Below are 115,410 nucleotides of genomic sequence, written 5' to 3'. Positions count from 1 at the left end.
CATTGGGCAGCCTCACTTTGCTTTTCACCAAAACGGTGGAAAAGAGAGAAAATTGAGCCTACGTGGAGGTGAATAATAATGACATGCATTGGGAATGCTCTAACAACTTGTGCCCATTCGATCACCGACCAACGATTTGTTACTTACCGACACAATGGATACATATTATTAAATAGAGTAATATACTAAGAAATACCACGTAATTTAACACTGAAAAGAATCTTAAGCTTGAAAAAAAATCACAAATAACAAACTATGATACTACGAAAACACCCTTAAGCACAAGTAAATTACTAAGTTGCCCTTATAAAAAAATATTTGTCATTACATTGATGTTGAGTTGTTGACATCCTAACAAAAATATATATATATATATATATATATATATATATATATATATATATATATATATAATATAATATAATATAAAATTTCAGTTCATTTGGAAACCTCTAATATAGATAAAAATTGTTTTCATTTTTAAAAAGAAATTTAACGGTCCAGAAATATTAAATTTTTGTAATCGTTTTTTGCCAATGTTAGAGGTTTCTAAATGAATTGAAATTTTGTAGAGATGATCTTAATATTGAGTATATCATATTCACAAAAAAAATAGATTTAAATTCATTTTGTAGGTGAAGTTTTATTTACTTATTTGTTTTAAAGTTAACTTATATAGCTACTTTTTAGAGAATAACCGATATACAATAATTTTCTAAAAAAGTAGTTACTTAAATTAAATTAAAATAAATACATAAGTAAACTCTGCTCTATAAAATGAATTCAAACCTAATTTTATGTGGTTATTAATCACTCACCATAATGATTATTTTTCCAAAATTTCAGCTCATTTGGAAACCTCTAACATAGATAAAAATTGTTCTCATTTTTAAAAAAAAAAAATCTAACGGTCCGTAAATATTGAATTTTGTAATCGTTTTTTTGCCAATGTTAGAGGTTTCCAAATGAGCTCTAAATTTTGTAGAGATAATATTAATATTAAGTATATCATATTCACAAAAAATAAATTTAAATTCATTTTGTAGGTGAAGTTTTACTTTTATTTACTTATTTTAAAATTAACTTAAGTAGTTACTTTTAGAGAATGATCAGATAATTCAAACCTAATTTTTGTGGTTATGAATCATTCATCATAATGATTATCTTCCCAAAATTTCAGCTCATTTGTAAACCTATAACATAAATAAAAATTGTTCTCATTTTTTTTTTAAAAATCTAACGGTCTAGAAATGTTGAATTTTTGTAATCATTTTTGCAATTGTTAGAAGTTTCTAAATGAGTTGAAATTTTGTAGAGATGGTCTTAATATTGAGTATGTCATATTCACAAAAAATAAATTTAAATTCATTTTGTAGGTGAAGTTTTACTTACGTATTTATTTTAAAGTTAACTTAAGTAGCTACTTTTTTAGAGAATGATCAGATAATTCAAACCTAATTTTTTTGTAGTTATGAATCACTCACCATAATGATTATCTTCCCAAAATTTCAGTTCATTTGGAAACCTCTAACATAGGAAAAAATTGTTCTCATTTTTAAAAATAAATCTAACGGTCCAAAAATATTGAATTTTTGTAATCGTTTTTTGCCAATGTTAGAGGTTTCCAAATGAGCTGAAATTTTGTAAAGATTGTATTAATATTGAGTATATCATATTCACAAAAAAATATATTTAAATTCATTTTGTAGGTGAAGTTTTATTTATGTACTTATTTTAAAGTTAACTTAAGTAGCTATTTTTTAGAGAAGGATTGTATATATATATAAACTAGATAAGCGAAAAATTTGACGGTGCAAAATTTGGGTTAAATGCTTGACAACAAGAAAATCTACATGGTTACTTGTAGGGCTATCAAGAGAAAAAAAAAATCACTCTTAGGCACTTAGGAGCGAAAAGTATCTTAAGCACATGTCCACCACACATCCACCATCTATTTTAACTAGTGATTAATTATAGTTAATTAAAATCTAAACAAATATTTATTTTATTCCCTCTCCAAATCATTCTATTCTTTTATCCACAAATATTTTATTTCTTTGTGTTTCCATAAAAATAAAAATAAAAAATTATCAATTAAAATCTAAATTTAAAAATTTGCAAATAATAAATTTTTAATTTTTTGTTGTAGATTTTTCAAGGGGTTCTTCTTCATTCAATTATAACTAATTTTTCAATTTTATTTTGTATAAGCTATTATCGTCAATATTTTTGGGTTTGTAATAAAGTAGCAATTTGTAATTACATTTACGTTTCTTTAATATTTATGATAAAATTTAAGATTGTTTTCATAGATGTTAGTGTGGCTTTTAATTTATTATATAAAGTTTATTATTATTATTATTATTATTATTTATTGTATAAAAAATAGAATGATTGGGAGAGAATAAAACAAATATTTGATTATATTTTAATTAACTATAGTTAATCAATAGTTAAAAAGTAGTGGATATGTGGTGGATGGGTGCTTAGGAGACTTTTCGCTCCTAAACGCCTAGGAGCAAATTTTTTATTTGCTATCAATGAATCGGTTTGGGTTGGGTTCTGAAAATCCAAACCCGAACTGATAAGAAAATTGGAAAATAAAACTGAACCGAATCGATAATATTATATTTCATACGAAACCGAACTAAACTGATAAGATATATATTGCAAACTAAAACCGAACCGACTCAAACCGAAAACTATAAAATCAATTAAATTATAAATTAAATATATTAATTTTAGTTATACAATTGATAAACATATACAAAATTAATTATAAATATTACTTAAATCTAGGAGTGTAAAAAAAAATGTTGACCCATCATCCGGTAGGGTATCCGGGTCTTCACCCGCCACCCAAAACCGTCTTCACCCAAAAATAGATCGGCCCCCCGCCACATCGTTTTTTACGCCGGGTCGGCATGAGGTAGGTTTTATGCTCAAACCCGACCCGTCAAGCCACTCGATCCGCACCGTGTCAAAAGTCGTTGACCTGCACAATTTCAATACTCTAATTCTAATATTTTTGTATTTTGTTTATATTTTATTTTAACTTTTGTAGGAATTTGAGAGATATGAACACAAACTTATGAGTTCAACATCAATTTCGAATATTCAAGTTTGAACATTGGGCAAATATCAAAACTTTAAATTTAACTTTCGAATTTTGAAGAAGATTAATCATTCATCTTTGTATTAATTTTGAATTCTTTTAGTTTATATTTTATTATTTTATACCATAGATCCTCGCTCTCATCTTCATTTTATCATGTTATGGAAAATAATCAATTTACAAATGATAAATCACGAGAAAAAAATTTCAAATTTATAGATATAGTTTTGGGTTTTAGTTTAAGTTTTTTTATTTTTGTTTATTTTAATTGATTGATTATATTTTTTTTTCTATGTTGTGAATCGGAAATATATTACTGCAATTTAATGTTTTTGGGTGAAATCGGGTTAAAATGATAATTTCCATCCGACCGAATGACCCACCCAAAGCTCGGGAAGTTCGATCTCCAACAGTTCGGGCGATAAGATTTCAAGCATATTTACACTTCAACCCGCCCCATCACTATTTGACCTACGGTTGACCCGCCCGCCCGTATTACACACCTACTTAAATCCCATCTTATCGGTTCGGTTTATATTGGTTCGGTGGACCAACAAACCCAAAACCAAACTAAACCAATATCTTATCGGTTTGATTCGGTGGAGGGCAAAGCACATTACCAAAACCCAAACTATTTTTTATCGGTTTAGTTCGGATCGGTTACCGGGTTTCTTAGTTCTTCCTAAAATAAATTTTTTTATCATTAAAGGGAACACTAACTTCCTGAAAATGATCATTTACTTGTAAAGTTTGTACTGCCAAAGCAATATAGTTGAGTTTGCGATGCCAAGTTAATTTAGCACCCAAAATCGTTCATTTTGTCGAGATCTATAATTCCATATCAGGTATCTAAATCCTATGGTCTATCTGCTTATCACATTTGGTTTTAAGTATGATCATCTGATGCCTATATACATTTAGCATTAGAAAATATATGACTTGACTATCCCGGACAAAAAATGCATGCATGAGCACCATAATCCGAAGTCCAAACGGCACTGAGCAAAGTGTTATAAAATAAAAAACTTTCTTCACATATAAGTACATCACATTAATCCAAGAAGATCTTAAAGTTCTTTCTTGTGAACTCTGTTCTTTGTCAATTAATTTTACATAATTCTTACAGCTTAGTACTTCAGCAGTCACACTGACTACAGTACAAGCACACTGAGCATCTTACAAGAACACATGTCATAGTTTTCAGCTTACTGTTTTCCACTTAGCAAATACAGCATAATTAACAATTTTGTTCTTTTATAAGAAGAAAAGAAAAAGAAAAAGAAGAATAAAAATAAGTCCGTTACTTTATCTTCTTTCTAGAAACCGAATTTTTTTTACTTCCAACTGAAAGCGATAGGACTGCCCACGATATGCTTACCATCAGACCACTCCAAACGTGCAAACGAGTTCGTTCCAGAAGGCATCGAACTCGCTGTAAAACGTCACGGTGTACAATTTTTCTCATTTTGCTGTGTGAAACTCAGTGAGTCAGGCTCAACCGATATCTTCACCGATTGTGACTCAGATGACAATGACACCTTATAAGTTCCAGCTGCACCCACGTTCGTTAACGTGCGGGTATATTTCACTACTTTACTTGATCCACTACTCCCACTCCCACTCGTGGTAGTAGCAGTTTCAAATGCAGCAGCAAACGAAGGATAGTTCAAATATGTGACGCTGTACTGCTTACTAGCATCACACGTGTACTTCCTCTTTGCCACACTTGTAATCTGCGCCGCAGTGTAATTTAAAGCACACAAAAATTCAAGATAATCATCAGCAGTAATATCGTAAACCAAACCAGGATCAAGGGCAGATACAGGATCCACGTGCCCAGCACCATAATCGAACGGTGTAGCTAGACCACCAGTTGCAATATCTTGTAACTTTGAACCTGATTTATAGGAACTGTAAGCTGTCGTCATTAAAGCTGATTTGATCGCTGCTGGACTCCATTCCCGATGTGCGGCCTTGATTAACGCTGCTAATCCACTCACGTGTGGACATGACATGGATGTACCTGATATTATGTTGAATCCAACTCGACGCGTGTCACCTGGTAAACCAGTTGGGCCAACTGAACCAGACCAACCAGCTAAAATATTGACACCTGGAGCAATTAGATCAGGTTTGAGAACCTCTGGTGTAATTGAATTTGGTCCTCGTGAACTAAACGCTGCTACCACCGGTGATGGTGAGATTCCCACCTTTGTTCCTGCGAATGTAATTGTAGCCGTTGGATTAGAATCTGTTAATAAATATTCTTTGATTGCAACACCACTTTTCTGGCCCACTGTAGATGCAGGCAATAAATGAGCATCGGCGACAAGCTCTTCGCCGTTTGCCGCAGTGTTCGCTAACACCATTCCATAGCCACCAGCATCTTTCACCACTTGTCCCTTTTGTACTCTAGCACTTAATCCTCGATCACATAGAACAATTTTTCCGGCAACTTTTTCCGGCAATAATGTTCCTGTCATACAAAGATTTCCATTTGTCGAATTTGAGGCGTTAGCGGCATAAATAAACGGTAACATCGAGTTGGTTAATGGTTTTCCACTGTAGAGTGAAACACCAGAGAAATTTTTTCCATTGCCAAGGCTAACATATGCAGGGAAGTCACGGTCCAAAGTACCAGCACCAACAGTTGTGATCCATGGAGCAACATTAGACAAACTATAAGAACTAGGCCCAGCATTACCAGCAGAGCAAGAGACTAGAATTCCCTTTTCCATTGCCGTAAAAGCGCCTATTGCGACGCTATCACGGTAATATTCAGACATTCCACCACCGAGGGACATGGAAAGAACATTTACGCCGTCTGCAACGGCTTTATCCATTGCAGCAACAAGATCACTACTGAAACATCCACCCAACCAACAAACCTTATAAACAGCAATTCTCGCACTAGTAGCCATTCCACGTGCAGAGCCTTCTGCGTAGCCGAAAAGGCTTGCACCATCTACTAATGATCCTGCTGCAGTACTGGACGTGTGAGTACCATGCCCATCGTCGTCTCTTGCAGATTTAGACTCTTTAGACTCGTCTATGGGTCCAAGAGTTGCTTCGTAACCACTCGAGAAAAATCGCGCTCCAATTAGCTTCTTGTTACAATTTACTGCAGTGAAACTCTTGCCTAGTTCACACTCACCTTTCCACTCACTAGGCACTGGTCCAAGCCCCATGTCGTCGTAGCTTTTGCTTTCGGGCCAACCACCAGTGTCTAGCACACCCACGATTACATCACTCACTGAGTCAGACTCGGGAACCAAACCGCCTATGTTTCTGTCGAGTCCAAGAAACTCAGGAGTTCGAGTTGTATGTAGTTGATATACAACTTCAGGTAAAACAGAGAGAATTCCAGGTAACCCTTCCAAAGACTCAGCTTGTTCAGGAGTGAGTCGAGTGGAGAAACCATGAACAACGTTGGTGTAAGTGTAAAGCATTTCAGCTGAGTCAGAAACCGATTTGAGTGATGAATCGTACCAGTGAGTGTGTTCCTCAAAACTCTCTGGCATTTCGGATTTAGCCATGTGTACGATGTAAGTCTTCTTCTCTGATGCTGAACATGATACGTGGGAAACACCCAGATACAGAACCAGTAATAGAATCAGAGATAGGGACTTGAACATCATCTTCTTGAATGGGGTTTTTCCCTTTCCGAGTGTGAAAGAGACTAAGAAATGGAGTATGGAAGGTGTTCGAATAAATAAGAAAAAAAAGGAGGAGAGAGAGAGGAAGTGGAGAGAAATAAGCAAGAGCGGGGCAAGTTTAATTAGTAGGTATGAAATCATGCAAAGAGAGAGAAGTGGTTCATTTGTCTGGTTCTTTGAATGATTGATTGCGTTTAGACAAAAAGGAAGACAGCTCTAAGCGAGAAAATTGAGCTTTCATCACGTGTCTTCGTTCGGTACTCTCTCTCCCTCTCGAGATTCTCTCTCTGCTGGCAATGTTACTCTGTTAGGCTACTTTTACTTTACTTTTGCAGGAAAAAGGATAAAGGTCGTTCGTCGTAAACACTTTTTTATTTGAAGGCCCAAAACAAGGTTTATCCGCATTCTCGAATTTTTTAAGTATTGTGGTTGAGAATAATTCGGTCTAAAAATTCATAATTTTCATAAGATTTAAAAAAAAAATTTATTAGAGCATTTGCAATGTAGGGGATTATGAAGAGTTTGTGACTATAGTCACCAGTTTTTGGCAATGCAGCGGTAAATAAATAGTGACTATTTTTCCCAATTGATTTCAAGGTGAAATTTTTCACTAGATATTGGATTCTGTCTTTTGTGTTTTTTTTTTTTATTTTTTCTTCAGATAAAATACTAGATGGGATGTTATATTCCGTCTGGATCAAAAAATCTTCAGACGGAATCTAACATTCCGTCCGAGATATTTTATTTACCTTATTTTTTACCGTTTTAGTGAAAAAAAAGTGAATAAGTGCTGAAGTAGCGGTGATAAAGAGAGAATTATATTCACTTGCATTGTAAATGCTCTTAAAAAAATTCTTATTCTTTAGGATGAAGATATGAAATGTAAAAAGAATTTTGATTTTTTTTTTCATTATTAAAGATGTTTGTTTTAGTTTAAATACTTAATATAATTTCATATGGTTTTGATCAATTTTTTGTAAAATGAATGTATAGTTCATATCTAATATTTTTTTACCCACTTATTTACGAACCACAATTTTTAAAAAAAAATTAAAATCGAATTATACGCTATTAACGTTTTGAATAATTTCCGGTCGACCTTACTAACTAAGATCCACACACAGAAGAAATGGGCTTCGTGGACTTATTTGCTTCCCCTTCCACGTTAGGTCCCACAGTGGTGTAAGTGTGTAAGGAACGTCTTGCGTTTATCTCCACTCATAAACTCTCCATACTTTATCACTTTATCTTGCGAAACAATGAATCAATGATTAAGTTGTATTCAGCTCAATCATGTCTGTAACTCTGTATAACACGTAGTTTGTGATTCTCTAAAATATAATTTTATGGTCAAAAAATGGATAAGCAAAAGATGCTCGGTAGGGTCTGATTGTAGTAGTGGACTAGTGGAGTATCTTGTTGAGGTGGGGAAGTGGGGAACGGGTGTTTACTGTCACAGGCCACCCATAATTTTGGAGTTGTACAAGAAAGACAAAGAGAGTCCAATTATGATTGAGTTACGAGGAGTTCGAAGTTATGGAAAATTCCAAAGGTTACGTATGCTGGTCACGGGATGGGTTTTCGGATTTATTGTCATTGCTTTTATTACACACGTAGGGTGGTGTTCTGTTTTCTTGATGCATAAGTTCTACCAGCCACCGAATTACCCACACGATATAAATAGCATTGTAGATTTTCTACTAACTAATGTTTTATATTAAATTTCAAAGAACAGTATGGGTGATCATTTATAACATCGCATGTGATTTCAAAGAACTGGGAGAAAATTTTCCAGCATACATAGTAACGTTTAATTGTTCAAGCATTCAATGGTACTGGTTAGAATCGGTGTTCATTTTCGACAACCTTTTTGTTTTAATAACTCGTTTTCAATAACCTGAAAACCTGGCTTACTCTAAATTCCATAATGTGTTGAATATGAGACTTGATTTTGGCCAGAGCAAATAAACATTTTTTTGTTGGATCATTAATCTGTTTGTATGCTCGTAAAAAACGATTTCTTCCTGTTTATGTATTCTTTTGGGAATTAGTGAGTTACCATTGCCATTTTGTCTTCCATGGTTTTTCTCCAATGGATCCTATCCTACCGTATCCATAGTTCAAGATTTTGGAATCGTTAGAATTCTGACAAATCCAAAAACTGGAATTGTGGCCCTTATTCCACTATATTCCAAAATTTTATATTTTTCGATTCTTTAAAGAGTATGTCTTCAGTGCGCAGGTCGTATGGTGCGCAGGTAATATTGGGCCTTTGGATCAGTACTTTGCCATTAAATACACACGCACCCTTTGGTATGAGTGACGGAGATGTAATGGCGCACCATACATCTCGCGCACCATAGATTTAGCCTTCTTTAATTAGAATTCCAAATTTCTCAAAAACCAAAATATTTAATGGAATTCTGAAAATTTCATCAAAATCACGAACTATGAACTATGATCGCATCACATTCGTGGAAGTTCAAAATGTGGAAACCATTTCATTGCGGGTTTTTGGTTCTTAGTTCTTACCAATTCTAAGGTTGATTTAATTCTTTAAGGACAATTTCACAAACTTTCCGGCTTCAAATTGACTTGCAAGTTATGCTCAAAATCTTGAACAAGGTTACCATGGACTGCAAAAGGGGGCTTATTAAGGAGATCCACAATGGAGGTGTGACATTAACTGGCGTTTACAACTTTACATAACACAACCCAATAAATAACAAGAACAGCCGGAAATTACATCAACCTGATATTTCACTTTTGAAGTAGTAAGACAGTAAACGTTCAGAATATTTTATACTGGACTTGTAAATTCCATCTGTTTTGTTTGGTTAGTGATAAATTAGCTCTCTCTCATATATATATTCTCTTCCCAATTGTTGCTTCCAGTTTTTTTTTGTCTTGATAATAATTACCACGCATCCCGTGTGTGAGATTGAACCCAAGTTCTTAGAAAAGCATCGCCGTATGCTATAGAGTATAGACACGCTACCACAATTTCCAAGAAGAAGATATTTCAAGATTACGAGGTTTCAAAAAATCCCTCCCTCAAGTTTTTCATTCAATCAATATGTTGTTTTATCATTGCTTATTCTTAATACCTTAATTTTGTTATCATTTGGCATTACAGGATAACACAATGCAAGACACCTCAAGGCGATAATTTTTCCACCATCAATTCGCAATCCGATACCACCGGTAATGAATCTCGATATATAATGATCCAAAAAGTTTATACCAATCACTAAAAAGAAAAGTAGCCCATCCGCCTATGAACTCTGTTTGTTATATTGAAAACTATATATGTTTACTGTAATGTTTATAGAACATGGTAATGAGCTTGGTGAATCTATATATGCGTAGGCATTGTGCCGGTCCATACTGTTTCTGTTTTGATTGCTTGATTCTAATCTCTCCTGTACAATTTGCATTTTGAAAATCTAGGATTACTGCCCCACAAAAATAATTCTATGCCAAATCAATTGTTTCTAACCAGGAAGAAAATGTCATTGTTCAAAACAATGAGGAAGAAGTAAATTTGCAGAACCAAGGCCAGATTTCATCTGAAGTGGATTTGTTGCAACAGGGATTGAGCTCTGAAAATCAGGTACAGCCAGGGATGGACCCAGGAGGGTGTGAAGGTATTCAACCTTCAATATATATATAACGTCAAATATATACTCTAAGCTATAGTATCCATTATCCAATACTATCAACAAGAAATGATTAAAGCCTGTGTATGAATTTTTGTTGCTACTTTAGAAAACGTGATACTACTTCTAAACAAGAAATATAGTATCTTCTAATTTAGTATTTAACGTTTATTAACAATAAAACTGTCAATATTTGCAAAAGTTTCTAACTTATCAAGCTTTTGGAGAACACCAACAGTTAAAAAAATTCCGATCTAAGTCGGTTTTTGAGATCTTTACGAATTACAGGTTGAATACCTTCACAAAACTTCTAAGGTCCATCACTGGTCACAGGAAACTGGTCACCTGCGGGAAAGCAGTCAGCTGAAAATGCAGCAGAAAGATGATGATCAGCTAGAAAGGCAGGCAGAACAGAATCATGTTCATGATGGAGGTCAAGACGAAATGCAACCAGAAAACCAACAGCAATACCCCAATATGCAGACCATGAATAACCCACAGGCACAGGCTGCAAAGTCAGAAAATGGCAGTAAACAGGTTTCATATAGTGTTTTGCTTCCTTTGCTGTTGCCTTCACTTCGAAAAAAACAAGCAATGCTGCTTCAGGCAAACTATTTCAAACTACAGGTGCGTTTTTATTTTAATCAGCCTCCTCTTTTATCAAGTTCCTTTCTGCATTAGATCGCCAGTTGTTACTCTAAATGATATAGCTGCTTGTATTTCCAGAAAATGAGATCCCCAAAGAGGGGCTTTGTGAGGAATTTGAGGAATATTGTGGGTGAACAGAGGCTTAGGCAAGCAGTACTTTTATTAAAAATGCCACAGGCAAGTAGATTATGATACTATCAATGAACTTGTGTTTCTTTCGTTTACCTCTTCAAAATATGAAATATGTTCTCTGAAAATTTGATGTTTTATGCATGTGAGGGAACACTCCAATGCTCAGGCTGATCATAACTCACAGCTTTCTCAGCAAACTGTCCAGGTATCTGAACAAAATCACGTTCATGATGGAGGACAAGACGCAATGCAACCAGAAAACCAACAGCAATACCCCAATATGCAGACCATGAATAACCCACAGGCACAGGCTGCAAAAGTCAGAAAATGGCAGTAAACAGGTTTCATATAGTGTTTTGCTTCCTCTGCTGTTGCCTTTACTTGAAAAAAAACAAGCAATGCTGCTCCAGGAAAACTATTTCAAACTACAGGTGCGTTTATTTTAATCAGCCTCCCTTTTATCAAGTTTCCTTTTCTGCATTAGATCGTCAGTTGTTACTCTAAATGATACAGCTGCTTGTATTTCCAGAAAAATGAGATCCCCAAAGAGGGTTTTGTGAGGAATTTGAGGAATATTGTGGGTGACCAGAGGCTTAGGCAAGCAGTACTTTTATTAAAATGCCGCAGCAAGTAGATTATGATACTATCAATGAACTTGTGTTCATTCGTTTACCTCTTCAAAATATGAAATATGTTCTCTGAAAATTGATGTTTTTATGCGTAGGAACACTCCAATGCTCAGGCTGATCATAACTCACAGCTTTCAGCAAACTGTCCAGGTATCTGAACAAAATCACGCTCATGATGGAGGACAAGACTAAATGCAACCAGAAAACCAACAGCAATACCCCAATATGCAGACCATGAATAACCCACAGGCACAGGCTGCAAAGTCAGAAAATGGCAGTAAACAGGTTTCATATAGTGTTTTGCTTCCTCTGCTGTTGCCTTTACTTGAAAAAAAACAAGCAATGCTGCTCCAGGAAAACTATTTTCAAACTACAGGTGCGTTTTATTTTAATCAGCCTCCCCTCTTTATCAAGTTCCTTTTCTGCATTAGATCGCCAGTTGTTACTCTAAATGATACAGCTGCTTGTATTTCCAGAAAAATGAGATCCCCAAAGAGGGGTTTTGTGAGGAATTTGAGGAATATTGTGGGTGACCAGAGGCTTGGCAAGCAGTACTTTTTATTAAAAATGCCGCGAGGCAAGTAGATTATGATACTATCAATGAACTTGTGCTCTTTTCGTTTTACCTCTTCAAAATATGAAATATGTTCTCTGAAAATTCATGTTTTTTATCTTGAGGAACACCTCCAATGCTCAGGCTGATCATAACTCACCGCTTTATCAGCAAACTGTCCAGGTATCTGAACAAAATCGTGTTCATGATGGAGGACAAGACGAAATGCAACCAGAAAACCAACAAACAATACCCAATATGCACACCGTGGGAATAATCCACAGGCACAGGCTGCAAAGTCAGAAAATCGCAGTAAACAGGTTTCATATGGTGTTTTGATTCCTCTGCTGTTGCCTTTACTTGAAAAAAAAAACAAGCAATGCTGCTCCAGGCAAACTATTTCAAACCACGGTGCGTTTCAACCTCCTCTTTATCAAGTTCCTTTTCTGCATTAGATCGTCAGTTGTTACTCTAAATGATATAGCTGCTTGTATTTCCAGAAAAATGAGATCTCCAAAGAGGGTTTTGTGAGGCATTTGAGGAATATTGTGGGTGACCAGAGGCTTAGGCAAGCAGTACTTATATTAAAATGCCACAGGCAAGTAGATTGATATACTATCAATGAACTTGTGTTCTTTCGCTTACCTCTTCAAAATATGAAATATGTTCTCTGAAAATTTGATGTTTTATGTGTAGGAACACCCAATGCTCAGGCTGATCATAACTCACAGACAGGATCCCACCAATCTCAAAGCAGAGTCTCATTCTCCCAGGGCGTGGCATATGTACCAATAAAGTTTGTTTTGCTCCAAAGGTTTAGGTGTGTCAGTAGGTTTTGCATGACATGTTTCTATGTATCTTCTAGTAGTCGCTGAGGCTAATACTGTTGGTCTATGGTGACTCGAACCATAAATATAATGACACGTATGAGATTGACTGAGGGACACCTGCATAATTGACTGATTGGCATGTGATTCTGTATATGTTACCTATCGAGAACAGTCTGTAGTAGAGATCAACAAGATGTTACAGCATACTGAAGCATCAAGATTGAGATGCTCTGAGGCTTTCCTTTCCAGCAATGATCCTATTTTACCCAATGTTCTGCCTCTGGATTCTATTAGTTCTTGGTGTCCTCCTGTTGATCCTTGGACTAAAATAAATTTTGATGCTGGTTATGACAGGACTAATGGTAAGGCAACAGCAGGAGTTATTTGCAGGAATGCAGATGGTGTGATCATAGGAGCTGCTTTTAGGAGGTTTTATGCTAAGGGATGTGGTACAAGCAGAAGCTATAGGAGCTGAAGTGGCAGACCTTTTGGCCCTACATCTGAAGCTATCTTCTGTCATTTTGGAAGGCGATTCTTCTCTGTTATTGCTAGCTTTAAAGCATGTAATTCGTCTGTAAGCTGGCATATCTCTACTATTGTATGTTTTGTAAAGTCTTTAGTGGCAAAACTTCATGATGTTTCTTTTGTTTGGGTCTGTCGAGCAAGGAATGGGTTGGCTCATGGCCTTGCTTCTTGGGCTCTCAAACAAGTGCCGGGCAGTCATCCCCCCTTGTGTCTGGAGTCTGTAAACATTTTGGCTCTTTGATCTCTATATATAGAAGATGGGGTTATCAAAAAAAAAAAAAACCTATCGAGTATCCACTAGGGACTCTCTTTGCTGTACAAGTTTAGTCCAACAGGCAACAACCCTGCATTGAGAGCCCAAATTGTTGATATGGTCTATCAACAATCCGCATATTTGGAATGCTCTTAGCCCATTTTTTGTTTTGCTGTATTGCTCCTTTCCCCTGCAACCCGCAATTACCTAAAATTTCTATTTCTGCGAACGGACTTCATATGGCATTCTCATCTGTTCATTTGGGTGAACTGCACCATAGTGGAAAGTGGAAACTCATCGGGATTCAGGTAGGCTTACATTCTATTAAGGAGCATTACACTTTTAATTATCTAGCTAACTCCAAAAATAACATAGCTTCATATATACAGAACGAGGGCAAATGATATGCCTGAGCCCATTTTAAATTAAGGCCACTCTTTGACGCAGCAAATCAGCCAAAAGGCCACGAAGGACTCACGCCAACCAGACTCCATATGCTTGCGCTGTTATTTCTATTGAACAGCAAGTTTATGCAAGTGTAAAAAACATTCCAACAAAAATGTTCGAAAACAATTAGTGACTATGCGAGTTAGAACGTAATTAGGTAAAACTGTTTTGATCGTGACACCAAGTTAGACAAATGATCTACCGCGATTCTGAAGTTCAGTCAACCGCACACATCAATGAAAGAGGCATTTACTTTGTAACAGCTAAAATAATAGGAGTGTTAATATATTCACTGTAAGCAAATGATATGCTCACCAAAAATATGGTGAGTTACCCATTATACCCCTTCCCTCTCTTTTATCCAGTATCGCCACTAACCACATCCATTTCAACAACCAAAATAATGAAATTGGTAGCCTAACCATGAACAAAAGCTGACAATCCTTCTTAAATAATTAAGGAATTCGAACTCGTTTAGTGGCCATTTGACCATTTCAAATGGACTACTAAGGAATCTGATTTTACTAGCAAATAAGAAAAACCAGTGAAAATATGCGTGCTCTTCCTCTTCAAAGTTCTAACTGAACATAGAATGAAATATATGCACTTTGATGGAAAGTACAAAGCTTAAACTATTAAAACTAAAGGTGATTTGTTGTTGCATGTTCTATTAACTTTGAAAAAACTAAAGGTGATTGGAATTGTGAGTTTAAATGAACGTATAGGTGAAAATTTATTTTTCGTATTATAACCATATCCCATGTGCATGAATTTTTATCTAGTCGCCATTAAGGCCTGAGATCAGAATTTTAATTTATTCTTTAAGAGTTTTTCGTTTCAAAAAGTTGTGGTATAACTCAGAGAGTAAAATACTAAGAGGAATGGTGGAGGTGTTAACTCGGTACGATTTGGTTATTCAAAAAGAAGAGTGGTGGTAGTCATCAGGTAAAGGAGGGTATAATAGGTAAAATGAAGTTTTTGCGGTTAACTTATAATTCTCTAGAGGTGAATAAATTAGCACCCAATAATAGCTAATCAACGGTCACCAGAGCAAATAAGAAAAAATCACCAAAACACCTATAAATAAATAAAGAGATTAACTACATAAGGCTTGATTTAAGTTGACCCAAAAAACTTAATACGTAATCAACTTTTATCCAAAATAAGAATGCAGCCATTCCCAATCAATCTTTACACTGCCAGTTAGTGTCACAATTTTTGTATAGTAAACCAAACATATGAATATTGTTAAATAAAGAAACGAATAAATAATGACTTACCCCAAAAAACCTCGTTCCATCAACTTCTGTAATTGCTATGGTGGGAAGTAACTATGAATGTGCAAGGGGTTGTTTACAACTTTATATATAGGTATGCTCATAGTACAAAATATCAGGATATATGTATTTATCGATATTCAATTTATGGATATGTATCGTAGATATATCCTCCTCTTTGGGGATATTTGACATTGTTTCACATGCAAATATTATAGATATATCCAAAATATCGACAGATATCGTGGATATTGTAGATATTTATTGATATATCATGATACATTATTTATATTTATTTGAAATATAATGGTAAATATTAAATAAAATTATTATATACACAAAATATCATAAAATATCACAAATATCGTAAATATCGTCAAAATATCACTGATATTTATAGTCGTATATATCTCTAAACATATCGTGATATTTATATATCTTTCTCTAAAATCTGGATAGATATCTCCAAATATCGCGATATATCGGGATATTTTAAGACTTTAAGCTAAACCGATATTTTGGGTCTCAACTTAATATGAGTCGAGGGCTGAACCCACAACTTCCAAATTTATCTTCAATTCCTACACCGTCTCTCTCTATATATATACAGCTTTCCCCAACCTTAAAAAAAACAAAAAAAAAACTCACATGTTCTCTACTTCAATTGTTGCCTTGAGGTTTTGATTACTATGGACCCTAACATAATGAAGATCCTTGAAGACGACGAGGTTTCTAAACCCCCTCTCAATTTCTGTCATTTACTCTTTTTTTTTTTTTTTTATTGATTTCTTATTGCAATTATTATATGAATTTGCAGGATGACACAATGCATTCTGGGGCGGATGTGGATGCTTTCACTGCTGCTTTAAATAGAGACATTGAAGGAGATCCTTCTTCTCAATCTGATACCACCGGTACCATTTTTTTTTTTTTTTTTTTATTGCCCAACTTAATTTTTACTATATATAAAAAAGAAAACAATATCAGTATGTTATGTTGTCTACATTGTAGTTGACTATTTCTGTTTTGATTGCTTGATTTTAATTTCTCGTATATAATTTGCATTTGAAACTCTAGGATTACTGCCCCACGAAAATAATTCTACGGCAAAACAATCGTTTCCTCAATGGCAAGTTTCTAACCAAGAAGAAAATGTCTGTGTTCAAAATAAAGAGGAAGAAGTAAAGAATTCGCAGAACCAAGGTCAGACTTCATCTGAAGTGGATATGATGCAACAGGGATCTGGATCTGAAATTCAGGTGCAGCAAAGTGGTCAGGTGAGGGAGCAGAGTCAGCTGCAAATGCAGCAGAAAGATGATCAGCTAGAAAGGCAGACAGAACTGAATCCTCACCAGCTTTCTAAGCAGAGTGCGGTCCAAGTATCTGAACAAAATCCTGTTCATTATGGAGGACAAGACGGAACACGGCAACCAGAAAACCAACAACAATTCCCTAATATACTGAAAACGAATAGCCCACAGACACAGACTGCAGAGTCAGAAAGTCGCAGTAAACAGGTATCATTTGGTGTTATGCTTCCTGTGCTATTGCCTCTACTTGAAAAAAAGATAGAGCTATGCAGCTACAGGCTCTATTTCAAATTATGGGTACCTTTTTTTTCTGTATTAGCTTCCTCTATGTCAACTTCCGTTTCTGTTATTAAATTGTCAGTTGTTATTCTAAGTGAGAGTTGCTTGTATTTCCAGAAAAATGAGATCCACAAAGATGGTTTTGTGAGACATATGAGGAATATTGTGGGTGACCAGATGCTTAGACAAGCAGTACATAAAATACAAATGCAGCAGGCAAGTATATATTGATATACTATTAATGAACATGTGCTCTTTCATGTACCTCTTCTTAAAATGAGTTATCTCCTCTGAAAATACCATGTTTTTGTGTAGGACCAAACCAAAGCTCAGGCTGATCAAAACTCGCAGACAAGATCCCACCAATCTCAGGCACAGTCTCAGACATCTTCCCAGCAGCAGCAGCAGCAGCAGCAGCAGCAGCAGCAGCAACAGCAACAGCAGCCACAGCAACAACAGCAACAGCAACAGCAGCAGCAACAACAACAACAACAACAACAACAGCCACAGCAACAGAAACAACAACAACAGCAACAGCAACAGCAGCAGCAGCAACAACAACAGCCGCAGCAACAGAAACAACAACAACAGCAGCAGCAGCAACAACAACAACAGCAGCAGCAGCAGCAACAACAGCAACAAGTTAAAACGCCTTCTCTTAGTCCTTCGCAGTTTACAGATTCCCAATCCTCTTCGCAACAACATCAGAAGAGCCAGAAGACTCCTTCAGATCCGAATCAGGTTCTCACACCAAAAGTTGAACCGTTGAGCAATTCTAGTTTTCCAACCCCAGAAAGCAATTCCCAAAAGTCCAGAGAAAGTGAGCATTCCTCAGATTCACAAAGGATGAATGTAAGCAAGGTTTCTTCTTCCAGCGTGGGCATGAATAATCAAGAAAGGGATCTTCCAACAGTTCCTCCACGAGGACCTAACAAGCAGCATCAGCAGCATTTGCACCTTCCACCTACATCTTACCCAATGTATGGGCCCAATACTAGTAACTATCACGTGCATCCGTATTCTGGGCAATCTATTGGAGCTTCATCAACTCCTCTCATACCCCAAACTCAAGATTCACAAGTTAGACAGGTACTTCACCAAGGCAGTGCTCCAGCTCAATCAGGAGGGACGACTCAGCCAATGAGCTCAATCAGTATGACAAACTATGAGACACAGAATTCTAGTAATGATCCTAAGAGATTGCATGGCGGGTCTATGTCTCACTTGACGACCAATTCAACTATGCAACATAACCCAGTCTCGTGGCAGTCATCCATGGGTAAAGACCTAAAAGGTAATTCTCTGGCTTCAATGCTTTTCATAAAACGGTAAGTACTATGTCAGACTCAAGAACAGCACATTTCATTTTTCAGCTGCCTCAAGCTCTAGTTCTTTTAGTGCTGGTCGAGCTGACCTCGGAAACCCAGTACCAGCTGGAACAAATTCAATATCGAGTTCCATGCCAACACAATTGGACCATCTGCAGGTATATTTGCATTTACAATCTATACTTTTTGAAATGTATGTATAACTAGATTTCTTTATGCTTTTGGTATCTTATATTAAATACAATATTCAACGTAAATGATAAATGTAAATGAAAAACGTAAGATCAAAGGAAAATGAGCCTTTCGGCATGGCTTGAAGAGATAGGTTGGATAGCTGGATTAAAACCATAATTTTTGAAGCCTGCGTATGTCTGCTACTTTTGATTTGATCTGCTACCTTGCAAATTTCAGTCTGTCTTATTTATTCGAAAGTCTTAAAAGCCCTTCATTGACAACTTTTAGCTCGTTTTCTGTTAGCGGTACTTCTTCGATACTTCCAGGACATTTCTACCTCACTTCCTATTGAAGTCATGTTTATTTTCTAAAGTCTCAATAGTTTTACTTAATGGTTTTCCCTGTACAGAGATTTTTTCTTACTTAAGTACTGTATCTAGTCTACGGGCACAAAAGTTGCACATTGATATATTCTTCTCATTATTGCAATTGCTATTTCATGATTTTTTGCATTACCATCTGATACAAGATACACACACTCAGGTTCCATCTACAACCACCTCACTTGGGACTGGAACTATTTTGAAGACACCACCCAAGAAGATTACCATTGGCCAAAAGAAGTCATTTGATGCGCTTGGGACTACATCAACCCAGCCAAGGTACTCTTTGCATTCTCTTTTAATATATATTTTTAATTTTAATTTTAATTTTTTTTAATCATATGAACTGTTTTATTTGGTATTACATAGTAAGAAGCAAAAGGTATCTGGGGCACTTTCTGATCAAAGCATCGAACAACTCAATGATGTAACTGCTGTCAGTGGAGTTAATCTAAGGGTATATATCTTTTACATTGCTCTTTATGTTATATCATACTCTGTTTGACATTTTGGGTATCTAAAATGGTAGCAATTGTGTAATGTGTGCAAGTTTTGTTATTTTATTTATCATGTTTAGGAAGAGGAAGAGCAGCTATTTTCTGGCCCCAAGGACGAAGGTCGAACTTCTGAAGCAACTAGAAGGGTTGTTCAAGAAGAGGAAGAAAGGCTTATATTGCAAAAAATCCCTTTACAGAGAAAATTGGCAAAAATCAGTTTAGACCCTATACTTTGTTAAGAGCCATTCTTGTTATTATCTTGTCAAATATCTTGTCATGACTGACATTTGGGTCCCCTATTTTTGGCAGTGTCTAAATCTGGTATAAAAACCATAAGCAAAGATCTGGAGCGTTGTTTGTCACTGGTAAGATATTAGCATACAGATTTAGGTTTCATATTTTCTCATGGTTATGTAATCTTGATGTGATTGGGTTTCCAGTGCTTGGAGGAGAGGTTGCGAGGATTGATCAATAATTTAGTAAGAGTATCAAAACAGGTCAGTTACATGTTATGATTTCACTGTCTTGGACAATTTATATATCCTTTTTACCGGTTAAAATAAACTACTTGTTTCTTCACTTTTTAAATTTGTAGAGAGTTGATACTGAGAGGTCAAGACATCGAACTATTATCACCTCAGATGTTAGACGTCAAATTTTAGTCATGAATCGGAAGGCCAAGGAGGATTGGGAGAAAAAACAGTCTGAGGAAACTGAAAAGATCCGGAAAGTTAATGAAGTAAGTATCTGGTTCAGACAAATTTGGGTTATGAAGTTCCTTTATGTTTCTAATTTCGTTTATGGAAGTTCCTTTATGTTTTTAATTCCGCAACCAGTTTGGGCTTTATACTGTATATCCTTGTTACTGTTTTCTGCACGGAAACAAATTCCTCATTTTCAGGTTCTTTTCAATGGACACCACGAATACATGATATGCTTGACCATCATCATGTTCTAAACTAATGTTCTTTTCATTCTTTGTTGAAAACTGCTGTGCCTAGTGAAATGACTGAGACTCTTTCTACAGTTAGGGTGATTTTTAGCGCCCCCCCCCCACCCCACCCCAAAAAACACACACACACACACACAGTCCAAATGGGTTGTCATTGAATTCCAAAGATGACCTTGGAGACCAGGTGACTTCATGCGTTCAGTGAAAGACTGTCAGTCGCTGCTGGAATATAGTGTCAACTGTACTTTCTGTCATCCCAAAATTTAGGTTGCAAGAGCCATTGTTGAATTTAAACCCATTAGCCTTGTAGAAAGTGCATGTAAAAATATTCTTAGGCTCTTTTATGCATATGGTATGAGTTTTTGACACGTTATATTCCTCATTAACATTTTGTTTACATATATGTATATGTATATATTGTATATACAGTATTATCTGACCTCTCTCTCTCTCTCTGTCTTGGAGTGGGGGGAGGGATTATGTATAATAGGTGATGTCTATACCTTTTTTAAGCATAAGTAAAGCTCATTAACTATGGTTCTAAAATGTGTTGAGAACAGGCCGAGGGAAACACTGGAGCTGATGGTGAGAAGGAGAAGGATGAAGTTCGTACAAAGACATTCAAGGTGGGTAGTGGAAAATGTGCCTTCTCTTCCTAAGGAACATTAGACAAGACTGTTCAAATGTTAAGCCACGTTTTGGGTCTCAATTTAATAAAAAAAATTCAAGATCCAATTTTTAAGTCAAATAATGAACAACACAGTCATCAGAGCTTTAGGGCAATAAATATAGGAACTGAAATTTTTTTTGCTTCTCCCCCTCCCAACATTGTCGCAACAGGTAAACAAAGAGGAAGATGATAAAATGAGGACTACGGCTGCAAATGTTGCTGCTCGAGTTGCTGTTGGAGGAGATGACATGCTATCAAAGTGGCAACTAATGGCTGAGCAAGCCCGACAGAAGCGCGAAGGAGTGGATACAACATCAACTATTCAGATAGGTAAAGATGTGAGCCGTAGGTCTTCCTCAGCAACTGGAAGGACCCCAAGGGAAACCCAAGACGCTGAATACAGAAGTCCCTCTACTGCTGCTGCATCAGGTAATTCTCTTTTAAATTTGTGGAATTATTGTCGATGGAAATTTGAGATTGTACCTGAGGTTTCATGTCTGAGTCATGAGTAAATACGCATATTCTTCATTACAAGTGAATTCTGGTGCCCAATGTGGATGACCTTTGCTGTTGTTGTCCTTTGTGGTCCAGTGGTTGAGATGCAGTTGGAAATTGTTTAATTGGGTGAGTTTGGTGGTGGTGGTGGTGGGGGGTGGGAGGGAAACAAACTCACTTTTTAAGTTTTGATTCGATAAAAAATCTATGTTGTTTGGGTGGGGTGGGGTGGGAAGTCTTTGTGAGTTGAGTGACATTCCTTTTGAGCATTTTCTTTTTAAATGGACATTCCATGTTTCGAGGGTGGTGAATGAATGCTTCTTCAGGTTATCTCAACCTTGTTTTTTTCACTAACAGTAGAATGTCATATCTTCCCTATTGAAAAGGGAGAAAATTGGAACTTTAATCCACCTCTGTTTTTGAGTAGATATTTAGTTTGTCCAAGTTATTGGTGTAGAAATAGGCATACCAGTATATTACAAACTTTGCCAATCGGTCTTTGTCACGGGACACTCTCATAGAACGCAGCTCTTCATTTCTTTCAGCCTATTATGAAGTTTATATTTTGTTTCTCAATTATTGACAGGGACAACAAGGAAGTTTGGGAAGAATGCAGTTATTATACCTCATTCAAAGGTTGTTCGTAACATCTCTATTAAGGATGTCATTGCTGTTTTGGAGAGAGAGCCTCAGATGTCAAGATCAACATTGGTTTACCGCCTTTATGAGAAAATGCGTGCTAATGCTCCAACGGCAGAATGAATAAAAGTGCACATACGAGGAATTTCTATCACAAACATTGATGTTAAGCTGGACGAAGTTGGTTGGGATTCTTTGTCACATTTTCTATATGGTGACATATTTATGGTGTTGTAGTGGAACGGTTTTGTATATATGTGTTTTTTTTTTTCAAATTCTTTGGTTTTATAGATGTATAATTATGTGTACCGAACAAGTGCTGCTTAGCTCTTTTCATTTTCATTGTAATTGTTACTGTCATTAATTAAATTTTGTTAAAGAAAAAAAAGGAATAAGTTCAATAAGTTTTGTTCATACAATCTGGTATTTAGAGCATCTTTAGGAGAGCAACCAAAAAAATACAAAAATTTTGAACTAAAAAAACACCAAACCAAAAAAACACCAAGCAACTTTAGAAGCAACATAAAAAAAACACTAAGCAACTGCGTGCCACTAAAGCCCAACTAACAGGCCCAAGACCACCGCGCCATATATCACACATAAATTTTTTTCTTTTTTTTTCTTTTCGTCTGTGAAACCGCTTGTATTTTGCCAAACCGCCCAAGAGTGATTTTTGATCTGACTAAATCTAGAACCAAATATTGGTCGATTTGGTGTTTGGTTTGGTGTTTTCATCAACATGTAGTTCTCTTGAAGTTGAAAAAACACCAAATTCTCTTTATGCTAGGTTGATAACATGCTCTTAATGCTTTGGAAAAGTAGAAAATAGGGATGAGCACAGTTGAGAGTTTCTAAATGCTCCAACAGATACTCAACCAATCTCCAGTAAAGCCTTGTGTAGAAACAAGCAGTTTTGAAAAAAAGTACAGAAACATATGCAATTCCTTACTAACTTTCACACAATCCAAGTCCCTCCCAAAGGGCCAACAACTCCATTGCCACATCCTCAAAACTGGCCTCCAAATCATTCCTCTCCTTTCAAACCACCTCATCAACTTATACTCAAAATGCCAACGTCCTCATGATTCCCGCCAAATATTTGAAGATGTCCCATTTAAATCTCCCACTTCTTGGAGCTCTATTATTTCTACATTTGCTCAAAATGAACTCCCATTGCTTTCTCTTGAATTCTTTCGTCGAATGCTGGAATATGGTATTCGACCCGACGATCATATCTTCCCTAGTGCAACTAAGTCTTGTGCTATTTTATGTCGAGTGGAAGTTGGAAAATCTTTTCACGCGCTTTCGAAAAAAATGGGGCTTGATTTGGATGTTTTTGTTGGGAGTTCTATAGTTGATATGTATGCGAAATGCGGAGAGATTTTTGAGGCGAGGACAATGTTTGATGAAATGCCTGAGAAGAATGTGGTTTCTTGGAGTGGGATGATATATGGGTATGCTCAGATGGGTGAGAATGAAGAGGCTTTGTGTCTTTTTAAGCAAGCTTTGTTGGAGGATTTGGAGGTTAATGATTTTACGTTTTCGAGTGTTGTTCGGGTTTGTGGGAATTCAACACTTTTAGAACTTGGTAAGCAGATACATGGGTTGTGTTTTAAGACGAGTTTTGATGATTCGACTTTTGTGGGAAGTTCTTTGATATCTTTGTACTCAAAATGTGGAGTTATTGAAGGGGCTTATATGGTATTTGATGAGATACCGATTAAGAATCTTGGAGCATGGAATGCAATGTTATTTGCATGCGCGCAACATGGGCACACGCAGAAGGTTTTTTATCTGTTTGATCAGATTGAGAGAGTTAGGCATCGACCGAATTTCATCACTTTCTTGGGTGTTATGTTAGTTTGTAGTCATGCTGGGATGGTTGAGAAAGGACAATTTTTCTTTGAACTTATGAAAAAATACATGATTGAGCCAGGGGCTCAGCATTATGCATGCTTGGTTGACTTGCTTGGTCGTGCAGGAAAATTGCAAGAGGCACTCTCTGTTATTAAGGAAATGCCAATGCAACCAACGGAATCTGTCTGGGGAGCTCTAATGACTGGGTGTCGTATCCATGGAAACACAGAGTTAGCGGCTTTTGCAGCGGATAAGGTTTTTGAGCTTGGGACTGTGAGCTCAGGCATGCATGTGCTGTTGTCAAATGCTTATGCAGCTGCTGGGAAGTATGTTGAGGCGGCAAAAGCAAGGAAAATGTTGAAGGACCAAGGAGTGAAGAAGGAAACTGGATTGAGTTGGGTGGAAGAAGGAAATAGAGTTAACACATTTGCAGCTGGGGATAGGACGCATCCAAAATCAAAACAGATTTTTGAGAAATTAGAGGAAATAGGGGAGGAGATGGAACAAGCTGGCTATATCGCAGACACCAGTTTTGTTTTAAAAGAAGTGGGTGCAGAAGAGAAGAAGCAAACAATTGGTTATCACAGTGAAAAGTTAGCAATCGCATTTGGGCTCATCACCTTCCCGTGTGAAAGGCCAATTCGAGTCATGAAGAACTTGCGTGTGTGTGGCGACTGTCACAATTGGATCAAATTTGTGTCCAAATGTACCGAGAGGACAATTATTGTGAGGGATAACAATCGATTCCATCGGTTTGATGGTGGGACTTGCTCATGTGGCGACTATTGGTGAATGAATTGTAAGAAATTCAATAAGTTGCCGATTTTCTTTTTGATATTAATTGAAGACTTATCAACAAGCATTTTCATCTTCTCAGGTCATTTTTGTTATAAGTTATGGCAAGACCTCAAGTTGTTTACACGCACTAATATAGACAGTTTTCCTACCTTTACTGGGGGCTAAGTATACAGCATATAAAAGTAATTTCTCCTCACGAATATAGATTGTTGAATGTGTGTCCACTATGTCGTTGGATACACGAGCACCTTAAATATATTGTGCACTTATCAGTTCGTTACCTGTAGATCTGTTTCATCATCATATGAAGGAAAATGCCTTCGACATCTTTGGTGGAAGTATTTGTGTCTTGGGTGGGAAATACTTGTGTAGCAAGTTCCAATCATATGGAAAACTGTTTTCTTTTTTAACTTCAGTTCTTAAAGGTGTGTAAATCAAGTATCTACATATTGAATTCTCAACAGGACTTGAGTAGTGGAGTCTAGATCGTATGCAATGACTTGTTTCAATAATAATGCATTAATGCTGCAGTCACTTTGTTTTGGGTGTACAGCTCTCATATATACCCTTAATTTGCATGCCCTCATTCTTGACATTATTAGTTTCATTGAGTCGGCATCACATGATTATCTCTATAAACTTTCAGCCGTTTCAGGGTTCATTTAATCTTAATAGGCTATCACAAGATCAACAACAATCTCATTTTTGTTGTGATCTTTTCTGAACTTTCGGAAAGGTATTCCCGCAGCGAAGCAGAGCTTTCTTTTTCAACTGCAATGTCTGCTTGGCTAGAACAAGTGTCAACTTTTGCGAAGGCAGTAGTCGACAATGGACATATCATCTGCAAAAATTAGCCTCACCGAGTCACTAGTGTTTTGGAAGGAGTGTGAAGTGTGAACTATGTCAGGAGAGGACTTTAGAATAGAGTAGTAGAGTACCCAGGAACTATCACTTTGGTATGGATAAAAAATTACATGGAACTAAAAAAAATTATTGATAAAATGGCCCAAGGCGAGTTTCTTAAAATGGGCCTATATTATTGATAAAAAAACAAGTCTTTTACACAAAAGGACGTAGGCAATGTTTGAGTGAACTAGACTGCACATAATTTGACTGGAGGAACATTCTTAAGTCCTTTACGTGTGGTCTAGTGGGTATACGATTATACTTGGCGGCTGCCTAGTTGGCCTGCCCTCAAAGCCGGCCCTGGCTGTCGGAGATCAAACCCGGGTGACAGACGGGAATACTCACTACTATACTGCAACGACTTGGTTGATGTGTTTCAACCAGAACTGATGTGTTTCAACCAGAACATAGTTTTATCAATCGGACACACGGAAATATAATTGAGTTCTTATCAAAGGACCAAAAGAAGTTGAACCACTGATAGTGTCATAGTTATTGATAGTGTGATAGTGGCATGAAGCTGTTACCCACCAAAAATCCTTATCAGTTATGGTCATGGACCCTCCAATTATCCCATCTGTTTTTGACTTCCAAGGAAGAATAGCCGCAAAAAAGGAAAAATATGAACGCAAGTTGAGACTCATGTAGCATTTTGTCTGCAACATTTATTACTAGGAGTCGTTGGCTGGTGTCTGTCTTGACTCTCGATGACCATTGCTTATTATGACGGCTGAACTTATCGACTATATGGGTGTAAATAAGGAAAAGGGTTTTGTGGAGGCAATACGAGAGAAAGCGTCGTTAAATACCCCAAGCGTTTGGTCTTGTGCACTTTTGGCTTGCGTCTCTTTTCTCTTCTTCTTCTTCTTCTTCATCAATAGTTTTTTCAACCCTCTCTCTCTTGATCCAATGGGTGGAGGAAACGGTCAGAAAGCCAAGATGGCTCGTGAGAAGAACTTGGAGAAGCAAAAGGCTGCTGGCAAGGGTAATCTGTAAATTTTTTACTCTTCTTTTGGATTGAAACTTATCTTTTTTTACTTGTGCTTCACAGGAAGCCAGTTGGAAGCTAACAAGAAAGCTATGAGTATCCAGGTATAACTCACTCAATTGAAGTTATACTATTTTTAAGTTATGCTATTTTGCAACACACTTTGATTTACCAATTGCCCTTTGAAACAAGTAATAGGCGGAAAAAATACATCAAAATTAAGCCAATGCTATTTGGAAAATAAATTTTATGAAAAAAAAAGATGTTCTTGAAAACAAACCGGCAACATGATTACGCAATGGAGGCATGGAGCAGTGAGATTAGTTTCTGATTTCTGGAGTAACCAGCAAAAGGTCAGAATAGTGAGATGTACACATAACATGACAAGTCAGTGAACCATAAGTTTGAGTACAAATTTTGCATGATGAAAGGAATTGGGAATGGGGGATTTCATCAGTCTTTTATTGATGCTACATTTACCATTCAATACCTTCTTTATATCGTGCTGCAAGTATTTTACCAGCTTCAGTTAGCTGTTGAGCAGTTTTTGGTTGTCACTGCATTATGATCAGAATTTATTTTCTTTCCCTACTTGATATGACTATGAAGCTATCATAATTTGGGTTCAACTTTAAATTCACATACTTATGTTTGTTGTTTGTGAATGCAGTGCAAGGTGTGCATGCAAACATTCATCTGCACCACCTCGGAGGTCAAATGCAGGGAGCATGCAGAAGCAAAGCACCCAAAATCTGATGTTAATACCTGCTTTCCCCATCTTAAGGAAAGCACTCAACAAACCACCCAAAAATGAAGACATATTACAGGAACTGGGGGGGGCGGGGGAGAATATATCCAATCTCACACTAGTTTGTTTGTTTTAATCGAGAGATCTATAATGTTTTAGTTCACAAGGAATCAATACAATCAATCATGTCGTTATAAATATATGTTCTATACTTCTTTGTTTCTTTGCCTTCACATCTTTTATAAAACATCTATGACTTGGTGGTGTTCAAAACAGGCTAATCAATCTTGTCTGGACCGTTCAGTACCAATGAAGACTCATGTTGTCTGTTTTGGCGTACCTAATTTCTCCTTAAGTTTAAAAATGTTCACGTCGTCCATAACCAAATGGAATTGATGACTAAGTACTTCAACCCCGGCTCTTTTTGAAATCTACGCGGTGTTAAAAATGCAGTTATGTTCTAATACCCGTCCATTTATTGACTAAATTCGTTAGTCATATTTTTGCTGCCAGTACTTGATTCCACTGGTTTCATTCTAGCTTAATGCTAATTTGGAGTCCATTATGAAGTTTAACATCTCATAGTTTCTTGCATTGGTAATGACATTAGTTAGCACATAAAACTGGTAAAAGAAAAGTACATAAAACTGAACATAGAAACTAGATGTGCAAGCAGTAAAGGTTTATAGATCAAATTCTGGTACATTTACTACATTATATATGTTTGCTGTTGGCCCGCTGATAACATGGCGTTAGAGCAAGTGACGTCATAAGGCTCGGTCATAGAGCAAGTGAATACATGGAAATGAAGATCTGGGAAAGGGGGTTACAACTTACAAGAGGGCTTTGCAGAATTATAAGCATCTGGAAGACTGAAGTACCAATCATGACAGTGGCTTAACAGGTCAGCAATGAAGAGTGTTGCGTGGAAACAAGAAATAAATAAGGATCAAAATCTATTCCACCTATAGTATGAATTTCAACACACGCATGATGCTTCAAAACACGTCGCAAGTGGTTCTAAACCCATCCCTCCTAGCATGTGGAAGATATATTAATGACGGACACTAATAGCTACTGCAAAGCATATCATATTTTCCACATTAGTATTATCCGAATTCCAGCCCACAACCATTCCCAGGATTGACACAGGAGACAGAGGAGGTATATAAATCTCACATAAGCAGCTAGTTACCTGTCACAATCCACTGTTTAGTTTGTTCAATGAGGCAAGTGTATCTTTCAACATGAAATTGGTAAAGGCAAGCCTAGAAAGTAAAACATAAGGTCCTCCTTGTCGTATTTTATGAAATCCTAGAACATCAAGATTGTGCAGCCACAGATTGCTAAGTTATGATGGGATTTTAACTTCTTTGCTATTATCTTTGAGAAAGCAGGAAATCTGCGTGGTTCTGACAAAATTGGAGTAAGAAAAAAGAAAGTGAGGAGATATACTAATTCAATGCTTGAGAAACATCTGAATGGTTTAAATACAATGTTGAATGCTCAAGAAACATGGGCGGTAGGGCGGTACAATTCAGTTTCTATGTACTTTTTTCCTGAATTACATTTATAAGAAAACACAAATCTGCAAGTATATGAAACAAAACCTATCGGATCAACTAAGTTTCTGGCCCCACCCACAGCGTGATCAAAGCAAGCCAATGAAGGGCATTTATTGCTTAGACATGCTAATCGATAACATATATGGTGTATTTTTCCTGAAAAAAAAAACAAAGAAAATAGGTATGAGTATGATCCCAAGAGTAAATGTTTTATAAGTATTAAAACATTATCCTGAAATCATATGATTTTCTAAATAAACATAACATAAATCTAACAAGGGTAACTTATCACATAAACGACAAACCCCAAAGACACAAAATTGACAAAAACAATGAAAATAAATAAATAACTAAATTCACACAGATCAATTGGCAAAGTACTCGGTCAGTTTGCAAGACAATGATCAAGTTATTTTTATTGTAAAACCCCCATGGATAACCAAATGGGAGGTTCCAGAACATGTTTATTATAGGTTTTGTTAAGTTCTTATAGTGCTACTGTGTACTCCTCTCCCCCCACCCCCCAACCACCTTTCATCAATACAAATTTTTGCTTATTGAGAAAAAAAAAACTAAATTCACACAGTTCGACCAACCAGTGGAAGCTAAAAACCGATGAAGTAATACTGATGCATTCAAAGCCAGCTGCCTTAGTTTAAGGGACCCATAAATAGAGATAATAGCAATACTTGGAAAGGATCAACTGGCGTGACTATTTTCAGAGCTAATGCGTAGGATAATAAGCCTGATTGTTCTGTCTGACCGGTTTTGAAGGTGAACATCGTCCTGTAAACTAGGTTGCAACTTACAGGCAAAACTAAGGGTGATGTTGCATGGAGTTCAAACAAATTTGCAGGTTTGGACATATCCAGTCAGGGAGGGTAACTGCAAGTCTGCAACTAACCCAAAGAAAAGTGTCTTTTGGCGAGGTAGCATATATGCAACCCTGAAGTGTGTTCCTTGCTACATTCTTCCTGTCTTTTTTCTAAATAACGAAACAATTAACCAAACAGGTAAAGACTTGATCATGTATAAAATTTCTGTTTTCTGGACTGTTACAAAAAATAAAAAATCGTTTTTTAGGATTAAACTTGGTTGTAGGATTGTAGCCTCCTTATCTTAAATTCCTTAAAAATTGAGAATCCCGAATTGAACCTCAGGCCGAATGAGGGACCATCTACACAGTTTGATCTTCTGGGGAGTCACCAAACTAAATCTTTTTTCTGAAGATCAAATTTGGTTGTATCCTTTTATGTTAAATTTCTCTTAAGAATCCTGGATTAAACCTCGGGCCTAATGAGGGCCAGCATCTTTCTCCCTTTCCCCAGTAACCAACTTCTTATACAGCTATACTACATAGAGTAGTGTCTCCTACCCTCAAGGCCTCAACTAACATATCCAAACATCCAGACTTCCCCATACTCTGGATCTATTGAACACAAGAAGCTGGTAGCAAACTCTCATTCACAATGAACATCTCTTTACTACATTAAATACTTACACAAATTAATAAGCACATAATCATCCTGCACAATAAGCAAAAGCTTTTCCTATAATGCCCAGTAGTTTAAGAAATCGATACCAATACAGTAAATGCCTAAAGTACCTATCTTTTGTCATGGCCAATAGTGTCAAGTGGTTGTGGAATATTATTGAATACTGGTGCATCCTATTATAATTCTTTTATGGTTCTCTAACCATCTAATTTAAGTTTAAAAGTTACCAGGGATTCAAAGAACATACCGAATTCAACGATTAAGAAGACTTGTCGTCACTGCACGCATTCTTCCTTGCAGCTCTAGCATTATCATACTCGAACTTCATAACATTAGTTATATGAGAAGAATCCTTAACATAAAACGCCCTTCCAAACGCACTCTCCTCGATTGCAGGAAAATAACAAATCAAGTAGGAATTGACAAAGTGAAACCAACCAACCCCAAGAAAAACACCAAGAGCAGCACCAGCAAATACTTGTGCAATAGTATGGTAGCCTAAATAAACTCTAGAATACATAGTAAGCAAAGCTAAAACCCAAGGAATAGAACTAACAAGTAATTTAACATTCGAAAGACGAGTGCCAATTGAACGTCTACTATTATCATAAGTTAAAAGTAAAGTTAAATAGATAGCGAAAAAAAAAGTGTATTGAGAATGACTAGAAGGCCAACCATGAGAATCACACATTTCGAGTAAAGTACATGCGATTTCAGGACGAGATTGTTGGACTGATTTTTTGACGAGCTCGTTTACGAATTGTGAGATGATTAGGCCTAGTGCAAAGAATAGGCCTTGGAGTTCACGACGGAAGAGGAAGTGACATGTAAAACCACCTAGGGAAATGAAGACGGGTATTAGAGATACCCATGCCAGGAAGTGACCTAGTTTGTCTCCTTTTTCGTAACGGACGTGTGTTAGGGTTACTGCTTTCAGTGGCATGCTTCTCTCTCTCTCTCTCTCTCTCTCTCTCTTGGATTTGAGATCTGTAATCAATGAGAAGAACTTTGTAGAACACGTAATTAAATAGATTGATGAAGATGGAAGGACGCGTGGTAAAAGAAAAGAATAGAAAGAAATAGGGAAAAAAACAAAAAAAAAAAAACGTGGTCGGCAGGATTCGAACCTGCGCGGGCAAAGCCCACATGATTTCTAGTCATGCCCGATAACCACTCCGGCACGACCACTTTGTGGCTACTTATGACACATTTGCGTAAATAGTCAAATAGTACAATGTTACTGTGGCTATTAAACTTTGTGCCCCGAGTTATGGTATCTCCTTGACTCCATGAGTATAGCATAGACACATAGTGAGATACTCATGAGAGAACTATAGAAGGATGGTACACGAGCTAAGAGCATCTTTAGCAGAGCAACTAAAAAAACACCAAAATTTTGAACAAAAAAAACACGAAGTAACTTTAGGAGCAACATCAAAAAAACACCAAACAACTACGCGGTTTTGCCAAAACCGCGCCATATAGCTCATGCGGTTTTGGCAAAGCCCAACTAACAGGCCCAAGACCACGCGGTTTTGAGAAAACCGCGCCATGTATCGCACATAAACTTTTTTCTTTTTTTTCTTTCCCAATCTCTAAAACCGCGCCATATAAGGTCAATTAAAAGCCCAAGCCCACGGTGTTAGCAAAAACCGCAAAGCTTCGTGGAGTGATTTGATCTGACGCAAACCTCGAAACCAATATTGGTCGATTTGGTATTTGGTTTGGTGTTTTTTTGGTGTTTTCATCAACATATAATTCTCCTGAAGTTGAAAAAACACCAAATTCTTGATATCACTGCTAAAGATGCTCTAAAGGATCTGTCCTCTTACTTTTGTAGGTTTACATAAAGAGGATCAATGGTTAAAGAAGCGAAAACTCTCAAAGATTTGTTACTGGTGCAAAACTTATCTATCTAAGCTAGTCCTTCCATCTTTCACGCAGCGGTAGTATCTTGTGTCATTTCTTATGATACATATTGCTTCTTTTTGTAGGTCAGAAGACAACTTTATCATGGCTACAGGATTGTTTGAACTTTGTTTGCTGCTAGCAGAATTAGCATGGGGCAACACCAGAATATATTGCTAATCCAAGTGCAACGATACATTGTTAACTTTACAAAAGTCTCTGTACTTGACTACGAGACATAATAGGGTGTGTACATCCTTACAAATTATGTCTACGACTCAACCGTACCCCCACAGGTATAATCAATCGAAAACACACGTTTGCAGCCAATGTAGCAGACTGGCGGTTATGTAATAACGCAATCCCACAACCAGAGAAACAAAATGCTTTGATACCGCACAAGTACAAAGACAACTGAATGTAATCATATCCATTTACACAACTGTGTAAGCTAACATATAGAAAAAACTGAAAACTGGATAATATCTATACTCTGCCAACAAACTTACATTTATAGAAAACAAAAAAAAAAAAAAAAGTTCAGTAGACATGTTTAAGTGGTCAACTCCAGTAGCCAGACCAAAACGACTAGATATATGACTCAGTTTATTTACATGAGCTTCGAATTTAGTCTAACAAGCAGGTACGACGGTGTATGAAGATCTCATTCACTGTGTTGCTACTCCTAAATATAGTCATGATCAGGATAACCCCCAGTCCCAGGTCTCCGTGGATTCCTACGAACAAGTAAAAAAAACAGTTAATTGTGTGTGCGTTGAAGGTGTATTTAATACACTAATAACACAGGGTGATATCAGGTAGATACCTTGCAAAGGGGTTGGGTCCAAAACCAGGAACACCATGAGTATCTAGACCAGGCCCAGGTTGTTCCAGATCAGGATGAATCCCAGTTCCAGGTCTCAGTGGATGCCTACCAACAAGTAGAAAAGACTATTAGTTATGTGTCTCAAACACAACAGTAACACAGGAATTGAAAACAGAAACATACCTCCCAAAGCTGTTGGGTCCAAACCCAGGAACACCAGGAGGACCATAGGGATCAAAGCGGGCACCTGGCGGTACACCCCCAGCCCTGATTCAAATAACCATACAACATTAAAGGCTAAAGCCACACAGGTCAAACTTTTAATCATCAGAATAAAAACAAAACCAAAAATATCAGAATTCAGCAATTTACTTACGGGGAGCCATCTGGATATCTAGGTTGTTCACCAAGCGGACCAAACCAACGTCGATCATTTGGCCCTGATTGCATAAGAAGGATAAGGGTGAGGCATGAGAGAGAGAGAGAGAGAGAGAGAGAGAGAGAGAGAGCTTTACCTACAAGCATGGGCCCACCCACTTGAGGACCTTCCCTGAAAGATGACATAATGAAACGTTTAGCTAAAGGTTTCCCAGTATCACATGATTTATAAATACAGGAAGGGAATTTATACCTCGGGTACATTCCAGCTCCAGGCCCCGGGTAGAGATCATCATGGTGCCCAGGAATTATTGGAGGTGAGACATAACTGACACACAAAAAAGAAGATAGATGAACCGCATGTTAATCAAATCTCTTACAAATATATATAAGTAAATAAACAGTAAATATTTGTCAACTGAATAGTGTGAATGATATTCGAAATGGTAAACCCGTCTTCGGCAATAATTCAACAAGTAGATTTAACACTAATTGTTTTCCCTATTTATCACCATCGCCAGAAAATATTCCCCCAAACTTCACTTTTCTGGTTTAGTATGTCCTTACTCCGAGTAACAGAAGTCTTACGCTTGTACAGGAGCCCTAACTGCCTTTTTGTTCGAATTCGCATAATGACACTTACAATTGTCTGATTGTACAGCATAACTTTCCATTCGTGACACTAGATGACGACTAGTATAATGTCAATTAAGATGGTAAAATTCAATCCAACTGGTATCATAGCTACAGTAACAAAATACTAATTCACACTTTTTCTTTGATAAGTTTAGACTAAAAACAAGTATTAAATTAAATTACATAAGATACCCCCAAAAAAATGCCCTTCACTTCAGAGAGCCTGAATAGAAAAATCTACAGAACTCAACAACTACACTCTTGTAAATAAAACAATGTATAGAGCTCACAAAAGAGACGTGTAAAAAATACCAGAAACACCTCATGTATTCATTAGAAACTAATAATGCATATGCATAAAAGTTTCATTCAAGAGAACGTAACAAATATGAAAAGTAAGAAGACTTACCCATGGGGATATGGCCCAGGGCTTTCAATTCTTTCATCCCTTTCACTACCTTCAGACCTGCCAAACGGAAACACTCTATGTATAAATATAATCAGTAATTGTATACACAGCTTATATTCCATAATGTAAAAGTGCAAATACCTCGATGGGGCAGGCGCAGAATTGGTTTTTGCCGCCACAGGTGAATCATCTATCTTATCCAAGATCCCAGAGTTCAAAGTCTTCACAAGATTTCCAAAGTTCTTATAGCGGTCGCTATAGCTTGTGCTCTCGTTCCCTCCATCGTAATCCTTGACACTGCAAGAAGTCGATATTATTGATTTTTTTTTTCAAGAACCCTTAAAAAATAAAAGGGTCTACTTACTTGATTTGAAGATAAATTGGTTCCTTGTCTTGGCCCTTACTAGTCAAAGCATCAATAACCAAGTTATCACCCATGACTAAACACTTGACTAACACAGTATTCTTCGTGTACACAAAGCCATAACTATCTTCAGTTTCATTCCAACCCTCAATTCCAACCTCATCTATTAAAATAAATAAATACCAATTAAATAAATTCAAAGAAAGAGAGAAAAAAAAAAAAATAAATACCTGAAGGAGGAGAAGAAAGAATGGAATCAGAGAAAGCAGATGGGCCAGTGGCGACAAGTGAGTATCCCGAGGCGAGAAAAGCTGAGTGTAGTGCAAATGCAATTTTATCGTGTGGATTGCGAAATGTAGGACGAGATGCTTTGATCACTGCCATAACTGCATCCTCGGTCGCCATTGGAACAAATTTCTATTCAGTGGTGGTCTGATTTTATCAAATCTAAAAATGAATGTCTCTGATTACTTAAGGCGGTTACGGTTCGGGTCAGATATTATTTAGATCCGTTTCCTGGTCGAACTCGAATCAAGCCCGCCTTGGCCGACCCAGTCCAAACCTCAAAATTGATTGATTAGTGAGTGACCTCGAGCAAATTGATTTTGTTAAAAATTGTTTTGGTAATCCCAATATGTCATATACAACCATCGAAAATGTGGACACTAACAGATAATGACTCTTCTCCTTATATTAAAAAGAAACCAAGTTGTTTACAGCATTCAGAGTCCAACGAGGGGACATATGGCTGCATAATTTAAAGCTTAGTTGCTTAATTCATCTGTCTCCCTGTTATGAGCTCTCCTAAACCAATAGAACAGCAAATTACAACTGAACATCAAATAAGATTGTTTAAATAAAACATCAATTCGTGAGATGAAGTCATCTTGTTCCAATCTAGCTCCATTGCTTTTAAGAATCTGCATCAAGTCTCTGCAGTTCTCCATTATCAACACTTTGTCAAGTTTCAATTTGTACAACAGGATTGCATGCAGCTAGCTCCGCACTATGACACTCTGCTTCATAAGGAGTTTCTCTGAACCTTCTATACACTGACCCCAACAATTTGCCATCTGCATCTCTACATATTGCTGCTGCTCCTTTTCTAGTCATCCTATCAAATGCTCCATCAAAGTTTATCTTAGACCAAAAACTATAGAAATCAGTACCTAGGTTGTTCAAAGCCATATGGTATTCAATGGGATTATTTTCCTTCATGCTAGCCTGAGCACTGCTACTTGCTTCCTTCTTATATGTTTCTAAAGTACTTCCTACTTTCCTTGCAACAGTCCTAATCATTTGCTTCATGTTAGGTTTAATTTTCTCGAATCGCAACTGATTTCTGCATCTCCATATCTCATTTATCATTAGTATAAAGTTGGTACTCGCATATCTTTGTACCTCTGTTTCAACAGAATCTTCTAAACTATTCCAGCATACTGCCTCTCCAATCCATTCATGCAGAGTCTTCCCTTCATGTTCCTCCATACGTATACTAAGAGAAGATCCAAACCATAAACATCTTGTCCATTCACAATATTCACAATGGATAAACAGATGCTCATCTGTTTCTATCTCTTTCTGGCATAAAGCACAAGAGATATCCCCTTTAAATTTCTGTCTTCTTAATCTATCTCCAGTTAGCATACCTCCATTATAAAGTTCCATATGTTGACATGTGAAGATGTCTAGTCATTCACATGTCCCTGAGACCTCCTATCATATATGAATAGAATTGACATTTCACATAAGTTCGAGCTTATGGAAAAATTAGCAATTTAACATGGTATTAAATTGTCAATTTCTCTATAAGCTCGAACTTATGTGAATAGTCAATTCTATTAATATATTATAGTAGGCTCAGGGACACTTATATATGTCAACACCATACAAGCAACTAAATATTAGCTTCTACCTTAGTCTTCCACATCTTTTTGACAGCTTGCTCATTAGCAGTAGAAGTCTCTCCCTTACAATCTGTCATGCTCAGAAAATGATAAACATATTTCACAGTGATAATGCCTTTAGGATTACTTGACCAAATAATTTTATTAGCTATATTAGTATTGATGACTACTTGGTTAATGCTACTGACAACAGGTGAAGGAAACAACTCTCCTAACCTATTTTGATTCCAACTATGGTGATCCTAATCTATAAGGTGGTGACAAATGATATCTTTGGGATTTGTATTATAAATAGGAGGTACCAAATCTTTAAGACACACAGGTTTATTCATAAAGGATAACCAAGGGTAAGTATAAATATCAATAGTAGAACCATTCCCGACCTTCCATATGAATCCTGCTCTTATACCATCCATAGTTTTGTTAATCCCTCACCAGAAATAAGAACAAGGGGCACTCCTTTTCTTATTCACCACCTTTAACCCAAACCATTTGTATATACTTGTAAAAGTTTTCTACCATATAGACTCTTCTTCATATAATAATCTCCAACAATGCTTAGAGATTATAGCTTGATTCATTTCTTTTGCCTTTCTGAAACCCAATCCACCAGCACTCTTAGGCTTACACAATTTCTCCCAACTTATTGTATGATTAGTGTTGGAATCTGAGATCCCATTCCACCAAAAATTCCTGTTCAGCTGATTCAATTTATCTGTAATTTTATTCGGCAGTAGATAAGTGCTCATAGCATAAATAGGGACATCTTGCCCTACAGTCTTGACTAGGGTAGTTCTAGCTGCCTGAGATAGGATTTTGGCCTTCCACCCAGTTACCTTCCTTTATAAACTATCTACTAGGTAATCAAAATTCTCACTCTTTTTCCGAGTGAGAAGTATCGGCACCCCCAAATACTTTTCCCTCTCATCGAACTTCCTTACTCCCCAAATTTTTGTTAACATCTTTTGGTGTCTATAATGGACATTACTGCTAAAAAAAGCACTTGATTTCCCCACACTGACTTCTTGCCCAGATGCCTTATAGTACAAGTCCACAAACTAGACTTGCTAAAAATTATTAGATCATTAGCATACAATAAATGACTAATTGGTGGGGATTTCTCCTAACTTTGATACCACTGATACTATTATCTCTTTCCCCCTTGTGTAGCATCCTTGAAAGTGCTTCCGTAACCAGAATAAAGAGGTAGAGAGATAATGGATCCCTCTGTCTCAACCCTCTCCGTGGTGTAAAGTTATCCAAAGGAACTCCATTCAATAAGCCTCAAAAAGAGACAATTTCTAAGCATTGTTTGATAAGTTCGATCCACTTATTACCAAAACCCAACTTTCTCATAATCTTATACAAAAAATCCCATTCAACTTGATCATATGCCTTCTTCATATCCAGCTTCACTGCCATCCAACCCTTTTTTCTTTTTTTTTTATCTTCTTCATATTATAAAATATTTCACTTGTGAGTCCTATATTATCACCAATACAACGACCCTTCACAAAAGCACGTACCCTGAAATGGGGAGACAATCTTATGTAGGTGTACGTGATTTTAGTCTGTTTGCAAGCAGTTTATAAATAATTTTGTAAATAAAATTACAAAGACTAATGGGTCTAAATTTTGCAATATGATCTGGATTAGGGATTTTTGGTATTATAGATATGAAGATTTCATTTAAATTGGCTTCTAGGATACCTAATAAAAAGAAATTCTTCACAGTTTTCACTACAATTTCTCTCACTATATCCCAACAATTTTGAAAAAATACTAATTGGAATCCATCAGGGTCGGGAGCTTTTAAGGCCCCCATCTTTTTTACTACATTCCAGATCTCCTCACCAGTAGGAATAACAGTAAGCATACTATTTTCTCTATCTGTGATTATAAATTCAAATAAATGGAGAATCTCATTACTAGGTTATGGGTTACTTGTCATAAAAAGATGTGAAAAAAAATCATTGATTGTCTCTCTCACCTTCTCCATGCCCTTCCTCTATACACCTCCATCATCTTTCAATTTTGTAATGTTATTCTTTCTCCTTCTATAAACTGTAAACAAATGAAAGTATTTGGTGTTCCTAGCATAGTCTTTTATCCAATTATTCCCTGACTTTTGCCGCCATAGGCTTGCTTCTTTAGTTAACAATTCCTCCAATCGTATACGTAGTTCCATGGTCCTTTTATACTTCCATTCATTCACTTCTCCCAACATCATTTTTTCTAGTTCTTTCTTCACTATTCTAATTTCGGATAACACATTCCCAAAAATCTTTTTGTTCCAATCCTATAATCTTTCTCTTGTAACTCCCAACTTCTTTATGACACTATCTCTGCAATAGTCTACACTATCTACTGAACACCATGCATTATGAATAACCTCTTTACAAGTCTCATCTCTCAACCACATCTCACAAAACCTGAATGGTTTCCTAGGAGATGGTTCCACATTACTCAAACATATAGATAAGGCGAGGTGATCAGAAGACACATTAGGTATAGTTTTTACACTGGCATAGGGGAAAGATTCAAACCATGACACAAAAGCAAGTGCACGATCAAGTCTTTCAAGTATATGATTATCAAAAGACCTATTGTTAGACCAGGTAAACTTTGAACCTCTAAAACCTAAGTCAATCAATCCTAAGTCACTTATAAAATATTTAAAAGCATGCATACTTTGGTTTAAAACACTATGACCACCTGACTTTTCATTTAGGCTAGAAATAGCATTAAAATCCCCAAATAATAACTATGGGCCGGGAGCAAAGTCCCTGATTTCATCCCAAACTTTTTTCCGTCTACATGAAACAAGCTCACCATACACGAGTGTGAAATACCAATCACCATGATAATCGAAATTAGTAATTTTACCTGAAATATGGTTCTGTGTAGCACCAAGCACTTCCAACTGTATGCCTTCCTTCCATAGTATTGCTAGCCCTCCTCTAGTTCCTTCTGCTAACAATATAAAATTTCCTTGGTATTTTAGCTCTTTCCTAACCACTTTCATTCTCCTCTTATCAGCCTTTGTCTCAGAAAAACACATAATGTTCGGCTGGTGTTCACGCACAAGGTCCTTTGTTATTAGAATCGTCAAATCCGTACCCATTCCGCGATCCTCGGCAGTTCATTGTCATCATCATTGCTATTGCTATGAAATTGATTTGATCACATATGAACCAGAAAGCTCTTAATACACTTGTCCAAAAGATAATAAAAAAAAAACTAAGAACAATCATAAGCCACAAGAATTCCAAATCAGAAATTTTTTTTCCGGTGAAATACGTCAAAACAACCAAGCTTTTTGTCTCAAATCAATTAGAGATTTGTAGCTGTGTAGTTGAAAAACCTGTGATGGCTGTAATGGTAGAATGGTTTAGAGCTACTAACCACCTTCGTACAACTCCCCAAAAGGTATCTCCTCTCCCAATAACAACACAAACTACTGACTGAATTAGACCCAAATAGGATTAATTGGACACTCCCTTAAAATAAACCCAAGAAGAATTAATTTGACAAATGTGTAGTTTTTAGTCCTTCCAATTGATTGATAAAAACATATATGCAAACCCTTGAAGTCTGATCTTCTGCTCCACCCCTCAATTGATGAAGTAACGGCTCCAAACGGTCGGATACTCGGATCGATAAAACTCAGTGCGTGACTCGGTCTGATTCGGCCCTAACTAGATCTAAAAGCTGGGACTGACTCGGTTTTTTCAACAGCTGAGTTCACTGATGTCTACCATCCTTAATTTTTATTATTTACTTCTTGATGTATTTTAAATGATGCTCTTTGAGCTCTTATTTTTATATTTGTTCGTCGTGAGAGTTAACAAGGCTGCTCATAGAGTATCTGGTGAAGCTTTGAATTTCATTTTCTACTAACAGTGCATAATTTTAAAAGCTTGTTCATTTTCTATATCATATCCTTCCAAAGAATAAGTGGAAAATGTTGTTGCTAGCCGTATTTTGAAAAGCTTGTTCCTGGTAGCCCTTACGTGTGTGCTTCTACTTGAGACAATTCACTATGATCTTTTTGGAATTGGGCATGTGCTGTCAACAATGATTTCTGAATGGATCTTTAGCTTAAAAGGCAAAGCGTTTGGGATCAAAATGCAACACATACATATCCCAAGAGATGGTGGTCCAAATCCACTAAGATCTTTAGACTTGAAAGAGATGCCAAATTAGTATTGACTAGATTTTGGACCTGGGCATACGCCCGGGATCTATTAAATATTTTGTGTGCTGAAAAGGCTTTATAAAATGTCTCACACAAATTTTCGAATCAGAATATATTTTTATTGAAAATAAATCGAAATATGTTAATGAGCAGCGATTATGGTGCATAAGTACTTAGAAATTAAGAGATCAAATTGAGATAGCATCTTCACTTTATGGTTTAGGATATTAATCCATAATTTTCAAATAAAATTATCTTAAACTCGATCTAGCTTGTATAATAGTGTTTTTAGATTTATGGTGATTTAGCAGCAAATTTTCGAATCAAAATATATTTTTATTGAAAATAAACCGAAATATGTTAATGAGCAGCGATTATGGTGCATAAGTACTTGGAAACTAAGGGATCAAATTGAGATAGCCGAGCAGCGATTATGGTGTATAAGTACTTGGAAACTAAGGGATCAAATTGAGATAGCCTCTTCACTTTGTGGTTTAGGATATTAATCCGTAATTTTCAAATAGAATTATCTTAAACTCGATCTAGCTTGTATAATAGTTTTATTAGATTTATGGTGATTTAACGGTAAATCATCACCGCTCAGCTTACGTACTAATGTGTACAAATCACTAAAATAGATTGATTGTTTCCATATCCTCAAAGAATACACCACTCTCACTTGAAAAGATTTATCACATGAACGTGTCCTACGAACGGGTGCCGTTATATTAAATTATTCTAAAAATATTAGCAACTATGCATAGCTATGAGATATGAAAATTATATTAATTACTCAATTAAATTTCTTGCACCATTCTCTATAAAAAGGAAGCATCAAACTTTGATAAAACTCATCGACTTCTTTTCATTGTTAGTTTTAACAATAGAAGTTTGATTGAAGTTTTTTGAGAATGTCCAATTTGGTGAAGATAATATTTAAGCTACTTGAATAGCAAGGCATTCCCAATCACAATAAAAGAAGTATGATAAACATGACTTAAAATGCAAAACTATATTTGTCGAGACATTTATTCCCCCTACATATAATACAAATATATTTTAAGGTTATTAGTTGAATGCATTTGCATCAAGTTTATGATTTTTCATTAATTATTCTTTGAGGTTAGTTTAATGTAGTACGTTGCATCCAGTTTCCAAATTCTCATTAATTATTCTTTGAGGTTAGTTCAATGCAGTTGCATCAAGTTTCCGATTTCCCATCAATTATTATTTAAGGTTAGTTCAGTGCAATTGCATCCATTTTATGATATCCGTTACTTATTCATTAAGGTTAATTCAGTACAGTTGCATCCAGTTTTTTATGTTTCGTTAATTAGTATTTGAGATTAGTTTATTGAATTTGCATCCAGGTTCTAATCTCTCGTTAATTACTCTTTGATGTTAGTTCAATACATCTGCATCCAATTTTTGATTTCCTGTTAATTGTTTTTCTAGGTTAGTTCGATAGTTTACAATTTCTATATAGTTTGCATACATGTAAGAGTCTGTTTTTTTAAACTCACTTTCATTTTGGGTTTCTAATTACTCGTAATTACTCATGTGAGAAGGCTAAAAACCGACATTTATGCTTTTAGGTCGGTCTTGATGCGATTACATTCGACTTTCGATTTTGAGTTAACTATTTTTTTGAGGATATTTCAATGCATTTGCATCCAATTTCTTATTTCCCATTAGTTAATATCTTATTTTAGTTTAATGCAATTGCATCTAGTTTTTGGTTTTTGTTAATTATTCTTTGAGGTTAGTTCAATGCAGTTGCATCCAATTTCAATTTATGTTAATTGTTCTTTGAGGTTAGTTCAATACATTTGTATCAAGTTTTCGATTTCCGTTAATTATTTTTTGAGGTTATTTCAATGCAGTTTACATCACATTTATAATTTCCGATAATTATTCATTTAGGTTAGTTCAATTGTAGTTTCATCCATTTTTCAATGTTTAGTTAATTAGTCTTTGAGATTAGTTCATTGCATTTGGATCTAGTTTTCGATTTCCCGTTAATAACTCTTTAAGGTTAGTTCAATACATATGCATCTAGTCTCTGATTATTTATGCTTTGAAGTTAGTCCGATGCAATTATATCTGGTTTCTGATTTCCCGTTAATTATTTTTTGAGATTATTTCAATGCATTTGCATTTAGTTTCCGATTTCCCACCAATTATTCTATGAGGTTAGTTTAATGCAGTTGCATTCGGTTTTTTATTTTATGTTAATTATTTTTTGAGTTTAGTTCAATGTATTTGCATTCAGTTTCCGATTACTCGGCCTATTAATTATTATCTGAGGTTTGTTTGATGTATTTGCATACCGTTTCCGATTTCCCATTAAATATTTTTCAAGGATTTGTATACAATTTCTAATTTCCCTTTAGTTATTATCTGACGTTAGTTTAATGCAATTGCACCCAGTTTTCAATTTCTAGTTAATTACTTTTTTTTAGTTTAGTTTATTGCATTTGCATAAAGTTTCCAATTTCCGTTAATTACTCTTTGAGCTCGGTTATGCATTTGAATCCAATTTCCAATTCCGATTTCCTTTTAATTATCCAATGTGGTGTATAATACCAACTTCTACTCGATCCATCTCAGAGTGTCCTTTGCAAACATGACATAAAAAGTCAATTATGTTTGATTTACTATGTGTGATCATTGAAGATTACCAGTTCCTGATTTCCTATTAATTATTCTTTAAATTATGCATGACTTACTATGTAGAATCTTCAAAGATTATCTACGAACGGGTGTTGTTATATTAATTATTTTGAAAAATATTTGTAAATATACAAAACTTTTATATATTAATATTATATTGATCACTCAACCAAATTTCTTATAACGTGAAAACCTTATTCTCCATTAAAAAAAATAACTCATGTACCTTTAATAAAACCCTTCAACTTCATTTTGTTGTTTAATAATAGAAGTTTGATTGAAGTTTTGTGAGATGGCCTAATAAGGTGAAGTTCATATATATTGTAGCTACTTGAATAGCAAAGAGTTCACAATCATACGGGAAGAGATAAGATAAACATCATTTTAAATGCAAAATTATACTTACCGAGACATTCCCACAATATATAACCCAACTATGTTTTGAGGTTAGTTTAATGTATTTGCATCCGGTTTCTGATTTTCAGTTATTTATATTTTGAGGTTAGTTCAATACAGTTGCATCCAATTTCCAATTCCCGTTATTTATTTTTTGAGATCAGTTCAATGCAGTTGCATCCAGTTTCTGATTTCTTGTTAATTATTCTTTTTGATTAGTTCAATACATTTGCATCTAATTTCCAATTCCCTGTTAATTATTCTTTGAGGTCAGTTCAATACATTTGCATCCAGTTTCTGATTTCCATTAATTATTCTGTGAGATTAGTTTAATGCATTTGCATCCAGTTTCTGATTTCTCGTTTATTATTTGATAAAGTTACATTTGCATCTAGTTTCCGATTTCTCATTAATTATTGTTTGAGATTAGTTCAATGAATTTGCATCCAGTTTCCTATTTACCATTAATTATTTCTTGAGGTTAGTTCAATGCATTTGCATCCAGTTTATTTTTTGAGATTAGTTCAGTGCAGTTCCATCCGGTTTCCGATTTCCCATTAATTATTTTTTAATATTAGTTCCACGCATTTGCATCATGTTTCCAATTAATAATTAATTTTTCTTTGATGTTAATTCAATGCAATTGCATCCAGTTTCTGATTTTCTATTAATTTAATCTTTGAGGGTTAGCTCAATGCATTTGCATCCAGCTTCCGATTTGCCGACAATTATTTTTTTATGTTAGTTTGATGTATTTCCATCCAAGTTTTGATTTTCCGTTAATTATTCTTTGAGGTTAGTTTAATACAGTTGTATCCATATATATTCCAATTTTCTATTAATTATTTTTTAAGATTAGTTTAATGTTTGCATTTGCATCCAGTTTACATTTTCCGTTAAATACTATTTGAGGTTAGTTCGATACATTTGCATCCAGTTTTGGTTCCCCATTAATTGTTTTTTTACGTTAGTTTCATTCAGTATTATATATATTTTAAAATATTTGTCATTATTGCTTTGCGTTTTTTTTTTTTTTTTTTTTTTTTTTAATTTTATATTATATATTTTTTGATGTTATTTTTTGTATAATTGTTTTTAACTATGTTTTGAGGCCATGTTAAGGATATATTCGAAATAAGTCGGTGTTTTATCATAGACACTAAAATTGTATGATTTGTAGTAAGGAATTAGTTTATACAAACTACATATTTTTTAGAAATTTTTTTTATTTAATCAAATATATAAGAATTGGAACACTAAAAGTGTTTGATTCGTAATATAAAATTACTTTTTACAAATCACCTATTTTTTAGCAATTTTTAAAAATATTTGTCATTATTGCTTTGTCGTTATTTTTTTTTTCATTTTCTATTATATATTTTGTGATGTTATTTTTTGTATAATTGTTTTTAACTATGTTTTGAGGCCGTGTTAAGAATATATTTGAAATAAGTTAGGTGTTTTATCATAGACACTAAAATTGTATGATTTGTAATAAGGAATTTTACAAATTACCTATTTTTTATTTGATCAAATATATAAGAATTGGAACACTAAAAGTGTTTGATTCATAATAGGAAATTACCTTTTACAAATCACCTATTTTTTAGCAATTTTTTTTATTTGATCAAATATGTAAGAATTGGAAATACACTCAAACTCTCCAAATATAATAATTAGAAATACACTCAAACTCTCCTAAGAGGTTCTATGTATGTGAGATTGTAGGCTATTAGAAAAGACTATCTTTCATATTATAGTGCCACATAGGAGAGAAAAAAAACTAACTCTCTCATATTAGAGTGCCACATAGGAAAGAGAAAATCCTCAATTAGAGGTCTCTGCTTTAGTATATAGATAGTAGATTGCTTGTATTCGGTTTCGTGTGTCTTGTAATTGAAGTCGAGTTAGTTCTCTTCACAATCAGTTAACCCTTTTGAATTTTTCCCCACTCGAGTATTCTTAGTGTTCAAGCTTAGAGCTATTTGCCGCCAATACCTAGCTCCCTCGTTCTCCAAATAGCCTATGCTAGCCTTAGTTGAGCCACAACCACAAGTCACCTAAGCTATGTCTGATGTTCTGAACTATGTCTGGTGCTCTTAACTAAACTATGGCTGGTGCTCGGAATGGAATTATGTTTGGTGCTCTGAACTGAACTATGGCTGGTGCTCTGAACGAAATTATGGCTGGTGCTCTGAACCAAGGCCCAAAATTTCGATATCGATTAATATATCGGTGTACCCAAAAACCGAAATATATTGAATATATCGGATATATCGGTTTTTTTGGTGACCAATCCAAACTATTTAAAATATCGGAAATATCAGACATATAATATCGGAAATATCGAAAATATATCGAAAATATATTAGAAATATCAGATTTATATTTAAAAATGGTCAAAAAGTCAACCGATATATATCGATTATATCGGAAATATCGATTATATCGGCGATATAAAGTTTCATATCGGAAATTCCGATATATCTCGGAAAAAAGGGGTTCAATATTCGGTGGATATATGTCAGAAATATCGATATCGATGTACTAATTTACCGAGATATATCGGCGAGATATCGGATATCTCGGCGATATTTTGGGCCATGCTAAGAACTGAACTATGGTAGCAGCTCTTGTCAGCTCTATTTGTTTGATTGTTCTCCCCAAGGTACGTTATGTTCAGCCTTAAAGTTTTACAAGAATTTGACTGTTAGTTATACCATACTTTGTTTACTTAGCTTTCTGACATGATTTATTTTTTTCCCAATGCGAGTTCAACTTTGTCAAGTTAACACAACACCAACCTACACTAATAACTTTTGAATGCTATAGAGTAGTAATATATCAATTAACTGCACAATGCTGAAACAATAATTATTGAAGTTGTCTTTATTCAAGGTTTAAAACAGAGAGCAAATTAAGCTCTATATCCCAAACGCATGTAACATCCAATAAAACTTTCTGTGTTACAAACCAGTGGCCAAATAAACCTATCCTAAGCTTGACATGATTGCATCACAAAACAGTGAGTAATTAAAGTTTCCCCAATGTAAAGGTTCATTTTGTGTTTAACTTGATCAATCTATGAGGATAGGGAATAGATGAGATTGGTGATGTTATGACTGAGTTCAAATGATCGAACTGGTTACGTATCCAGAGAGAATGTGAGCATCGAGCTCTCCTCCCCTCTCCTTTGGTCCTTCCCTTGTGATTTATAACACGTGATCTTTGGTCAATCCCTTTTAATGTGGGACTTGAATGAGCTTAAAAGGAGGGTAAATGAGTGCATGGTTGTTGTTACATAATTGTTGTAACGATTGTCTTTCATTCTTTGAGCGTTACGAGACTTGGTTGAGGTCTTGATATAAGCGACCTAGTTGAGGACTTGATATAAGCGACCTGGCTGAGATCGACCTAGCTGAGGTCTTGATATGAGCGACCTGGCTGAGGTCTTGATATGAGTTTATGTGATGAGTTGTGCTGGACACATGTATAATATACATTGGTTGTATATATTAGTCCCCCCACACAGCCCCCTCTCATTAGGTCGTTCCTATTCTGTAGGGTGGCTTGATGAGAGAATAATTCCACACGTGGGAAGCACGCAGGGTAGTAACTAAAGATGCAAGTGAAATTGCTTTGACAAGTACTGGATTGTTCTTAGAAGTGTAGGTCCCCAATTAAGATTATAGCTCAAGAGAGTGTTTTGGTTTAAATTTATCACTGAATTGATCCTAGAAGTATAGGTCCGGCCTCAATTAGTGAGAATATTATAGCTCTAGGGAGCGGTTGAGCTTGAGTGAGCGTTCTAATTTGGAGATCGCAATTGATAGCTAGCCTTGAATTGGCGTGACTATAGTTGAATCGAACTTGGTCCTGAGCAGGGCATCAAGCTGATTGGTTGATAGTTAGCCTTGTGGGGGCGTTACTATGGTTGATAGTTAGCCTTGAATTGGCGTGGTTGTAGCTAGCCCTAGCTTTTTGGAGTTTAATTGACCTGAAAAAATGCGAGTTGGCACCAAAGAGTTAGTACAGATTAACGGTAGTAATTCTAGAGATGTATAAAGCATTGAGCTCAAATAATAACTGAATTGAACATGTTTAGATGACAATAACTAGCCCTAGTTCGAAGATGGTTTTGTCTAGCCTCTAATTTGGAGCTTGATTGACCTGCACTAGATCGAACTAATACTGAAAAGGAATTAGAACAAAATAATCTTAAAAGTGAAATCTTAAAACTGCCCCTGGAGTTGGCCAAATTACAGGTCGCCGATATTTCATATTTCGATCAATAGATAGTGAAATCTCTCTGATTGGTCCTCCTAAACTAGAATTTCTAAAATTCCATTTCCTGTCAAATGTTGAGTCTCGCATCGTTATAGTTTCGTAATTTTTTATGTTTCTATACTAAAATAACAAAATTTGAAGATAATGCCACGGCGGATGTAATGCTGAATTGGGAAGCATAGTTGGCAGATGATGTCCTCATGAACTTACTAATATGTTACCACCACGGCACCCCTCTTATCTTAAAATGGTGGAACTCGTCCGCTTTTATGGTGTATGTAACTATGTAAGAAAAAACAATGTTTCTACTTTACTTGAAGTTGTATCTGAAAGTTTCATTAATCTCATTAGCTACTATGTTAAGTGCGGGCTGTGCAGTTTTCTCCGTCAGAATGCGGGCTGTGCAGTTTTCTCCGTCAGAATGAAAAGGTCGACAGATTTAAGCTTCGTGGATGGATACAAGTCGGCCAACTCCCAGGATTGAAGACCATCAACGTCTTGCTTAGCTCAACCGAGGGATGCACAGTAGATTTTGAGCTACACTTTCAGCTTCAGTTTAACCTCATCACTGAGGTCGCGTACAAAGTTAGAATCTGTTTCACAGCTACAGAGTCAAAAATGAGTTTCAATAATGTCTGGATCATAAAAACAAAGTGGATGGAATTTTTCAAGCTCAGTTTTGAGATGGCAGTAAAGTATTCACCCAATTTACATCTCTTCTTTCAGTGGTGTGAACACCTACCAACTACTTTCAGCACACTCTGTTTACTTTGCTCTATAACAAGTTTACATGGAAAAATTATTGAAAAAAAAAATTACATGCAAAACAAACACAGCCTTCAATCTCACATATGAAAAAAAATCAGTGTATGTGAAACAATCAAGTTATTATTTGGGTCGATCACTACAAAATTTGGTGAAGAACCAGTTCTTCATCTAAACAGAGACTTCAAACAAGAAAAGGAAGGAGAAGAAGAAAATTCATCCAGAGTATACTATCTCCTGCTCTTTTTTGTCTTCAACCTCTTAATAGCCATGAAAGTAACAGCAGCTGATAGAGAATACCTGTAGGCAAACAAATTTCTAATAAGTAACAAAGCTGACTGCAAATTCTCGTTCATATGTACGAGCCTTTAAGTCTAAGCAAATATGAGTATATATTTTTGCATATAGTGCTCATTTCCCTATTTGTAGCTCATATATTTGCTAAATTACATTGACATGGATACGTGTGTTCATATCCAAGACAGATACAAAGTGTTTGACATGGCGGAAAATATCAAAATTGAGATATATCACATACTATATGTGTATGGACACATGGATACGTATATGACACGGATTATTTTTCAATATGGAGTGTCCATGTAACATAGTCAAGTGAGCGGAGCGAACGTTCTGGGCCGAGGGGGGTATGTGGACAAAATGTGATTTGGTTGGTTTATGTCTGTCCTCATCTCTTCTCTTCGTCCCTCTCCCTCTCCGCTCACACTCCCACTGCTACGCAGTATACTAGTATATTTGGGAACAATAACATTTTACAACCTTGCCTCCACATGCTGAGGGGGCGGGGGGGGGGGGGGGGTGTAAAACAAGTATTTACGCAATTATGCACAACATTGAGTTGAAGAGGAGGTTCGCATACCATGTCAATGTATAATTTAGATGATCCTGTGGCATAACCGAACTGCGAATCAAAGTATTGACATCCTTTGGGAGGGGGTAAGGTTTACGTGGATCAACATCTTCATTGATATCTTCAATATAAACAATAGTTTCTGGCAATTTCGCAGCCCGCGCAATCATAGGGACATTAACATAGAACCACTGGCCGGACCTTGGGTCATTTGCTGGAACAAAGATACTTGGATTTTCACTCCCACGAACTACACCAATAACTTTTACCGGAGTGATTGCAGGACCTTGAACCTGTAGGTTTAACAACCAAGGTAGATTTAGAACCTCAAAGCCTTACTGAACGTTTCAACAAATAAGCTACATCATTGAATAAGTATAAAACCTTTGTGGTTTTACGCTTTTTTGACCAAAACTTCCACCAAGTGCTTCCTTCGTTTTCTTCAGCAGTGGGGGATTTATGGGTTGTATCTTGCTCCTTAGCTAGTGAATTCTCCAGATACTTGTCTCGCCAGCTGCGCGGGACCCATCCTCTATTCACCAGAACTGGTTCCTGCACACTGACTAAAGATTCGTTAATAAATTGACATCTGAAGAAGAATGGAATCTCAATGGTATCCAACACGAGCCAAATATGGAGGAAACATAAAGATCAGAGGAAGTTAGCTTTTCCAACACTTTTTCTTCCGTGAAAACATTGCCGTTACTATCAACCTAAATAAAATCGATGAATAGCTATTGAAATGTTGCTACATTAATAATACAGGTAAAGCCAAGATATTTCTTATGGGCAAACCACTTATTTACCTCTCCGGATTCTCTGATATGGGCATGAGCGGCGTGATAATGTAGTACCCATTTTCAGTCACTCCTGATATGCTTCTAGAACGCGGACCCACATAAATCGACTTACTCTCATCAAAAACCCCTTTGCATAACACCCTCCTAAATTCTAATGAACCCAGATCTCCAGTAAGAGAAGAAGATATGCTATTATAGCTAAGAGGCTCCAGTTCCAACCTACTTCTTCTATATTCCAGCATTTCAACCTAACCATCACAAAGCTAGAATAAGAATGTAAGCAAACCAACATATCTATCTGCAAAAAACCGCAATAAATATAAATAATAAAAATAAATAACAGCAGAAATTTTGCTTTTACAAAATAAAAGGGCCCTTCAGATGATCAGTTATGGAAACGAAAAAAGAAAGACAAAAAATTGAAAGGTTTCAATAAGAACACTGTAATAATTTTAAGAGGATAACAACAAAAAATTAACCTATAAAAGAAAATATGAGAACAATTTTATTAGTATTGTAGCAGTGGGGAGTAACATACATATCTTTCCAGACAATGCTGTTCAAAATGTCTGATCTGGAAAATTTAGACATGCAAAGAATGCCTATAATATCAACACAAGCTACAAAGACACAAATATAACCAAGATTACCTTGTCTTGCCTCCTTAAAATTTGCCAAGTTCCAAGTCCAAACGAGATAGCTCCAGGAAGAAAAAGTAACCATCTTGACCATTTCGCTCTCTCTTTCCCTGATTTTTTCAACAAAAAAACCATTAAAGTTCTTCAAAACAAAAATCAAACATTAAATAACTATGAACAGGCTTAACAGTAATGAACATTGATTCAAACAAACGCAATAGGAAGAGAGATAGAGACCTTGAGCTTCAGAAGATGAAGGAAATGGTGACTCTACAACTGTTGAGAGAGACCTTTCATTGGTGGCGAACGAAGACGAGAAAGAAAAACCAGCTTGAGCTGTTCTGTGGTTTTGATTTGTAAAGAAGGAAGAAGTGTGGCGCTCTAGGACTTTGGAGATAGAAGAAATTGCAAATTTTGAAGAAGGTGACATTTGAGATTGTTTCCAGTGCAAGCACAAGTCAATGGGCTACACAACTGGGGCAAAGGAGGTAAGGGAAATAAATTGTACAGTTAAACACATTCCACCTCCACCAAACAAAAAATTGAGAACAAGCCAACCTGCAACACATACAAACAATAAAAAAAACATACTGAGATTGAACCAAGCTGTAAATATAGTCATACTGAAGTAATATACATTTCAAACACATCAAAGAAAACCAATTCGGAATCTCATAATTTCATAACTATTGTCAAACTACCTATACAAAATGAAGATGCCACTTAGGCATTTCATCAAACATGTAAGAGGCATGGGAAAACGTAAGATGAACAATTAACAACAAAAAAAAATATACTTCTAATCATTTACCATTCCTCTAAATGACTACTACAAGTAACATAAAGAGACCTCTACACCATAATAGTCATTTGAATCAAGCAAAAAAGACTTCCTACATTAAGCAGAATGAGTATTATTAGTCGATATATAAATGAGGACTGATATTAAAATTCTGAACTAACCTTCGCTGGTGCCTCGTCGCAAAATAAAGGAGGGGGTGTAGTAGATGTTGCAGGGTCATTTCCATTGCCCAGCCTAGACTCTGAATGGGCTGGTACAGACCCAGGCCCAGGCCCGAAGTGTGATTGGCTCCAATTGGTTAATTTAGGGTGGATCCAATAACGGCCCTTGTTGAATCTTTCTGCATTTTGTGCGAAACTTGCGGAGTTGAGGTTGTTTCTACTTATACATAATGCCATAGTTTACATGGACGGCACTGGATAAGCAAATATTACGCGCCCATAACCAAACAGAGGTCGACCCTTTAAAATTCCCTTAGAGTGTGTTTGGCAACCGAGACTGGAAACTAATTAGGATAGAATTTGATTCCAACTTACAAAATGTGTATTTGGCAAACGTTCAGAAATCATCGGAATTCAATTCCTACTTCAATTAATGTGTTTGGTTGCCGTATATAATCCTCTAAGAGACTCCAATTTTTAGTTTATTTTCCCATTTTTGGATTAGAAATAAAAAACCGATTCCCATAGTCTAGGATTCCTTTGGATTAACAGGGGTCTGTCAAAGACTTAATAAAAGGAATTGGAGTCCGTTTAGAGATGTCTCCAAATAGGGCAAAAGTGAGTGGTCCACCAAGAATTCCAGTTAATTCCACTCTTCAAGTCCGATTCCTGGTAAACAAACGCACCCTTAGCTTCCACGATATATAATGAATCCACGCAACAAGGAAGTCCTAAAACCAGATAAGCCGAGCATTAACGATCAAGAGTGATTTTTTGCTCCTAGGTTGGTTCCTCAAAGCGCTCCAAGGGAATTTTGAGCCATACACGTCTCATCTTTTTCACAAAAAATAGAAGGAAGTTACAACCGTCACAAAATCTTCAAAATTCCCAATTTTATTAGTTTGTCCCTCATAAAGAAATTAAAAAAAATATGTAAAGTGGAATAAACCAACAAACGTGTGTATTTCTTCTTCATTTTCTTCCAGCAAAAACATGTTAATAACAATAATATCATCTTCTTGTTAGCTTGTTCTTAATGCATCCATCGTGTTTTTTATATTTTGATTCCTATTTTTTGTTTTGTTTCGGTTTCCTTTTTATTTCCTTTTTATTTACAAACTAAGTAAAATCTGGAATTTTGTGTGTAGAAAAAATGAAACGTGTGTGGCTGATAATTCCCTTGGAGCGCTTGGAGGAACCAACGCTGGGAGCAAAAAACCACTCAACGATCAAAAGGAAGAATTATAGTAGAGGAACACAAAAGCGTTTCTATTATCATCCCACAAAAGCATTAGCACCAGCCACCAGGTATGTATTCCAGAATCTAAACACATATATAACAAACCAAAAGAATGACGATATTTATTCTTTTACAATTTTGTTAAATGAACGTTAGAAACAATGAGCAAGTTCACATCATGTTTCCATTTCCCTCCTTGCTCGTATTCTCGCCTCTTCCTCGGCTTTTGTCCAAGCAGCCTGATCATTACAACATAGAAAAACAGTCACAGTTAAGCCATCTTGATGAGATTACTACTTATGATCAATTCGATCCCAGCAAAGCATGCTAAAATATTGTGGGAGGTCGTTGATAAAACTATAACAAAACCAGAATACTAAAATACAAAAAGATCTTACCTTATCTCGTTCAAGTCTTGAAAGATGTGGTCGCACTGAACTCCCTAGACTCAAGCCACCCCATGCTTCTTGCAACTCTCTCTCCCTTGCTTCTCGTCGAGTTTTTGAGTGTTTAATTTCATCTACAGGTTGCTTAACCAAGCCTAACTTCTCCTTCTCAAGTTGTGATTGATGTTTAACCAAGATTTGATCCAAACTGTCAGTGCAATTCTTAGTAGAATCTGTATCCCTAAGTTCCTTCACTTCTTCCTTCGAACTACGTTCCATTTTTTCCTTCTCAAGTCTGGAGACATGCTTTACCAGGACTTTGTCCAAACTATCACAATGTGAGCCATTATTAGTATACTCATGTCTCAGTTTGTTGCTCAGATTTCCATAGCCCATTCCTAAAGCTAATGCTTGCTTTTTCTCTTTCTCCAACCTGTGAACAGGTTTGACTAGAATTTTATCAAGGCTGCTTTCAGACTCGCTCCTTGCATTTCCATCTTGAAATGAAAATGCTTTCATTGTTTCCAGTTTTGCTCTTTCAATTCGCGACATGGGTCTAATGGTCACGGAGCTCTTCTCTGACCAATCACTAGAATTATGTTCTATAGAGAATGTGGTACTACCGTGGTTTTCTGGGTGCATCTTTTCCACCACCTCTCTAATTGTTCCACACAAAGCATCATTAACTTGTTTGTTCGGGCCTATGTTCTCCTTCCCCACTTCAGATGACGAATCGCCCGTGTCATGGAGGTCTGCAACAGCAGGAGAAGATACTGCAGTGCTATCAGAGTTTGGTTTACTTTTTCTTTCGATGAGGTCGTTCTTTCTACTGTTCTTGGCTTCTTGGACTTCCCTTTCAAGTCTGGACACATGCTTCACAAGAAACTTATCTAAACTTGGAAGACCTGACACATCACGTTGTGTTTTTCCTAACTGCTTCGACTTCATTTCAAATTCTCTTCCTGATGTCTTCTTCGCAACTTCAATCTCCTTTTCCAGCTTTGAGACGTGTTTTAAAAGAACATTTCCCAAATCTGGAACAGCCTCAGACGTTGTGACATTACTGCTCATACTATCCAGTCTACTCTCAGAACCTTCAAGATTCTCTTCCACACTTCCTCCTTGGGCATGATTCTTTCTTCTATTCTTGGCTTCTTGCACCTCTATTTCAAGTTTAGACATGTGCTTCACCAAAAACTTGTCTAGACTTGGGAGTTCTTGCACAACTTGTTTTCTTCTGGCCGGCCCAATCTTTGAGTGATCCATACTAAAGCGTCTGGCTGTTCCACCTCCCAGTAACGAACAGCTTTTAAATGGAATTAATGCCAGACTCTGAACCATGGTGTTTAAGTGTTTTCTACTTCAAGGAGAGCAGCATTTAAGCCACAAGTTGCAACAATAGTTGCGAGAGAAGCAAGTTCATCTTCTTGCAAACATTTAAGCCTTTCAAGCATAACATCAACAAGCTTAGTAGATTTTACACAAGGGAACTGCCTGTCCTGCGACTTCCTTCTACTCTCTGCATCCGCCATCTCTCCTTGAGATTCCGTACCGGTTTCTAATTCACAACTTGAAGAAAAATCTGATACTTCCTCATTAGATTCATTTGTATCTGGATTCTGACTACTGATTCTCCGTAGTAAATCTCTGTGTTCATCTTCATTTAAAGAAGAAGAGCAGCTTGCAAGACGGAGGAATGCAACCTTAACTGCTGCTGCAACTTCTTTATCCACCTCAAATGCAGTTTCAAAAGACGCTGTGACAGTGTGAGTAGTAGAACCTCCCATGCTAACAGAGGAGGATTCTACTTCACATGGCTTCCTTGGGCAATCTGGTGTATCATACATGATCACTCCCAGTGCAGCTGCTGCTTCAAAAGCTTCAGCGACATTTTTCTCTGCTTCCAGCAACAAGGCTTCAGCTGTTTTGCTTTGGATCCTGTGGAAAAATTATTTCAAGGAGAAACAAAGGAAACATACAAGTTAATCTTACACTTTGTGTAGAATTAAACCTGGCAGCTCTAAGGATTCGACACCAAGATGCTTCCACCATTGCAGCTTTACGAGCTTCCATGGCTGTGCATGCTGCTTCGCTAGCTGCTATTTTTTCTCTCAACACTCTTGAGTAATGAGGATTTGAATCACCCAAAGTTTCATCAAGAGTTGAAGTCATGCCACCAACTTCCTGTCAACACGTAACAAAGATTCACCTCTAGTGGTTAGTCATATGGAATCGAAGAAATAAATAGCAAGCAAGGTGCATGGTATTATGGTAACCAGAGATACGAGATTTTGCACACATTCTTACTAAATTTAGAAGTTACAACGTATAGAAAAAGGATAAGAGAAACGAAAATATAACACTACCTGCAAAAGCCTTATTTTCCTCTTCAAGTAAGAGTCCACTTTTTTCCGAGGGAACCAGTTAAGAGGAGATGAACTTTTTCGGTGTGGCTTCTTCATTTGTGAATAAGATTTGTTGACAGCAGTATGGGCTGATAAGCCAGTTCCTTTTGATACTTTGTTCTGCATAAAAGGAAGAAGGCATTCCGAAAGAAATTCTTAGCAAGAATATACCATTCTGACTGAAGCAAATCATAGCAGTATAGCACCATGAAGAACCGGTTTTCACTGTTACTTCCAAAATTTCATGTACCTTGCTAGATTCTGAAAAGTGCATCTAATACAGCATTTTGCGCATGCCTTGGATAAGTTAATACTACTTGCAGCTTATTTAGTCTCTCTAGCTTTACCACCAGAAATATAATTACTTACATCGACCTCACCATTATCACTTTTGTCCCAGCGTAAAATCTTAATTTGTGTGCCTAAAGATTAGTCAGGGGCGAATTTAGTTCATACTGCATTGTACATTTTATCATACTCTGTTGTCCCAGCATAATAATAACTGCATGAACCAAAAAGTTATGACCCGTCATATTAGAAAGCCAATGTTGGAGATAATTGTACCGATCTAATACTAGAAAACTCGATTTCCCGCGAAATTATAGTGGCATAAACCCTGGGGATAAACATACTTGTATGATGTTTGAGCATGTAGTTCACAGTGTAAACTTCAGAGGACTAGAATCAAACAAGTACTATTCAATCATTCCGAATCCTAATAAATAAATAAAAAAAACACGAATTGATTCGAATCAAGAATCGAGTTAAGAGAATAATACAATTTACCTTTCCAAATTTGGAAGAATAACTGAACGTTGGAGAGTCTTTGGAATCTCCGTCTTTCTTCTCTAAATCAACAACAGTTGCCTCGTTTTTATGCTTTTCCAACACAGTAATGCAACCTATATCTAAACAGCCTAAATCCATGGATTATATAAATTCAAGAAACCTGGTTCTTGTTTTCTGAAGAAGAAGAAAATAAGACGAGAGATTTGACGAGTTTGCCAAGTATAAGAAATGAGAGTATGTTAAAGAAGAAGAAGAAGAAGAAGAAGAAGAGTGAAGAGAAAAGAGATGTTTTTTTTTTTGAAGTTTTTTGATGATGTCTGATAATGAAGATTCTTTTTCAAAAGGAAACTATCCGTTACATTGCGGCCGTCTCCAACGTTCCTATTTATTGTATCTGCTGCATCCAGTTTCATCATATTGGATGCAGCGGCAATTACATATGGAAATTATTCTAATTTTCAATCGAAATTCAAAAACTTCCGACATTTAAGGAAGCCTGTGTTGAATACTTGAATGATGTCTATATTGCAATGAGGTTATGATTGTATTTTGGTGATTGTTGGATATATTTCTCCTTTTCATTTTCGTTTCGATATACATTTAACTATTAGTTATTTGTGGCATGTTACATATGGAAAAGGAAAATCTTATTCGGAATTATCACCCGATTAGTTTCTGATTAATCATTATGCACTCCTTAACGCTTCAAGTGCATAGCTATGAAACCAACTACATGAAAATATCAAGCCATTGTTACCAAGTAAAGAGACAACATTTGTGATGTGCTTATAGAGTGGGGGCTTGTAGTCATCAACCAAATATATTCAATAATTAAGACCTAAACTCATATATTTTATTCAAGTCTTAGCCGTCATAGAGAGTTGTATTGCTGTTCTAGTAGAATAGATTATTGTAGTGTATATTAGTCTATTTCTATCATTGAATCTTGTGAGTAGAGACTTCTGTAAAGCCTTTTACACCATTTGAGGGAGCAAAATCTTTTCTTAAGGATAGTGTTTTCACACGCCTTACAGTCTGTTTTTCCACACAATATTCACAACACAATATTGTTAGACTATCAAACCCTTATTGATATTTTGAAACATAGAGGAACAATATATTTTTAGGAAACAATTATATAGCTCATGATATCTACTTGTTACTATCTCAACTGGTTGAGTAACTTTGAATTTTGTCGCCCATAGTTTAGCCTTTGTTGAGTTGTCATGGAGTCTGCAATCTTCTAATCTTAGTGAGTTGACCCTTTTATTAGGGGGTTAACTCCCTATGCACATGCGTGTAGGGGTGTAGTCCCAAACCCCCATGTGCCCATGTCGTATATATTTAGTTAACACACGGATTAAAAGCCAAATTTAACCAAACACCTATCTCTTCGTTGGTGCTGGACAAAAATAGTCACACGCACATAGCTATCCCTCGAAGATTTATGGTGCCATTACATTCGTTGAATCTGAATAAAGTTATGGTCGAGCTCTTCCTGTACGAAGTTGGGAATAAAGAATAAAGACTAAGATCCCTTCACGTTATCCTCCATTCAAATTGTCAAAAGAGAGAGACCCAAACGTGCAGCTTTGAGAATGTATCCAAAGGTAAGACAGTAAAATACGTAAATGCATATATTATCATACTAAATGTAAACTTTAATATTTACGTAAACACGTATATACCGACTATATACAACCCATTAGGTCAATTGACACAACAAACAATCAGAAAGACAATGAAAAAGCCTCCAATCTTCAAGCACACTCAGTCATACGGGAACAGAAAGCAGTTCAAATTCCCATCGGATTAAAGAATAAGCAGCGGCCAGAGGAATTGCTTGCCTATCTGTTTTCTCCTGAAATTTCAAGATAAACAAGTCGAATTGAATAACTAATCTCGGTAGCCTGTCCAAAATAGTTTACAACCAAAACAAAACAAGAAGGGCACCAATATGATACAGCCCCCGCCTCTGTTTCCTCTTAACTCTATGTATGGAACAGCCGCAGTGAAACGGGCACAGTAACAAGTGTTTCCCCGCAGCTTGATATGGCTTATTGACAAGCAGATGTTGAACAAGTTATTTTCATCTAGGCTCTCTTACTACTAGTAGATCTCTCTACAAAATCATGGATTAAAGAAGTGTAACTCTCCACAAAAAGTAAAAAAAAAATGCAACTAGTTCTTGCTATACTTTCACAAAATGTACTTTCATATAACTATTTTTTAGTGGTACTTATGGACGACACAACAACCAGATTTGAACCACAATCCCTGCAACTGTTTGCTTTACGTAGGGCTGAAACATAGCGAGAAGAAAAAACATAACACTTGGGTGAAACCAGCAAGGCAAAGAGATGAAAAGGCTAAAGCAAAAAAATCTAACCCGACATAGATTTCTAGGCCAAAAACCTAAACCCTTACCATAATCGAAGCTAAATCTGAAATCCAAACTATCTAGGTTCCGTGGATTCAGTACCCCCTCTTATATTTTCATAATAGCAGAAATAGACATGAAAAACATAACTTAGCACCAGTGAGTGATACGGTTAAGAGTGAAAAGGAGGGGGGAATCCCACTAGTTCCCCATGTTGCTAAAGAGACATGAAAAGCAGAAGGCAGTATCAGTGAGTGATACAAGTAAGAGTAATAAAGCTTAAGAAGCCACTCCTTGAAATATATGACTAGTCCTACGAGTTGTTGAAAATTGATAGACATTGAAACTAATTATGACAAGACAGGAAGATGATTCTAGCAGCGTGTCTTTAAAAGCACAACTATAAAAATTAAACTTAAAACATTGAGCTTGATATTGTTGAATGTGTTTCTAGAAGACCAGAGTTACAGCTACATACATGGGTAAATTTTCGCATAGGCGTCCAAATCTTCACAGAAATTTTACTGTATGTTCTGGACAATAAAGTGTTATTAAGTGGTCGGGAATAGCACACGAGTTCAATCTTTTTCTAAAAAAAAACTAAACTAATCTAGTGTGATTGCTATCGTGCAATTAGCATAGCCCTATACAAAATCTATGCCGCGAGCCATAAAGAAATTTAATTTACACTATACCCTGATCACAAGGAGTTTGCGTCACTGCCTTCACCAAGTGACTGAAATCCTGGTTTTCTGCTACACAGCCAAGGGGAATAGATGAAAAACCAAGAGAAGGAAATAGTTAGAGATCGGCCATTTCAAAGTTCACCCAAATGCAAAAGTTTGACATTTAGCAGATACCTTTCATTTTGGAAACTTGATAGATGGCGTATAGATAAGCTTTCATGGTCTTCTATTCTGGACCCTCCTGCGTCTGGATCAACATTGCTTTTGTCATCTTCATGGGTACCCTGTAATACGAATAACACCCAAGTGAACACCAAAATATCCCAACAGAGTATCCACAGGAGGTCGTGAAGACAATAATAGTGAGCATATCCAAGAAGTGTAACTTACTTCAGGGTTTTCTCCCATCCAGCCAGGGATGCCACCAGAAAGGAGATTGACGTACTCTTCCATAGCCACCTCCGGAGTCATGTTTCCCAGCCGCTGCCAAGCATTCCTGCACAATGTAATAATTGCCCACTGTCACTTACACACAGCAGCTCTATATCCTGTTATTATAACTAGCAATCAAACTACACCCTGGCATTCAGCTATAGGTCGTCCCCTAGGTGAGTGTTTGTAAACCTATATGTTTCTTGCTCAATAATTTTTGAATCCCAGATAACAGTGGCGGGAGTTTACTCCTATAATTAAAAAAATTCCTTCTTCTAAATGATATTAATATAGGTGTACTGAAAGTTGTATATTTGTCTATTTGATTAAGGGGACACAAAAAGTAGAAAAAGCTGGTATCTATCTCAAACTTCATATTGGACTTAAAGGTTGCGATGGATCAATCTGGAAAGGAAATGTAGACAACTTAGATAAAACAGAAGAGTTTACCTTCATTTGCAACTATACCATTGTACACAGGTAATTTAGTCTAGATTGAATTTTCATGTAATTCTTCCCGCAAGAATAAATAAATACTATTAGAGCACAACAATTATTATGTGTATTAGCCGAATAGAAAGTCAAGCCCATGTAACTATCTATATTAATTTTCATGTAGTTATTTATGGTGACTATTTTAGATGGCACCTGCTATTTATGGTAACTATGTTATAGGAGTCTGAGCATTAAAGACTAGGATTCTGATATGTGTGGATGATGAGTGGATCATGTGTACTTCTATGTGTGTTTTCTTTTCCAATGTACTTTTCTTCCTTTATTGTGAAATTGGTTTTGCTTTGTGTCTTCACATGTTCCTATCTTTCTTTGCAAACTCATCACTCAGCATTATCACAATCCACAATCATAGAAAAAAACTACATAGCAAGTAAGTAAACAACTAAAATTTAAAAGATAGCAAAGAAAAATTTAATACCACTTCGTTCGAGCTGAAACCTTCAATGCTAAAGGCGGTGACTCACGACAAGGTCCTTCCATGGCAACCTTATGAAGCCCATAGAGTTTCATCAACACATCATTACCAAGTTTCGATAATTCCTCAACATTGTCACTACAATTAACAAATCTCGAAGCAGCACCGAAAAGTTTAGCCACATCACTCTTCTCTATTCCCTCCCAATCATCATCCTCACTAAACATCTCCTCATTCTCTTCATATTCCCATCTTTTATTTACTTCATGTTCAATCACTTCATCCTTTACACTGACATCACAATCTTTCTCCTTTTCATGAATTTGTTTTACTTCTTTCAATCTATTTTTTTTAACTTTCTTTATATACCCAACTTCAATCAATGGAACATCTCCTGATTCATAAACCAACTCTTCCTCTTCTTCATCATCATCAACAATCTTATCACTTTCCTCAACTTGTTTATCCACACTTTCCAAACCTTGATTCATCAATCTATTATCTTCTTTAGTGATTTCTTCTTTATGTTCGTTTTCACCGACAGATGACATAGAAACAAGTTTGGCAAATAGAAAAGCTAAAACAAGTGAAAGTGATGCAGTGAAAAAAAGTTCCATTAACAGCTCCATCCTCTTTTCTTCAGTGCAAGTTTTTTTTTTTTTTCAGAAGAGAATTTTGAAGAGGAGAGGAATTGAGGAAGGCATATTCTTATAGTATAATTATACAATCTGCTGGTCCCCGAAATAGATTAGGAGATGACGTGGATGATGTTATCACCACTGATGTGATTATATCGTACTGTTTTTGTTTTTATGGGGCCCCTATGGTTGCTGGATGAGATAATAAAGTGGAGGTGCTTTTTGGGGCCCACCAAAAGAGAAAAGACGGATTTGTTTGGGGCTTTATCTGGGTGAGTGAGTCCAGGTACCTAATTGACGTAGGTTTGTACTCATTTCTTTGGGTCTGAGACACTGGGGGTGAAGGCAAAGTATGTTTGTTTGTCGCTCGTAGCAGACTGTTTTTATTTTTATGACCTTTTGGCGGTTTGTAGGATAAGTACAGTTCTTCTAATGGAAGGTTTTTTTTTTTTTTTTTGATGAAATCTAATGGAAATCTATTATTGCTCTTACCTAACTTCTAAATCGATCACTTGGTCACCCTGCAGACTTCTTTGGAATTTCGGCCTAGCTTATTTTATGTAGGTTTGTACTTTTGTACTACTAGTAACTGTAGCATTTATTTCCTTCTTTTTGTTGAGGTATCTATTTGGATCTTTAGAGTATTTATAGGTGGTAATAGTATTTACTTCAAATTTGAAGAAGGCGAAATTTGAAAAAATTTGATGCAAATTTTGACTAATTTTAGGTGGTTGCAAATATCAACCCACACTCACCATTAGTAATGTCGCGCGCCAGTACTACTATTGTGCGAGGTTGGAAAAAGTGGGAAAAAAATATCCACACGACATTTCCAATGTAGCGTCCAAATTGAAAAAGTAAAAAAAAAAAATCACGCAACATTAGGAGTGGCGCACGACATTACTATTGTTGCTCCACATCCGCATCCGAAATTCCAAATTTGCGAACAAGAATGCAGCTACACAGGTGATGCGACCGAATTTGGTTTTATCTAGAGTTAGATTTCTGTAAAATTCCAAATTTTATAAGCAAATTTGAAGAATTTGGAAAGTGATATTACCACCTAGAGATGCTCTTAGAACATAGCAAGGTCAATTAACATAAAATTTTTTATCGGTCTAATGTAATAATAAGTTCCGATTTTGTAGACCAGTCAACATCTATATCTTAATATTAAAGCTCCCACACATGGTATTTTTTGAGTTGTATTAAAATTCTACATCATCATTTCCTATTAAAACAGAAATTCCTCTCCTATTTTTTTAGGCACTTATAATTAAAACATAAATCATTCTCCTATTAAAACGAAAATTCTTCATCTATTAGAAGAAAAAAATTCTAACACATCTGATTAAAACATAAATCATTCTCTTATTAAAACGGTATCTCACCTCCAGTTAAAAAATGAAATTTAAAAACTTAATTAAAATAATTTGTTGAGAAATTAAAACGAGTTAACGACGAATACATGAATCATGGTTTGTTAGGATATATATATATATACACACACACAATTGTTGAACAAGTTTTTAAAAGAGCCGGTGCGTATGTACGGGTCTACTTTATAGTATCTTAATATTAAAGCTCCTACAAGGGGCATTTTTCAAGCTCTATTAAAATTCCACGTCATCTTCTATTAAAACGAGAGTTCCTCTCCTATTTGAAAAACATGAATTTATCTTCTATTATAACGGGAATTCTTCTCCTATTAAAACAAATTCTAACACTTTTAATTAAAGAGGAAATCTTTCTCCTGTTAAAATGAGAATTCCTCCCCTATTGAAAATTAAACAAAAATCTATAATATCTAATTAAAACGGGAATTATTCTCCTATTAAAACATAATCTCTCTCCCAATTGAAAAAACGGGTTTTTAAAACCTACTAAAATGAGAATTCTTCCCCTATTGAAAATTAAGTTAAAATCTATAATATCTAATTAAAACGGGAATCATTCTCCTATTAAAACATAATCTCTCTCCCAATTGAAAAATCGGATTTTTAAAACATAATTTAAAATAATTTGTTAGAAAATTAAAACGGATTGGTGACTAAAACGGCAATCCCAATTTTCTAAAAAAAATATAAGTGTTTCAAAAGAGCCGGTGCGTATGCACGGGCCTACAAGCTAGTATATTTTTGTATCAGTCTAATGTAATAATATGTTCCGATTTTGCCGAACAATATATCTGAAATTATAATGTAATTAGAATTGTTTTAACGTAACTCCACTCATGTCAGCCCATTTAAAGTAGACGATAAACTTATATTAATTAATCAATATACAGTTACAAACAAACTATTTAAAATCATTTATCGAAAAAAAAAAACTATTTAAAATCATTATAATTGGTGTACATTGTACATGTAATAATATAGATTGAATGTTTTTTTTCTGAATTCCATCCGAATTACCTGATTTTCGAAATTTCTGAATTTTGCCTAAAATTCTGATTTTTCAATTTCGGAAAAAATATTACCATTCCGAAAAAATCGGGTCGGATCTGCATGGAATATTAAGTTTCAAAAAATTCCAGAATAAATTCCGAAAGCCCATAATCTAATTTGATCTAGCCGAAACACACCCCTAAATCTGCCAATAGAACACAAGGGGGAAGAGGGATTTTCCCTAGTCAAGTGGAGAGCTACCAAGATATCTGTATATTTTTAAGTATGAATACCGGCATGGGAATATGAGGTCTAAGTATCTAACAAGGATTCTTGCGTTTGGAGGGGTAGCTCAGTGCTACGTCTTTCACAAATAGCACTACAGTTCCTTGACAATTCTCGGGACTTAATTATGCGCACATGAATTGAGGCATTGAAAACTATAAACAAAGTGACAATCCATGATTAAAATGAGGATCATATGGTCTCAAGGCCTAATTTACGAGGTAAGTGTAACCACAATACCACATGACCACATCCATTGGAGAACTGGATAGACATACAACCCTCATGCTTGGGTGGACAAGTGCTACCCTCTAGAACTTTAGCAAAAAAAAAAAACGTGCTACCCTCTAGAAGAAAAGTGCTAGCCACTGAGTTGGAAGTTGCGATATTGGCTGCCCAACCCGTAACTGAAAGGGCCGGGCAATTACTTTTGCAAAATAAGTTGAAAAAATAGTTTCTAGACTAGGAGGCGTTTGGATTCTATTTATTTATTGCTAAAAAATATTTATTAGTGAAAAATATTTTTTGAAAAAATAAATGCATTTAGTCTCTATTTAAAAAAAAATAGTTTTTCATCCAAAAAATACTTTTTAATCTCAAAAACTAGTTTTATGATAATTAGGTAAAACTTGTTTTTCAAGTTTAAAAACTATTTTTCTTTTAAGAGAAACACTTTGGGCGCTAGGTAAATGAATTGTCCAGATGTTTTAGACTTTAGTATTTTACTAGTTTTTGAACCCGTTCAACGAACGGAGACCGTTTTCATATAATTGATTTGATTTTTTTTTTAATATTTTTTAAATTATTCTATATCAAAAAGTTTTAACTATTCGTAGAAAGGGCATTAAGGCATAATAATATAGTATTAATAATAATAAAAAAATAGCTCAACAAACATAATTAATTTGATTTATGACCAAACCACTGACAAATCCTAAAATTTAAAAGTAGAATCTATTTTTCTTTCATGCACAAATCAAAATTGGAAAAGTCATTGAACTCAAAATTTAACTGTTGACACTTTTTAATTGATTATATTTTGACAACCAATCATTTTTTTTCCCTAATTTACACTTTGATTCATAGGTGGAACATGTTCAGTTTACATTTTGTGAAAAAAAAAAAAATTTATATTTTTAAATTACTTACTTAAATTATATAAATCGACACTCTTCACAGAACAGGGACCGTTTTCATAAAATTGATTTTTTTTTAATTCTTTTTGAATTATTATGTACCAAAAAGTTTTAGCTATAAAATATTGTAATAATTCAAATTTTGATGAAAAGACAAATACTACAACCCTACGTGGGCTATAGTATTAATAAAAGAAACAATAGCTCAACAAACATAATTAATTTTTCATATAATTGATTTGATTTTTTTTTAATATTTTTTGAATTATTATGTACCAAATTTTTTTAACTATAGAATATTGTAATAATTCAAATTTTGATGAAAACACAAATACCACAACATAGTATTAATAAATGAAAAAACAGTTCAACAAACATAATTAATTTGATTTATGACCGAACCATTGACAAATCCTAGAATTTAGAAGTAGAATCCGACTTTAAAACTTGCGCAGCATGTAATACCATCGATCTTTTTTAAAGGTTATGTATAACTTCTAAAAAAAAATATATATTTTTTAACTCGTAAGAGCATAGTCAATTAGTAATTAGCAACATTTAAGTACCTAATTTTTTTAAAATTTGAACATTGTAAGAGACAATGACGTCAAGTAATTCCATAACAAATAGCATAGACTCATATAAGAAAGAAAATTAAAACACATAATGATCACCTAAGCTATATTGATAAGGTAAAACAACGAATGGAGACCGTTTTTATATATATTTTTTCATTTTATTATTATGTATAAAAAATCTTACTTTCAAACTATATTTAAACTCATATAGTAAATTAATTGATCAAAATTCCCAACGCCAATTATTTGCCAGATTTCGTTCTAGACTTCAAACAATAAGAAAAAATGATAAGCAATAAAGAATTATGCAAGACATTTATGCTTTAAGAGAGGAAGCTCTTGAGTCCATCCACACTATAACAGTTGCTAATGATAAGCAATATAGCAGTTAACTACTAAATAATTAAGCTCAGTATAAACTAAGAAAGTACTCTCACTGATCTACCTATAACTTCAGGATATTATATACAATATAGACATAATTTTGTATGACTCTTTACCTTTAATATGGGAAGCAATACTACCATTGGACATGTATAGGTGAACCAAAAGCTTTTGATGTTTGGCAATCCGATATTATCGTAGAAGGTACACACCCATTTGTATATAATTTCCCATCCATTAGATTTTAACATGAATTTCGTAGATAAAAATTTATGAATTAAACCATGCATCTACAGGAGAAGCAATAAAGAAATATGGTACTGAAGAAAGAAGAACACCTTTGGGGGAATATAATAACTGCAGTCTTTTGTTCACCATACACAATCCACCTTTCACTTCTTTTCATAGCAACTATGAATGCCACAAAATTGAATAAAGTAGAAAAAATATTAATATTGCAGGGGTATATAAGGGTCGTATCAAAGCGAGCACTTAAAATTAAAAGAAACTCCCCCTGTTTCATATGACCGTTTTCATATAATTGATTTGATTTTTTTCAATATCTTATAAATTTAATTTTTGAATTATTATGTACCAAAAAGTTTTAACTATAGAATATTGTAATGATTCAAATTTTGATGAAAACACAAATTTATAGAAATATTCAATGTGTCCATATTTTTTTGTTTGGCTATTATTTCTCTTTTTAATTTTTCGATTTTTAATTTTTTATTTTTATTTTTTAATAATATATATGGTTTTGTTTGAGTTGTCTGTGCTACGTGATAAAGAAATGAAACCTATGATAAAGATGGCAGATGTATTTCTTATAATGCAAATAAGGTAATGCTGATACTATAAATTACTCTCTATTTTTCATTCCATTTTGGTTTGTCAGCCCAAACATAATGCCACTTTAAATCCCACTTTAAAAGGGCTGAGTGAACAAAAGATCCTTGATTCCCAACAAAAAAGGTAAGGAACTCCCAGCTACAACAATGAGCTTAACAAACCACATTTCCCACGCCCAAAGTTTAGTATGATACAAAAAAAGGAATTTAAATAGCTTAACAACAATGAGCTTAACAAACCACATCATCAAGCTGCTTGGAAACAATGATGAGTAATTGTTAATATGCCCTTGGAAAAAGCTCATCTCATCACCACTTGGGAAGTCTAGCAGCAACTACAATGACATATCAGTAGAATCATTAAGGTAATTGGCGCTTGAGGAGTCAGATCAAGCCACTACACCATCCTTGTATCTATCTGACTTGCAGCTCTTATACTCCATGTCCTCGTGTTGATTGCTAACTTCGGTGGACACTCCTACATTGACTTGTTCCACGTCTGCGCTAACCCCTGAACCAACTCCGTATTCTGTTGAGGATGGTGCCTGAGAGTTGGGGCTATACCTGATGTGTTATGTTGCTGCCTCGCCTACCTTTATATTCATCAACTTGGCAATCCATCCCAATCAAACAGGTTGTCCCAAACTTAGTATGAGGTAGTCATCATGTGTTACATTTTGAAAATGGTTGAATTCTATTTAACAAACAATCACTTATACCTGAAAATAGATTTGAGATATTATGAGGTTATTAATCCTAAAACCGATACACCAAGTTAAAATACAAATAAAGGCGAATGTTGCTTTAACGATACCACAACCTTAATGACTACAACGAACTTGCACAAACGAATACAATTCAAGCAAAGACCGTCCTTTAAAATGTCATTACAACTATGAAGAAAGCTTACATCTACATACAAATAAGTTAAGTTATCAAAAAACTTCTCGGCATAACTCTTATATTAATAACTCTTTTCCAAATTTGAATAAATATAACACCCGATACTCTCCCGAGACTACCTTTACAACCTTTGTTATTTCATGCATGCCTTTTGAGAGAAATTAAGTAAAGCCAAAGGAATAAAAAGAAACTAACAACTTATTAAGAATTGGATGCCAATCTTTAAGTAGCCGCAGTATGTGTCTTCATCAAGTCTGATGTGCTACGTTGTCCACGATACTTTGGTTTAGACTTCTTGTATCTTTTTTTGCTAGGTTGGTTAGTCTTCTTGTAGATAGGTTGAAGTGTTGCGAAAGTTAATGAAGTTGAGCTACACATTGAAGTATTAGGAAACAACATACTATTTTAAAAACCAAATGTGAAACATAAAACATAGGTTAGCGTAAAACACTTGAGTAAATTTACACTCCTACAAAATGAATGTTGAACGTGATAGAACTTGGACTAACCATCTTTAGCCACAGTTCCTCCACTTCGGTCTCTCTCCATATATAGTTTAGTTCAAGCTATTAAACCTCATACAACTATATATCCTATTTTTTTAAAGAAATATTGGTCACACAAAGACTACAATAAATTAAGCTTTCAAACAATCTGATAGGTATCTTTCACGGCTATGAATGATATCCATCCAACATTGTGATGAGTGCTTGATATTGGCTATGAAGTACATACCATCAACCTCATTAATGATGGTTCTAACACTGGATTTCCACGCAACCAATGTGTTCTTATTTTACTTTACTATTCTTTTATCTTATCTATGGATCATCCTAAGAAATGAAATTCTTTCTTACTAAATGTATGTGGAAACTGGACACATTACAATCTATAGTATAAATCTGTTGTGCTCAAACTTCCACCACTAAGTTCCTCTTCAAAGATCTATTAAAGAGAAAATGAATGCTGACACTTGGTTGTGCAATTAAAGAACCTAATTGTCTACACAAAGTGGTGTTGGAATATCTAAAAAGAAAAATAAAATCTCACCCAATAACTTTGTCTTCTGCAGTTACGAAGTCAATATTGAAACCCATCTTTAGACATCTCTTAAGATTTTTTTCAAACAAATAGTTGACACAGGAGTCAGGACTATAAGACACTTAACGTGAAATAGTCCTCTAGATGTTCTTGCCAATACAAACTTGATATCAGTAGCAAAAACATATAGAAATACTGAATAAAATAAACAACATATTGAAAAGAAAAGATTTTGTTTCGCCACTAAAACTTCATATCCAAGTTTAGTTTTAGATGGGCCAGGTCGCCATGTGTCCATGTCACCACTTCCATATGTCCCCCTCCTGAAGGTATGGTCTATTAATACACATTTGAGTTTCTTCATTGCAATCTTGACCCCCATCCATCATCTCCATCCTTAATGTCTTCCCCAACTTATGTTTTTGTCTCCCTCCACCGAAAGAACTGATTTGACCCACATATGGTCACAGTTTAATATGATTTGTTATTTGTTAATCTCACATACAGTTGTATGATGTTCCTAATATATTTATCTCTGAATAAATTCTTAATATCAATTAAAATTTTGAGTTTGTGTGAACGAAAGTTGTTAAAATAATTTACATCCTTTGCTTGAGAGATCCACCATAGAACCATCTTACCCAATGTGTGCCTACTGCCTACTACATTTACCATTACAATTCAAACACAAAAAACAACAGCCTATTCTATTGGAGTAGAATAGCTCAAGGAACATTGAGCGAAAAACAATAGACTCAAACATATTAAGCAATGTAGTAGTCTACCTACATTCATCAAATTAAATTTATTATGTTAAACAATAACATACGTGGTACAACTTTTCTTGATTCTTTCTTTTGGTCAGCAGCAAACGCGAACCTCTGTTCCTTATATGTCACTTCGGCACGTACAAATCCCAATCAAACAAACTAATATAACATCCAATAACATCACCTTCTACATATCCTTGGAAAAAAAGAGTAAGGATAAAAAGAAATTCACATTAGATTACCTTGTTAACTAAAAGAGATGGAAATTAAATACCAACAAACTCTTTTAGGATTAGGGATTATAATTACCTTGTTAACTAAAAGAGATGGAAATGAAATACCAACAAACTCTTTTAGGATTAGGGATTATAACATAATCTATCTTAGGATTCTTAAAACCAATCCTACAAAAATCCTTACTAAAAATACTTGGTTTTGCACTGTGTTCTTTCTATTTCTTCGGTTATTTATTGCAAAAGCCCCAACCATCGGTTTGTTTTCCCAGCTCCTAAGCTTTAATCCATTGTCTACAGATTAGTAATATAATTATTAGAGCTTATAATAAGCACTTATATGGTTATACCAAATGTAGTCACTCTTTGTTTCTCTCTTTGGTTATACCAAATGTAGTCACTCTTTCTTTCTCTCTTTGGTTTCTCTCCTTTTCCGGTCCTTTTTTTGTTGATTGATTTAGGGTACGGTTCTCGTTGGGTTTTTATGGAAGAGAATGAATGTTGATTTTTATTTTATTTTTTGGTTTTTTAATTTTCATGGCGAACATCTCTCCCTTATTCTATTAAACCCCAAAGTAAATTTTCAAATCCTTATTCTTCTTGTTCATAGATAATTGATAGATGTTGCATAACAGTTAAAAGTACCAATGTGTCTAGCCTAAACCTTGAATGGAATATCTAATATATTGCCGAATGCAAATAAATATATTTAGCAGTATGTAGTTTTAACTGCATATAGACAACCATAATATTTGTGAAGCAGGAGACTCACTTTGCTTGTCGTTGGCTTGAAAGGGTTTTGATTCAAATCACCGTACAACATTTCTAAAGCCTCTAAGCGTATGATAAGCATTGCCTTTGGTTCTTCTTTAAGCTTTTATAGTTGTTGAAATTATTGATGAAAGCAATATTAGACATTTTAAATTGGTCAATAACAACTAAATTTATAATGCAAGAGTAAACAGATTATCACATTTATCACTGTTATATATATTGACCGACATCCATATCATAGGTAACATAGTGCTTGATCAAAACTAATGGAACCATTTTATGAGACAAATTCTCAAACAGTCAAACTCACAATTAAAACCATCTGATCACATAAAAAAATAGCCATTAATATGACTAAAGAATAGAAAAAAAAAAAAACACTTTCATAGAAAGCAAAAATCTATATTATTAATTATTAGGAGGGATAACCAAAGCTACCGTAACGTCTAAGAGCTCCAGAAAATGCTAAGCATTCAACTATCCGTTACTGACTTGCAAGCATCTTACATAGTAAATTGAAGTCAGATAATATAATACTATTTTGATGAGAAATAGAAGTTACATTAACAAATGAAAATATAATTCTAGACGCATTCCAGTTTAAGATTTTGAGGTCACGGAATCTAAAAGCCCAATGCTAAAACTATCACCATAAAACCCAAATAAGATCCTGCATAATCACCTACAATATAGATGTGTTCCAACGTCGGACATAATCTTAGATATACTCGTAGACGTGAAATGAAAAATTATTTGGAAGAAATCGATTACTCACAGTTAGAAACAACTATGAAATATGCATTACCAATTAAGTCAATTGTTTTTTGTTTATCGTTACATGAGGGAAGAAAATAGTAACAACAAACAGAGTGGAAATAATCCTATTTGCTACATATTAATGCAAAGAAGAAAATCAATTCAAACCATGAGTATAATTAAACAGCTTTGAAGTTAATATGAAGTTCAATTCACTTCCATTCTATTACTTAATTACATGCCAAGAACTGGGTTGGGATTTTATCATCTTAGCTTTTTTGCAATATTAAGAGAAAAAAAAACATAACTATACGTGAGACCAAGCATTGTGCCCACGTCATGTTCACAACAAAAGCTTCTGACAATTGGTGTTATTAATTTTTTTTTATAGATAGGAATCCAAAATCTAGCCTTAACCTTCTGATGCATACGAAATTAGTTTATGTTTTCGAGGCAGTGAGACACCTAATCTAACAATCCCAATGTCCCATTATCATAATAAATCCAAAAGAAAAGAGAAAGAAAAGCAAGGGTGTAAATCTATTAGGTTTTCCATGAATCCAAATTCTAACCTTAACCTTCTAATGCATACGAAAGCAGTTTATGTTTTCGAGGCAGTGAGACACCTAATCTAACAATCCGTTGGCAAAAATCAATGTCCCATAATCAATCCAAAAGGAAAGAGAAAGAAAAGCAAGGGTGTAAATCTATTAGGTTTTCCATTAATCCAAAAACCAGTAATCATCTTCTCAGTAACTGCTAAATCTAGTATTGGGTAATTCTTTGTCGATTACAAACCAATTGACCCCAAAAAATCTTAAATTTAACCAAAATTAATGCTTCACCTAGTAAGAAGTCTCAAACTCAAATACCTATTATTTTGTTAGCTTTTGTCATCCATGAGGTTGATGGTGCACCACTTGTCAATGTCTTCATTGTGAACACAGAGAAAATTAGCTAACCATTCAACATAGAGAGTAAATCAGTTAGCTTCTAACCGAGAAGATCATCTATTAACATTTTAATTGAAGGATTAAGCTATTGATTGAAAAATAAATATAACTCTACCTACTATACAGCTCGACCTTCTCACGAATAATCTGTCTTTCTCATGGTTATCCAAAATCTCATATTAATCTCTTGTACAACTCAACCTCGCAATATACAACCTAACACATTATCATAAGGATACACAAATGAATCATGCACCTTAGAGTTCAACTTCGATATCGATAATAATATTTACTTGAAAGTTCTCAATACATTGTGATGTCAACATTTTAGTGGCAATTTTATAGTTTTAGATTTCTTAACATATACTTGTCTTTTTAATGAAAACATTGTGATGAAAATACATTATTTCATATCATCATTGGTGTTTATTATATACCCGGATCACATTGACTATAAAAATCTTGAGAACCTACAAAACCAAAGCCAAATCCAAATGAAAATTTTCTAAATTATACTCCATGTAATTAGATTACTTTCCCAGTTTAAGATCCAAGTAAATATCATTCTCAATAGCTTGCAAGATATTTCAATGCAACTCTCAATAACATTGATCAAAATGTAATGGTTTTGAAACAAAAATCAAGATATTACTTTGTATTTGCCTACACCAAAGTGCCTTTGAATGATTTTTTTTTTTGGTTTGGATTGCATGCGTTGATTGAACGACTCAAATGGAACATTAAGTAGGACCCTACAGTTTTAACTCTTTCAAAAATTGTTAACTACACAGATTTCAAACTTTTAGTATAGTTGTCAAATTACTCGCCAAGACTCAGTGTAAGCTACTGACTCCAATTCTACACATTGCTAATTAAAATAACTTATTCAAGCTTCAAAAAGAGCAAGCTAGTCTATTACATTTTCAGCAGCAAGCTACAACTTTTAAAGAGTCTAAATCTGATTGAGTTGCAAGGACCCTAAGTTAAATATTCCTATATACAAATACTTCCTTGTTTCAACCATAACATACTATACAATCAATATCGACTAACCAATTCATCGTTCCTAAATCATTGGATCATAATGCATTAGAATGTTATACTTAATGGAATAAGTTGTGGTCATATAACTTACTGCCTCATGTGTAGGATATATATAGTTACATGGGAAACCGCATAAGTAAATTAGTTTAACAAACAAACTGAACAAAAAAAAAATCACTTGTCATAGGCATCAAGCTAGTGATTCAATGGGCATTGGGGCATCACCAATTGATTTGCAACAGGATAGAAAAAACCAAAATTTTGAAACATTTCTAGATAAAAAAAAAAAATGATTGCTAACGTCATGCTCTGCACTACCCATCAAAGCAATCTATTCAAGCAACTATAAAAACACATGTTCTTAAGTGGTCTCATTCTTTAAACTAAGAATGGGACTGCATGTGTGTAAACCATTGGATCCTTCAATTCCTTGCTATCCATTCTATGGTAAGCCACACCTGATAATTTGTTCACAAAGAACCCAAAAAAAGACTGAAACCTAAAAAAACTTTAGTAAATCATCCTATAGACCCTTTAAAAATGATATTTTGAAACCCTTCTTAATTATACACCAATTAGTCTCCCAGCAATAAGATGATGGGTCTCAAAATGGTCAATTCATCAAAAATAGAAAAAGCAGATTGAAGAAGAGACAATTAACCATATGGATATCTATGGTGTTTCGGTGTATACACAACTGCATAAAGAAGTCATTAAACCTTGTTTTCACCCTTAGCCAACTTATCCTTTTTTGTCACACCTGTAACTATTGCTTCAATTCCTTAGCAAGGTATAAATTAAAGGTAAGAGTAGTTACAACTCCAAGATAGAAATATATAAAGTTAAATCATTAAGAAATTACAATTAAACACAACTCCAAGATACAAATATATAAAAGTTAAATCATTACGTAATTACAATTAAACACATAATCTTGAAATTTAGTCCTTTAAAGGTGTCATACTGACCACCTAGCTTTACATCTCAATGGGGCAAAACAAATGATAAGACCATTACCTAAACTTAAGTGATAGTACCTTATACCTAACATTACTATATATATGCGTCCAAAATTAAACAACCATCAAATTTAACAAATTTAAACGTTTCACACTGTAAATAATCAAATATGTAAGGCACTGAAGAATTAATGACTGGATATGAAAGTAGGATTTAATCAAAGAAAATTAGTCGAACTTCTAGGCCATGAATGTATCCTCCAGTTTGGGCTGTTTCCCTTACATTCAGTAATAGTAAGCTTTTTCCCTTACATTCTGTTGTTTCCTATAATAGCTGTTTCCCTTACATTATGTTGTTTCCTATAATATTTAGAAACAACAAAAACAGTAAACACTGTTTCTCAGCCTGCCTGGTAGCTGGGACCTTGCCAGAATGTTTCAGTGTTCTAGCACGACCATAAAAGATCAAATATACTATTCATTATACCAATAGAAAGGTTCCAATTAACCACTCTACAATGTCGAAGATGAGGTTCAAAATATATAGATTAGCAAAAACCCTTCATAATGGATATAGTAACGGTATGTTCACATTGGCAATAGAAAGAGCATAAGCATGACATCCTTTTAATCTTAAACCTGTGATAAAATATATGAGTTACCCTACAAAGGAAAAGATAACAAAATATTTGGAGCCCAATACAAAGCATCACGAATAATAGTTGTGACCACTAATAGACAGTTGTTTCTCCTCGATGTTTTTCCAAAATTCTTTTGGAAAAAAGTTGTCAAGCTAGTGACGTCCCTACTGAAAAGCGCGCGAAACTATAGATATTAGGAAATTTGTACAACCGCTACCAATGTAATAAACGATAGCGAAACATCAACTAAAGGTGCTCAATGCGTAGACAAATTTACACCTCATAAATGAGCACAATGATTTATGCCAAGAACAACAACAAAGAGATGAAGCATACACCTGCTCCTTAAAACCCGTAAACTTGTAAACTAAACCATCTCTTATCCGAACCCCAAGCTGAAAGGTCATTGGAACCTTCATCCATGTTAGATTAACAATGTCAGACTTATCAACCTCGAATATTATAGATAATAAAAGAAATAAAGTGCTCTTTACCGCTTATCGCAAGAAAGAGCAAGAAAATGCGGGGAATAGTAAGTATTTGACTACGAGGTCAAGAGGGCCCGTGATATTAATAAGAAAAAAGAAAATGGATAAATAAAACCTATTTGAATGAATAAGGCGATACCTCCTTCAATTGAAGTCTTGGAAATCCACAGCTTCAGCCTTCCCTTTGTAAATAGGGGGGGAGGGTTCGACCCAAACACCACTAATAAAGGATAAAACTGGTCCTCTTTCAATATAGAACAATACGATTTCCCTAGATTTAGTGCGCATTGCATTGAGAGTCTAGAACTCTGTGGAGTCTATTGTCCTTCAATTCTTTAAATCTCTTTAAATCTACTTGTAGTCTATAGAAAATTATAAATAGATTAGGGAGATTTAAATAAATCTAGGGAGGTGACACTAATTATTATTCCATCCAATTTTTTAGGAGCCAATCATATTGTTTGAAGTGCAAAATAGAGCGATATGGTGAGGAGAGAGAATGTGCGCGAGCTTTTATATATATATATATAGATGTCGTGATATGCCAAAATATATCGAGAAATATAGTGCGAAATATTATTTGATAAAATAACTTTTAAGAAAAATCACAACTAAATATGTTAATTCAAAAACTATTTTTAAAATAAATGTTTTTTCATAAAAATATTTTTTAAGAAAAAATAATTTTTTGAAAAAATGAGACCCAAACACCCACTAATAAAGTCTCCTATTTTGACAACAAGAAAACATACCTCCCTGACTAGACAGCTCGAGCTTTCCCTCCTGTGTTGGCAGGCTATGACTTCAATTGGTGGCATTTAATCATCCTTCCGAGAAGTTGCTTCTGCTACAAATTGAATAGCCAAGGAGACAAATACTTCTACAAATTACACACGGTCTTAAAACGTTAAAGTTGGGGTAATGTATCAAACACAAACAAAATTTCCAGTCAAAACCTTTGATTCTAGAATTTTATTATTATTTTTTTTTGTAGAACTACAACTACAAGAAACAATTCCTGCAAACGGAGTAAGTTAGGCCGGCTTTGGTACTAAAAGTTTTAAGAAGCTCAACCTTTTTGCTTCAGAGTTCACAAACCTTTTCCTCCACGGAAAGTTGACTGGAGCTAAAGTATCGTTCAAAGCTGAACTTGTGCTGCTACCAGAAATAACAAAATCTTCATTTGAAACCAAAAGCTCTAAAAAACTATTTGAGTTCAGAAGCTCATTAGTCGATTTTGTTTTGCCTGATGATTCAGTGCTATGTAACTCCCAGTAAGTTTTAATTTATTTATCGATAAGTGATATTCAACTGACATCATTAAAAGACTTCCATCAACACCCAAAACTAGCCTTGATCAAGTTTCCAGGACCAAGAGACCCGCCCTACCCAACCTAATGGAGTAACGGCTACTGAACCCAATAACAAAAGCTAACCAACGTATAAAAACAAGTAAATGATTCAAAAAAGTGCCAACAAGCCTTGATCACGCGCACAACCACCCCACCCTTATACTCTCCTCCTTTCTCACCCCACCCCGTCTCCACCATCGAGCTCATAATAACAATAAAATCATCAAACAGCAACAAGATAAAAATAAAAAATTGAAGGTAAAGCAGGACCTATATGAAGTAAGAAGTTACAGAAAAGAACTTGAACATGACCCAATCACCCAACAAACTGCAGGTTTCTCTGAACCCAAATATGGCAATAGTATGCAACTGAACAAGCGAGGAGTCCAATAAAAAACTAGCCGAGAAGTAGACTGCATGCAGATACTAGCCAGGAGCAGAATAAGGTATGTTTGCGGGAGGTCTGCAGCATAAGCACCTCATTAAATGCTACAGTCATTACTCACGGAGAGAAATAATCATTAGAAATTAGAACTTCTCAAAAAGTAAAAAGAGTAACCAATGGAATAATAAAAAAATTAAAGATAAACAGGGGAAAAGATAATAAATCACCTTAGCTAGCAATCTAGCATATGCAAACACAAATTAATGGGCTTTGGCAACTTCATGTTTGCTCCTAGCTTTTCCTAAAATCAGAGTCAATCTCCAGGGTAATACAGACTTCATAACATCAAGGTACGACAGGGACAAGGATTTCCTCGGGTCCATATTCTAAGGGTATATGGCTATATGCCTCCATAGGCTCATACAAGGGTTATCTTTATTCTAATTAACACTGTTCCTCGTAAATGATCTAATTGTCTTGCTCAGTTTATATGCATTTATATGCACTATATAAGTAGTTTCCATAACATCCACTTGCAGCTAAAAAAATTGTGTAAATAGATGCAAACACAAGAGAGATAGTTTCTCTTATATAAGATATGATAAAAAAAAAGTAGGATAATATAACCAATTTTACATCTTTTTGTCTTGGGTTTACCAAACAAAAATAAGTTGGATGCAATGAAATCAACATCTGACCTATGCTATTAATATCGGATTAATCGCTCGTAAACCGATTAGTTTTTACCGATTTTTTAATTTTTTCTCACCGAACCGATTTAATCACCGAATTGACCGATTAATCGCTAAACCGAAAAAAAAATTTATTGAAAATATCGGTTTCCAATCCAAAAAAAATATGTAAAATTAACGAATTAGATTCTTAAACCATATTAATAATAATAGAACTCAATCAATATACAAAGCTAAGAGTTTACTTTTTTTTTCTCCTTAACGAAAGTTAAATATACAAATTATTGTATTATCTCTCTAATAAATATTATCGCTTCTCAATCTCCTTATTCTTTTAAATATTTAACATAATTTTTGTATTTGACATATCTGTAGTACTCCAAAATTGAGCTAGTTAGATGTGATTATGAGAATTTGATATTTTTTTGTTGTATTTCGGATCACTATTTAGAAATATTTGGTATGATTATACTAATATATATTTTGAAAACATTAAATATATACATTCGATATAACCAATTAATTGCATAACTAGTTTCGAAAACTGATTTTAACTGTTTAACATCTGACATACCCTGATAATGGCCAATAGACCCACGGGCTTTGGACTTTGCTTTTCTTTTATGCTTAATGAAACGGTCCACCTGTTTTTAATTTTTTATAGACCAACTGGGCTTGGGCTTGCTAAATTTTTTTACTTTTTTTTAATTACCGCAAAAGAAAATTTACCGTTGTGCTTACTCTCCACGCAATTTGTAAACACTATAAAAGAAGTGCTCCACTGAACAAAAACGAGGAGCGCGAAAAAACATGGCCAAGCTAGGTAACTGTTATTAGTTCCTCTCAATTTTTGCTAGGGTTAAATTTTCGTAATGGGCCATGATTCGAACAGATTATCTAGCATTGAATTTAGACTAGTTTAGTTTTCTTAAACAGTTGAACAATCAATGTGTTGTTTTCAGTTTTATGTTTAAGGATTGGTATAACACATTGCTGAATGGAAGCACCAGAGAATTGAGTAGCTTCTCACATTGGATTGTTGTCCACTTTATATTCCTAGTGTTTATGGTCTGTGACTGGCATCTAGAGAAGTAAGGTTTCCTCGATACGTTGGCACTACTTGATCTTTATTAGCCTCTTTTATTTTCGTCGTTTCTTTTTATTTACCTTATTCTTATCACCAGTAACTTTTCTTTTGAAAAAACTTTATTGTTGTGAATATATAAGTGCGGAAACAACGTTATCCACAACAAACGGATCAATCCTACACAACGATCGATCCTTCACACTAGACAAGACTTCAACACCCTCCAAACAATATCCCAACACTTCTCAATATCAAATAACAAGCATATAAAGTAAAACAATTAATGCAAAAGAGAACCAACCACAAGACAAGGATATATCGTGGTTACGCAATTTGCCTACGCCCACACCGGGCGAGATCCAAGCTTTACTACAAGTCCCGAGATAGCAGTTTACAAGTCTCTCGATTCACTCACAAAGAATGAACACTCAACTCACAAAGAATTGTTCTCTTGTAATCACTCTCTTTCTTGTTTTGGAAAAGTTAAGTTTTCAAAAGACCGATTTTGTTTTTATACCAAAACCAAAATTTCGATTCTTGAAGCGAAGCCCGGAGGAGAAAAAGCTCGAGCGCTGGCGCCTCCTTCTAAAGCCTGGCGCCATGTATTAAAGCCATGGCCGGGTCGCCCTTCTTTGGCGCGGTAAGCTCTAAATCATCGAGTCATGAGTCAAGTCGCCACTCTGGCCGGGCCTCGATCGAAAAAGCGAAAAAATCTCGTTTTTTCTCTACATTCTCCACCTCGGTGAGGTTTTAACACATAAAACCGAGCCGAACACATCCAGCAAGAACACATCCATCCAGAACTCGCAGTCAACCGCCCCGAAGGGCCATGCCCACAAAGGGCCACCCACAAAGAGTGTCTTGCTCACAAAGAGCCACCCACAAAGAGTGTCATGCTCACAAAGAGCCACCCACAAAGAGTCATGCCCACGAAGAGCACGTCATGCCCACAAAGGGCCACCCACAAAGAGTGTCTTGCTCACAAAGAGCCACCCACAAAGAGTGTCAGGCTCACAAAGAGCCATCTCCACAGAGAGTCATGCTCACAAAGAGCAATCACGCCCACAAAGGGCCATGCCTACGAAAGGCATCAATCAACAATGCATGAGCCTCCACCATTTGTGGAGTACCTCCAACCAATGTTGGAACTCAACTCCACAGAGAACCTTCTACAACCCAAAACCCTGTTGCCCTTAGGTAATGAAACAAATTGCCAAGTACAAAACTTGTCACGAGCCTCCACCATTTTCTGCATATCCACCGACCAATCTCTCAAATGAGCATCTCTAATGACTTCCTTGAAGCTATCCGTTCATCATCCGCAATATTCAGTCACAGTAGGCAACCGAGTCCGGTTGACCATAATGCTTCACTGGCTTATCATGCCCGTACTTCATAACTTGTTTCACACTTCTCTTTGGCTTTGATCTAGCCAAAGTTTGCTGCTCAGGTTGTTGTAACTCTACTTCTTGTTGAATAGTTCTTTCACTAAGAACCTCACTCTCTTTAGCATCCTCGGGCGCTTCTATCTCAATCACTTGAGATTGTATAGAATCACCCCTATTTCCGCCCTTCTCCTACCTAAAAAAGTAGCACCGAAGTCTCATCAAAGGTAACCTCACTGCTGACCAGGAACTTGTGGTTCTCTAGACACCACAATCCGTATCCCTTTCCTCCCTTTGCATAGCCCAAGAATATTGCTTTCCTAGCTTTAGAATCAAGTTTACTATCATTCATGTGGTAGTAAGCACTAGATCCAAACACTCGCAAAGTACCATAATCAGCTGGTTTCCCTGTCCACACCTCATAAGGTGTTTTGCAGTCTATCGCCGGAACCGGTGATCTATTATACAAGTAACACGCCATGGCCACTGCATCTGCCCAGAACTCTTTGCCAAGGTTGGCATTGGAAAGCAAACACCTAGCTTTCTTAAGCAACGTGCGATTCATTCTCTCTGCTAACCCATTCTGGCGTGGCGTGCCCTCATTCATTTGTCGATTAATGCGGCAATTCCATTTATAAGAAAAACTCTTGGAAAGGCTATGGGTATACTTTCGATTACCATTGTCGGGCCGTAAAAGTCTTCACCTTCCTATCCGTGCGATTCTCAACCCTTGCCTTCCACTTCTTAAATGTCTCCGAAAACTTCATCCTTGGACTTCAAGATATATACCCACACATAGCGTGTATAATCATCGATGAAAGAGACATAATACCTAAGTTACCTCCCCCGAAGCCACTCTAGAAGGTCCCCAAACATCCGTATGCACATAATCCGGGATGCCTCTCGTCTTGTGCTTGCTTGTACCGAACTTGACTCTGCTTGCCATAGACACAATGCTTTCATGAGAATTCCATACTTGGTTTCTCCAAGTCTTTCAAGAACCCTCGCCACCGCAACTCGGACAATCCGCGCGGACTCATATGCCCAAGGCGATATGCCACAATTTTGTGCACTCGAATCATCACTACATGTACCCACTTTGCTACATCACCTATCAACTGTACTACCCAACAAAGTATACAAGTTTCCATGTCTTTGACCGCCTTCATAATGACTAGAGAGCCACTAAGGATCTTTAGGACTCCACCATTTCCCACAAAATTGTGGCCTTTGGAATCCAAGGTACCAAGAGAAATAAGGTTCTTTTTAACTCGGGAACATGTCTCACATCGGTTAAAGTCCTCACTACACCATCATGCATCTTGACCCGTTATAGTTCCAATCCCAACCGCCTTACAAGCAACGCGTCATTGCCCATCAAAACGGAACCTCCACTCAAGTTCTCATAGGTAGCAAACCACTTCCTATTTGGACACATGTGGTAGGAACACCGAATCAAGAATCCACGTGATCGGTCATGTGGTCGCCTTGTGTAGACACCGAAAAGACTTACATCATCCCCATCGCCGGAAGCAAGACTTGCTTCACTAACATCCTCATTCTCAAACTTACCACTCATCTTGTTACTCTTTTTTTCGGGCTAGAGCAATCACATAGATAATGCCCCTTTTCTTTGCAATTGTAGCACCGACATGTTTTAAAGGCTTCTTCGAACTACCCTTCCACTTGCTTGTGGAAGTCATCTCGTCGACATCACCACTCGCCATCTTTTCTTTTGCTTCTTTATCAAACTTCTACTTTTAAATCTAGCATTTGATATCTTGGGAGCCCTTTTTTTCAAGTCACACACAATAACCCAAAAATTATCTCACTCGGAATTTTATCGAACACCTTGTCTACATAAATTTCGAAAGCTATGGTTCTTTACCAAAACTCAAAATCCTGAGTCGTATACCTCGCCTCGATACCAATTGTTGTGAATATATAAGTCGCGGAAACAACGTTACCACACAACAAACGGATCAATCCTACACAACGATCGATCCTTCACACTGGACAAGACTTCAACACCCTCCAAGCAATATCCCAACACTTCTCAATATCAAATAACAAGCATATAAAGTAAAACAATTAATGCAAAAGAGAACCAACCACAAGACAAGGATATATCGTGGTTCGGCGAATTTGCCTACGCCCACACCGCGAGATCCAAGCTTTACTACAAGTCCGAGTAATGCAGTTACAAGTCTCTCAATTCACTCACAAAGAATGAACACTCAACTCACAAAGAATTGTTCTCTTGTAATCACTCTCTTTCTTGTTTTGGAAAAGTTAAGTTTTCCAAAAGATCGATTTTGTTTTTTATACCAAAACCTAAGCCCACCCACGGAGAAAAAGCCTTTGGCCTTGCCATGTGTTAAAAAACCATGAGCGCTGGGTAAGCCCTAAATCATTTGAGTCATGGTAGCTGAAGTCGCTTCACTGGCCAGGCTTAGCTCGATCGTGGAAAAGAAAAAAATCTCGTTTTTTTCTCTACATTTATGTTATTTATTCTGATCCTATTTTAACTTTTGCTCTCGTTTTCTTTTTATTTTGAAATTTTTCATATTTGATGTTTCAAACATCCATATTCCAGAAATTATTTTTATATTTATATTCCTGTTTCTGTTTCAAACCGTGTTTTATTAAAAGAATTAAATAATTGATTTTGATACCTATATTTTGGTTAAATCTGTTTGATATTTGTAGTTTATAGTTTTGTCTTTATTTACTTTTGTTAATATATGGTGATCATCCTATTGGGAATAGTGGATAAGGACTTGCGGGAATGTTATACACATTTTTTGTATTTGTATGACATTGAACAAGGACATTGTATATTTGTATTTGGGCCATGTTTTTGTGTCTGTGGTCAGTTTTTCGGATTTTGCACTTATGGCCTGGACCTGGTGCCTAGAGAAGTAAGCTTACTTCTCTAATAGTAGTGAGTAGCGTGCTATGTAAATTTTAATGAGGAAATCCTTGTGGTTGTTTGTTTCGTATTGGTGCTGCTTTACCTTCAAATTTTTTTTGATCCTTGTTGCAGTTTGATGGTTGTATACTTATTCATGTTGGAATTTGTAGTGGGTGGCTAAAATCTCAGATTGAAAAATCTTTACTGGCTATCTCTATGCTCACCAAAGAACTGGAAGAGATGAGGCAGAAGGTTAAGTTGAATTACTGAATGGATCTTACGTTTGGTCCCTTTTACATTTTAGGCTTGAAAGAAAAAAAAAAATGTGGTCTTATCTGATTTGCAGAAATATTTCTGCAGTAATCTTGGGATCAAGAAAATAAGAAGAATGCATCCATGCTTGCTCAATCTAGGGTATACGCCACTTTTTGAGGGCTTATGCTGCTTAAAAGAATGAGAAATGCTGCCAATTGAAACCCATTCCTCCACCACCAGAGGGTGAGATCAAGCTTGCTAGGGAGGGAGAGGGGTATGTTTCCCTTGCTTTGATCCATTAACCCTATGTCAACGTCTCTTTGAATGCATTTCTAAATTAAACTTTGTTGTTTTGCGGATAGCAACATTGCAGGATCATAATAAAGCATTACATAACCTTACCAATTTGAAAGAAGTGGGATTCATGTGGACTTGGCAAACTGCAAATGCTCATTGGATGACCTTTAAATTAAAACGAAGAGGGAGTTACATATATACTAAGTTACATTGACACGGACACGTGTGACCGTATCCGACACGGATACGAAGTGTCTGACACGGCAAGATATAAAAAATTGAGGTATATTACATACGATATGTGTCCATGTGTGTCCAACATGGACACGTGCATGGATACGTATCCGACCCGGATTTTTTTTGAAATATGGCGTGTCCATGTAACATAGCTTATATAGATTGAGATCTGACAGGTATTTAATGATTACGATTGCTCTTTCTTCAAGATATTTAGAAATTAGAATTGCTAATTTTCAAGTTTGAGTAGAATTATCATGGGAGTGATAGTCTAGGCTGTTCAAACACGGTACCAAGGGGGACCACCTCAGCGCGACAGAGATGGCAGTTTTTTAGTAAAAAAGTTGTAGGCTGTTTTTAAAGGCGCGTGACCGAGGCGGTGCCAATGCGGCCCAAGACACAACTTGGGAAACCTAGAGCCTCACCTCACCCCTAGCAAGAAAACTGATATTTCTGCTGTTGCGTGAACCAGGAATAACTTGAGATCCTGGGCAAAATGCAATTCCAAAAGGTTGCAAAGGCCTAGAAGCTTGGTTAAGAATTTGATGAGGCTGTTTTTGCTGGTGGTGGGGTTGTGTTATTTAAGCAATGTTTAGGAGATGAATGTAAGTTGGTAATACTAATTTCACTGTTTGGCCTCCGGAGTTCAGGGTGGACCTAATAGTTATTCTTTCCTGTTATTGTACTTTTGATTTTGATAGGAGTGAAATTTTGTACATGGAAAAGGCTTGTGCAAAGGTGACAGCAAATCAAGTTGATGCAGTTGTGGTGGCAAATGAATCAAGAGATGCTAAAGTTGAAGTGGTGTATTCAGGCAATGTCTTGATAGATGCATGCAGGTTTGTTTTCCTAATTCCTACCTTCCTTGGATTCCTTACTGCTGATTGCTGATTTGCTCCTTTGTCTTCCGTTAAGTGAAATATGTGTTTTTTATTGCTGAACGAACTGCCAGATTGGAAGCACAGGTGAAGGTGCTTGAATAAGGGAAAATTATCAAACTATGTGAAGTTGATGATGTTCTCATCAAGTGAATACCCCTTTATTTCAGCGGGAGAAGTGAGAGCAACTAGAGTTTCACGTAGCCAGTTCCTGGGCGGAGCAAATAGTTTGTGAAGGGTTTATGGTGCTTAAAAGGAACATAAAATACCACCAATTGAAGCAATTTTGTATCACTGGAGGAAAGTTTGAGGTTTTCAGGCAAGGAGGTACGTGTCCTTTATTTTCTGATTAATAGAGTAACTTCAGGGCTTGGTCTCTTTGACTGCATATTTAGAGGAACCTTCGTCATTTAGCACTGCTGTTTCTTTGCAGATAGCAGCACTGCGGGATGATGATAAATCATTATATCTCTTCTTACCAAATGTAAAGAAGTAACTTCGCTTTTGAATCAGAGAGGGATCCTTTATGCGGCCTTGGAAAGACCTCTATTGCAGATGATCTTTAGAATACATATTGGTAGTAGAAAAATGATAGTCCTACTGCTAGGTATTATTATCTAAGAAAGTAATTATAAGGTATGCAGGTGGGCTGATCTTGAACGTACCCCACAAACACATACATATTGATGTCTTGTGAGATGTATGTGTTTACCGGTTTACCCCCACAGACACATGCATGTTGATGTCTTGTGAGATTAATGTCCCATTTGCAGAGCATTAAGTCTGTGTTGGGACAAAGAAAGCAAAAAGGACCTATCTATTTGTCCTTTTGTGTCTCTAACTGGAATGATGTGTAGTGAAGAAGAAGCTAATACTGTCTAATTTCTTGTTGTGCTCTCGTTTTTTCTTAGTCCTTTTCCCCAAAATGGCCAAACCTCAACCTTCGAGCACAAACCAAAACTCAAATGCTCCCTCATGGAGCTCGCTTTTCAAAGGAGCAGTTACAAACATGGCAACCACTGCTCTAAAGAGTTTCACGCCTGTGTTACAGGATGTTGTTGCTGAAGTACCAATTCATATTGTTGAACAAGGCAAACTCCAATGGGAGAACTGTAGAAGACTAGAGTATGAAGACCTTCAGCTGCCACGTATTGCTCCAGCTCAGCTGCTTCTAGAACAGCTACCTGATCAGTTAGATATAACAAACTAACAGAATTAGTTATAAGAATTAGTTATAACTGTATTAGAGAACTCTGTGTATATAAAGAGGTGTAATCACTCAGTGAGTAATAATGAGAAAAATTCTTCTGCCTCAGTCTTCATTTCTTCTTCTTCTTCATACTTTGTTCATGATATCAGAGTCATTGAACCTAAGTTCTTCATCATGATCCACCATTAAAGAATCAATTCAGAGTTCTCAAATTCAATAGAATCATCAGGTTTTACTTCATTTCTTGATTTTTACTTCATTTCTTAATGCTTCAATCCTTTTGATTCTTCAATCTTTGTTATAATGACATCAAATTCTGGCATTCTATCGCTTCCCAAGCAGCACATCCGCATCATCTAATATGAATTCAATAAACATTAGTCATTTTGTTCCTATTAAACTCAACAAGGATAATTTTCTTCTATGGAAATCATTGTTTTTGCCGATTCTTAGAAGTAATAATCTTTTTGGCTATGTGGATGACTCACTTGTATGTCCTCAAGAGGTTATTTGTGTTGATGGTACAACAACTGTTAATTCTCATTATCTTGATTGGGTAAAGCAAGATCAGACTCTTTTGATTTGGATTAATGCAACATTATCTGAAAGCGTGCTTCCATATGTTATTGGAATGACTACTTCACGAGAGTTATGGAATGTGTTGGAGCCGAAGGTTTTCAGCAATTACTCGACCACACCAAAGATCGGTTGAAAAACAAACTCCAAGCTACCAAGAAAGGTAATGATTCGATGGGAGAGTTCTTACTAAAGATCAAAGAAACCTCGGATAGTCTAGTCACTGCTTTGGGGTTATAATAAGTGATGCTTTGATTTAGTTTCTTATGTGTATAATGGATTACCATCCGAAAGTATGAAGCATTTTGCACAAAGAAATGGGTTAGAAAGGAACAAGTGCTATTTGATGAATTGCACAATTTGTTGTTGAGTGAGGAGATTACTATAAGTGAAAGAACAAGAAATTTGGTTGCTTCTTCACCTCAAGCATTCAAGTGAATAGATTTGCTCGGCAAGAAGATATTTCTCAAAATGGTTGTAAGAACAATGGATATCAAGGTAATGGCTATCAAGGTAATGGTTATCGAGGAACCGGAACCGATATCGTATAGAGGAAGAGGTCGCTCAAGAGGTCGAGGAGGATACAATAATTATCAAGGAAGAGGATATCGTAACTCGGAATTTACTGAGTTATAAGAACTTTGGTTCAAAGATCTTCTTCAAACTCTCCAAACACAAGGTGCAAAGTCCGGCAAAGATAGGAAGGGTTCAAAGTGTCAAATATGTGGACGAACTGGTCATGCTGCTATAGATTGTTTCAATAGGATGAATCATGCCTATCAAGGAAGGCAACCACCATCCAAGCTTCAGGCTATGGCTGCCCAAAGAGGATCTACTCCAACATGCCAATTTATCCGATGAACAATGGGTTCTCGTCTGGGGGCAACAAATCACATGATTGGCGATATTAATAACTTGGCGCAACATTCACCTTACACTGGAAGTGACAAAGTCTTAGTGGGTGATGGTCAAAGTCTTGACATCAACAACATTGGTAATTCCTATGCTCATACTTTAAATTCCTCCTTTCACTTGAAAAATATTCTTCACGTGCCTCACATATCACAAAACTTGCTATCTGTTCATAAATTCATCAAAGACAATAATTGTTCTATTACATTCACTCCCACTTCATTCTTTGTGAAGGATACTTTGGGGAAGACTGTTTTCCAAGGGAATCATGAGAATGGACTGTACCTCATGAAGTTCATGCATCATTCATCAAATCTACCTGCCTCGCATAAGTCTGCTACCTTTGTTGGAGTCAAGACCACTGCTCAAACCTGGCATCATAGACTAGGGCATCCAAATAATGTTTCCTTTTCCAAAATAATGACTACATATAGTTTACCTGTTGTTGGTAAAACTACTGGTCTTAGTTTTTGTTCTGCATGTAATCAAGGAAAGAATGTCAGACTTCCTTTTCAATCTTCTATTTCATGTACTACTTCAAAACCATTACAATTGATTCATAGTGATTTGTGGGGGCCATCCTCTATTCCTTCGATTTCAGGATTCTTATACTATGTCTCTTTTATTGATGATTGGTCAAAGTATACATGGATCTTTCCATTGTATAGAAAATCTGATTTTTTCTCTATGTTTCAAGTGTTTAAAAATAGTGTTGAAAATCAGTTTGATACAAAAATAAAAAGTTTCAGATGTGATGAAGGTGGTGAGTTCAAGAGTAATGTATTCAGCAATTTTTTAACTACTCATGGAATTAATTTGCAGTATTCTTGCCCTCATACTCCTCAGCAGAATGGCACTGCTGAGAGAAAACATAGACATATTACGAAAGTTGCCAGAACTTTAACTGCTCAAAGCAATGTCTCTCCAAAGTACTGGGTTGATATTTTTCAAACTTCAGTTTTCTTGATAAATAGAATGATCCCTCAAACCTTGTCAGTTACACCCTTTGAGAAACTCACCAATAAAAAACCAGATTACTCATTCCTAAAAAATTTTGGGTCTGCTTGTTACCCATGGCTTAAACCATATGTTTCTTCTAAACTCCAACCTAGAAGTACAGAGTGTGTGTTCTTAGGTTACAGTTTAGACCACAAAGGTTACAGATGTTTAGACTCCAAAACAGGAAAAATATACATATCCAGGCATGTTGTTTTTGATGAAACAAATTTTCCTTTCAAAACATTATTACCAGTTTCAATTCCATCAATTCCTTCAACAACAAAATCATCTATGATTGTTCCAGCTTTTAATTTTCTTTATTCTACCAATTCTCAATCCAATACTCTTCCTATTTCTAATTCCACTCCTACTGCAGTAATTCCCTCTGCCAATACCATTCCCTCGTTTTCTTTCGTCGAAGACAATCTTTCTCAAGTGTCTGAAAATAATCATCTTCAAATCTCAGAATCAATTCCTATCACTCAAACATCATATCCCAATAGTCAATTACAATCTTCTACTAATCCGCTGTCAAGCACTTTACTTAATCCCTCAGTTCATACAAGATCAAAGTCGGGAATCTCTAAACCAAAGAAAATCTTTAACTTGAATGTTACAAGGCATCCTTTACCATCTGCTCTGGTTTCACATCTAGAAACTAAAGTACCGACTCCTACATGCTATACTCAAGCTGTTAAACATCCAGAGTGGAGACAAGCAATGCAAGTAGAGTACAATGCTCTCATTCAGACAGGAACCTGGTCGTTAGTTCCATCTGCTCCCCATCAACATCTTGTCAGAAATAAATGGGTATTCAGATTAAAAGAAAAGATTGATGGCTCGATTGATAAATACAAAGCAAGATTAGTGGCAAAGGGATTTGATCAAGAAGAAGGCGTGAACTTCAATCAGACTTTTAGTCCAGTGGCCAAAGCTGCAACCATTAGAATGATTTTATCATTAGCAGTTCAAAAAGATTGGCGAGTAAAACAACTAGATGTAACTAATGCTTTCTTGCATGGTACTCACAAGAAGAAGATGTATATGGTTCAGCCACCTGGCTTTATTGATCCTCTGAAACCTCATCATGTCTGTAAACTACATAAGTCTCTATACGGACTTAAACAATCACCCAGAGAATGGTATGAAGCTTTGATGAATGTTTTGGTTGATATAGGATTTACCTTATCTCAAGCTGATCCTTCTTTATGTATAAGATCCACGGCTCAGGACATTACATTTGTTCTAGTATATGTTGATGACATACTAGTTACAGGGAGTTCTAAATCTTATTGTCAAGCTTTGATTGATCAGCTAAGCACAAAGTTCGTCATGAAGGATTTAGGTGACTTACATTTCTTCTTGGGATTGGAAGTAACAAGGGATAAGGATGGCATGTTCTTAACACAGACAAAGTATGTCTTGGATGTTCTGAAGAAAACTAAGATGGATGGAGCAAAACCCTGTTCTACTCCTTGTTCTACTTCAACTAAGCTTGATAAAACCAAAGGAGAAAGAACCGCATGATCCTATTGAATTTAGATCTCTAGTAGGGGCCCCAATATGTTACTTGGACAAGACCGGACATCGGTTTTTCGATTAATCGGGTTTGTCAATTTATGCAAATGACCAAGGGAGTACTCATCTTGTTGCAGCCCAAGAGGATACTTAGGTATCTAAAAGGTACTATCCAATATGGTATCAAGTTACTGAAAAGGAAATGCTCAAGTCGAGCATTTTCTCGATCTTGGCCGACCAAGGATGTCCTTTTGATAGAAGGTCTACCAATCGGGTCTATGTGTTTTTATGGTTCAAATCCTATAATTTGGAGTTCTAAGAAGCAAACAACAGTTTCAAGATCATCAACCGAAGTGAATCTGTGGCTCTTGCATACACAAATTCCGAGATTTATTGGTTGTGTATCTTGCTAAAAGAACTGAAAAGTTTTCTGCGGATTCACCTATTTTATGGTGTGATAATCGAGTGCTATTGCCCGTCCATGAATCCATGTTTCATGCATGAACAAAACATATAGAGGTTGATTTTCATTATATTCGAGAACAAGTTACTAACAAAGTTCTTAGGTTACAATATGTGTGCACAAAAGACCAAGTTGCTGATATTTTTACAAAAGGATTGTCCACAACTAGATATTCAATGTTACAACAAAGACTCAATGTTCGTCCTACTGCAAAACTGACAGAAATCACTTCAGTTTGAGGGGGTGTTTTTCCACTAGAGCATGAAGACCTTCAGCTGCTATCAAGCTTTACTGAATGCTCATCAAAGCTTGAGGGGGTGTATAGAAGACTAGAGTATGAAGACCTTCAGCTGCCACGTATTGCTCCAGCTCAGCTGCTTCTAGAACAGCTACCTGATCAGTTAGATATAACAAACTAACAGAATTAGTTATAAGAATTAGTTATAACTGTATTAGAGAACTCTATGTATATAAAGAGGTGTAATCACTCAGTGAGTAATAATGAGAAAAATTCTTCTGCCTCAGTCTTCATTTCTTCTTCTTCTTCATACTTTGTTTAAGAACTAGGTGGTAGGTTGTTTCCTATGGTCAAAGAATTTCTAACTCTATACAATTAACTAAATTTCTTCCAAAGAATAAAACTAAAGTGACTATTAAAGAAACTAGTAACCACTCTATCTATTTCACTTGAATAAAATTATATACCTGGAAAGAGTATTGAAGCTGAACAATGAAAGGGTGAACAAACTTAGTAAGAATATCTCTCTCAGCTTTCATATAATCAACATGATTCTTCTTTATAATAGTGTCCTTCCTCATCACTTTCATCGCGAAAATCCCATCATCCTCACCATCAATATTCTCCTTTTTCCTCACTTGAAACACTTTCCCAAATGCACCTTCCCCAACAACTCTCAATATCTCAAAATCCCCAGGACACATTTTCATCCTCTCTTGCGCCTTCTCGGCCTGGACACCAACTCCTTCTTCTTCTTCTCCATCTGAGGTCTGAAAGTGAAGAGAAGTTAAAGGAGCTAAACGAGGAGAAGGACGAATAAGAGAATGAGATATTGTATGAATGATTTCAGGGTCAAGAAACAAAGTTGATGAAGAAGAAGAAGAGGGGTGTTTTGAAGAATGAAAAAGAAGCAATAAAATTGGATTGGAAAAGGGTGGAAGTTGTGAAAGTTGCAACCCGTTGATAATCCATCGAGACATGTCAGATTTTGGCACAACTAGATTACTAAAGCTTGATTCATCCGACCAAAGTCTTCTAGTAGGCACGTATGGATACATTGCTCTTGGTAATTAAGTCGATTTAATGTTTTTTGGTTCCGACAAGAATTTTATTCTGAACTGGTGGCTTCGTTCTTGTTTTACGTTGGCAGTGATTAAGAAATGTGATGTTTCTAGAGATTATGTTCCACGTCTTCCGCTTGGTTGACAATTTGACGCATGATACTCACTGGATTATCAGTCATGGACAGATCGATGAGCTCTGAGTCTTTGGTGATTGACTTTTGACAGTCAAGTCTTTGGTGATATTGACTTATGACAGATCAGTCCCAACTCCCAAGTCTTTAGTGATATTGACTTATGACAGATACAATTCAAGTCTTTGACGATACAGGAAGGAGAAATTTTATGGATATGCATGGAACGCAACTTTTTTTCTTTTTTTTTTGTCTCCGCTCACTGAGAATTTATGCATCATTCCAAAACCTTGCCAGAGAAGCATAAAACACTTGAAGAAATGAAAACGAATAAAGCACCAAAATAAAAAAAAAAAAAAGAACAAGTAAAAAGGTAACTCCACGGAAAATTTACTTAAGTTTATCTGTAGTTTCTGAGACAAAACTGCAAGTTGCGTGGTGCGGTCGTTAATGACAAGCATCAGTATGAGAAGTGTGAAATCTCATCCAACATTTGCCCTAGACCAAAAAACTTAAGAATCTCATAAATGTCATGTCGATTCAAAGTTAAATTTTTTGGGTATTCCAGAAAGTCCAATCAAGGAGATAATACTACGGTCAGTCAGCATTAAAGACTTTTCCTATATAATACTTGATAATAATCTTTCCTCTCCTCTTCATTCCATTTTGCCAAATATGATTTCAAGGCCAAGAGTCCCACTACTCACTAACCTGTATTATCTCAGTATCTTCCTATTCTGTTCACTTAACCAATTATTGCTACAAACAGAATGCTCAAGCAACGAGACTGATCTTTTCTCTCTAATTGCTATTAGAGATGGAATACAAGGGGGATTAATCTCGTGGAATCAATCCTTCCATTTCTGCCAGTGGCAAGGTATTACATGCCGCAGCACCGATCAAAGGGTAATATCACTTAACATTTCTAACCTGAGTTTAGTTGGATCCATTTCACCGCACATTGGTAACCTCAGTTTCCTTCGGGTCATCCACCTCCAAAATAACAATTTCTATGGCGAAATCCCACAAGAAATCGGTCACTTGTTTCGTCTTCGAGGCCTCAGAATCAGCAATAATACTTTTGAAGGAGAAATCCCAGTTAATATATCTCAATGTACTGACCTTAGGATCTTGGACTTGAGTGGGAATAGACTCGCTGGCATGATTCCTACACAACTTGGCTCATTATCAAATCTTGTTTTTTTGTCTCTTCAGAAAAACAATCTCACTGGAGAGATCTCACCTTCTATAGGTAACCTTTCTTCTCTTCAAATCTTGTCATTAGCAGAAAATAGTTTGGCGGGAAGTATTCCAGGCAGTTTAGGTAGATTGTCCAGCTTAACAGCTTTCCTAGTTGGCAGTAATAGATTGTCAGGTGAAGTCCCACCATCAATTTACAACATCTCATCTATGCAAAATTTGGTTATCTATAGTAACCAATTCACTGGTATACTTCCACCAGACATTGGAATCACTCTTCCGAATCTCCTATTTCTTTATGTGGGCGGAAATCAACTTTCAGGGTCTCTTCCAATGTCGTTTACTAATGCTTCCAAGCTCCGAGTCTTAGATTTGCAACAAAACAGTTTCACTGGACAAGTTCCAACTAACCTGGGAGTAATGCAAAATCTCTATAGGTTAAATTTCGGGCAGAATTATCTTGAAGACGAGAAACTCATGATTTGAGTTTTATCACTTCTTTGGCCAATTTAAGTATGCTGCAGGTGTTCTCTTTGAGCAGTAACAATTTTGGAGGTGTGTTACCCGACTCTATCTCCAACCTCTCCACCACAATTCAGCAGTTGTATCTTGGAGGCAATCAAATATCAGGAATCATCCCAGACAATATTGGTAACCTTGTGAACCTGATTGGGTTAGGACTCAGCAACAATAACATTCACGGTAACATTCCATCTTCTCTTGAAAGCATTACAGAATTACAAGTGTTGTATCTAAATGACAACAACTTGACCGGATTCATCTCATCATCTCTAGCAAACCTTACTCGTTTGTCCATACTGGATTTATCAAGGAACAGATTGGAAGGAAGCATTCCTTCGAGTTTTGGTGGTTTTCGATTTCTGCAATCACTAATCCTTAGCGCAAACAATCTAAATAGTACCATACCTCGACAAATCTTTGGGATTCCCTCCCTGTCAATTCTGCTTGACCTCTCTCAAAATTCTTTCTCGGGTTCCCTACCTCCAGAATTAGGCGACTTAGAAAGTCTTACGGAACTCGACGTCTCTGGAAATAAGTTAGGTGGTCAAATACCTAGTGCTATCGGTAATTGTTTAAGTATGGAAGAACTTCACTTGGAGGACAACTTGTTTGTAGGAACAATTCCTGGGTCCATGAGTTTTTTAAAGAATATTCAAAATATAAACCTATCAAGAAACAACTTGTCTGGTCAAATTCCAAAGTATCTAGAGAACTTTCGATATCTCGAGAGATTGGATTTGTCCTTCAACAAATTTGCAGGTGAGGTGCCCATGGAAGGAATCTTTAAAAATACAAGTTCTACTTCAGTAGCTGGAAATGTGGAGCTTTGTGGGGGTATCCAAGAACTGAAACTGCCGAAATGCCAAAGTAAAGCTACTAAAAACTTGGAAAGCCTGAAGACTTGCGTCAAGTCATATTCATTGAAATCCCAATTCTTAGCGTAATCGGTCTTGCATTACTAATAGTTGGAATTTGCTACATTCATCGAGTGAAACTGAAAATTATGGTGGAAGAAGCAAAACATGGAAATCTACATTCAGTAATGTTGTATGACGGGAAGATTGCCTATAAAGATATCTTAGGAGCAACAGAGGGTTTTGACGCCAAATATCTCATTGGTGTTGGAGGTGATGGGAGTGTTTACAGAGCAGATCTTCCCTACAAAGTCACAGTGGCAGTGAAGAAACTTCACCGAGTAGAATTTCCTGAGCAATCAAGCAAGAAAAGTTTTGAAAATGAAGTTGAGATTTTAACAACTGTAAGACATCGAAGCATTGTGAAACTTTATGGGTTTTGTTCAGACGAACGAAACATGTTTTGGTTTACGAGTATATGGAAAGGGAAGTTTGTTTTGTGTTCTGAACAATGAAACGGATACAGTAGACCTGAATTGGAATAAGAGGGTGAATGTTGTTAAAGATATTGCCCATGCTTTATATTACTTGCATCATTCACGCACTCCACCGATCATACATCGAGACGTATCAAGTAATAACATTCTAATGAATAAAGAACTGGAGGCTTCTGTCTCAGATTTTGGTATTGCTAGACTACTAAGGTTCGATTCTTCCAATGAAACTGTCCCTGCAGGCACTTATGGATACATGGCTCCTGGTAAGTCGATCAATTCAAAACTTGTTTTCAATTCCATGATTTTTGGTTCTGACTTCAGAGTGCTTGAGTAACCTGGTTTGATTTGTTTTGCAGAGCTAGCTTATACACATGTTGTGACTGAAAAATGTGACGTTTATAGCTTTGGCGTGGTAGCTCTAGAGATAATAATGGGAAGACATCCAGGAGACTTTATTGCTTCACTATCAACGCCTCCTGCTCAAAATACTATGCTAACAGATTTATTTGATCCACGTCTTCCATCTCCCATGGATCAAGATATTACAGCGGAATTGGCTTTGATAGTGGAGTTGGCACTTGCATGTGTGCAATCCGACCCTGAACACCGTCCAACCATGCAACATGTCTCTCAAGACCTTCACACTTACAACGAACCTCTCCTCAGCCGTTGGATGAAATTTTGGCCTTAATTGATTGCACACAGATACTGGGATGGATAGATATCTTATTCTGAAATCCCAAGTATCAGCATAGTAGTCTGTGTTGTTGTACTCAACTCTGTTCAAGATGGAATAAAATCCTATATACACAGCCTATGGTGTTGCTCCCTCGCTTCACAAGATTCAGACATTGCTGAAATACATTTTGATGTATAAATAAATTCACCACTATAGAGTATAGACAGAAACCATTGAAATATAGGTCTTCTACCGATATTTTTTTTTCAAGACTTCCTCCACCTTTCTTTTTTACCCAAAATCTTCTCTACGCCAGAAAGCAGTTCCCAACTTCCCATGTCCAACCCGAAGTCCTTCATAAACAAGTTTTCTTTCCATCAAGGTACTTCCAAGTTCCAACACTAAGTCTAAGCATCAGTATGACATTACTAGTGTTTCCTGTGACTGCACTAGGCCACAAATTTTCTTTCCATAAAGGTGCTGTTGGCTGAAAAATACGACATATATAGCTTTGGTGTGGTAGCTATAGAGCCAATAATGGGAAGACAATCCACCAGTCTTCATTGCTTCAATATCAATGCCTGGTGATAAAAATATATCTTATATATAATGCCAAAACCTGTTTTTTAGATTAGTTTCCGTATTTCCGGTTTTAGGCCAAAGTTTTAAATCTCAAGGGTACAGGAAAGTTGGACAGCCACTTACTGTTTTGCTCTTCACTAAATTGGTAAATAAATCTCACATAATTATAACCAGAAACAGACCGGCATCGCTTCGAGCACTTTACCCACTATAAAAAATAACTGTTCATCATATTCTTTCCAACTCTCATTCTAAATACAAGCCGTATCTTTAGTACTAGGACCTCATAACTTTATATTTTGTTTGTTGTATATGTATGTGCCACCATATCTGTACCCCCATAAACAATCAACGTTGGATTGGGTACTATTATAGCGCCACCCACTACTATGTGCCAACGCCGCCCAAAATCATGGCATGCCAACGCCGCCCAAAATCAGGGCATGCCGGCCGCCTAATTTTATATGGCGCTGCTGCGCTTAATTTTATGGCGTGCTTGCTGCCCCATTTTTTTATGTGCTGCCCGCCTAATTTTATGGCGTGCCTACCGCCTAATTTTATGGCGTGCACTGCACTAATTTTATGGCGTGCCGCTGTCCCTAATTTTATGGCGTGCTGCTGCCCAATTTTATGGCGCGTTCCGTCCGCCTAATTTTATGGCGGCGCCCAATTTTATGTGCCGGCCCAATTTTTTTATGGCGTGCTGTCACGCTTCAAAATTATGGCATCATAAGCTAGATATAGCGGTTTGATTTAGAAAATATATTTGGCAAGATATGCTTCCATATTAAAACTTTACATAATTACAGAATATTATGTAGCAATAAAGGAAATAATATTTATCATTATTATCCTATAAATACCCCATTCCTCTGAAACAAAGAACGACGTTCATTTGAGAGACTTGATTCCGGAGAACAATTTGGATATGTAGGCAGCCATTAAAGGTACAGTCTCAACAGTTCATTGCAACAACCTCCTTTACGAAACCATGGGTGTGTTTGGGCGAGTTTCTACCCAAACATAATTGGCGCCGTCTATGGTTCTTACCAACGAACTTTCGTCCACGTTCTTTTTTCCAAGATCCGGTAATGGCAAAAACAACAAGATCTCAACTGAGCAAGAACGCAAGATTACAACAAGAAGAAGAAAACAACTTACCCAATCCCGAAGTTCTAACTAATCGGACCTTGATGAATCAACCCGGTCGCCTCCAGATTCGCAAGCTTAGCCTTCAAACCTCCGGTGCCACAACAACGTCGATCTAGGCGTTACCCACTTCGGGCTCTAATAACTCAAGATCTAGAGGCAAGCAAAGCGGATTCGTGAGAATATGGAGATAGGAGATGAAGATGTGCCTTTAGAAGTGTTGTGTCGAGAGGTTCGGAAGAGAGAAAGAATATATCAACTACTTGCGCGAATAACCGGACAAAGAGAAGCAAATACAAAGGGATGGCGCCGGTCGGTTTGCATCTTCTACACCGGCAAGAGCCCCCAGATCACGGTGAACAATGGAGTGTATTCAACCGACTACAATTTAAAGTCGGGTACATCCCATCCATTGGACCACGTCCCCCCGAAAGCATCATCGAATCACTCAAGGTCAAGCGGATATTCATCCCATTCAAGAAGGCGATCCGGATCTCAAAATACCAACAACACTAGGCGTAGCGATGGTCATAACATGACAAGATCATTGAAGGTCGATCATTGCACATCGAAAAGGTGGACAACATCCACCATAAGGCGTAATGCTAGGCGCCAAGATCGGGACCTCCGAGGCAATTGCAACATGACCTTAGACATGGCTTGAATGCAACAAATCGATCTGATTAAAGTTAACAAAGGTCGACCTAGAAATGCGGGCGACACCAAAGCGGCTCCTCCCGGTTCGACGGCTTAGCCCTTTTTATCGGCATAGGTCTCGCAGCCCAAGGAACCAGCCAAATATAGAAGAAAGCAATAGTTGGGGGCGACAACAACGTGAGATGCAACGTGGTGAAATTACTCCTCAAATTGGGAATCTAGAAGTCACAGGCGCACCATTCACGGAACAACAAATCAAAGACATTGTCAAGAAAACAATAACCAATGTGGGTGTCGCTGATGCACGATGGAAAGACCTTGCAGTGAACGAAGATGTCGTCGGGAGATTTTCCCTAAAGATACAAAATGCAGAGCATCGGGAAGGATTCAAACAACCAGAACTTCCTACGTTCAAAGAAGCAGGAGGTGACCCGAACGATCATATTATGGAGTTTAAAAGTAGGCTAATTCTCTGGCGCAGAGATGACCCCCTCTTATGCAAACTTTTTCCATCTACGTTAAAAGGAGAAGCTCTACGTTGGCTTTCCAGCTTGCCCGAATCAATCTATCAGCGTCATTCCGGGAATTAGCAAACCAGTTCCGCGATCGGTTTAAGCATAATTGGACCGTCCCTAAGGATGTCAACATCTTGCTTAACACCAAGCAGCAAAAGGATGAAGCACTGACAAAGTTCGTAATTCGTTTCCGTCAAGTACAAGCAGAGGTCACTGATGTCCCTGACGTAATGATCATTCATGCATTCAAGGAAGGAGTTCATTTTGATAAAAACAGAATCTACAACTCCCTTGTATGAGACCCCCCACAATCAAAGTCCGATTTGTTTACATGAACGCAACAGTTCATTAATGTGGAGGAAGATGTTAGATCAAAAGCTTCCAGAGATAAAGACTTTCGGAGTAAAGACTCAAATGAAGGTAAAGGAAAACATAAGCAAAACATATCGGAAGGGCAACAAGAGAAATATGAAAAGGTTAACACAGTTTGTGAGGAAATGAAGCTCACTCCATTAAATGCCAAGTATGATGCGATATATGAGAAGATCAAGGGACGCAACTTACTTTTTCCTCCGATGCCCTTACCTGAACACATTAAGTTTAAACGTGACAAAAATCTTTGGTGTCACTTCCACAATGATTTCGGTCATGAAACAGAAGAGTGCAGATCCCTCAAGGGAAAAATACAGAGACTAGTTGACAAGGGACAATTAGACGAGTTTTTGCTTTCAAAAACGGTGAAGCAAAATTTAACAATGACTGGCCACAATGTCATACTAGCTGGTCATGCCAAAATCAATGACATTTCACGATCAAGGCAAAAGTGTGAACAACGAGCTAAGTTCGGTTTCTTGCGTGAATTTTATCACGTGAATAACATTGATTTTGTTGAAGAAATTCGTTCAGAAACTACAGAGCCTAGTCCCTTATGCTTTAGTGATAGAGATCTAATTGGCGTCCATCATCCTCATTATGATGCTGTCGTCATCTCAGCTTTCGTTGGATTATGGCGAGTACAGCGCATCATGATAGATACTGGATGTTCTGTCAGCGTCGTTTTTGCAAGTTGCTACAAGAACATGCGACTATCGAAAAATTTAATTATTGCGAGAAATAATCCAATCATTGGGTTTGACCGGAACAACAACAACCCCAAAGAGGAAGAGTCTCTTTACCGGTCAAGCTAATGGACAAGTCAATCGACATTGAATTCCTTTCGATGAATTGCAAATCCCCTTACAATGCAATCCTAGGAAGGGGATGGCTCCACAAAGATGGGCGCATAGTCTCTACATTTCACCGTAGTAAAGTTCCCATCTCTTGACAAAATTTGTAAGGTCTTGGCGGCGACGGATGGCTTCCCACACAAATTGTCCGCGAAAAGGTCTTGGAGGAATATCGTCAGTCGGATATGCGGGCACTACACCATAAGGGTCATTTACTAACAGCCCCCCTTTTCTATTTGTAACGGATATAATTGTTACCTACTTCCTAACGGACATAAGTGTTACCTATTGACTTATTCGTTACTATATCTTTATTTGTTTTTGAGATTATTTATTATTGATTTTACTAATATTATGTAATAATTATTTCCGTTTGGAAACCGTGATGGAAAATAAAATAAATTAAGAAGAAAATAAATAAAAGGCAAAGGCAGGGTCAATAATTAAAGTTCTGCCCGATCAAATTCTTCAAGCTCGACTTTCTCTCGGTTCTTCAAAGTTTGGGTTCCAGATCTATCACTTGAAGATGTAGACGACATCTTTTTCGAAAACCATAGGTACGCTCCTCTCCTTCTTCCTTAACTCTCTTCGTAACTTGAGAAATCTGTTACTTTGTTGTTTCGCAATTTCGGGATTGTATGGTTTGATTGAGGAATTTAATGGAATGTAGGATTGAAGGAATTTTGTTATTAAATTTAGGGGTTTTCTCTTGCCGAAGATGTGTTATTATTATTATTTTTTTGTGATATGAGTTTTTGTTCAGAATTTTAGTTTACAAGTTGTTTGAAAAGATAAAAACTTTGTTACAACATGGCGTTGTCTAACTATATACTCCAGTTTCTATATAATCATGGTGATGTTTAACATATCACAGTAATCATTGTGACAATTATCCAAAAAGATATTATATTAAAAATTAAATATTGTGATAAAAATTAAATATTGGAGAAACAGTTTCACCTCGATTAAATTCCGAGGTGAAACTGTTTCTTTTGGGTTATTGTGTGTAACTTGAAAGATGGCTCCCAAGATGTCAAACGCAAGGTTTGAAGTAGAGAAGTTTAATGGGAAGAATAACTTTGGGATTTGGCAAGTCCAAGTAAAAGACATCTTCATCCAACAAGGTTTGCACAAGGCTTTAAAGGGGATTAAATCTAAGGCGGCGAGTATGAGTAATGATGATTGGGAAGAGTTCGATCTTCAAGCTTGTTCATCAATCCGTTTATGTCTTGCTAATGAGGTTATGTAACACCCCAAAATCAATAAAGATTACGAGGCGTTAATAAGATTACTTTCAACATTAAAATTTAAATAAACCATCATATATTTTTTTCTACAAAAAATCCGGCAGAGTTTCCTTTGTATATTCAACATATCATATACCTAAACCTGTCGTAACCTGAAAAAAAATCAAAATAACCTAATATACATATATCAACCCTTCCAAGTTATATAACTTTACATAGTTTGAAAACCAAAACATATCTATATACAACGCAACCTAAATATATACAACCCTCATCAAAACATATACACAACACCTTCCAAAAGATAAAGTATTGACTACACTACAACATATACATACAGGAAAATAAAAGGTTAACTATAAACAGCTTCACTCCAAAGCTTCTACTCCTCGTGCTGCTCTACATACTCCACTAAACTCGTACTGACATCTTCGACAATTATATCTGAAAAAGGGAGATAGGGGGGGGAACAAAAGTCCAGTAGGAAGATACAACTACTATTAATCATCATAAAAACATTTCACGCATATATATAATATTCTAGTATAAGCTTAAACATTTAAATAACCAATTTAACCTTCATAGCAATATCTACCACAACCTGAGTACATTCCACAAATCAAACCACATTCTAATTAATCTAGAGATAAATGGATGCCCGAAAAGTATGTGGGATTTCCCGGATTACGTTAAGAATGTTTTCATCTATTAGAAACCCCATAACCGCTAAGAGATGTATTCCTTAACCATCCAATATAATTCTTTGTTGCCGGACGAATACAAAGAATTATATATAAGGAATCGTAACCAACCCTCTTCCAAACATCCCAGAGTATCGATATACAAGTATTTAGAATAAACTATGGCCCACGACCTATTTAAACGACAAGCCCGCGGCTAATTTAAATGACAAAGCCCGCGACCAATTTAAATGACAATGGCCCGCGGCCTATTAATACGACAAGCCCGCGGCTAATTTAAATTACTTACACCCTTAATCAATACTTACCATTCTTCAATCCTGTAATCATAACCGATAACTCAAAAATATAGCAAGCTACACTATCAACTAACTTCCATCTCTAAAACCAATACCATATATAACCAATCATTCTACAACACAGCCAAACAATCACACGCATCACATCAAAATATCATACAATATATATTTTCATAAATGACTAAGAGAAGTAATATCCACCTACCTTCTACTCGCAACCGAAACCCAAGCCTCGGTTAACTCGCAACCACTAGTTCTCTTCCATTCCAAATCACTGAAATAAATATTGGTAACTAATATTAATCATTAAGTCATACTCTAAACTTACAAGAATTCTCTAGTTTCTAACCGTAATACCAAACACTACTACACTCTACATGATTTAAAATTCATCGACGACAATCGAAATACACTCTATTGTTATTGTTCATATCCTCCATTCAATATAATCAACTAACACAATGAAAATTACAACTACTCAGCTTCAAATTCGTGTTTCTTCAAATAGCTAACAAAAACCCATGAAAAATCATGTCTAAACACTTAACAACTAAAGAATATTGTATGGTTCTCATAGTATAATGATAGGGTAGTGTTTAAATCATAAATTCTACTCAAAATACGATTCTAGATGATAAGAAAAGAAGAAGAAGCAAAGATGACGGAAAATCAACAAACTTACCACTTAAAAGCTTTAAATTCGTCACCCAAATCAATACCAAAACCACCCTAATCACCTAGAGAACTTAATTCAATCATTTCAAAACAAAACCCCTCTAAATTTTGTTTGAAAACGCAAGCTTTCTTTGAATATCGAAATCGCTTTCTTTTAAAACAAAAAAAAACTTTGTTTCTGTAAAAGGTTTTATGTTTATCTACTAACACTCTTAAACAAATAACATATTTATTATAAAGCCCTCCCTTCTTTCTACTTTAAAAAAAAAACCTTTTTCTATACTAACACTTTATTAAAAATAATATATATATATACCTAACCAAAGCTAACACACCAAATAAATTAATATTATATTAACAACTAATATCAATAGTAATAAAGATTAATCCACCCATAAACCTTGCATCATTACATTCTCCCCAACTTATAGAATTTCGTCCTCGAAATTTCCAACCTACCTCATTAGCGAAAAGTTCCGGATATTGTGCCTGCATATCTGCTTCTTTTTCCCAAGTGGCTTCTTCAACATTATGGTGCCTCCACAAGATTTTCATCAAAGGAATAACCCGGGAACGTAATATCTTTTCTCTACGGTCAAGCACTTGTACTGGCCCTTCTTCATAGGAAACATCTGTTTCTAAATGCAAGGACTCCCAGTCTATCACATGTGAAGGATCCGGATAATACTTTCGAAGCATGGATACATGAAAAACATTGTGTACTTTTTGAAGTTGACTCGGCAATTCCAAACGATAAGCTACTGTCCCAACTTTCTGAATGATAGGAAATGGCCCCACAAACCTTGGTGCTAGTTTCCCTTTCATGCCAAATCTGAAAATTCCCCTGCGAGGTGAAACTTTAAGAAAAACGAAGTCGCCAACCTCAAAACTCAATGGACGCCTTCGATTATCTGCGTAGCTTTTCTGCCTACTATGTGCAACTCGCAAACGATCCATTATCAGCTTTACTTTCTCTGTGGTTTCTTGTATCAAATCCGGCCCAACCGAAACATTATCCTCAGTCCAACAAATAGGAGATCTGCACGGTCTTCCATACAATGCTTCAAAAGGTGCCATGCCTATACTAGCCTGAAAGCTATTATTATAAGCAAACTCTACAAGTGGCGGTGTTCTTCCCAGTTACCCCCAAAATCAAGTACACACAACCGCAACATATCCTCAAGTATCTGTATAACCCGTTCAGATTGCCCATCTGTTTGTGGATGATAGGCAGTACTGAAATCCAGTCTTGTGCCAAGAGCTTTATGTAGACTAATCCAAAACCGTGAAGTAAATTTTGGATCCCTATCGGACCCCTGATTGACAAAGGGACACCATGTAGTCTCACAATCTCCTGAACATACAATGCACTGAGTTTATCAAGTGAGAAATCAACCCTAGTAGGTAGAAAGTGTGCTGCCTTTGTTAACCTATCCACAACTACCCAAATAGAATCATGGCCCTTCTTGGTCTTCGGCAAACCTGTAACAAAATCCATGGAAATACATTCCCATTTCCATTCGGCAATAGGAAGCGGTTGTAGAAGCCCTGCTGGTCGTTGATGCTCAGCTTTAACCTGTTGGCAAACTAAACATCTACTAATATATTCCGCTATTTCTCTTTTCATTCCCGGCCACCAGAAATGCCTACGAAGGTCTTTGTGCATTTTTGTACCCCCAGGATGGATAGTGTATCTGGTTTTGTGTGCTTCATCCATAATATCAGTTCTCAAGTGAACATCATTAGGCACCCAAATTAGATTTCTGAAACGTAAACTACCATCACTATGGAATGCCCAGTCAGGTATATCAACACTAGAAGCTTTCTGACTAAACTCCACAAAATCCGGACTTGTTACTTGCACATCCATAATTCTTTGAGTCAAGGTGGGTTGGATTCTCATTTGTGCCACATAAATTGTATCATCAGCTGTAGGATTAACAAAGTTGTAAGTCGTGATGCTTTCAAGCATTTCCCACACCTTCAATTTTGCTAGAACAGATCCACCTCTACGACTTAGTGCATCAGCCACTACATTTGCCTTACCAGGATGATAATGCAATATATAATCATAATCCTTAAGGAACTCAGTCCATCGTGTTTGTCGCATATTCAAGTCTTTTTGAGAAAACAAATATTTCAAACTCTTGTGATCAGAATAGACTTCAAAGCTCTCCCCATATAGGTAATGTCTCCATATCTTCAAAGCAAATACAATGGCGGCCAATTCCAGATCATGAGTCGGGTAATTCTTCTCGTGGTTCTTCAATTGTCGGGATCCATAAGCAACCACTCGACCATTATGCATTAATACACATCCCAATCCTTTCCCAGAAGCATCACTATAGACTACATAACTGTCTTCGGAACTCGGCACTATCAGTACTGGTGCTGTGGTTAATCTAATCTTTAGCTTTTCAAATGCTTGCTCACACTCATCAGTCCAGATAAAAGGCTCATTTTTCTGAGTAAGCCGTGTCAGTGGTCCCGAAATAGTGGAAAATCCTTCAACAAATCTACGATAATAACCAGCAAGCCCCAAGAAACTTCTAATCCCTGTTACTATCGTCGGTCTAGGCCAATCAATGACTGCTTCTACCTTAGAAGGATCAAGAGATATACCATCCCCAGAAACCACATGCCCAAGGAACTTGACTTCGCTCAACCAAAACTCACATTTGCTTAATTTCCCATATAACTTGTGCTCTCTCAAAATCTGAAGTGTGATCTCTAGATGTTTGTCATGCTCCTCACGTGTGCGAGAGTAAATCAAAATATCATCTATGAAGACTATGCCAAAATCATCTAAATGCTTCTGAAAAATACCATTCATCAAATCCATAAATGCCGCAGGAGCATTGGTTAAACCAAAAGGCATAACAAGATACTCAAAGTGACCGTACCGAGTCTTGAAAGCTGTCTTTGATATATCTCCTTCTCTAACCCTTAATTGGTGAAATCCATTTTGTAGATCAATCTTGGAAAAGAACCGGGCACCTTTCAACTAATCAAACAAATCTTCTATACGTGGGAGAGGATATTTATTCTTTATGGTTACAAGATTTAACCTCCTGAAATCAACACACATTCTCATCGATCCATCTTTCTTTTTAACAAACAAAACAGGAGCACCCCATGGAGATGTGTTATTGCGGATAAAACCTTTACTCAACAAATCATCAACCTGAGCCTTCACTTCTTTTAACTCAACAGGAGCCATACGGTAAGGAGACATATTAATAGGAGCGATTGTGGTATAAGATCGATAGCAAAGTCTATCGCTCTCATGTGGAGGTAATCCAGCAAGTCTTCTTGAGAAATACATCGCAAACCGACAAACAATAGGAATCGTTATGCACCGTGGTGCCTCATTTTTCTCTTCCCCATACTAGCCATCAAGGAATATTGTCTCTTCCGTTTCACCCTTCCGTTAGAATAGAGACCACTGAAAAGAACTTACTACCCATAAACTTGAAAACAAAGTTGCCCCGAATATGGAACCTAACCGTCTTTGAGAAACAATCAACATGTGCATGATGTGTGCGGACAACCAATCCATGCCTAATATGACATCAAAGTCGTGCAATTCTAGCACAGTCAAATCTACATTCATCTCATGATTATCTACCATAATAGTGCATGACTTACAAACTTGGAAAGGAAACCTTCTAGTTCCCAAAGGAGTCGACAATAATAACGCTTTCCCAAAGATCAAAAGGTATTAACTCTAGTGCATTTCACGATCGTGAAGAAAAATAAAAGAATGAGTAGATCCGAATCAATAAGAACATGCACCAAAGTACTAAAAGGAGCACCGTACCTTCTATGACATCATCGAAAGCACGTGCATCAGCTGAGTTAATGAGTACACTTTCGACCACGAAGTCAACCGAAGTCCCCCCCCATGCGATCACGGTCCCTTTGGCGCGAATCTCTCGAATGTGTCCGGGTCTCACCACACCCATAACATGTAACCGAAGGTTTACTAGTCCGTCCCCGACTCTGCTGCGTTGGGACGGGGTAGTCTTTGGTGGAAGAGACGGAAACCGTGGTCGTGGAAAGTCTTGAACCTGCCGATCGCCCTTTGTGGTCTAAAAGGTGGAACCCGACTTTGTAGGCCTTTGTGCTTGCGACCTTGAAGTGGAGTCATCCGAAACCTACCTTGGAAAGGTTGTTATACGGCCTATACACTTGCTGCGCCTAGGATCCATAGTTAACATTCTTGGTCGCTTTGATGGATCATATCCACTCGAAACTTGTTGTGTTGCGGTTTGACTTGGACCCGTTTGGAACTTGGACAATCAGTATGTCTTCATCCTCTCTCTATCCTTTGTGCTCTATTAACGAATCTGCATAACCTGGTTATCTCAAAGCCTCGCCATCCGGTCCCTTAGAAACTTCTTAAGGCCTCTCACATACTTCTTAGCCTTTTGTACTTCAAGTAGCTATCAAGTCCGGAGCATAACGTGACAACCGAAAGTGAAATCGCCTCATCTTGATTCAACTGTCTTGTTCCCTTGAACCAAACTCATGAACTCCATATGTTTTTGTCTCGAGCACTCTCCGGTACATACTTGTTCAAGGAAAATCTGTTGGAATTTATCCCAAGCCATAGGAACTTCACCTCAATATTCTTTCTAGATCTCCACCAATGTCCTGGCCAACTTCAAGCATGAAAGAAGCCAATGTCACTTTCTCGAGTTTCATTACACTCCATTGCTTCAAGTATTTTCTCTGTTTGAATCAACCATTCCTCATCTTGTTCAGATCGGGTGACCCTTTAAATGATGGTGCATGCATCCTCCTAAAATCTTGGAGTAAGGCTCCAGTTTGCCCTTGATAAGGAGTCATACGTGCCATCGCTCGATGCACAACAGAGGTGGAAATATAGGCGGAACTTGGGCAGCTCTCTGTTCATGAAGGATTGGTCGTACTCCCAACCCTGAACTTGAGATTCATTTTGTTGCATCTCAATCCCAAAGAATTCGTCCCATCATCGAGTTTGATTATCTCTCATTTCACCCATTACCTGTAAGATTCTCTCCATTGTGCCCTCGGGACTCTGATTGGATGAATCTCCTTCATGCCCCCTCGCCCTTGTGAATTACTCATCGTGTACCTTCAAAACAAAACATATAAACTAACAAAATGCTACACAAAGTAATTCACACAAGCACACCTATTATAATGCACAAACAAATTCAAACAAGCATACTTTTATCATATTAACTTCTTTAAAAAAAAATATTATTTTAACAATCTTTATAGATTTTTTTTTTCAATCGATTAAACTCAAGCCCAAAGGATTCTAATAACTAGGCTCTGATACTATTCTGTAACACCCCAAAATCAATAAAGATTACGATGCGTTAATAAGATTACTTTCAACATTAAAATTTAAATAAACCATCATATATTTTTTTCTACAAAAAATCCGGCAGAGTTTCCTTTGTATATTCAACATATCATATACCTAAACCTGTCATAACCTAAAAAAAAATCAAAATAACCTAATATACATATATCAACCCTTCCAAGTTATATAACTTTACATAGTTTGAAAACCAAAACATATCTATATACAACGCAACCTAAATATATACAACCCCATCAAAACATATACACAACACCTTCCAAAAGATAAAGTATTGACTACACTACAACATATACATACAGGGAAATAAAAGGTTAACTATAAACAGCTTCACTCCAAAGCTTCTACTCCTCGTGCTGCTCTACATACTCCACTAAACTCGTACTGACATCTTCGACAATTATATCCTAAAAGGGAGATAGGGGGTGAACAAAAGTCCAGTAAGAAGATACAACTGCTATTAATCATCATAAAAACATTTCACGCATATATATAATATTCTAGTATAAGCTTAAACATTTAAATAACCAATTTAACCTTCATAGCAATATCTACCACAACCTGAGTACATTCCACAAATCAAACCACATTCTAATTAATCTACAGAGATAAATGGATGCCCAGAAAAGTATGTGGGATTTCCCAGATTATGTTAAGAATGTTTTCATCTATTAGAAACCCCATAACCGCTAAGAGATGTATTCCTTAACCATCCAATATAATTCTTTGTTGCCGGACGAATACAAAGAATTATATATAAGGAATCGCAACCAACCCTCTTCCAAACATCCCAGAGTATCGATATACAAGTATTTAGAATAAACTATGGCCCACGACCTATTTAAACGACAAGCCCGCGGCTAATTTAAATGACAAAGCCCGCGGCCAATTTAAATGACAATGGCCCGCGGCCAATTTAAACGACAATGGCCCGCGGCCTATTAAAACGACAAGCCCGCGGCTAATTTAAATTACTTACACCCTTAATCAATACTTACCATTCTTCAATCCTGTAATCATAACCGATAACTCAAAAATATAGCAAGCTACACTATCAACTAACTTCCATCTCTAAAACCAATACCATATATAACCAATCATTCTACAACACAGCCAAACAATCACATGCATCACATCAAAATATCATACAATATATATTTTCATAAATGACTAAGAGAAGTAATATCCACCTACCTTCTACTCGCAACCAAAACCCAAGCCTCGGTTAACTCGCAACCACTAGTTCTCTTCCATTCCAAATCACTGAAATAAATATTGGTAACTAATATTAATCATTAAGTCATACTCTAAACTTACAAGAATTCTCTAGTTTCTAACCGTAATACCAAACACTACTACACTCTACATGATTTAAAATTCATCGACGACAATCGAAATACACTCTATTGTTACTGTTCATATCCTCCATTCAATATAATCAACTAACACAATGAAAATTACAACTACTCAGCTTCAAATTCGTGTTTCTTCAAATAGCTAACAAAAACCCATGAAAAATCATGTCTAAACACTTAACAACTAAAGAATATTGTATGGTTCTCATAGTATAATGATAGGGTAGTGTTTAAATCATAAATTCTACTCAAAATACGATTCTAGATGATAAGAAAAGAAGAAGAAGCAAAGATGACGGAAAATCAGCAAACTTACCACTTAAAAGCTTTAAATTCGTCACCCAAATCAATACCAAAACCACCCTAATCACCTAGAGAACTTAATTCAATCATTTCAAAACAAAACCCCTCTAAATTTTGTTTGAAAACGCAAGCTTTCTTTGAATATCGAAATCGCTTTCTTTTAAAACAAAAAAAAACTTTGTTTCTGTAAAAGGTTTTATGTTTATCTACTACCGCTCTTAAACAAATAACATATTTATTATAAAGCCCTCCCTTTGTTTCGACTTAAGCAAATAAGCCCTCCCTTCTTTCTACTTTAAAAAAAAAACCTTTTTCTATACTAACACTTTATTAAAATATAATATATATATATACCTAACCAAAACTAACACTCCAAATAAATTAATATTATATTAACAACTAATATCAATAGTAATAAAGATTAATCCACCCATAAACCTTGCATCATTACAGGTTATGTATAGTGTGATGGGAGAAAATATCGCTGCCGGTATTTGGCTCAAACTAGAGTCTATGTATATGACCAAGAGCATGACGAACAAGATGTACCTTAAGAAGCGTCTTTATCGGTACATGATGGTCGATGGTTCAACGATGCAAGAGCACGTTAGTGAGTTCCGTCGACGTCTAGCGGATTATTTGAATGTTGGTATGAAGATGGATGATGAGGATCAAGCGGCATGTTTAATATTCTCCTTGCCAGAAAGCTATGAGCATTTAATGACTACATTCATGAACGAGAGAAGTCGTCGATCTTGACGAAGTTCAAAGTGCACTTCTTTCTTATGAGTTGATGAAGAAGACACGTGTAGAAAATAGCATTGATGCAGTCGGGGGGCTAGTGGCAAGAGGAAATTCGTATGAAAACGAGAATTATTCAAGTAATGAGAATTCTAGGTCCAAGTCAAAGAAGCCTTTAAAATATGTACAATCTGCTACAATTGCAATGAAAAGGGACATTATGCAAGTAATTGTCCCTCACCCAAGAAAGAGAACAAGAGAGATGGTCGGGAGAAAGGTAAGGCAAAAATTGAGGCAAATTATTCTTCGTGCTCAAAGAGGGATGAGTTCACTCGTGTGTCCACACAAGACTATATGACCGAAAAGTGGATTCTTGATTCCGATGTTCCTATCATATGTGCCGAATAGAAAGTGGTTTACTTCTTATGAGAGCATTGATGGTGGTTCCGTTTTAATGGGTAATGACGTTGCTTGTAAGACGGTAGGAATTGGAACTATACGGGTCAAGATGTATGATGGTGTAGTGAGGACTTTAACCGATGTGAGACATGTTCTTGAGCTAAAAAAAAGTCTTATTTCTCTTGGTACCTTAGATTCCAAAGGCCACAAGTTTGTGGGCGAAGGTGGAGTCCTAAATATTGTTAATGGCTCTTTAGTTGTTATGAAGGGTAAAAAATATGGAACCTTGTATACTCTGATAGGTAGTACGGTGATAGGCGATGTAGCAGTGGGTGCATGTAGTAATAATTCTGAGTGCACTAAGATATGGCATATGCGTTTAGGGCATATGAGTGAAAAGGGTTTGTCCGAGTTGTCTGTGAGGGTTCTTGAAGAACTTGAAGAAGCCGAGTATGGGGTTCTGTGAGCATTGCGTCTATGGGAAGCAAAGCGCGAGTCAAGTTCAAGTCAAGCAAGCACCACGACAACAGCATCCTTGATTATGTGCATCACGGATGTTTGGGGACCCTCCGGGTGGCTTCCAAGGGAGGTAACCGGTATTATGTCTCATTCATTGATGATCATACTCACTATGTGTGGGTGTATATGATGAAATCGAAAGATGAAGTGTTTGAGACATTTAAGAAGTGGAAGGCAAGGGTTGAGAATCGCATTGATAGGAAGGAAGGTAAAGACATTACGGTCCGACAATGGTAATCGAGTATACCTATGGACCTTTCCAAGAGTTCTATGTATGCGAATGGGGAATTGCCGGACAATCGGACGGTCGGGGGGCACGCACACAATGAGAATGGAATGGTAGAGAGGATGAATAGAACTTTGCTTGAAAGAGCAAGATGTTTATTGTCTAATGCCGGTCCCCAAAGCAAAGTATTAGGCGGATCACGGTGTCCATGGCGTGTTACCTGTATTAATAGGTCACCGATTACCAACTATAGATTGCGGGACACCTTATGAGGTGTGGTCGGTAACCCAAATTATAGTATTTTTTTGCGAGTGTTTGGATCGAAAGCTTACTACCATGTGACGGACGACAAGCTAGATCCTAGAGCTAAGAAGGCCATATTCTTAGCCTTCGCGAAATGGGGTAAAAAAGGGATACTGATTGTGGTGTCTAGAAGACCACAAGTTCCCCGGTCGCAGAGATGTTACCTTTGATGAGACTTCCGTGTTATCTTTCATGAAGTCCCAAGTAGGCGAATGGTGAGTCTATAGAAGTTCAAGTTAATGAGCTTGAGTTGTCCGATGCGCCAGATGACCGTTAGATCATGATGAGGTACCAAATCATGGAACCACACAAAGAACAGAAGAAGAGCAAGAGCATCCACAACTTGTAGTGGGGTGACCACAGCCCGCGAGAGACAAGTTAAAGAAGTGCACAAGTATGGGCATGAAAGCCGAAACACTATGGTCGTGGATTTAGTGGCATATGCACTAAATATCGAAGATGATGAGCCGGATAGCTTCAAGGAAGCATTAGAGATGCTCATTACGAGATTGGTTGGTAGCTATGCAAGCGAGATGGAATCTCTTGATAAAAATCACACATGGGACCTAGTTTTATTGCCAAAGGGCAAAATGACTATCGGCGATAAATGGGTGTTCGAAAAAAAGAGGTCCTTCCCGAGTCCGACAAAGATCGGGTACAAGGCAAGAGTGGTAGCAAAGGGTTTTCACGAAGGAAGGAGTTGACTACAATGAGGTATTTTCCCGGTGGTCAAACATACGTCCATTCGTGTGTTATTAAGTTTAGTTGCTCACTTCAACTTGGAGTTATAGCAACTTGATGTGAAAACTGCTTTCTTGCATGGGGACTTGGAAGAAGAGATCTATATGAGACAACCTGAAGGGTTTGTCGTTCTTTGAAAAAGATTATGTATGCAAATTGAATCGGTCAATCGCACGGGTTAAAGCAATCGCCTAGGCAATGGTACAAGCGCTTTGACACATTCATGATGCAACATGAGTACACCCGAAGTAAGTATGACTACTGTGTCTACTTTAGAAGGCTTCGTGGTAATGACTTCATCTATCTCCTGCTTTATGTGGATGACATGCTTATTGCTTCCAAAAGCATGGTGGAGATAGACAAGTTGAAATCTCAACTTAGCTTTGAGTTTGAGATGAAAGACTTAGGTGGAGCCAAGAAGATACTGGGCATGGAGATTGACAGAGATAGGAAGAAGCGACGGATAATTGTATCTCAGAAGAAATACATTCAGAAAGTAATTTCTCGATTTGGTATGGAGAATGCAAAGTCGGTTTCTACACCTTTAGCTGGGCATTTTAGGCTTTCAGCTAAGTTCTCTCCTAGTTCGGTGGAGGAACAAAAACATATGGCAAATGTTCCTTATGCAAGTGCCGTGGGCAGTTTGATGTATGCTATGGTGTGCACACGCCCAGACATTTGACAAGCAGTTAGTGTTGTCAGCAGGTATATGGAAAATCCTGGGAAGCATCATTGGGATCGCGATGAAATGGGTACTAAGGTACTTGAAGGGTACCTTGGATGTGGGATTAGCTTATGGTGGAGGCACTTGTTATGTCGGTGGGTTTTGTGGATTCGATTATGCAGTGATCTAGATAGACGACGATCGACTCGGTTATGTGTTTATGATACATGGTGCACCGGTTAGTTGGAGGTCTATGCTACATGCTACATTGCTCTATCTACTACTCGAGGCGATATATGGCGATGGCGAGGCGGTGAAAAGAAGCACTATGGCTTCGAGGTCTTATAGATGATTTGGGTATTGAAGCGAAACGGTGTTCTTTGTGTATTGTGATAGTCGAGTGCTATTCATTTGGCGAAGAACCAAGTTCATCATGGTCGGACCAAGCATATTGATGTCCGTTATCACTTTATACGGGATGTCGTTGAGGA

General features: G+C 36.4%; 8 protein-coding genes, 2 long non-coding RNA genes, 1 other non-coding gene and 4 pseudogenes across 23 annotated transcripts; 5 read left to right on the top strand and 10 right to left on the bottom strand.

Moving 5' to 3' along the window:
- Positions 1–4,125: 4,125 nt before the first annotated feature.
- On the bottom strand, positions 4,126–6,800 carry LOC147520793 (subtilisin-like protease SBT1.7 pseudogene; annotated as a pseudogene). Its single transcript, XR_015212825.1, has one exon. The product of XR_015212825.1 is annotated as a subtilisin-like protease SBT1.7 pseudogene (transcript).
- A 9,494-nt stretch (positions 6,801–16,294) lies between these two features.
- Positions 16,295–22,839, top strand: LOC147520792 (transcription initiation factor TFIID subunit 4b-like). Its single transcript, XM_086592295.1, has 15 exons — positions 16,295–16,452; positions 16,542–16,638; positions 16,802–17,331; positions 17,431–17,529; positions 17,629–18,607; positions 18,687–18,799; positions 19,359–19,477; positions 19,568–19,655; positions 19,776–19,911; positions 20,005–20,060; positions 20,136–20,192; positions 20,291–20,434; positions 21,208–21,273; positions 21,488–21,746; positions 22,399–22,839. The coding sequence occupies exons 1-15, from the start codon at positions 16,414–16,416 to the stop codon at positions 22,572–22,574; spliced, it is 2,958 nt and encodes a 985-aa protein (XP_086448421.1). The 5' UTR covers positions 16,295–16,413; the 3' UTR covers positions 22,575–22,839.
- A 398-nt stretch (positions 22,840–23,237) lies between these two features.
- LOC147520791 (putative pentatricopeptide repeat-containing protein At5g52630 pseudogene) lies at positions 23,238–25,189 on the top strand (annotated as a pseudogene). Its single transcript, XR_015212823.1, has one exon. The product of XR_015212823.1 is annotated as a putative pentatricopeptide repeat-containing protein At5g52630 pseudogene (transcript).
- A 1,552-nt stretch (positions 25,190–26,741) lies between these two features.
- On the top strand, positions 26,742–27,959 carry LOC147520790 (uncharacterized protein At2g23090-like). Its single transcript, XM_086592292.1, has 3 exons — positions 26,742–26,997; positions 27,064–27,104; positions 27,671–27,959. Exons 1-3 carry the CDS (start codon positions 26,760–26,762, stop codon positions 27,812–27,814), a joined length of 423 nt encoding a protein of 140 aa, XP_086448418.1. The 5' UTR covers positions 26,742–26,759; the 3' UTR covers positions 27,815–27,959.
- A 1,216-nt stretch (positions 27,960–29,175) lies between these two features.
- LOC147520789 (lipid phosphate phosphatase gamma pseudogene) lies at positions 29,176–31,862 on the bottom strand (annotated as a pseudogene). Its single transcript, XR_015212824.1, has 2 exons — positions 31,057–31,862; positions 29,176–29,469 (listed from the first exon to the last, which is right to left on the bottom strand). The product of XR_015212824.1 is annotated as a lipid phosphate phosphatase gamma pseudogene (transcript).
- Positions 31,863–31,915: 53 nt separating this feature from the next.
- Positions 31,916–31,997, bottom strand: TRNAS-AGA (transfer RNA serine (anticodon AGA)). Its single transcript has one exon. It is a non-coding gene; the product is annotated as a tRNA-Ser (tRNA).
- Positions 31,998–33,092: 1,095 nt separating this feature from the next.
- LOC147520787 (putative proteasome inhibitor) lies at positions 33,093–35,987 on the bottom strand. Of its 2 annotated transcripts, none has more exons than XM_086592290.1 (10): positions 35,561–35,987; positions 35,331–35,493; positions 35,108–35,263; positions 34,967–35,041; positions 34,175–34,249; positions 34,059–34,093; positions 33,920–33,983; positions 33,727–33,810; positions 33,544–33,648; positions 33,093–33,454 (listed from the first exon to the last, which is right to left on the bottom strand). In XM_086592290.1, the coding sequence occupies exons 1-10, from the start codon at positions 35,733–35,735 to the stop codon at positions 33,403–33,405; spliced, it is 984 nt and encodes a 327-aa protein (XP_086448416.1). In that variant the 5' UTR covers positions 35,736–35,987; the 3' UTR covers positions 33,093–33,402. The 2 variants fall into 2 exon arrangements, with proteins under 2 accessions (XP_086448416.1, XP_086448417.1); XM_086592291.1 differs by having other exon boundaries at positions 34,967–35,023; positions 35,561–35,941.
- A 303-nt stretch (positions 35,988–36,290) lies between these two features.
- Positions 36,291–36,998, bottom strand: LOC147520786 (uncharacterized). The gene has a single exon (XM_086594333.1). It carries the CDS (start codon positions 36,996–36,998, stop codon positions 36,291–36,293), a length of 708 nt encoding a protein of 235 aa, XP_086450459.1.
- Positions 36,999–49,400: 12,402 nt separating this feature from the next.
- Positions 49,401–52,902, bottom strand: LOC147520785 (surfeit locus protein 1-like). Of its 4 annotated transcripts, none has more exons than XM_086592287.1 (7): positions 52,829–52,902; positions 52,103–52,423; positions 51,878–51,975; positions 51,234–51,475; positions 50,812–50,986; positions 50,437–50,720; positions 49,401–49,856 (listed from the first exon to the last, which is right to left on the bottom strand). In XM_086592287.1, exons 2-7 carry the CDS (start codon positions 52,293–52,295, stop codon positions 49,787–49,789), a joined length of 1,062 nt encoding a protein of 353 aa, XP_086448413.1. In that variant the 5' UTR covers positions 52,296–52,423; positions 52,829–52,902; the 3' UTR covers positions 49,401–49,786. The 4 variants fall into 4 exon arrangements, with proteins under 4 accessions (XP_086448413.1, XP_086448411.1, XP_086448414.1 ...); XM_086592285.1 differs by lacking the exon at positions 52,829–52,902 and adding an exon at positions 52,677–52,814; XM_086592288.1 differs by lacking the exon at positions 52,829–52,902 and adding an exon at positions 52,716–52,813.
- Positions 52,903–54,073: 1,171 nt separating this feature from the next.
- On the bottom strand, positions 54,074–60,567 carry LOC147520784 (uncharacterized). Its single transcript, XM_086592281.1, is given in 8 exon segments — positions 54,074–54,307; positions 54,467–55,777; positions 55,779–55,802; positions 55,804–56,392; positions 56,466–56,638; positions 56,821–56,979; positions 57,646–59,509; positions 60,507–60,567. Coding segments are annotated over 7 exon segments (2,460 nt in total). The 5' UTR covers positions 57,787–59,509; positions 60,507–60,567; the 3' UTR covers positions 54,074–54,244.
- On the bottom strand, positions 60,506–62,758 carry LOC147520783 (uncharacterized). 3 transcript variants are annotated; one of them, XM_086592282.1, is made up of 5 exons: positions 62,081–62,758; positions 61,105–61,210; positions 60,889–60,998; positions 60,724–60,783; positions 60,506–60,561 (listed from the first exon to the last, which is right to left on the bottom strand). In XM_086592282.1, exons 1-4 carry the CDS (start codon positions 62,704–62,706, stop codon positions 60,729–60,731), a joined length of 897 nt encoding a protein of 298 aa, XP_086448408.1. In that variant the 5' UTR covers positions 62,707–62,758; the 3' UTR covers positions 60,506–60,561; positions 60,724–60,728. The 3 variants fall into 3 exon arrangements, with proteins under 3 accessions (XP_086448408.1, XP_086448409.1, XP_086448410.1); XM_086592283.1 differs by having other exon boundaries at positions 60,724–60,780; XM_086592284.1 differs by lacking the exon at positions 60,506–60,561 and having other exon boundaries at positions 60,723–60,780.
- Positions 62,759–84,459: 21,701 nt separating this feature from the next.
- Positions 84,460–87,262, top strand: LOC147520782 (uncharacterized). 3 transcript variants are annotated; one of them, XR_015212821.1, is made up of 7 exons: positions 84,460–84,965; positions 85,074–85,242; positions 85,331–86,107; positions 86,204–86,341; positions 86,455–86,473; positions 86,551–86,707; positions 86,814–87,262. It is a non-coding gene; the product is annotated as an uncharacterized LOC147520782 (long non-coding RNA). The 3 variants fall into 3 exon arrangements; XR_015212820.1 differs by having other exon boundaries at positions 84,461–84,965; positions 86,455–86,707; XR_015212822.1 differs by having other exon boundaries at positions 84,468–84,965; positions 85,975–86,107; positions 86,455–86,707.
- A 4,847-nt stretch (positions 87,263–92,109) lies between these two features.
- On the bottom strand, positions 92,110–93,498 carry LOC147520781 (serine/threonine-protein kinase AtPK2/AtPK19-like). The gene is made up of 2 exons (XM_086592280.1): positions 92,764–93,498; positions 92,110–92,451 (listed from the first exon to the last, which is right to left on the bottom strand). The coding sequence occupies exons 1-2, from the start codon at positions 93,352–93,354 to the stop codon at positions 92,347–92,349; spliced, it is 696 nt and encodes a 231-aa protein (XP_086448406.1). The 5' UTR covers positions 93,355–93,498; the 3' UTR covers positions 92,110–92,346.
- A 2,718-nt stretch (positions 93,499–96,216) lies between these two features.
- LOC147520780 (MDIS1-interacting receptor like kinase 2 pseudogene) lies at positions 96,217–97,852 on the top strand (annotated as a pseudogene). Its single transcript, XR_015213164.1, has 3 exons — positions 96,217–96,471; positions 96,515–96,827; positions 96,921–97,852. The product of XR_015213164.1 is annotated as an MDIS1-interacting receptor like kinase 2 pseudogene (transcript).
- An 11,440-nt stretch (positions 97,853–109,292) lies between these two features.
- On the bottom strand, positions 109,293–111,715 carry LOC147520779 (uncharacterized). The gene is made up of 3 exons (XR_015212819.1): positions 111,340–111,715; positions 110,863–110,931; positions 109,293–109,413 (listed from the first exon to the last, which is right to left on the bottom strand). It is a non-coding gene; the product is annotated as an uncharacterized LOC147520779 (long non-coding RNA).
- Positions 111,716–115,410: the final 3,695 nt, after the last annotated feature.

The sequence above is a fragment of the Coptis chinensis genome, chromosome 2, assembly GCF_015680905.1.
Source record: "Coptis chinensis isolate HL-2020 chromosome 2, ASM1568090v1, whole genome shotgun sequence".
Lineage (NCBI taxonomy): Eukaryota > Viridiplantae > Streptophyta > Magnoliopsida > Ranunculales > Ranunculaceae > Coptis > Coptis chinensis.
Note: the sequence above shows the minus strand (reverse complement) of the source record. Positions and strands in the feature narration are given on the sequence as shown.

Coding starts and splice junctions, on each gene's coding strand:
- LOC147520787 (XM_086592290.1), bottom strand. CDS start 35,735: ATGGCGACCGAGGATGCAGTTATGGCAGTGATCAAAGCATCTCGTCCT. Junction 35,042..35,107: donor TCTGCGCCTGCCCCATCGAG/GTATTTGCACTT, acceptor ATTTATACATAG/AGTGTTTCCGTTTGGCAGGT. Junction 33,984..34,058: donor GGGTGGGCCCATGCTTGTAG/GTAAAGCTCTCT, acceptor TTATGCAATCAG/GGCCAAATGATCGACGTTGG.
- LOC147520792 (XM_086592295.1), top strand. CDS start 16,414: ATGGACCCTAACATAATGAAGATCCTTGAAGACGACGAG. Junction 20,061..20,135: donor TGGAGCGTTGTTTGTCACTG/GTAAGATATTAG, acceptor TTGGGTTTCCAG/TGCTTGGAGGAGAGGTTGCG. Junction 20,193..20,290: donor TAGTAAGAGTATCAAAACAG/GTCAGTTACATG, acceptor TTAAATTTGTAG/AGAGTTGATACTGAGAGGTC.
- LOC147520783 (XM_086592282.1), bottom strand. CDS start 62,706: ATGGAGCTGTTAATGGAACTTTTTTTCACTGCATCACTTTCACTTGTT. Junction 61,211..62,080: donor GTTTCAGCTCGAACGAAGTG/GTATTAAATTTT, acceptor TACATTGTGCAG/GAATGCTTGGCAGCGGCTGG. Junction 60,784..60,888: donor TCAAGTTTCCAAAATGAAAG/GTATCTGCTAAA, acceptor TTGGCTGTGTAG/CAGAAAACCAGGATTTCAGT.
- LOC147520790 (XM_086592292.1), top strand. CDS start 26,760: ATGGGTGTAAATAAGGAAAAGGGTTTTGTGGAGGCAATACGAGAGAAA. Junction 26,998..27,063: donor GCAAAAGGCTGCTGGCAAGG/GTAATCTGTAAA, acceptor TGTGCTTCACAG/GAAGCCAGTTGGAAGCTAAC. Junction 27,105..27,670: donor AGAAAGCTATGAGTATCCAG/GTATAACTCACT, acceptor TTGTGAATGCAG/TGCAAGGTGTGCATGCAAAC.
- LOC147520786 (XM_086594333.1), bottom strand. CDS start 36,998: ATGGAACTTTATAATGGAGGTATGCTAACTGGAGATAGATTAAGAAGA.
- LOC147520781 (XM_086592280.1), bottom strand. CDS start 93,354: ATGTATCCATACGTGCCTACTAGAAGACTTTGGTCGGATGAATCAAGC. Junction 92,452..92,763: donor AGCTTCAATACTCTTTCCAG/GTATATAATTTT, acceptor CTAACTGATCAG/GTAGCTGTTCTAGAAGCAGC.
- LOC147520785 (XM_086592287.1), bottom strand. CDS start 52,295: ATGTCACCTTCTTCAAAATTTGCAATTTCTTCTATCTCCAAAGTCCTA. Junction 51,476..51,877: donor TTTTAAGGAGGCAAGACAAG/GTAATCTTGGTT, acceptor TGTGATGGTTAG/GTTGAAATGCTGGAATATAG. Junction 49,857..50,436: donor CTAAATTATACATTGACATG/GTATGCGAACCT, acceptor GTTTGCCTACAG/GTATTCTCTATCAGCTGCTG.